This window comes from Apodemus sylvaticus, chromosome 5 (assembly GCF_947179515.1).
Source record: "Apodemus sylvaticus chromosome 5, mApoSyl1.1, whole genome shotgun sequence".
Lineage (NCBI taxonomy): Eukaryota > Metazoa > Chordata > Mammalia > Rodentia > Muridae > Apodemus > Apodemus sylvaticus.
In genome coordinates this window covers 85,602,232-85,746,060 of record NC_067476.1, presented here as the reverse complement: position 1 = coordinate 85,746,060, position 143,829 = coordinate 85,602,232, and the positions used below count along the sequence as shown (strand labels likewise).

General features: G+C 43.7%; 2 protein-coding genes across 4 annotated transcripts; both read left to right on the top strand.

Moving 5' to 3' along the window:
- The first annotated feature begins 69,929 nt into the window (after positions 1-69,929).
- On the top strand, positions 69,930-101,913 carry Caprin1 (cell cycle associated protein 1). The gene is made up of 19 exons (XM_052183109.1): positions 69,930-70,103; positions 70,607-70,816; positions 83,661-83,723; positions 83,826-83,912; positions 86,602-86,840; positions 86,929-87,011; positions 88,053-88,190; positions 89,855-89,907; positions 89,992-90,078; positions 90,250-90,405; positions 90,490-90,598; positions 92,515-92,576; positions 93,203-93,313; positions 93,452-93,601; positions 94,607-94,757; positions 97,140-97,334; positions 98,027-98,127; positions 98,469-98,532; positions 100,081-101,913. The coding sequence occupies exons 2-19, from the start codon at positions 70,607-70,609 to the stop codon at positions 100,143-100,145; spliced, it is 2,124 nt and encodes a 707-aa protein (XP_052039069.1). The 5' UTR covers positions 69,930-70,103; the 3' UTR covers positions 100,146-101,913.
- Positions 101,914-105,699: 3,786 nt separating this feature from the next.
- On the top strand, positions 105,700-143,551 carry Nat10 (N-acetyltransferase 10). 3 transcript variants are annotated; one of them, XM_052183107.1, is made up of 30 exons: positions 105,701-105,946; positions 107,174-107,237; positions 108,497-108,619; positions 109,031-109,122; positions 112,056-112,227; positions 113,429-113,551; positions 115,556-115,617; positions 117,448-117,562; positions 117,662-117,769; positions 120,041-120,174; positions 121,115-121,208; positions 121,321-121,419; positions 124,628-124,764; positions 130,649-130,773; positions 131,129-131,279; positions 131,805-131,901; positions 132,552-132,668; positions 133,261-133,362; positions 133,442-133,516; positions 134,035-134,151; positions 134,259-134,392; positions 134,554-134,602; positions 136,793-136,889; positions 136,982-137,092; positions 138,019-138,191; positions 138,717-138,836; positions 139,046-139,144; positions 139,647-139,720; positions 140,517-140,600; positions 142,883-143,551. In XM_052183107.1, exons 3-30 carry the CDS (start codon positions 108,512-108,514, stop codon positions 142,986-142,988), a joined length of 3,075 nt encoding a protein of 1,024 aa, XP_052039067.1. In that variant the 5' UTR covers positions 105,701-105,946; positions 107,174-107,237; positions 108,497-108,511; the 3' UTR covers positions 142,989-143,551. The 3 variants fall into 3 exon arrangements, 2 of the variants coding, with proteins under 2 accessions (XP_052039067.1, XP_052039066.1); XM_052183106.1 differs by lacking the exon at positions 107,174-107,237; XR_007977907.1 differs by lacking the exons at positions 107,174-107,237; positions 139,647-139,720 and having other exon boundaries at positions 105,700-105,946; positions 142,883-142,981.
- The last annotated feature ends 278 nt before the right edge of the window (positions 143,552-143,829 follow it).

Genomic DNA, 143,829 nt, shown 5'->3' with positions numbered 1-143,829 from the left:
ATAGATAGATGATAGATAGATGGATAGATAGATGGATAGATAGATGGATGGATAGATAGATGATAGATAGATGGATGGATAGATAGATAGATGATAGATAGATAGATGGATAGATAGATGGATGGATAGATAGATAGATGGATAGATAGATGATAGATGGATAGATAGATGATAGATGGATAGATGGATAGAGAGAGAGAGAGATAGATGGATAGATAGAGAGATAGATAGATAGCTTGGATCATCTCTCTTGCTCTCTCTCACCGACCACTAGAAATCCCTCGAGTTATTTTCCTTCCATCTGATCAGGCGGATAATTCTGCGCTTTTCCGCTTCTCCACATGCATTCAACTCCGTTCCCTACCTGCTGTAGCTAAACACCATAAATGTGCTCGATTAAACAGCAGCCCTTGACCCCAAGCACAAAGGAGGAGGAAAGCATTTCTTCACTGACAGCAAGCATGCCTCCCTCCCTAAAAGGCTGGGGTGGCTGTCATCGCTTTGGTTTGGAATACTACTTTAGTTTTCATTTCGCACTCTTTATAGCCATTGATCCCTCCACTAATTCCGCTGGACAGACGAGGAGACTGATGTCATGTGTACAGTGGCTCTCGCCTTTCGGTAGAGATGCAGAGGCAGATGGACCTCTGTGAGAGGTAAGCCAGCCTGATCTACACAGTGAGTTTCAAGCCAGCTAGGGTTATATAAGATCCTGACTAAAATTAATAATAAAGAAGGGAAGGGAAAATAAAAAATAAAGAGAAGACAGAGACAGAGGGAAGAGAGGAGGGAGGGAGGGAGGGAGGGAAATGACTGCCTTATCTAACCACCTCTCTGACAGCAATGATCGCCTGGTAGAAAATTCCTCCTGTTTCTCTGCCCTCTCGTCCCCCCACCCCCATTTCTGTTTCCTCTTTAGGAGTTGAGCAGTTCTCCACATTGGATAATGACTTCATTACGCTTAATTCTTTAATTACGGGAGATCTTTTTCTCTGGCCTCCTGGTCTGAGGAGGAGTGGCTCTTTCCCCCAGCATGCCAGCCCGGCCGCCAGCCTGTCCCCTAATCCAAGCGCCACAAAGCTGAGCAGCTTCTCCCTTCCTTCACCGCCTCCCAGGTGAGCTTGCAGCTGATGCCTCCAGCCAGCCGGGTCTTAAAGATCGAGCTGGGCTCAGCCAGGGCAGAAGGCATCACAAAGCAATCTTAGACAATGTGTTCTTCATTACATCCACAAAATGCCTGCCACCAGCACCTTTGACCAAACGTTAATACTGCGTGACTTTGACATCTTGAGATGGAGCTGGAGTTTGAGAAATGGTCTGAGGGTTGATTAGGGTCCAAAAATAAATCTTTTCTACTGCCACGAAGCAGTTACAGTTGCTCAACTGAAATACCAGCCCTTTGGAAAAGCTATCAAATCCACTCATGCAGTTGGGTAATAGCATCATCTCAGGCATTTCAGATGCCCAGTTGGAAGCACAGTGCGGAGGGAGTTAAGCGGACACAATCCATTACATGAGACATTTCCAAGACAGGATATATGTTTCTAGTGCTAGCACTGACCGGCTCAGACAGATGCCCAGGTGCCCCTTTCAGAGACTAGACTGGCACATTGTCAGAACAAACACTGATCTTCCATTTGCTGGGGCCACGGCTCTCAGGTATGATGCCGCATGACCCTCAGAGCACTCCTTGATTAAGCATCTATTATTATGCCTGACTTTCACGTAGAGAAGCCGACTTGTAGACATTAAATACACAGCCCTAGACAATATAACTAACAAATGGAGTCCTCTGCCGTGGCAGTCCATATCCTTAACCAGAGAGCTGAGTCCATGTGATTTGTGCAGACTTTTGGAGTTGGATGGCCCCGCGTTCAAATTCTGGTTCCATGAATCCGTCACAAATGTATTTAACAAGAGAAAAGGTGTATATACTTTGGATCCTAACTTTGGAAGCTTCAGCCCATGTTTGTGAGTCTGTTGCTTTGGGGCCTAGTAAGGAGCAAAGCAGTCACTTCATGGCTAGAACACAGAGGAGACAGAGAGGGGCAGGACCCCATTACCTACCACTCAAAGGCTCACACCCTCCAGCCCCCACTCACAATGAGGAGAAAACCTCCCACTTAGATCTCCATTCAAAGTTTTCTACCCCCTCCCAATTGCACGGAGCCCAAGAGAGAGCTTTTAACTTGTGGGCCTTTGGGGGAACAGTCGAAATCCAAAATAGTTGCAGCATCTGAAACTCAGTGATGCCAGTGCCCAGCTTACAGAAAAGCAAGTCAATATTGTGCAACCCTATTACACCCAAAGATCCACGGGGTTCAGATCCAGAACCCAAATCCTTTTAATTGCATGGCAGGGAGAAAAAGATTTCCATGTCAACACTCTTATTTACAGATTTAGAAAACCTCCTACCCAGGGCAGGCACTTCATTAGTTGTAGCTATTATGTGTCTTTTTACTTTTGTTACATTTTAAAATAACCAGCCCAGCCACAAAATGTGTCTCAATTTATTCTTCTCCTCTACTCTCTCTTAAAAACAAAAGACAAATAAAAACCCTCTTAGCTGTTTCTATTTGTTTTTTTAATTGGGTGGGGGATGGAATTATGCTTGGGTGTGAGTATGGAGGTCTGAAGACAATTTACCAGAGTTTGTTCTTTCCTTCCACCCTCTGGGTCCAGGGATTGAACTCGGGTTATCAAGATTGTTTACCCATTGAATTAGCTCACCAGCCCCTGTTTCTCTCAGTTTGTACCCAAACAAAATGAGATGTTTAAAAAAAAAAAATCTCATCTTAGCAGCCCCAAGTCATGTCCCCTCAAGATTTAGTTTGAACAGCTCCTATCTGGAAATCTGAAAAAAAATACACACACATACACTCACCCCCCACCCCCACCCCTCCACCCCCACCAATGCTCTACTGGCAGAGAAGGCAGAAACCCACTCACAAGCCTGGCTTACCCATGTGTTTACAGTTGGAGATGGAAGACTGGAATTCAATTCATAGGTTTCCCTCTGGTTCACCTCATGCCAGTCTGCATCTGACTTGACTGTGAGGTCCCTCCTTCATGCAAGACTTGTCTTCGGAGTAAATACCACCAAAATTTCACTGTCCCAAGGACTTGGGGTCTCTCATAACTGATAAAAGAAACACCAAGCGTGCACTTACCCTGCCTTCCTGATGAAGTGGAAGGTGAGTCCTATGTTCCAGACCCCATATGCCCTCATGTTCTCCATGGATTCATTTCTGTGTACTATTATTTTTCCTCTCCTTGCCCTCCTCTGTGTTTTCTTTCTTTACATAAAGCAAGAATGGGAAAGAGCACTTTCACCTAGCCAGATGACCCGAATTCAATACAGAATTGAATACACATGGTATCTTCTGGCCACTACACATGTATCATGGTACACATATTCATATGTATATAATAGCAAATAAATAAATGTAATTTTAAGGTAAAAAGTGTAGAGTGTATGATTGTACACCAAGTGCATCTTGGTATGCAGTACCAGAGAAGGCCAGAAGAGGGCACTGAAACCTCAAGAACTGAAGTTACATAGGGTTTTTGTTTGTTTTGTTTTGTTTAATGGCCACGTGAATGCTGGGAACCTTGCTTATCTGCAACAGAAACAAGCTTTCTTAACTGCTGAGCCACTTTTCCAGCTCCCATCCTCCTGCCCAATTGAACTTTCTAGATAGCCCAGTAGTTTTTGGCTGTCTGGCTTGTAGGACCTCATCAAAGAAGAATCTTCCCTTGAGGTGACCTGAGTTTCTCTTTCTATGGAAATACTGGGGCACAGTGGTTGAAGCAGACCTCTCACACATGGTGATTAGCCAACTTCAGACAGAATTTTCTTCCCTGCGAAATAGGCTGGGAGCCCAGAACGGCTAAAAAGGTGTCTGTCAAGCAAGTCTGTGAGTAAGCTGATAACCAGGAAAACTGCTGAGCCAAGACTCAGATGGGAGCTGAACTCAGAAACCACAGCAGGAGCCAAACAGGTTGCCAAGATGACGCAGGCAGAGCTGTGCTGAAATCCAAAATGCAGAGCAGAGACTGCCAGCCAGGAAGATGTGTGTCTGTGTTGTCCCACTGGTGGCCAGCACAGATGGATGGTCGGTCTTTGTGATGGCTCGAACAAGAATGGCTCCCAGAGGCTCCTGTGTTTGAATACTTGGTCCCGAGGTGGTGGAACTGTTAGAACAGGGTTAGGAGGTGTGGCCTTATTGGAAGAGGTGTGTCACTGGGGGCAAGCTTTGAGGTTTCAAAACCCCACATCATTCTCCGTGTCTCTCTGCCTACTTGCAGATAAAGACATAAGCTCTCAGCTACTGCTCCGGCACCATGTCTGCCTTCTACCGCCAGTCTCCCTCCAAATCTATGAGCTGCAAACTAAATGTTTTCTCTTATAAATTGCCTTGGTCATGGTGTTTTGTTGCAGCAATAGAAAAGTAACTAAGATGGTCATGAAGGATACAAAGTGTGCTCTTTGGTTTTGTTACCTTGACACAACCTAGACATATCTGGGAAAATGAAACATTTTTTAAAATGTTTATTTTTAGCCTGGCAGTGGTGGCTCACACCTTTAATCCCAGCACTTCGGAGGCAGAGGCAGGTGGATTTCTGAGTTCGAGGCCATCCTGGTATACAGAGTGAGTTCCAGAATAGCCAGGGCTACACAGAGAAACCCTGTCTCGAAAAACAAAACAAAAAAATGTTTATTTTTATTTCATATGCATCCATGTTTTGCCCACATATATGTCTGTGTGAGGGCGTTGGATCCCCTGGAGTTAGAATCACAGGCAATGGGCTTGTGGATGCTGGAATTTGAACTCAGGTCCCCTGGAAGAGCAGTTGGTGCTCTTAACCTCTGAGCCATCTGTCCAGCCTGGAAAATGGAATCTTGAGAAAATGCTTCCATAAAACTGACCTGTAGGTAAATCCATAGGGCACTTTTTTAAATTAATGACTGATGTAGAAAGGTCCCAACCACTGTGGGCCACGCCATTCCTGGGCAAGTGGTCCCGGATCAAAGAAGCCGACAGAGCAAGCCACGAAGAGCAAGTCAGTAGGCAGCATGTCTCCAAGGCTTCTGCTCCAGTCTCTGGCTCCAGGTCCCCGCCTTGAGTTCCTGCACAGACTCCCTTCCATGACGGACTGTGATTGGGACCTATGAGCTGAAACAGATCCTTTCCTCACCAAGTTGCCTTTGGCTTTGGTGTTTTATCACAGCCATAGACATAACTAAAGCGCACAGGCATGCCACATGAACCTAGCTCTGTAATTAACAACAGATGTTCACCAGATGTTCACAGTCTTACTTGTTTTCCCAGTAAAATTAAGCTGTGTGAGCTAAGTGTGGTGAGATATGCCTGTAGACCTTGCACTTGAGTAGCTGGAACAAGGAAAATCTTGAGTTCAGGATCATCCTAGACTACACAGCGACACACCCCCTCCCATCTTGAAAAGAAAAAAAAAATTATGTTAGGTGACTGCCTCCTATTTAATGGAAGACAAAACCAAGGCCCAGAGACACTGAACTCCTCTACTCAAGGCCCTATGGTAAATGCATGAGAGACCTCCCCCATGGCTGTAATCCCGCCTCTCTATTTGGTTATGAGTTCCTCTGTACACCCTGTGCATAGCAATTTACCTGCTCAACAGCTAGGATGTTTTTTTTTTTTTCTTGTTCATCATCCACATGGCATAGAGAGTCAATGCTATTTTATAGATGCGTTCTCGATACTTCTGCGATATGGTTCTATAATTATTAACAGGCTAATATCCACCTCTATCCTCACAGCAGTGCGGGCTGCCTCGGGTCTGCCAGTGGCCACTGGGCTGTCTCCAATGTTGAGATTCCCTGTGGAGCATTGTGTTTTGTCTTTACTGGAACATGGAATGAGAATAGGAAGAAGTGGCTTAAGCTAATGAAGGAAAAATAACATTTCGTGTCTTTCATGGTGAAGCCAATTAAACGAAATAATAATTACACGGATAAGAGGGCCAGCTTGGGGATGGTGATCATAAAGTTAACGGCTTTTCTAATAAACTTAAACATCGTAGTTTCCACCCGAAAAATACTTATACTAACACAGTGTAAAACATACAGTTTGCCCGCCCCTATCTCAGCAAGATAAGGACATTTTTCAAAAGTGACTATCCACATAAAGTTGAAGACTGTCGGAATGCTGTGATTTGGAAAGGGGGTGGGAACGCATCCGTCTTTCAGCAAGCTGCATTGATCGATAATGTGCCAGAGTTGTGTGCTGGTATCCATACTTTAAGTCTGCAATTTCCAGCTTAGATCTAAAGTGTGATTCCTGACTGCCTCTGTGGGATAACTCTAGGGCACCCTCTAGTGGATGAGGAGAACACTACATTACACTCAGCAGTGTAAGCACAAATCCTACAACTCTGTGAGTGGTGTCCAGGAGGAGCCATCGGTCATCTGTCGAGGTTCCTGTGCCCACAGGGCTGAAAGCCGGCACAGGATCATGTCTTTTTAGGCTTGTATCCACGAACGCTACCGGAATGTCAACCAGTTTAAAGAAACTAAACTCCCCCTTATCGCTCTTTTTAAAAACATAAACAGAAAATGACTAGGAAGACTTTAATCACTTAAGCAAGCCATAAGACATCTTTTCAAAGACTCAAAAGAAATGTAGTGGTTACGTTTAACATTCCTATGCTAAGATGTCTGACAAAAACAACTGAGAGGGTTTGGCTCTGGTTTGAGGGTAAAGGCCACCATTGTGGGGAAGATGTGAGGAGCTGGTCATATTTCATCTGCAGAGAGATGAACACTCACGTGGTACTAACTTTCTTCCTTAAACTTATCTTTTAATTATAATTGTGTGGGTATTTTGTTTGCATGAGTGCATGCTTGTGCACCACTTTCCTTCCTGGTACCTCGAGAGGCAAGAAGACAGTTGTGAGCGGCCACATGGGTGCTAGGAATTGAACCCAGGCCCTCTGGAAAAGCAGTCAGGGCTTCAAAATGTAAGATCCCCAAAAACCAAGGGTGCCCCAGCACCCCATGCCTCGGAAGGCGACACCCAAATCACTCACGAGAAATGGTCTCGATGCAATAGCATGAGGATTTCTTTATTCCAGAATTCTGGGTTCCACAGTCGTACCCCGCGCAGGGGTGAGGACTGAGGACCCCATGCAACTGAAGTCCGGGGTATTTAAAGGGGAAAAATCACAAGACAAGGGTTGGAGGACACAATTCACAAGGCAAGGGGTGGAGAATAAAACATGCACGGAATGGGGAAGTACAGAATGAGGAAGTAAGGTAGGCTAGAAATTATTTGGAGCAAACGTCCTTGGGGCATTGTATAGTTAAACATTGGAATTAAAACAGGGTGGGCTATCTTTCTCAAGCTGAAAGCAGAAAAACAAGTTACTCTGTGCAGGGCTAGTTGTTTAGAGGTCTAAAAACCTTGAGTTGGGGGTCTCTCATAACCACCAAGTCATCTCTCCAGCCATAGCTTTCTCCTTTTTATGCAGTCAGGGACTCTTGCCCCTGGAGCAGAGCCAACCACATTCAGGATGAGCTAACCTTAGTTAACCTAAGTTTGCTGACCTCTCAGAGACATGCCCAGAGATCTGTGTCTTTGTTAGCTCTAGAGCCGGTCAATCTAGAGCTAATCAACACTGGCCATCACAAGTCTAGTCCTTGACAACTGGGACATGTAAACATACCATTATTAAGCTACTTTGTCCAAAGGTGTATCACTGAAAAATGCATTCAGTTTGACTTCAAAAGTCTTCATAGTCTTTAACAATTTCAACGTCAAAGTCCAAATGTTTTTCTGATACTCAAGGAAGTCTCCTAACTGTAAGCCCTGTAACATCAGAAGATGAGTCTGGCTAGCAAGATGGCCCCTGGGCCCGGGTGCCTACTACCAAGCCTGACCACTTGAGTTTGATCCCTGGCGTGAAGGGAGAGAACTAGCTCCCACTCTGACCTCTGACCTCCATATGTGTGCTGTGGCATACAACCACTCACACCAGTCCCCCCCACACACACATATACACAAAAAGTGGAAAACATAAAGTCACACTGTTCTGATGTACAATGGCACGGAATAAGCATTCCCATTCCAAAGGAGAGGCGCTAGCATATAGGAAGGAACTGTAGAACCAAAGCAGCACCAAAACTCAGCAGTGTAAGCACGAATCCTACAACTCCGTGAGTGGTGTCCGGGCCTTAAGATGGAACTGCCTGGGCTCGGCTACCCGTGTTCCTGTTCTACTGCTGGAAGCACACTTATCCCCTTTATGGGCTGGCTCTACTCTATACACAACTTTCCTCAGTAGATGTCCCAAGGGCCTGGCATCTCTAACAACCTGGAATTTTTCTTCCTTAGCTTCATTCGGTAGGCTCTCGGGATCCCTTGCAGGAACTCTGACTCTGCCACGTACTACCCAGCTTCAGTGATTTTCTGGAGCCGTGATTCAAGACTCTACGAGGTCCTCGACCTTGTACTGTTGTAGGAAATACTTAATCAATCTGGGCTTCAACCCCACCTCTGATCATTCAGTTCCCGGATAAAGACCACCCAGCTTTTATTATTTGCAATAAGCCTTGAGCAGCCCCAGAGCTGGGTGGCTCTCTCTGCTCTGTGCTATTAGGATCTCCTTTGCTACGATAACCCGAGTTATTACTCGCGGTGCTACTCTTACCTCCGATCGGCCCGCTCTTATGCCAAGCTTTCTTGACTCCTAAGCCATGGCACCTTCTCCCTCTCCTCGTGCTCTCCTCTCGGACCCCAAGACCAGGACCATCAAGCCCTGCCTATCTTCATTCTGCCAGCTATAAGCTGTTGGCATTTTTAGTCACCAATCAGAAATAACTTGGTGGCAAGGTCACATAGGTCGCTCGGGCAGAGTTCCTTATCTCCGGACAATCAGGCCTTCAGGGCCTGCACTTAGCATTACAATACATAGCAAGAGAGCAACCTCCACCTTCAACTTTCAAGACTACAAAAACACTAACTCTCTTGGAGTACAATTTATCAGCTCTCTGCTCTGGCCTGGAGGCACGTCGTCAGTAGAACAACCTTAAAAACAGAGGCATTCCAGTTGTGCACTCTTTTTTGTTTGTTTATTTTTGTTTTTTGTTTTTTCCAGAAAGGGTTTCTCTGTGTGACCCTGGCTGTCTTGGAATTTACTCTGTAGACCATGCTGGCCTCGAACTCAGAAATCTGCCTGCCTCTCTGCCTCCCAAGTGCTGGGATTACTGGGGCTACCATTCCCGGCCACAAAGTGTTGAAAGGGTCAGCTCTAGAACTTTGGAAAGGTCAAGGGACACTTGCCCCCTCCGGGAGGGGAGAGGCTAATTAACATTCCTCAGAATGCAGGGGGCAGGGAAACTGACCTGTGGCTGGGGACACATTCCAAAGGATGGACCGTTGGCCACTTACCTCATTCCCTAGAGACCAATCAGTTTAAAAGTAACACTGTTCTGCCAATCACATTGTGCCTAATGGCGGCCGCCCTGAAGACTGTGTAAAGGCCTGCTTGAGGGGCTGCGTGTGGTCATTCTCTCCTCATGTGCAGGGCAGCCCCAGCCTGCCAGATTAAATAAAGTTCCTTTTGCTTTTGCATCGATTCCCGTCTCCACCACATTGTTCACTCAGGGGTCTCCAGTAAGTTGAGGCTCCCCAGAGTCTTACAATGTCACACAATATACTCTTTTTTCCACATATCTTTATTTGTAAAAAGTCATTGCAATAAGCCACTGGTCTGTTTAGAAGCCTCTGGCCTCTAGACTATCAATACTGGATCCTCACTGGGACTCCTCTTGGATATTCTGTTGTTGCCCTGGGTCATGGAGATCCCGGGGCTTTGGATCTACAGGACTGACTGGTGAGATGGGATAGATGTGGGGGAGGGGAGGGAGGCAACTCAAAGGCCTGGATCTGGGCCTGGGAAGTAGCTGAGTTGGTCAGCCTGCCAGCTCTCCTGCGCCTGCACTGCCCTGGCCAGCTCACCCAGTGCCAGGGTCAGCAAGAAGCAGAGGCAGCTCTCCTGGCTCTCACGTCCTCTGGGCCAGCCCTGCTGTGCTGCCCAGGCTCGACGCAGGGCCTGCTCTCCAGAGTTCGGCAACAGGTCAGGGCCAGCTCTCATGACCTTGGGCTAGCTCGCCCACCTGCCACAAGCTGTAAGACCCCAAAAACCAAGGGTGCCCCAGCACCCCACACCCCGGAAGGCGACACCCAAATCACTCGTGAGAAACGGTCTCAATGCAATAGCATGAGGATTTCTTTATTCCAGAATTCTGGGTTCCATAGCCATGTGCCACGCAGGGTCAGATGACTATGGACCACGAGTGCCGAATTGAGACAGCTTTTATAAGTTTACGATAGAGCCCTCGAATCACAAACCAATCACAAACCAAATGCGAGCCAATTGATTTGTACCACTCCATAGTTTGTAGGCCAATCAGTTTAAATTATCAGAGCCCTCAGTGAACCAATTAGTTTCCTATAAGGTCTACAGCTGCGTGAACTCCTGCTTAGGGGTAATGGCGTAAGTTTACAAAAGCAAGATAAGCTTAGCCCATTTTCAGTTACCCTATGGGGCCAGGATCACCTATTCAAGGCCTTTCTGCTAGGTCTAAACAAAGGGCGGGCTCTGGAATGTGACCTTTTACCTAGTTTCTAACAAAGCGAGATAGCATTTTAAACTACTGATTTCTTGGGGTCGTTAGAATTAGGCTGTATTATTTTCTGTCCTTTCAAAGCTACCCCTGCTTTTGAAGCTGCCTTGCCTGTAACATTAAACACTTTTTCTTGCCAAATTGCACATTTTGTGTATCTTTTTCTTCTGCTCTGTTCTTTTGCACAGTAGACCTGTATGAAAGCCACAACGCGGCCTATATACTGTCTTATATGAAATTTCTTTTACCAAACAAGCTAGTCTATTTCCAATTTATCCTCAATCAAGTTTTCAGAACAGAAAGAATACAGCCAGATTCTTCTCTAGACTATCACACAAACGGCCTCCTAATAGAGTCCATGTTTGCCTATGAACCTCATAAAACAGGCTTTGACTGTCTGCATTTCTCCTGGAATTCTGCTCTTCCAACTCCCACCAGAATGGTTCATTCAGTGCTGCTTATGATAAAATTTCAAACTTCCACAGGCCAGTCCCAACGGGCTACAAATCACATGGCCGGGTTTCTCACAGCAATGCCTAGATCCGGCTTTCTCACAATGATGCCTAGACCTCAGTACTAACTTTCTATTCTGGTTACTTCTCCTCACATATTTAACACCGAGAAGGAAAGGGTTATTCTGATTCGCAGCTAAACCATCTTTCCGGTCCCCAAAGCTTATCTAAGCCTACAAGCATGGGGAGGGGGTGGAGGTGGGGGGATGGTGGTTTGCAGAGGGAGCTCAGGAGTCTCCCAGGAAGGAAAGCCCGATCCACTCCCATGCTCCCAAACATCCTGGCTGAGATTGTGGCTAGCCATGAATACCAGGGTGGACACGAGCATCCCAGAAAGTCTCTCAAGGGACAAACAGAAAGCAGTAGATCCAAAAGGTAAAGGAGATCCCGGTGGCAATGGCCAGCCTTGGCAGCAACTCCAAAAGGACCAGCGTATCGCAAAGATTCTGGATCTCTCAAATACTCGAACTGGCTCTGGCCTATCTCTGAAGGTCAATGTGGAATTGGCTCTGGCCTATCTTTGAAGGTCAATGTGCAGACTAGTGTTTTTGTTTTTTGCCAACTTGACAAAGGGTAGAGTCATCTGAAAAGACAGAACTGCAAATGAGAAAATGTGGGTAAGACTGGACGGTGGGTGAGCCTGTAGAGCCTTTCCTTAGTTGGTGATGGGAAGAGCCCAGCCCATTGTGGGCGGGGCCATCCCTGGGCTGGTGACCCTGGGTTCTATAAGAAAACAGGTTGAGCAAGCCCTGTGGAGCAAGTCAGGAAGTAGCACCCCTCTGTGGCGTTTGAACCTGCGCCTGCCTCCAGCTTCTTGCCTGGTTTGAGTCCCTCCCTAGGCTTCCCTCAATGAACTGTGATTCAGGATATGTTAGCCAAATAAACCCTTTCCTGCCCAAGTTGCTTTTTTGGTCATGGTATTTCATCTCAGACCCTAAATATGACAGCCAGTGCATTTAATAAATAAGATAATGGCCAGGCGGTGGTGGCGCACGCCTGTAATCCCAGCAATCTGGGAGGCAGAGGCAGGCGCATTTCTGAGTTTTGAGGCCAGCCTGGTCTACAGAGTGAGTTCCAGGACAGCCAGGGCTATGCAGAGAAACCCTGTCTCGAAAAAAATTAAATCCAAAAAACCAAAATAAATAAATAAATAAGATAATGGTTTAAAAAAATAACCTCAGGGCCCCAAGCTCCTTAGCAGTGGCAAAAAGGCTCTCAACGGAACACACTGAACTCCTTCTCTTAAAAAACCACTAGTGATGAGCTGGTGAGCTGGGACCTGCCTTTGCTGTTGGCAGTGGCCCCTGCAAGCTAAGCCCTGGGCTGCATATCAGTAACTAATGCTGCCATTTGGTGCAGTTGAGAAGAGAAATAGGGACCAAAGCCCCACCCTGGAGCAACCTCCGGAGTCAAGGCTTCCGGAGGCCTTGACTCTTGGAAGGAATAAAATGTGAATCACTCAGCCGGGCAGTGGTGGTGGTGGTGGTAGTGGTGGTGGTGGTGGTGGTGGTGGTGGTGGTGGTGGTGCACGCCTTTAATCCCAGCACTTGGGAGGAAGAGGCAGGCGGATTTCTGAGTTCAAGGCCAGCCTGGTCTACAGAGTGAGTTCCAGGACAGTCAGGGCTACACAGAGAAACCCTGTGGGGGGGGGGGGGGGGATGTGAATCACTCAATGGGTGTGGCCTGAGGGAGGTGGGGCCTCCTCGGAGTCTCCCACCTACATCTGCAGCAGATGCTGAAAGAATAGAAAATACAGCCTAACTCCAGCCTTCTAAGGAGCCCCAAACACTTTATATCCCAGAGCCTACTCTTTGTGCTCTTTGTTAGAAACTAGGTAAAAGGTCATATTCCAGAGTCTGCCCTTTAAGACCTAGGCAAAAAGGCCTTGAATAGGTGATCCTGGCCCCACAAGGTTACTGGAAATGAGCTAAGCTTATCTTGCTTCTGTAAACTGCTTACGCCATTACCCCTATCCAAGAGTTCAACGCAGCTATAGACTCCAAGAAAATAGGAAACTAATTGGTCCACTGAGCACGGGCTCCGATAATTTTAGCTGATTGGCCTAAAAACTATGGAGTAGTACAAATCAATTGGCTCGCATTTCGCGGGCTCTCCATGCTAAGGAATGATTGGTTTATGATTCTCGGGCTTTTTTGTAAACTTATAGAAGCTGTTGCAATTCGGCACTCGGAGTCCACAGTCCTCTACTCCTGCGCGGTGTACAGCTGTGGAACCCAGAATTCTGGAATAAAGAAATCCTCATATTATTGCATCGAGACCGTTTCTCGCGAGTGATTTGGGTGTCGCCTTCCGAGGCGTGGGGTGCTGGGGCACCCTTGGTTTTTTGGGGGTCTTACAATTCTACTACCAACTACGGTTACTGTGTGAGCTGAGAGCAGGAGCCTGGGGCCTGAGTTTGACTACTGTCTAGCATGACCAGTGTCCTCCGCACTCCATGCCCTCCACTGCTGTTCACCCAGCCAAACAGAACCAAACCAGGCTGAGCTTCACTACCTTAGAATACCTACTCCTGCCCTTAGGTTCCAGGGAACCTAAAAGACACACAGATGTATGTAGCCCTATGGACAAGGAGAAGCAGACGTCTGAACTTCCAGTTATAACCAGCAGGGGGAGCCTGGAACAATGCAGTGTGGGAACAGAAGCTTGTCCAGCCAGAAGGAACCCCAGCACGCAATACCACCGACACAATGTGTGGTGGTAATCACTATGGGAAATGGTAATACTCACACTATAATCTCCTCTTATGAAATGTAAACAGTTTCTCCCTACTAGTGGAAGAAGCTAGTGAAAACTAGAACTTCCCCTCCTCCAGGAGCTGTGTAGACAGACCGAGACAACAAAACTCCCAGCGTAGCTTCTCCTGCACTTCCTCACCCCTCCTTGCCTTCCTACTCTTTAAGTTTTAGTTGCCTACTCTAGCTGTAACCATAGCAACCCGGCTGGTGGGAGATTATGGAAACTCCTACACATTCTTTTAGATTCAGGTAAGTCTTCACCTTATCCATGAGGACACCTCTAACGCCCTCTACAACTCCTGAGAAGCCTGCCTCACTGTGACTACACTGGCACCACGTGCACATCGAAGCTGGACTCCTGCCTCATCCTTCAGATCTCTATTGAGGAGCAAGATGGCTCAGAAAGTAAAGTCACCAGCCATCAAGCTTGGTGTCCCAAGTTCGATTCCCAGGACCCACAGGCAAGACGTTGTCCTCTGACCACCACTAGTGTGCTGTATCATGTGAACACATGTATGCACACACACATACAATAAATAAAGATGTAATAAATTTTTAAAAAGGACTATTTACTTAGCTTACGTTTGCAACCCTGGAGTATGTGTATGACTGGTGTGGGGTCACATGGACGCTGACCATGTGTGTCAGACACTTCAGGCGACTGACTGCATTGCATTGGAGCAGATGGGCCTGAGGCAGACTGTCTGAGGAACTGGGTCGAGGCAGAGAGGCCTAAGATACACTGGCAACACAGTCAAAAAAGAAGTGGAATGCATGTCCTCAGGCAGAGAGCTGTGCCTGGCCTGCCGACTGTCCAGGAAAACCAAGGGAGGCAAGCCACTGGAGAGAAACAAGGAAGAAGGAGACTCCCCAGGAGCGATGGGGGGTGGAGTGAAACACGAGAAGCTGAAGTTCAGACTACTGTTAAAGTAACTTTTATCCTCCCATTGGTAATTGTCTCGGAGGCCGACTGCCTCAGCCTGCCAACCTAGTCCTGACTCTGAAAGCTTCTAGACTCTCATCGAAGCCTAGAGTGTTTTCAGCCTCTGAGACTTAGTGCTGAACACACTCACCCTTTCCTGTTCTTTCTGAACCCAGGCTGACTGGTTCAACTCAGCTGTCCTGGCTCAGGCTCCTCACCAAGCTGACTGATTCAGTCTGGTTTCTCTTAGTTTCTGACTGAATTGCTCTGTTTGACCTCATAGGAACGTTGGCAACGTGCTCTAATCTTCTGGCTCCTTCTCATTCTTTTGTCTTCACCTGTGTCTTTCATGTTCTCTCTTCAACCTGTCTCTGGACAACTCTCCTGGAAAAACTGCCTCCCCCTCTCTGTGCACCACCTTATTTTAAGTGGCTTCCCTTTCTTCTCTTGTGAGAGTTGGGAACATCCTATTCTGTCAAATCTTTCTCTGGTTTGTCACTTGTCTGCCATGAATGCTTCTTTCTACAGACTAACCTTGCCTTCATTATTTGGCATTAAAGATGTTTACTAAGGGTGTGTGTTTAGTCCAGCTGCGGGAATTAAAGGTGTGTGCTAAGGGCTGAGCCATGCCACAACTAGAAACAGGCTTTTTTTTTTTTTTTTCAGAAAATAACACAATCTTTGGGTTCACAGTATGATCAAATATCCTGAAACAGTCTATAGTCCTTCAACGTGTTCACCACAAAATGCTCCAGACAGACTTGTGAGAGAGTGCAGGCATCCTATTTTTAAAACTGTGTTTTCTTGCATAACTCCACAACCAATTTAAGGAGTAAAATTTGTCCTTTTCATTGGCTCAGAGGGATAGGGTAGAGGAGAATGAACCTGGTACAGATAGCTTGCAATCACACTTTCAGCCTTTGAACCGCTTGATTACAAATGTCAACCCACTTTCAGTCAATACAGAGTGATACCAAAGCCAACCTGGGCTCAGACACACTTACAATGTTGTGAGGTTCGTTTGTGTGGCTGGCCTGGAACTTGATGTGCCCACCAGGCTAGCCTTAACCTCAGAGAGATCCACTTGCCTCTGCCTCCTACATACTGGGACTAAAGGCCAGCAGGCCTTTACTGACTGTATCCAGCATCTCTGATATAGCTCTGCTTGTGGAACTCGCTCTGTAGACCCTGCTGGCCTCGAACTCAGAGATCTGCCTGCCTCTGGCTCTTGAGTGCCGGGATTAAAGGTGTGAGCCACCATATTTTTGAAATGAGGAGGGGAAGAGGGGAGTTGATGGTTGCTGTGCCCCATATACTATGGAGATGCTTTTTGGCATCAGCGGAAGGTCACGAGGTTCCCCGCAGCTTTTGAACTACATATTTCCCTCTCTCATCTCTTACCTGCTTGATGTAGTTTGTGCCATTTCCCTACTAATCTTCCCTTTAAGTGAGGAGGCAGTGACCGCCGCTGCAGGGGTGTTAGTTTAGCCGAGCTACTCCACCAGCATTTCTTCCTTCACTAGACTCTTTGATCCCCACCTGAGAACTGGGCTGCTTTCAGGAACAGAGATGGTACTTTGGTACTCTTCACCTCCAGTGGACCTTGTTAGTTTTCTTGGGATACCGATAGGTGGTGGAAGCTATCCACGAACTACTTCCCGTGGGAGCCCAAGCCTTATGAGTAAGAGACATGATTGGCAGGCTGAAGCAGCAAGCTAGAAATCTGTCCCAGCCTTATCAAAGACCACAGGGCAGGCAGACATGTGGGCTGAAATTTCAAATACGAAACCTCAAGAATGACATCATCTGTTTACTGCAACTTACTCAAGTACTTCTAGAAAAGGGAATGTAATGAACATGAGAGTCCTGTGAAAAACACATCCAAGGCTGTACAAAGCACTCTATTTCCATGGAGACCAGGGCTCTCCTGCAGGCTCAGCGGCTGCCCTTATCAAATGCCCCTTCCCCAGACACAGCACTGCACAGACCAAGGGACAGCAGGAGCTGCAGCAATTCTGCAGGAAACGTACCCGCATATTGCGTCTTCAGTCGCCTGCATAGCAATCTAACCAGAAGCAGCACCCTGCCTTGAGGGCAGGAACCCACCCCCACCCCACAGGGCAGTAACTACCAAAGGCATTTCCAACCAGTCAGTCAAGAGCCAACAGTATCAGCAAAATGCAATCAGCCTTCTGGAAAGTGTGCAAGAGGGCTAACTAACAAAGCACACAAAGGATTAGTGTTGAGGATACAACAAATGTAAGAACAGACACAGTTGACCACCAGGGAGGTTTCGAGGATGCTCCACTCTGTGTGGCTCAGAGTTGTTTATAAATTAAAAACAATAGGATTAGGAAGAGCCTGGACGTGGTAGCCCACACCTTTGATCCCACCACTAGGATCTCTGAGTTTGAGGCCAGCCTGGTCTACAGAGTGAGTTCCAAGACAACCAGGGTTACACAGAGAAACCCTGTCTCAAAAAAACAAAATGAAACAAACAAACAAACAAACAAACAAACCCACCACAACAGAATAATACTCAGCTACAAATTTGTGGGAAAGGGTGATTTCAGTTGAAGAGTTTGGAGGTCTTTGTTGTTGTTGTTGTTGTTTTTCCGAGACAGGGTTTCTCTGTGTAGCCCTGGCAGTCCTGGAACTCACTCTGTAGACCAGGCTGGCCTTGAACTCAGAAATCTGCCTGCCTCTGCCTCCCAAGTGCTAGGATTAAAGGTGTGCACCACCACTGCCCGGCTTGGAGGTCTTTCTTATGTTTATAGGAAGATAATGCTGTTTGCTAACATTAAATTTGGTTAAGAAACCTTTAAGTAGTAGCCAGTATAAGCATGAGGATGGACTATATTCTGGATATAGTGATTGAAAGGACTTTCAGCACCAAAATGAAAGGGCTTAAAAGGGGGGAGTATAGGGGGTTAGGTGAGTGTGGCTAGGCGGCGTGGGGGAAGGTGTCCAGGCGGGCCCTTGCTTGGGCACTTCTGCCCCTGAGGGACCACGCGCGCGCGCGCACACGCACACACACACACACACACATACAGACATGGTATAGAATAGAGTTTATTCAGAGCAGGGGATGGGAGTTAGTGGTAGAGAGGGGGGGGAGAGAGAGAGAGAGAGAGAGAGAGAGAGAGAGAGAATAGAGAGAGTGAGAGAGTGGAGGCCGGCCATGACCTCGTGGAGGGGGAAAGAGCCCCGGGGCAGAGAGGTGAGAGAGTGTGGAAGAGCAGAGAGCAAAAGAGGGAGAGGAGGGACAAGTAGCCCCTCTTATAGTGGGCCAGATCTCTGGGGCAGGGCATACCTGGCTATTGCCAGGTAGGTGTGGGATGGAGCTTAGACAAAACCCCAACAGTGATCTGTGTTTGTAATCCAAATCCCAGCACTCAGGGCCTGGGTCGGAAGGCTCTTGGTTGAGTTGGAAGCCATCTTAGGCTCATATAGACAAGCTTAGGCAAGATAGCAAGATTCTAGCAATAAAAAAACAATTTCTGGACAAGATAGCAGACTAGTGGCTGTCTATGTAAAGACCAGGAAAGGAGACACTCCAAATATAAAAACCAACAAACAAACAAACAAAACCAACAAACAAAACAAAAAACCAGAACTTATTCCAAAAAGAGAAATAGAAGAAAACTCAAAAATTTCACATGGGCTGGAGATTTGGCTGGTAAGTGTTTGCCTAGCATGCCCAAAGTCCTAGGTTCAATGCCCAACGCCCCAGGGAAACAGGCATGCTGTTGTACATCTATGGCCCCAGTACTTGGGAGAGAGATTAGAAAAAGAAATGGGAAATGTCAGTGAGCTTTACAGATCAATAAAGAAACTGTATCGGCTAGCTAAAACTCTTATCTTACATAAAACAGTGGAAAAAAAAGGTCACGGGTGGGGCTGCACACCTTTAATCCCAGCACTCTGGAAACTGAGGACGGTAGATCTCTACACATCCTAGGCCAGCCTGGTCTACTTATCAAGCCAGGACAGCCAATGCTACAAAGTGAAAGTGTCTCCAAGAAGAGGAAGAGAAAAAGTGGAAGGGAGGAGAGGGGGAGGGGAGGAGGAGAGGGAGGAGGGACTGGAGAGATGGCTCAACAGTTAAGAACACTGGCAGCTCTTCCAGAGGAGTCAGTTTCAATTCCCAGCACCTTCACGGCAGCCCATAACTGTCTGTAACTCCTGTTCCAGGTGACCTGACACTCTCACACAGGTATACATGCAGTCAAAACACCAGTGGACATAAAATAAAAATAAATTATTTTTAAAAACAAGAAAGGACTCTTCGGGTTTGAGCCCTGGCCACACAGCTAAACGCACCAAGAAGGTCCGGATCGCCCGGAAACATGGCACCCGCTGTGGTGCCTTGCTCCAGAAACATGGTGAAGAAAATTGAAATCTGCCAGCACCCCAAGTACATTTGCTCCTTCTGTGGCTAGACCAAGATGAAGAGATGAGCCGTTGGCATCTGGCACTGTGGTTCCTGCATGAAAACAGTGACCAGTGAGTGGGGCCTGGACCTACAACACCACCTCCGCAGTCACAGTGAAGTCTGCCATCAAAAACAAAAACAAAAACAAGAAACAAGAAAGGAAGGAAAGAAGAGAGACAGAGAGAAGGAAAGGAAACAGCGAGAAAATAGTTTTAGCACCAAGACTGATAAAAATCAAAATATCGAGCCATGTCAAGAGTTATCAAGGACAAAAGGAAATGAAAATTCTCAAACTCAGATGAGTGGCTGAAAGCTGGGAGAACAACCAGTGGCTTCTTCTATTGTCTCCGTACACCTGACGATCGAGCTTTTCCGTTCCCAGATGAGTCTGGCACACATCTACAAGAACAGATTCCCAACTGATCATTGTAGTATCTTCTGGAATGTTGAAAAACAGAAAGTTATGTTAATTTCAACCGGTGGGTGTGCTGGTTAATGTGGCTGTCAACTCAACAGGAGAGTTACCTAGGAGACAAATCTCTAGACTTGTCTGTGAAGGGGTTTCTGAATTGAGTCAAGTGAGGTGAGAAACCTACCGTAAACGTGGGTGGCAACATTCCGTGTTCTGGGGTTCCAGACTGAAAAGCTGGGACCCACTTTCATCTCCCTCTGCCTTCTGACTGTGGGTGTGATGTGACCAGCTGCTGCTACCATACGCCTTCCAGGCCACGAGCTCAAGAGAGCCACCTGCCTCTGCCTCCTGAGTGCTGGGAATAAGGTGTGTGCCGCCAACACCAGGGGGACTCCTTTTTAACTCAAGACAAAGTCTTCCATCCTTACGATGCCTTTGTTAGATGCTTTGTCACAGCATCCAGAAAAGTTAGCTAAGGCAGAACAATGAGGAGGGGGAGCCATGGCTCTGAGAAACCTTGCCGGTGGCTCTTAGGCCTTCACAGCTGGCTGAGAGGAATGTGAAAGAATTTGAAACTTTGGGAGAAAAGCCCTGGAATGCTGCAGTCAGAGTTCAGTGGCCATTATGGTGGGAGCTGGAAAACGAGAGTGACAAGAGAAACTCTGGCTCTGGAGACCTGGCTCATGAAGCTGCACATGCAAACACGGGCTCAGCCGGGAACCCGCTAGAGGCCACTTGTGTGCCATTTCAGGCAAAGCATCCGCTTCATTCCACCTGTGTCCTGAGGACCTGATCGAGGCTAAACTGCAAAGTAAATGGACTCATTTGTTTGATGAAGGAAAATTTCAATAGTGTTCAGGCCGTGGCCTGGCTACTGCTCACTGCTGCTTTTCCGTTCACGGTGTCGGAAAGCCCAAAGAATGCGTTCAAAAGGAGAGAGGCCAACCAAGGTGTTCAACTCAGCAAGTGAAAACAACTATCCTGGCAAGTGTTTTCAATGAGTTTTGATTTTTTACAAGATGGAGCTTCTGAGATGTGTTCTTCCTCTTCTCCCAGTCTCTTGACAATCACAGCTGTTGGCTCCTTCATCTAAAGCAAAGGTTCTCAACCTTCCTAATGCTGCAACTCTGTAATGGAATTCCTCATGTCATGGTAGCGCCCCAACCATAAAATTGTGCTGCTGCTACTTCATAACTGTAATTTTGCTACTGTGATAAATTGTAAGGTAAATATCTGATATGCAGGATATCTGGTCTGTGACTCCCCCAAGGAGTCGAGAACCACAGGTTGAGAACCACTGACCTAACTAGAAGTTCTCACCTTTCTTCTCCATTTGCCCCACCCCCAGCACTGTAGACCTGGATAAAGCAATCAGCCGCAGCTGTGATACAACCTGAACGCTGTTCTGTCTTGAAGTTTGTCATTGGTGCTAAACTCACAAATCCAGTCTCAGATTCTCAGGATGCAGACAGGTTCTTTGCGGGACACAACACAAATGGCCCTTGAGCCCAGTTTCCAGCAAAGTGCTTGTTCTCTAAAACCTGCCTCTACTGTCTAATTTTGTCTTAGCATTTCGATCCTACTACGGACGTATACCACAATGGTCCATTAAGCCTTGCTTACAGCGTTTGTTCTAGTTGGCTCTCTGTTGCTGTGATAAATCAGAACCCTGAAAAAAAAAAAGAAAAAGCAGCTGTTAATCCCACTGTGCAAGAAAAAGAACACCACTAAAATTTGAAGCAAGCTTGACTTTTATTGGGGTGCACCGGAGAGCTGGCCAGCAACTGCCTCCCAAGTAAGGCTAATGAGAACAGCCGTAAGCTCACTTCCTAAGAGCAAAATCATGAGTATGTGAGAAGCAGATTTACAGGAGACAGTGGAACAGTAAAGAGGTACAGGAAAATCCCAAACAACAGCCATCACTATGCAGGGAAGTCTCAAAAGCAAGTCAAGGTTGGGGCAGGTCAGGTTCCAGGAAAGAGAGACAGACAAACTCAGCTCTTACAGTAAATGGAAACTTATTTTTAACAATGCAGCATAATGACTCCTGCCTTCAAAATGGAGTCAAACAGATTCCTTACAACTTGGAAAGGAAAGGGCTTTTTTGGTTTATACTTCCGGGGAAGAACCCTTACACTGGGGAAGTCAGGTCCTGAGCTGCAGGGCTCACCGCTCACTGGCTTGCTCCTTAGCTCCTTAGCTGCCGTCCTTACACATTCCAGGCCTACCTGCCTAGGAATGGCACCACCCACGTCAATTAGCAATTAAGAAACAGCTTCACAAACATGGCCACAGGCCAGTCTGATATAGGTAACTCCTCAGCTGAGGTTCCTTCTTCCCAGGTGACTCTAACACTCTAGCTTTGGGTCACGTTGACAGCTGACATTGTGACTGTGACAGTGATGTTACAAGGCTTCTCCAGCCCAGATCTCCAGATTCTTCTGCAGCCCTCATACAAGCCAGTTCAAAAGGCCTACAAACCACATGGTCAAATCTGTCACAGCAGTAGCCTCCTGTTAATCCCATAAGAGTGGAGTAAGACAGCTACCACAATCCGAGAGCCACACTGAAGCAAGCACTGATTAAATGCTGGCCAAGAAGGTAGACTCAGGCCAGGTCCATTCTGGGGTTCCCCCAAAATGGTAATGAATCGCATTTTGCAGAGGTTTATAAAGGCACACCCATAAGGCCAAGAGTATTTCCCACCAGGACCAATCAGGGGCAAACCTGTATCCTGACACAGGTCCTTCCTGAATGTGATCAAGCACATCCTGTTGGGTCAAACAAACTTGTTTAGAGTAGGAAAACCGAGAACTCGCGGTTCATTATCTTACATAAACAACAGTCTCCAGCATCTCAGGACATATCTGTCCTTAGCAAGAGGCTTACAGGGTAGAAGCATTTTGAGTAATTAAAGCTAACATATAACTTTGGCTCTCACACTCACACCCTGGTAACGTTTCCGTATTACTTACTTTTTTTATTGTTATAGCCAAATACCTGACAAGAAGTGACTTAAGGGAGGAATGTTTCTTTTGTCTCACTTTTAAGAAGGGACACAGTCCCAGATGGCATAGCAACAGGAGTATAAAATAGTGCCCACAATCAGGAAACAGAGAGACATTTTTACTAATAGTACACTGTCTTCTACAGATGTCAAAGGATGTTTCTCAAAGGCTCTGTAAGTTCTGGTCTAATATCCAAAGGCAGAGGTGGAAGGCCAAGCCGAAGATTTCTTTGCTTGTGGTTTTCTACAGGGTCAGTGTAAGGTAGAGAGATTGCCAGCTGTGGCGGCGAATACAGAATGTCAGGAAAGGGAGTCAGGGGCAGAGGGATGGATGGTTCAGTGGTTAAGAGCATACACTGTTCTCACAGAGGACTAGAGTTCGATTCCCAGCTGCCTGAAACTCTGAGAGCTGACCCTTCTCTCACCCGCCTCCTTGGGCAGGCTCAGACACAGACACAGACACAGACACAGACACAGACACAGGTAGTCATGTAAATAGATGATAATTTTAAAAAGAGAAAGAAGGGAAGCCAGGAAAAGGGAAAGTAACCTAGGAAAGTGAAGAAGCAGCAAAGAGGAAACGGTGTGAACAAACTCTGGACATGAAGCTGGAGACCCACATCAGTTTTGATTGGGGTGGGAGGTCAGTTCCGTGTAAAAGTGCCAGAGCAGAAATGACTCAGATGTAAGGGTTTCTGTGATAGGCGTGTTTGTAGCATTTGGTTCAGATGTAAGGATGTCTGTGATAGGTGGGTTTTGTAACATTTGGCTCACTTGTTTGGGAGAATTTAATAAATGTTTTGTTTTTAAGATTTATTTTATTTTTTAATGGAGTGCATTTGGAGGTGCACATGTAAGTGCAGGTGCCTACAGATGCCCGGGAACTGGAGAGATAAGTGGTTGAGAGCTGCCCAAAGTGAGCTCTGGGAACTGAACTTGGGTCCTCTGGAAGAGCAGCCAGGGCCTTTAAACACTGAACCATCTCTCCAGCCCTTCACTGATAATTCTTGCTCTAGAGTCTCAGATAGCAAGTCTCCCACATATCTGACTTTGCACCATGGTGCAAAGAAGGTTGTGTGTGATGTCACCTACTCTCCTTCAGAGCCCGCACTGTAGGCTCAAACACTCTGGAGACTGGATCCAGACCCCATAACAACAGTTGTGTGTGCTTGGACAAGTTAACTTCTCTGCACCTTCATTTTCTTATCTGTACAATGGGGATATAATGGAGGATCATCCTCCACAGAGCATTAAAGAACCAATTAGCAGCACAGTACCTAATACATGAAATGATTAATAAGTGTTGACTTGTTATGTGTGTGGAAAAAAATAGTTAATCATGAATTACAAAGAGAAGATCTTCACTAAAGGTAGCATATTTTTCTTGTTCCTGAGAAGTCTCAAGGGATGATAATTCTAATTATTCAATTAAGTAGAAGCAATTGGTCCTCTCAGGGCTGGTCCCCTTTCAAAGTGTGGGCTCTGAAGACAGCAGGGCTCCAACTGGCAGGAGTCAGCCACTACAGACTCCTCAGACCGACCTCGTCAAACCGGTCTGGTCAGGACACAGAGTTTCAAGAATCTTTTATTTTCCAAGTCAGCAGTCTGTAAACTGAGGCATTGGTTCTGACACTTGTAAGGAAACAAACTAAGAGAAATTTGCTTTCCTTCCAGGGACTACCCTCCACCTATCCTGAGGAAGACCCAGAGGCTTCCCGGGCAAGCAAGCAGGCTACAGCCACATTGGCACCAGAGGTCCGGAGAAGTCGGGGCAATGCTGGAGGACTGAGTCACCATTTTGACACAGCTTTGGCAAACACCCTCCGGGTGACTTTGGGAAGGTTGATCTGAGGCATTATCACTGAAAGAGCTGCTTGTGTCTGCTCAACCGTCAACCTGGATACTGTGTGGACACTGGTCGGTAAATGATGCCAAAAGTTAGGCTGGAGCTGCCCCGGTCACTGATGGGGTGCGGTGAGCAGTTTCCAAGTTCTGGGGAAGGGAAGGCTCTCTAAGCAGCCTGCCATCCTCAGGTCAAAGCCTTCAGCAGAAGGGCTGAGAGGATTAATAGTTTTGAGGGTGCCTGTGTCCTGGGGGCTTGAAAAGCCACTGAAGTGTGTATGTCTATGTGTGGGGTGTTATTGTTAACATGCTAACAGTTTTTGAAAATGATGATGGTGGTGGTGGTAATGATGGATGATAATGATGAACATATATTCTCAAACTAGATAACAATGATGGTTGCTCAACGTGTAATAGTGGAGTTGATGTCAGTGAGGGAAACTATATGGTATGTAAGAGGGAGGGGAAGGGGGAGGTTGGGGGGGAGAAAAATGCCGATCTCTGACATTAGTGAACCACAGGCAACAAATCAAACTGCAGTCCCATTGAGTAATATCAGAAAAGAACAATCTCCTGTGAATTAATAGGTGTATAACACACACACATATGCAGAAAAGACAAAATACTCCATGCCACACACGAGATGAAAGAAAGTGACCGTTTAGCTCACCTATGTGTGCGTCATCTGAGAAGCTATCATGTGCAATCTGATAAAAGGGGAAGTGACAGGTTCAACGCTGCCCTTCTGCTGACAGGGGTACAAGAGATGGACTCTACTCTAGTATCTGACTTACATTCCTAAGAAGAACAAGAAACTTACCAACTGTCATTATTCCTTTCCTGGAATTAAAGTTATTTTTGTAACGGATTGTTTTTGATTTCCTGTATTTCCCGTGGAAATCAGAACATGTTAATTTGAAGACTTCTAATGTGTGAGATCTATTGAACTGTATGTTAAGGTGTTTCTGAAGCAGCCCCTCAATGATTGGAGCATCACATTTGTTTGATCTTTAAGGTCAACACAGAGAGAATTTCTGTAGGGGAAAGGTCATATGTTGCAGTGCAGTCATATGTTGCTTAATAAGGTAGCCAGGGTTTGAGAAAGGCATTGTTAGGTAATTTCATTGTTGTGCGAATATGGTGGAGCATACCTAAAGGACTAAGATGGCTATGACATCACTAGACATATAGCCCTATGGGACCACCACTGCACACATGTTTTGTTGTCGACTGAGAAGTCTCTATGTGGTGTATAACTATATATGCAATAGTTATTACTGAAGCGTTATTACTGCTCCTAGCACTTTGGCAAACTCATAAATGTTCTCACATTTGGACCTCACGGCAACCATATGAAGGCAGCTACTATTGCTATCCAGATTTTAGAGACGAGGCGTGGAGCTACCAAGGCCATTTCCCAGGGTCTCGTGGCTAAAAGCAGCAGAGCCCTGATAAGAACTTAGAATGGCGTGGCTCCAAACCGCGTGCTAGCTGGACAGCCTTCCTGGTCCGCTCCAGCAGGAAGCTGCTTCACCTTTCAGACCTGCTTGCCTATGGGTTTGTCTTATTGTTAAGCTGACTTGTTCCACATGCCAGCCCTAGATGGCTCACTAGCTCTGGGTTTGTTAGATCCTTAGCATGTGCAACTCCCAGAAGAGGAATAGATACAATAATTATTCTGTGTGCAGTCGTTCCCTGGAAAATGACTTCAATCATTCCTCCTTTTTGTGTGTGGGCAGGTAGCTCCTCTCATCAACAGGGAGTGTCTTATACCTCTCTTCTTGAATCTGAGATGGTTATTTTTCTCCTTCCTTTTTTCCTTCCATCCTTCCTTCTTTCCTTCCTTCCTTCCTCTCCCTCCTATCCCTACACCCCCCACACCCCACATCCCCACCCCACCCCCCCACACACCCCTGTCTCCTGAGACTCATCCCAGGATCTCTGAGTCCAGGTCTTTGAGATGCTGGCAGCCTCTTTTGATGTCTTTGAAGACAACTTTTGCACTGTAAAGATATCCAGGGATCCACAGGAGGAGGCCTGCAAGATGAGATGCTGATGGAAGGAGGAGCCTCACCTGCTGGTCATCATCAAAGGCCCAGACCTTCCAGCTGCAGCAGATACCAGCCTTAATTTTTCTCACAAAATTCTTTTATGGAGATAAAGACTTACTTCCCAAACATTTGCTGAGCTTATCCGTAGACATGACAACCATTCATTTTGTTGCAATCTCTTGGAGGACAGAAGCATCTCTTTTTCTAAATGATCAAAGTGTCTTTTAAATGGATGAATTGTGACAAGAACCCAGCAGTGCCAGGATAATAGCAGAATTGATTTCTGAAAAGACCAAAGTTAATAGTAAAGAATGTATAGAAACTACAAAGTATTATCAAAATTTAGCTATTATTACTTTATGTTGTTTTTAGAGACAGGGTCTCACAAGCAATATAGGCTGACCTGGAACCAGCTATGTAGCCCAGGCTGACCTCGAACTCACAGACATCCTGTCTCAGCCTTCCAAGTGTGTTTATCCCCTCAAACACAGTGATTTCCAGCTGCTGTGGTGGCACACACCAGTCATCCCAGCACATAGGAGTCTGAAGCAGTAAGACTGAGAGTTCAGGCTACTTGAGCCACAAGTTCAAGTCAACCTGAGCAATTTAGTCCAACCCTGACTGGAGTGAAGTAATAAACAAAAGCAGATGTTAATTTATTCCTTGATTTATTAACTCTACCACCCCATTCCCAAGCAAATTTCCAGGTGCTTTAAATTTTTCTTAAAAAAAAATATTAGGGAATGGAGAGCTGGCTCAGTGGTTAAGAGTCCTCGCTGGCTTTCCAGAGGACCCAGTTTCAATTCCCAGCACCCATATGGCAGCTCAATATAAGCATGTATGACTCCAGTTCTAAATGATCCTATGGCTATAGGTATTCCAACATTCATGTGGGTAAATGCCCACATACATAAACTTCTAAAACAAATGCAAAGGATAAAATACAGATAAGAAATTAGGGCAAAGGTAAGCAGGCACCAACAATGATATACTAATCTGTAACTTGATTGCAACATACTTCAGCTTTTCATCTTAACTTTGCAAAGCCAAGGTCCAGAGCATTGTTCTTATTGCAACAGACTGTCTCTAAGCAGTATTGCTATTTACCATGGATACTTCATTGCTAGTGCCAAGAAGCAATGGAACATGTTTAACTGAACAACTGTAGTTTTGTCATGGCTAGAAGTGCCCAGATTTCACTATACATCCAATTAATTTCACTTGGTAGGAAGTGCTCTAGGCAGAGGGCAAGGGGCAAAGAAAAAAAAAATCCCATTTCCTCCCTACGTGGGCTAAATGGGGCTGGGACTCTGCTCCCTGTGTGTATGGTGATCAGATGGGAAGCTAGTAGGTAGGGACCAGGAAGCATCTAGAGGCTACAAAGCCAATTTCAGAGCTCTGGCCCTGTCATTTACTAGGTAAATGATCCTGAGAAAGTCACCTCTCTCGGACTCACTTTCATCATCAGTAAAGTAAAATGGGTAAAATGATGGTACCCACAGCACAGGGTCATTTGTAGGAATGAAATACGACAGGCTGTGTTGTGCGGCACAAGGCACATCTTCCTAAATGATACCTGTGACCATCACTGCAGTGGAGAGGGAGTTAGGGAAAGGGCTTTGGATCATAGGCAGCTGCCATTTTATTATAAGTTGGGATGAGGGACAATTAATTAAGGATGCTTTGGTAGCAAGTGGGATAAAGGTGAGCCTTGTGATTTGAAAATTGTTAATGTGCTTGTTTGAAAAGTATAACAGAGGAAAGCAAAGAGGAAATCCAGCTTCTGGTGCTCACAAATAGGGCTTTCTGGCACCTCTCAAGTCCTGCAAGCCAGCCAGCAAGAGGCTTACGTAGCTTATGTAGCTGTATAACTAACTAGTTGCTAAGGCCCAGGCTACTCCCCTGAACAGTGCCATCCAAAAAGAAGGAAGGAAAGGCTGCCCTGGGCCCCTGAGAGGGTGTGGGAGGAAAGCTAAGGAAAAGGAGGCAAGCCAGAACTACGTGTAGGCCCCAGTTTTCTGTGTAGTGTCATGCCCTACAGCCTTTCCGTCTCCTGGGAAGGGACCTGGAGGTCTGTAAACCACCAGCAGAGCAGTCATGGTCATTCCATTGGTCTGCTGAGGTCAGGCAGGGGCAGTCAGGAAGTCTAAACATATGAGATGCTCTAGGGTACCCGGAAGGCGGCAACAAACTTGCTGTGGCCAGAAGAGGTCATCCACTCTTCTAGAGTGTGCAAGCCGGGAGGGAGTAAGTGGTCAGGGTGGACATGGCTCAGAGCCAGAGAGAAGCTGACAGGATAGAGGCTCAGAGGCGTGCAGCCCAGAGGAGGCTGAAGCAGCGAAGGGAAGAACTCACCCCATCCGCATCAACCTCGGCAGGTTGTTGAATCATCCTGGTCCATATGACCACAGACCCTGCAGTCTTCATAGGCTTCCATTTCCACATCTGTAAACTTAAGATGAAGAGAGGAAAGTTTCAAATGCTCCCCCTAGCTGGGCGGTGGTGGCGCATGCCTGTAATCCCAGCACTTCGGAGGCAGAGGCAGGCAGATTTCTGAGTTCAATGCCAGCCTGGTCTACAGAGTGAGTTCCAGGACAGTCAGGACTACACAGAGAAACCCTGTCTCGAAAAAACAAAACAAAACAAACAAACAAACAAACAAACAAAAAACCAAATGCTCCCTCTGGCCATTAAAGTAGATGATTCCACAGCTACAGTCTGCTTGACACCTTGTTCTCACAGGATAGGAACACAACCCAATTAAACGTCTGGAAACTTAAAGTCACAGATAAATCCAGTATCCCAGGCTGAGTGGTGGTGGTGCATGCCTTTATGCACTTGAAGACAGAGGAGAATCTCTGAGTTTAAGGACAGCCTGGTTTATAGAGTGAGTTCCAAAACTACCAGGGCTACACAGAGAAACCCTGTCTCAAAAAAAAAAAACAAAAACAAACAATTCTAATATCCCAAGAATTGCATTATATGACCTCACAGCTAATGAAATTTAGATATATTACCTGACCAAAAACGGTTATTATACTTAAGTAAAAGAATTAAGTAAGCAGCATTAACATTCTCCTGTTTCGTGGATTTCAATATCCTCTATTAAAATTATATCTCATATTACTCAGCAATGAAAATGATAAAGTATTATTATCTGTGACATCACAGATGAATCTTAATCACCCTAAGTGAAAGAAGCCCGAACACAGTTAACGTAATCCTCCTGCCACCTTCCCAGGCGCCACGGCTCTCCTCTGACTACACACGGAACACCTATCGTCAATGGAATGCTTTAAGAGACTCTTTTATGTTTTAATTTTAAATGGATTTTAGGGACTCAATACAGAAGCATAATGTGATTCTCTTGATGCAAATTTCCTATTGTTCTTTTAGTCATCTCCTCTGGAAAGGGAGACTCTGAAGAAGCAAGCACTTCAGAAGCGAAGGCATGGGAAATGCGTGATGGAGCAGCCAAAACAAAGCTCGCTTATTCTAGAAAGACCCATATATTTGAAAGGATTAGCAGAAGACTGCCTCTGTTTATGTCACAGCATGAATACACTCAGTAAAAAAGTCAAAATATTTTCATTTTTCAGAGAACCAATCTGATGCACAGCAAGATGTCACTGGGATTTTCTTTTCTTCTTTTAAAGATTTATTTTTTATTATATGTAAGTACACTGTAGCTGTCGTCAGACACGTTTTCTTTCTTTCTTTTCTTTTTCTTTCTTTCTTCCTTCCTTCCTTCCTTCCTTCCTTCCTTCCTTCCTTTATTTTTTTTGGTTTTTCAAGACAGGGTTGTTTCTCTGTATAACCCTGGCTGGCCTGGAACTCACTCTGTAGACCAGGCTGGCCTTGAACTCAGAAATCTGCCTGCCTCTGCCTCTGCCTCTGCCTCCCAAGAGCTGGGATTAAAGGTGTGTGTCACCGCTGGGATTAAAGGTGTGTGTCACCACTGCCCAGCTGACACTTTTTCTTCTCTCTCCCGCCCTGCTGACTCTGGCCCAAAGATTTATTTATTTATTATATGTAAGTACACTGTAGCTGTCTTCACACACACCAGTAGAGGGCATTAGATCTCATTATGGATGGTTGTGAGCCACCACGCGGTTGCTAGGATTTGAACTCAGGACCTTCGGAAGAGCAGTCAGTGCTCTTAACCGCTGAGCCATCTCTCAAGCCCCGTCACTGGGATTTTCTTGTCCAGAATCTAAAGTTGGGCTGGAGAGATCACTCAGCAGTTAAGAGAGCATACTGCTCTTGCAGAGGACCAGAGTTTTGTTCCCAGCGACCACATTGGGTAACTCATAAACACCTGGAGCTCCAGTTCTGGGGGTTCTGACACACTCACACACATGTGAGCACAAACACATACCATCTTACTTAATGTTCTAGTTCAGTGAAAAGACACTCTTAGAAAAGGAAGCATTTATTAGGGCCAGCTTACAGCTTCAGGTTTATGTTAGTCCATTATCATCATGTCAGGGAGCATGGTGACACATAGGTGACATGGTGCTGGAGACGTAGCTGAGAGGTCCACATCTGCACTGGCAGGCAGAATCAGCCACTGGGCCTGGCTCAGCCTTTCGAACCCTCAAAGCCCACCCAAAGTGAGATCCTTCCTCCAGCAAGGCCCTATGTGCTCCCATAAGGCCGCACTTCCTAACCCTCCCAAGCCGCACTTCCTAACTCCCCAATGAAAGGGTGTTCAAATATATGAGCCTATGGAGAGGCATTCTTATTCAAACCACCATACACATATACATAATTAAAATCATTCTTTGAAGTTATGTTTACATTCTAAAATTGACTTTTCTTCTTTTCTAGGTAGTGAGATTTTCACAGCTGAGTGTCATGGCACATGGTGACTTGACTTTGGAGGTATAGATCCGCAATTCCAGATGACTCTCAGAGTCACTGAAGGGTACCCCACCCTCTCTCTGTGGACTCATTGAAAACCCTTAAGATTAGTGATTGTCCGCATCTCATCTTCCTGTCATTGCATAAGCCGCAATGGAAAATAAGGCCAGCATACCTGCTGTCAAAGGAGAAAATACAAAACAGTTTTATTTTGGTTGGTGGGTAAGAACTCTTGGCTGGAGCAGGTGGTTTTTGCATGCACACGAGTGTTTTGCTTACATGTGTGTCTCTGCACTACATGTGTGATTGGTGCCCATGAAGGTCAGAAGGGAGCGTTGGATGTCCCAGAACTAGAGTTATATGTTGTGGATATATATTGTGTGCATTGTGTTATTTGGGAATTGCATGGGAATCCCTCATGTGAGATGCTGAGGGTCCCTGCCCCCAGCTGGTTCTGGTTGGTTCTGGGTTGGTTTCCCAGGGCCAATGTCTGGGCAGGGAGACAGAGATAGGACTTTAGGATCCGAGGGAGAGGGAACCGAGGAAAAAGGAATTGTCATTGCTGGGAGAGGAAGAAGGTCCGAGCTTGAGAGCGGCAGGAGGGAAAGCATACAACCCTGTGAGAGCTGGGGAAGAGCAGCCCCGCCCCCTGCCCTCCAAACTGAGTCTAGGATAGCAAAGGTGGGAAATAGATTTTAGTAATATTCAAGAGTTATAGAAGGGGAGGCATTAGCAACGTGGAAGTTTGGGAGTAGTCCAGCTATTGAGACTGTGTGTGTGTGTGTGTGTGTGTGTGTGTTTCATTCAAAAATCCAGAGCATTGGGGCAGGTAACAAGGAATGCATTCCACAGTTATGGATCTTGTGAGCCATCATGTAGGCACTGGCCACTGAACACAGGTCCTCTGCAAGAGCCACTGCTTAGCCATTACTCCAGCCCATGCAGTGGCCATTACTTTCTAGTAAATGCAAGTTCTGCCTTGGGGAACCACCTCTCTCAATTTAGCCATTGACTTGGATAGGGTGGGCCCAGCTGTAATCCTAGGATTATTCAGTCCACCTGAACCATGGTCTTTTTAAAATGGGATTGCAGTCCAATCTAAAATATCTAGGTACGAAGAGATTTGGGGTTGTCTGGGCAGAGGAAGTCTCCTTTCCACCAGTAGGAATATCACAAGACCTTCTCTTCCGTTGATCAGTGGTCATAAAGATAAGAGGTCTGATTTGGAAGGAAGCCCTATTTATTTAGAGGGTGTGGCATCTGAGGCTGTCGGGAACACACTTGATAAGCAATAAAACCAGCACCCAAGGCTTCACGTGGAAAAGGCTTACCTAGCAAGCTTAGCACTTTATGCATAACGTTTACTCTCTGACACCAGAGACAAATTAACAATAAAATAAAGCCAGTGTAGCTGAGGAAAAGGAAAAATATGAAGAGAAACATCTTCTTCTCTGAAATCATTTGAGCCGTTAGACTGAAGCACTCATCAAGCCAGAATTCACTTACTTGTAAGTAAATAAGCCAGTAACATCCTTTAATGTTTAAATGGGTCTTAAAGTCACATTTACGTTTATTTATTTATTTATTTATTTATTTATTTATTTATTTAGGGATGAAAACTATATTGCTTGTGGGTAGGTAAGAGGACAACTTTCAGAAATCAGGTTTTTTCCTTCTACCATTTGCGTGAGTCCCTGGGATTGAACATGGGTTATCAGATTTGGCAGTAAGTTTTTTTTTTTAACTTTGTATTGAGTCTTTGAGTTTCACAACACGCACCCCAATCCCACTCATCTCCCTGTCCCTTCAAATCCTCTCTCTGCCTTTCAATCACACCCCCCAAAAACAAAAAGCAAAACAAAACCTAAAAAATACCTCACCGCAGAAACTAGGCCCTTTTGTCCACACATCTTAATCTGCGAATGTTCATTGCAAGGAGTCACTGACATGTTTTGAGGCCCCTGGCTACAGCTACACCATCAACACTGGATCCTCATGAGACTTCCTCTCTGTTATCTTGTTGATGGATGCCCTGTGTCATGAAGATCCTGTAGCTTTGTATCTGCAGGACTGGCCTTTCCCATGCGGATTTGGGGGTGGGCCAGCTCAAAGCCCTGGGTCTGGGTCTGGGCCTAGGCAAGGGGCCAGCCTGTCTGACCCACACCATCAGGGAGAGCTCGCCTGCCCCGCTAGCTCACCCAGTGCTGTAGCTGTCCTGCTCATACACCCTCAGGTCTGGCTCACCCACACCCACATCATTAGAGCCAGCTCCACTGTGCTGCACAGTCAAAGGGCTTCCCTGACCCCCCTGAGTGCTACAGTCAGTGAGGGTCTGGGCCAGCTCTTTTGTGATCCTGCCACCAAGGCCAGCTCTACTGTGGCAGCAAGTATTTTTAACCGCTAAGGCATTTCATTAGCCAAAATAGATTTATTTTAAAATTTCTAAATAGGGGCTGAAGAAATGGCTCAGCGGTTAAGAGCACTAGCTGATCTTCCAGAGGTCCTGAGTTCAATTCCCAGCAACCACATGGTGGCTCACAACCATCTGTAATAGAATCTGATGCCCTTTTCTGGTGTATCTGAAGACATGACAGTGTAACCATATACTTAAATAAAATCTTTTTAAAAAAAGACTTAAAATCAAAATATAACAAATTCTAACTACTCAGTGGTCATTTTTGTAGAAGTTATGGAGATCCTTAAAGATGATCCAAGAGGGGCTGGAGTTAGCAACACTTATCACTCTTTTTGTTTGTTTGTTTGTTTCAAGACAGGGTTTCTGTCCTGGAACTCACTCTGTAGACCAGACTGGCCTCGAACTCAGAGATCCGTCTGCCTCTGCCTCCCAAGTGCTGGGATTACAGACGTGCGCCACCACTGCCTCGCTACTTGTCACTCTTAAAGAGGTCCTGGCCTGAGTTCCCAGTGTAAGACCCGAAAAAACTGAAGGTATCCCAGTGCCCCATGCCTCAGAAGGGGACACCCATCACTGGGGAGAAATGGTCTTGATGCAATAAGCAAGAGGATTTTTATTCCAGAGGCTCTGGGGTCCACAGTCGTACACTGCACAAGGGTAGAGAACTGTGGGACCCTGAGCAACTAAAGTCAGGGTATTTAAAGGGGGATAATCACAAAGCAAGGGGTGGAGGACAAATCATGCACGGAATGGGAAGTATAGAATGAGCAAGTCAGGCAATAGTTTATGCCTTAAGGAAGGTTAGAGATTATCTGGAGCAAACAACCTTGGGGTATTGTATAGTTAAACGTTGATCTGGACAACAGATATACAAGATTGTGGTGAGCTAGTTCCTGGAACAGGGTGGGCTATCTTTCTCGAGCTCAAAGCAGAAAAGCAAGTTACTCTGTGCTGGGCTAGTTAGGAATCTAAAAACATTGAGTTGGGGTCTCTCACCAGCACCCACATTAAGTAGGTCACAATTGTCTGTAATTCCAGGTCCAGGAAATCAGGGCCCCAGTCTGGCCTCTGTGAGCTCCCATATGGAGGCAATGGCATATACAGAGATATGTAAATAAAAATAAATCTTAAAGCCAGGCGGTGGTGGCACACGCCTTTAATCCCAGCACTTTTTTTTGTTTTGTTTTTTTCAAGACAGGGTTTCTCTATGTAGCTCTAGCTGTCCTGGAACTCACTCTGTAGACCAGGCTGTCCTCAAACTCAGAAATCCACCTGCCTCTGCCTCCCAAGTGCTGGGATTAAAGGCGTACGCCACCACTGCCCAGCAGAGAGTTTTGTTCTTAATACAATACTTATTCTGTACAAGATACTGTGCTGAGTAAATTCTATGTATCATCTGATTTTCATTTATTAGCTATTTCATCCTTATTTTATGGGTGAACATACTGAGGGTTAGGAGAGTAAAAAAAGGGGGGGGGGCGGCTGGAGAGATGGCTCAGTGGTTAAGAGCACTGATTGCTCTTTTGAAGGTCCTGAGTTCAAATCCCAGCAACCACATGGTGACTCACAACCATCTGTAATGAGATCTCAGAGTGAGTCCTGAGCAAGCAGAAGTCCTGAGTTCAATTCCCAGCAACCACAATGTGGTGGCTCACAACAATCCGTGCAGCTACGTGTACTCATATACATAAAACAAATAAGCAAACAAATAAATCTTTATATAAAAAAAAAAAACCTTGTGCTCATACGGCTTGTGTAGTACCAGGTAAATGTTAGTGATCCCTAAAAAACAGACCTGAGCCCATCTGATGCAACTCACAGCAGGGTCTTTATTCTATTTGAGCTAGCTTGGGGCCCCCTCAACACACCACCATCACACAAGATGGTTTTGGTGGTGGTGGTGAGCTCCAAATGTCTGTCAGGACAAGGCTTTATAGTAAGCAGCAAGCAGGGAGTACATATGCAAGCATCTAATTGGAAAGCTACTGTGGCCTTTAACATAATGGGCTGGGGCTGGGAGTCATCATAAACTTAACTTCTGCTCTCGTCTGCTTTGGTGGTCATTAGTCAGGAGGAGGGCTTGTAACCTGGGGGTGCAGGTTTGTTGAGGGAATAACCTGGAGACACTGGTCTTGTTGAGGGTGTAACCTGGAAACTCTGGTCTTGTTGGGGATTGGCCTAGAGATTGGAGCTAGGCTCCGGTTTTGCTGGAGGACAACTTGGAAATTAATGTTAGGTACCAGCCTTTTAGTTTACCTAAGTTCAAACTTAGGTCAGGTTCTCTAAAATGGAGTCTGAACTTAAAAGATTTGGCCTCACACTGGCAGGTGTGGGCTAGGACTTGAACTCTTTAGGGGCCACATTCAGGGTTAAAGATTCCCCTATCAACATTAGTTATCAGTGGAGGAAGCCAAAGAGAGATCCAAAGTCTCTAAGGCCTCAGTAAGTTCTCACCAACACTTCCTCCTCTCTAAGCAAGCAACAGGACCAGAAAAACAGTGATTAGCAACCATCTGTAATGGGGTCTGAGGCCCTCTTCTGATAATGGTGTACTCACATACATAAAATAAATAAATCTTTAAAAAAAAAAAAACAATGCCCCAAATCCTAAAATGGAGTCGTTACATAAAGATATAATGTAAATATAAATGTCTGGAGACTGGAGTCCAGATCTCCAAGTCTATCAGGAACACATTATCAAAAAGACCAGACTGGTACTCATCATACCATGTTCATCACAAAGAATGAAGAAAAGCCGATGAAATGGGGCTAAATATAAGTACAAGGCAATGCCATCCACACCTAATACCCAAGTGTTTCCTTGGCATCAGGCACCCAGCAAGTTTCCTCTGTATAATCTCATTCACCATCCTCTGTGAGGCAGGCATATGCAACAGAAGTGATGCTCCAAAAGGAGGTTAATTCACCAGGATCTTCCTTATCTAGCTACCGGCACCTGATTCCTGACAAAGTTTCCCCAGAGAAATAACCTAGGTGAGTCCTTAAGACTGAGAATAGAATTTTGGCTTGTTGGGCCAGAAATAGAAACCTTAGACTGTACTCTGATTCTAATCTGTCAGAGTAAGGTGTAAGCTCCTGCTACTGCAAGCACTGAATTAATTCTCTGAGAATGTAGCTTCCACCATTTGGCTGGAAAGGAACTGCTAAGCAGCACAGTGACATCTTGTCATAAACAATGGCCTTGGAGTGGTCTCTAGCTCTTGCATCGTCAGCAAACAAAAGGACTCACTAAACAGATGTTGGCTGATAGCACGTTGAGCTCTGTATAAAGGTAAATGGACTCTGTCCTTCAAAGAACTTCTTCAAGATCCAGGCCAACCTGGTCTCTGGTCCCAGGACAGTCAGGACAACATAGAGAAAATGTAAACAGGAATTAAAACTCTAGGTTTATTTAGACATCAAAAGGTCATCAAAACACAACATGGAACTTGGGACATGGCTCATTTGGCCTTCTCTGCTGTGGGTTTTGGTTCCCAGCACCATTATTAGGAAGTTGCCTGTAACTCCAGCTGTAGGGCATATGATGTTCTCTCTAGTATCCTTGACACCAGATACATATATGGTGCACATACAGACCTGCAGGCACAGATGTAAAATATATGTAAAATAAAAACTATATATTACATATATGTGAATATGTAAAATATATGTATATATGTAAAACATATCTATGTAAAGGGTTTTACATATATGTATGTTTTGTTTTGTTTTTTTGTTATTTCCATACAGGGTTTCTCTGTGTAGGCCTGGTTCTCCTGGAACTCACTCTGTAGACCAGGCTGGCCTCAAACTCAGAAATCCGCCTGTCTCTGCCTCCCAAGTGCTGGGATTAGTATGTTTTGTTTTGGTTTGATTTGGTTTTTGTTTTTTCTGAGACAGGGCTTTTCTGTATAGCCCTGGCTGTCCTGGAACTCACTCTGTAGACCAGGCTGGCCTCGAACTCAGAAGTCTGCCTGCCTCTGCCTCCTAAGTACTGGGATTAAAGGCGTGTGCCACCACCGCCCGGTATGTATGTTTTTCATATATATTTTACTCATACACATAAAACAAAATTGATAAAATGCATTTTTCAAGGGAAGCCTTGGAGTGGACAAACCTGAGATCAATTTGAGTATGATTACTTGCTGTGTGATTTCAGGAAAGTCACTTGACTGATTACAGCCTTAACTTCCTCATCTGTGAAATGGGCTTCATGGAATCGTGGTGACAGTTCATTGAGATAATATATTTGAATTTCTTATCCCATGTGCATAACTATTACCAACCTGATAATAACAGAAGCTGCAAGAATGATAGCTACTGTATGAGTAACACTGAGCCAGGGGGATGGCTGTTAAGATCACTTGTTGTTCTTGTAGAGGACCCAGCATGGTGGCCCACAACTATCTGTAGCTCTAGTTTCAGGGATCAGACTCTCTTTTCTGACCTCCATAGGCAGCAGGCCTGTACATGGCTATGATGCCCACACACAGGCAGGCCAAGCACTCCTTTTTTTTAAAGGTTTATTTATTTATTATATGTAAGTACACTGTCTTCAGACATTCCAGAAGAGGGCATCAGATCTTGTTATAGATGGGTATGAGCCACCATGTGGTTGCTGGGATTTGAACTCAGGACCTTCGAAAGAGCAGTCAGTGTTCTTACCCACTGAGCCATCTCTCCAGCCCAGGCCAAGCACTTCTACACATAAGATAAAATCAATAAATAATTTTAAATTTTTATTCTAGGATAGCAATTCTAGGCTATCTATGGGCTATGGCCCCAATATATTATTCACCTAATATCCTAAGTCAGTTTGTATTGTCATAGAATTTGGAAAAGAGATTGGTAAAAACTGTTACAGAGTTCTACCACTCTGATACTGGAATTTACTGTTCCTTTCCCTGTACTTTAAACATTTTTTTAAATTACTTTCAGGTACATGCATGAATATGTGTGTGAGTATGTGTATGTTCTTGCATGTGCATGCAAGCCAGCATTAGGTACATATGTCCTAGCACATGTGGGGATGTCAGAGGACAATCTGGGGGAGTCAGTTTTCTCTTTATACCATCTGGGTGCCAGGAATTTAAACTCAGATAATCAGGCTTGGCTACAAGCTCCTTTTCCACACTGAGCCGTTGCACTAGCTCCTCTCTGTTCCTCTGAGACGCCTCTGCAGTGCACCTATCTCAACACCTCTGTGGTTCTCTCCTGTGGTTCTGCAGAGGAGATCCTCACTCCAGAGTTCTTTATGAGCAAGATTATCAAGTCATCTTTCTTTCAACTGTCTTTTTTTTTAAGTATTTTTAAATTTTGCAGGTAATAGTCGCTCATATGTTTGCCAAATTGTAAATATCGGATTTTCTTACTAGTGCATATCTTGAATTTTTGCAAACTTTTACAAAGTCTTAGAGTTAGAAGGAGCCAGAAGAACATAATCTTATTTATTTATTTATAACAGATGATGATTCTGAGATAGGAGTGCCTGCTAGAATTGTGCTACTAGCTCAAGGATAGAACTTAATTTTCATTCATGTGCTAACCACATGTGACTTATTTCTGTAAGCAGGGTCTCCTTGTGTAGCCTGGGTTAGCCTCACTCTCAGGATCCTCTGGTACCAACCTCCCAGTTGCTAGGATTCCAGGCCTGCATCACCTTTCGTGGACCGTTTATCATCCCTTGAGTCAGACAATAGTAGGCACTGCAATTCTGTGAACTAAGTGTGTGCCTTTGCTTTTAAAGACCTGATACAGCCGGCCGGTGGTGGCGCACGCCTGTAATCCCAGCACTCTGGGAGGCAGAGGCAGGCAGATTTCTGAGTTCAAGGCCAGCCTGGTCTACAGAGTGAGTTCCAGGACAGCCAGGGCTACACAGAGCAACTCTGTCTCGAAAAAACCAAATCCAAAAAACCAAACCAAACAAACAAACAAATAAAGACCTGATACAATATTCAAGACAAGTAAGCCTCCAAAGGCTGCAGTGAGAGTCCAGAGAGTTCAGAGCATGGGCAGGCAATGTGGGAGGTTCTTGACATATTGCCCTTACCCAGCTGCGTGGAGACCCAAATAGCAAACAACTTCTGCCATTGGTTAGTGCCCACCTCTCTTTCTTCCTTTCTCCAGACATCTCTATGGTTCAGAATTTAGTTAGAAATGAGTCTGGGGTCTTAAGAAAATGACTACCCAATCCAAAGTGTTTCAGTGAGGCAAAGAATTTAGCTTCTATAGAAGGTCTTGTCAGATCAAGCTAGCAAGTGGGCCCAGCGCAGGTCCCCAGGGTTTAGCGCAGGTCCCCAGGGTTAGCACCACCCCACATGTATTTGATGTCAAGAAGGGCTAATCCTGGGGGAATTTGAATTTCTGCCAATAGCCTTTTTAAAAAAACAATTTTTTTAAGTGTCATTTTGTCTTCTTTAACTCTTTGATAGAAAAGATAAGCCGGGCAGTGGTGGTGCACGCCTGTAATCCCAGCACTCTGGGAGGCAGAGGCAGGCAGATTTCTGAGTTTGAGGCCAGCCTGGTCTACAGAGTTCCAGGACAGCCAGATCTAGACAGAGAAACCCTGTCTCAAAAAAACCAAATCCAAAAAACCAAAAAAAAAAAAAAAAAAAAACCACACACACACACACAAAACCCAAAAAAGGTAGTAGATGGATTGGAGAGTAGTTAAGAGTACTGGCTGCTTTTCCAGAAGTCTTGAGTTCAAATCCCAGCAACCACATAGTGTCTCACAACCATCTGTAATAGGATCTGATTATGCAGACAGACCATTCATATATATGTTATATAAATAAATAAATCTTTTAAAAATTATAAAGAAAGAAGAGTCAGTAGACTTGCTTTCATTTCTCATACTCATGAGCGTCCAGAATTCTGCTTTAGTTCTTGGGGGCAGTCTCTTCTGATTGGATGTTTGCAAGGCACAACTAATTTGTTGATATGTTTAAATATTTCAAATATCACCCTTGAGAATATTTCAAATATCACCCTTGAGAATACACAGAGAGAATTATAATTGGATAGCATGTAGAAATACAGAGAACCAATTCAGGACAAAGGATTAAAAATAATTTTGAGAACTGGGGGAAAATTACATAATACACACACACACACACACACACAGTAGTGCAGTACAGTCATATAAGATGTTGTTATGAGGTAAACTGAGTAAAGGTTGCTTAAAACCTTGATGTACTTTATCTCAACTTGCTGTGAATCTTTAATCATTTTGAGAGTTAAAAGTTTTTTAATAGGAAGGAAATTTGTACAGCTAAGTGTATGTGTGTTGTGTTAGTTTTGTTTCTTTTAGTTTTTGAGATACAGTTTTGCTATATAATTCAGACAGGCTTCAAATTTGTACCACAATCCTAGGAGTTTTGTAAATTACAGTAATATTTGATATATTGTTGCATTTGAAAATTTGTTCATTAGAGGACAAAAACTCTGCAATATTCGATAGAAACTGAGGGGCTCTAATAGGTCCAAGCACAGCAAACACGGCATCAACCAGTTTTACCTTTTACCCCATTCCCTCTTACCAAAAACTTAGATTACATTCCTAAAGAGAGCCACCAAGGGCTATTTCTGTCTTTTGCTACTTCCTTCTCCTGAGGCTGACCACCAAGGTCCAGCTTTCAAAGCATTGAAGTCCTGCAATCAAAAGCCCACTTTGGGCCAGGCGGTGGTGGCGCACGCCTGTAATCCCAGCACTCTGGGAAGCAGAGGCAGGTGGCTTTCTGAGTTCGAGGCCAGCCTGGTCTACAGAGTGAGTTCCAGGACAGCCAGGGCTACACAGAGAAACCCTGTCTCGGGGGGAAAAAAAAACAACAAAAAAACAAAAACAAAAACCCAAATCCCTCCCCCTGCAAAAAAAGCCCACTTTGGGCTGCCCTAATTAACTTATCCAATTAAAATTAAACACCACATCCTAACACAGAATTTCCCCTTTTCCCTTTATAAACTGCCATTTGCTTTTGAGCCACCTCTGTCTCCTCTCTATCTAGAGGCAGTCCTATGTTCCTCCAGGGCAAATATCCTGTGGAGGTTTGAATAGGAACGGCCCTATAGACTCTTGTATTTGAATGCTTGGCCCTGGGGAGTGGCAATATGAGGATATGTATCACTGTAGGGTGGGCTTTGAGGTCTCCTATGCTCAAGCTAGGCCCAGAAGGACATACAGACCCTTTCTGCTGCCTGTAGCTCAAGATGTGGGACTCTCAGCTCTTTCTCTAGAACCATGTCTGTCTTCATGCTATCATGTTTCCTACTGAAACATTAATAGACTAAACTGCTGTCATTTTTCTTAAATATCTATTTTTTTATTTTTATGAGTACACTGTAGCTGTCTTCAGACACCCCAGAAGAGGGCATCGGATCCCATTACAGATGGTTGTGAGCCACCGCGTGGTTGCTGGGAATTGAACTTGGAACCTCTGGAAGAAAAGTCAGTGCTCTTAACCACTGAGCCATCTCTCTAGCCCTAAACCTCTGTAATTTTAAGCCAGCTCCAATGAAATGTTTTCCTTTATAAGAGTTGCCAAGGTCATGGTGGCTCTTGTTCAAAACAATAAAATCCTAAGGCATATTCCTTCCCCCTCTCCCCCCCTTTCTCCCTTCCCTTGTCTCCTATCCAATCTTTGTCCCTCTGGGGCAAATAAATCTTCTTTGTGCTGAGAATGAGGTCTTGGTATGTCCTGTGCTGACTCCATTCAGTTCAGTAAGATAGTACTAATCTGTACTACCAAATGGGCAGACTCGGGAGAATCAGAAATTCCAGGCCACCCCTCTGTTTCTGAGGAGCTACAGACAGTTAATGGTCACCAGAGGAGGGGAGTCAGATTCCTGAGTGGTATAGCCACTGGTAAATTTCCCTTGTTCAGGTAAATGCCTCCCGTCCACTCGTACAGGTAACACACACACTCAAAAGGAAGGAAAGAAGAAAGAAGATGGAAGTATGAAGGAATGTGGAGAAAAAATGGGTTTGGTGAGATGGGGAAGGCAATAAGGGGGTACAATGGAGAGAATACGATCAAATTTTAATTATACATATGTGTGTGCGTACATATGTATAATATATAATATAAACACACATATATAATTGTTAAGTAATAAAGAAAGAAATTTGAGTTCAAGTCCAGCCCCTACTACATAGTGAAAGAGTGAATTTGAGCCAGCCTGGGATATTTGAAACCCTGTCCCAAAAAAGAAACAACATATAAATGAATAAATAATAAAAGATAAGAAATTTAATTATTTAAAAAAGCTATCTTAAAAAGATAAGAAAATCTACTTTATCTATTTGAAATATAATATAGAGCCAGGCATAGTGGTCCATGCCTTTAATCCCAACACTCAGGAAGCAGAGGTATGAAGATCTCTGTGAGTTCCAGGACAGCCTGGTCTATAGAGTGGGTTCTAAGTTGCCAGGTCTACACAGAGAAACTGTGTCTTGAAAAAAACAAACAACAAAAATTATTTTTTGAAGTTTGACACAGGTCATCTCTCTGAATACTCATATGTAAAAGTCCTTTTTTTCTTCCAAAGTTCTCAGGACCTCGGAGGCCCCCCTCTATGGGCTCTGCTGCACTTGTCTCCCCATCCCCCACCCCTCCACCCCCTCTTCCCCATCACCTCAGGCAAGTTACCTGAGATTTCCTGGGCATCCTGACTTCACAGCTTCCCTCTTCCCTCCCTACAGTCACTGTTAAGAGTTATCCCAGCACTCTGGGAGACAGAGGCAGGTGGATTTCTGAGTTCGAGGCTAGCCTGGTCTACAGAGTGAGTTCCAGGACAGCCAGGGCTTTACAGAGAAACCCTAAAAAAAAAAAAAAAAAAAAAAAGAGTTACTCAGTCAGGAAAGAGTCTGTATTCACTAAACATGGAGAATGGAGATGTTTACTCCAAGCAAGGATACAGGCATCACCCTTCAGTTCTTCTGAAAAGAGTTACAGACAGGCAGGCAGGCAGACAGACAGACACACTTGTTAGTGAATTTTTGTTTTTGCATTTTATTTAACTGTGTAATACCTTGACTAATGACTTTCTTTCTTTTTTTCTTTCTTTTTTTTTTGATGTTTGGATTTGGTTTTTTCGAGACAGGGTTTTTCTGTGTAGCCCTGGCTGTCCTGGAACTCACTCTGTAGACCAGGCTGGCCCCTAACTCAGAAATCCACCTGCCTCTGCCTTCCAAGTGCTGGGATTAAAGGCATGCGCCACCAATGCCTGGCTGTTAGTGAAAAAAAAATTTTTTTTTTGATTTGTGTTTTTTTTTTTCTCTGCATAGCCCTGGCTGTCCTGGAATTCACTCTGTAGACCAGGCTGGCCTCGAACTCAGAAATCCGCCTGCCTCTGCCTCCCAGAGTGCTGGGATCACAGGTGTGTGCCACCACCACCTGGCTAATATCTTTCTAAGTCCTTATTTTGTTGACCATCAAGAAAATAAAACAGATCACTTGTAAATTAAAAAAAATCACAACTAAGTGAAAATTTAGCAAATATGCGTTTAAATATAATACTATACATCTTACTTTAGTTGTAAACTCAGCAGTGATCTTTCACATTCAGTTACTTAACGTTTAACATAGTAAGCCTAGAGCAATGGCTAAGCAGTTAAGAGTACTACTATTCATGCAGATGACTCAGACTTGGTTCCCAGCACCCACATCAGGAGGCTCACAAACCACCAGTAATTTCAACTGTATCTGAAGTTCCTGGTATCTGCCACCCTCATCTTACCTCCTTGGACAGATAGCTGCAGACACATGGCACACATAAACTCACACAGGCATGCTGAGGATTGGTCTGCTGCTATGTATTGTAATGCTAAATGTTGGCCCCCAAGGTCTGGCTGCACCCAGGGAGGAGGAAATCCTCGGGTGCTTCAAGTGATACTATGTAACCTTGGTCCTGAATTTGAAACTATCAGTTGAAAAAAAGATGCCTACAGCTTATAATTGGGCAGAGGAGAAGTAGGCAGGGTTTTGCCTTCCAGGCTTGGGGTCAGAGGCAGGACCACAAGAGGGAAGAGAAAGAAAGTGGAGAGAGAAGAAGATGCCATGGCATAGGTGAGTCGTGACAACATGGCCGTGAGGGCTGGCCAACTGGAGGAAAAGAAGCGCAGATGGAACACTGCAAGTTACCACTCGGGGTTGTTGATAGGGAAGTGACATCAATCCCTTAGAGGGTATCTGCTCAGCTCTAGCAACTCACAACCATCTGTAACTCGGTTCCGGGATCTCAAGGATCTGACATACTCTTCTGACCTCTGCAGGCTCCTGCACGCACACGGTACATGTACATATACTCGGGCACATACACACAGAATAAATATTTTTTAATTACTACATTTTTAAGTTTAGCAGAAGTTTAACAAAAGTTGATATATCTATGTGATAGATAGATAGATAGATAGATAGATAGATAGATAGATAGATAGATAGACAGATACATAGATAGCACACTGTGTATCCTTGGCTATCCTGAACACTCTAGACTAGGCTCACCTAGAACTACAGAGACCCACCTCCCTTTGCCTCCCAGAGGCTAGAATTACACATACCTGCATTGCCATACTTTGTTGCCCTGAAATGTGTTTAATACACCTCACTTCTGAACAGAAGAGCTTAGCTGACCCTACTTTGATATGCTCTGAACACTTACAATAGCCTCTGAGTGGGAATTCCAGAAGAATACCTTAACGTATGTTGTTAGTCCAGGAAATAACCAAAACTTCAAGTTGGAACTCAGGTTTGTGCTGAATGCATATCACCTTTTCAGTACCATCACCATGAAACTGGAAACCTGAGTCAGGGGCTATCTGAAGTAATTATGTAGATTCTGATATTATAAATCTGCTTGGCTTAACAGTTCCCTATTCCTCTCAAGCACTTCAGATAATTTACAGGACAGACAATTCATGCTTGAAAAAATCCTTTTATGCACTTGAGCAGTTCTTATAAGTGTTATAAATCAAATGGATTATTGTAGTAAGTCTGCTTCTCAGTGTCTAATACTTCAGAAAAAATCTGACATCTTTGAGTTTAAAATTACCAATCTAAAATAAATTACATATCTCAGATAAAATAAGCTAGCATGTAAGATTCTCCATATGCTACCTCTTAAGAATTGTATAGTGTAAGAGTATTCTCTAGGTCCCAGCTTTTCTTTCTTTTCTTTTTTTGTCCCTCTCTTTCTCCCTCCCTCCCTTTCTTCTTTTTTTAAGGATAAAGTCTCACTGTGTCGTCTCAGCTAGACGGACCATGCTGTGCTCACAGAGGTCTCTGCCTGCCTCTGCCTCCTGAGTGCCAAAGTTAAAGTGCTTCGGCATAAAGTACTATGCCCAATGTAACTTTTCATTTTTTGAAAAATTTTATTATTTTTTATGCATGTGTTTGTTCAGCTACATATAGGCCCATGTGTGCCATAGCAGTGTCATGGAGGTCAGAGGACAACTTGTGGGATTTGGTTCTCCCCACTCACTCAGGTCACCAGGCCTGGCAGCAGGGCAGCTTCCCGCACTGAGCTGCCTCACTGACTCTGGTCCCAGCACCAGTCTCAGTTCCATATAGATAGACTGAATGTCAGAACCATGAGGTGCTACCACAGTTAAAATGCTTCTGAATGGACAAAGACCAAAAGTAGATGCAGCAGTCATGCGATGGGGAGGGGGACTGAAATAGCTCAGTGGTCAAAGGCCCTCACAAACCTGACAGCTTGAGTTCAATCCCTAGGACCCACTTAAGGAAGAAAGGCTCCATAGATCATCCAGTGACCTCCACGCTTGTGCATGGCACACGTGCACACCCTGCAATAATAAACAAGAACTGTCAAGAAATCAAACACGAAATGGCTTGTGGGTGTTTGTGGCAGCATTTAGCCATGCTGTGGCACACAACTTCACTTCAGCCTTGGTTCTGAACACATGATATCCTTTGTTTGCACTGCACATGACATCGGGCACTCCAGTACCTTGATGGCTGACACACATAGCTCAGATTTGAGATTGCTGTATGTTATGAATTGTAATATTTTTATGGTGCATACAAGCTCTCATAGTAACAAAGTGGTTTCTTTTGGGTTTTTTTTTTGGTTTTGGTTTTTGTTTGTTTGTTTGGTTTTGGTTTTTTGAGACAGGGTTTCTCTGTGTAGCCCTGGCTGTCCTGGAACTCACTCTGTAGACCAGGCTGGACTCAAACTCAGAAATCTGCCTGCCTCTGCCTCCCAAGTGCTGGGATTAAAGGCGTGAGCCACCACTGCCTGGCAAAGAACTATTTTTAAATACATTTCTTGCCGGGTGGTGGCACAAGCCCGTAATCCCAGCACTCTGGGAGGCAGAGGCAGGCAGATTTCTGAGTTTGAGGCCAGCCTGGTCTACAGAGTGAGTTCCAGGACAGCCAGGGCTACACAGAGAAACCCTGTCTCAAAAAAAAAAAAAAAAAAAAAAAAAAAAAAAAAAAAAACCAAATCCAAAAAACAAACAAAAATAAATAAATAAATACACCTTTTTGTGGTTTGTGTCCAGTGGTATGAAGGAGAGGGCAGTCTGTATGTTGTACACCAGCTTACTAGTCGACCTATAAATTTTCAGACTATCCGATAGTTGTGTAAACAGTCATTGTGCATGCTTATCAATAAACTACATTTATATATATAAAACTGCAAATGTATGCCCAACATGACAGTTCTCTGTTCTATGTTATAGCTCTAAATAACTCATTGAAATGCTCCCTGTTTCGGTGTGTGTGTGTGTGTGTGTACACGTATGCATGAGTTTAGAGGCCAGAGATCATCTTTGTCCTCTGTTGCATTCTTAGACCCTTCCTCCTTTTAGATAGGATCTCTCACTGAATCCAGAACTCACTGATTGACTGGACTGCTTGTCAGACAATTCTAGGAATCAGGCAGCGTCTCTGTCTCTCTCAGTGCTTGGGCTGTGACATATGCCAATATGCTCAGCATTTTCATGGATGCCAGGGACCAAACTTGGGTCCTCACACTTGTGTGGCAGGTACTCTACAGACTGATTCACCTTCCTAGCCTCCGTTCTGTATTATTGGTAAGTTGGAAAATGGCACCCACCTGACTGTACTATTATTATACACATTAAAGAGAACACCATGAAGTTCTCAGAGTACAGTAGGTGGTCAAAGGGTGGTAGTCATAATTATTTCTACTTGAATTATTTCGGATCTATTCTGACTAAAAAAATTAGAATAAGACCAACAGTACTGAAAACTAGAATTTATTTTTAGTAAAAGAACAAACTTGACTTAGGATTTATTTTCTCTAATTCTTTTCTTTAAAGGATAGTAGTTGCTTAACGACTATAGAAAAAAATTAACTGGGTTGATTTTTAAGAGTAGGTTATCGCTAGGCAGTGCTGGCACACACCTGTAATCCCAGCACTCTGGGAGGCAGAGGCAGGTGGATTTCTGAGTTTGAGGCCAGCCTGGTCTACAGAGTGAGTTCCAGGACAGCCAGGGCTGTACAGAGAAACCATGTCTCAAAAAAACCAAAAATCAAAAAAATAAAACAAAAGAGTAGGTCATATAAGGACCAGTGAGATGGCTCAACAGGTAAATGTTCTTGCTAATCAAGTCTGGCATCCTGGGTTTGATTCCTACAACCCACCTCAAAGTGGATGGAGAGCCATCTGCTCAAAGTTGCTTTCTGACCTGCATATGCACACTCTTAACATATCATTCTCAACACACACACACACACACACACACACACACACACACACACACTTCTGCACAGTAATAATGATTTTTTTAAATTAAAAAATAGGTTACCTAAGACTTGGAAAATCTCACTGGATATGAAGTCTTACAGAGATACAATCATTCAGTATGTATTGCTAAGTTTCATGCAGTATGTTGGAAGAAATATATAGCCTTTGAATGATTCTGCAAGTTTATGAAAAGATGTGTTTTTGGGGGGCAGGGAGAGGCCTCTGTGGTGATTCTAATGTGAACCTAGTTATTTATTGACAGGAACAGATACCAAATACCACCATAAAGTTTTTTGGAGAATGTTCAATACTACCAAACTGTGCTTAATTCACCATAATTTCCAATTAACTTTGGCATGCTCCAAGGGTACAGGGCACTATACTTACAGACTTTCTAAGGCCTGACCATACAGAGATACAATGTTCTTCAAGGTCCCGGCCTCTGTAAGGGCTTGCCCTGGGATAGTCCCCAGCCAGAACACACACAGGTGGACTGACTTTTTCCCCCATTACCAATTAAAGGGGAGAGCCTGTAAACTCAGCCTTATCTCAAGAAGTACAGAAGGGGGGAGTAGTTTTCCTCTTCTCAAGGGACTAATGGGCGGAGTGCCTTTCCTGGTCCTTAGTCTCCTTTGAAGACCCCACAGAGTTCTTTATAGCCCTGTAGGCCACTGCCGCCAGAGCAAGACTTTTGCAATTCTGCTTTATCTGACTCTGAAATAAAATGCCACTCACTTTCCTACTGTAGTTCCCAAGGTCTATCCTGACTGCATTTCTAACATTACCCTTGTTAGAAAAGTTACTAGTGTTTCTGTCTGAAAGTCACGTGTGACTTGTTCCTCTGTTAGCAGCAAGTGGCAGACAGGAGTGATTCTTTGGGTGCGTGCAAATCCCCCTGGGAACACCATATGGTGGGCAGAGGGAAATATGAAGGATGCTATGGCTCTGTAACATCAACAAAGTCAAGGTTTAGAGCCTTGATACCTGGTTAAGACAAAACTATGCAGTTTATGTTTTAGATGGCTCTGCGTGCCTCTAATCCCAGTGCTTGCAAGCCAGGGGCGTAAGGATCTGTTTGAGTTCCAAGGGACAGCCAGCACTACACAGGGAGACACTGACTCAAAAAAAACAAAACAAAACAAACTAACCCCCAAAAATCAAATGTAGAGAGGTAGAGTGCAAGCCAAGAATCAGTGAATCTCATGAAAATGTCCCAAATTTCAGCTCTATAATCCCTTTCTGAATATTTTCAGGGAAAACTCTGGAAATGACTGGAATTCCTGCTAGTTGATTAGGGAACTTTGCAGAACATCAAGATTTGGGACACTGGCATAATTCTGACTTCATTTGTATTCTAGCCTATTGAAGTCTGAGACCTAAGATTTATCAGCAGCTCTATGTCATTGTTGTCCTAATCAAGTTGTCTGTATGCCTGACAGTCCTCTGTTGTTCTAACTCCATTGTTGATAGTCACAGGAGCCAGGTGCCTGATCATATCAGTGCTGAGACTCCTCAACGCAAGCCCCAGTGACCCAGCTTTTCAGGCCTCTAATTCCATGAGATGAAGTATAAACACTCTCCAAATTCATGGGGTAGAAATACCCTGTTGGGGCTGGAGAGATGGCTCAGTGGTTAAGAGCACTGACTGCTCTTTCAAAGGTCCTGAGTTCAAATCCCAGCAACCATTTGGTGGCTCACAACCATTCATAATGTGATTTGATGCCCTTTTCTGGTGTGTCCGAATATAGCTACAGTGTTCTTACATATGACAATAAATAAATTTTAAAAAAAAAGAAAAAAAGAAAAAAAAGAAAGAAATACCCTGCTGTAGGCTCCTGGAATGAGTGTGCCACAGTTACTTTATTTTCTTTTTACTTACATTTCTGTTGTGGTATAAAATACCTGGGCCTTGACAATTTATAGAAGGAAGAGTTTATTTGGGTTTCGGGTTCTAGGCGAGACCATGTCATGGAGGAAGTAGGGCAGCAGGCAGCCAGAGTACGGAACTGAGAGATCATACTTCAAGATGAAGTAGGGAGCAAATTGGAAGTGGTGTAAGGCTCTGGACTCTCACAACTCACTTCCAGTGACATGCTTTCTGCAGCAAGGCTGCCCCACGTCCCCGACAGCACCACTGATTAGGGACTGAGTGTTAATATGTGAGCCTCATTTAAACCACCACATATAGTAAGGGTTTCCTCTCCAAGCTTATTGTGTTGAGGCTACTGGGGTCAAGTTGATGGTAAGTGGAGTCAGGCTCACTGTCTGTTAGCACAGGGCCTGACAGGCTCGGGGAAATGTTTCAGATTAATTCACTGTAGTTTGTCATTATTATTTTCCTTGCCATATTAGTCACTGATCTATTACATTGACAGTCTGAAGGTGTGGTCTTTGGACCATATGCATGAAGAAAAATCTTCTAATGAAATTCTCAGTCCCATCTCGTATAAAGGACAAACTCTGAGGCTGTAGCCTAAGGACCTGCATTGTAATAAGCTCTGCCCATTATTCAAATATTCTTTTTTGAATATTGGATCCTTTGAAAGATATCCTTCAAAGTATGAAAACAATTGGAAGCCGCACAGTGGTGGCACACGCCTTTAATCCCAGCTCTTGGGAGGCAGAGGCAGGTGGATTTCTGAGTTGGAGGCCAGCCTGGTCTACAGAGTGAGTTCCAGAACAGCCAGGGCTACACATAGAAACCCTGTCTCAAAAAAACCAAAAACCAAAAAAGAAAAGAAAACAATTGGAACTGTCCTCTGTGTCCTCGTATATTAGCCATTTCTTGGTCCTGACTCAGCTTCCCACTCAGTTTTTCATTGTTTTAATGTATTATCTACCACTACTTCCAACATACTCTAGAATGTCTGTTCTTTGACCAACAGATACCCTTATAGACCCTGCATCATCCAGTGATGCCCTCCCATAAGTCTACATTGATTGAAACCTGATCTCTGTAGTGCTAAATCTGCCCAGATTTACTTCCCAATTGTCCTCCTTTCTCCCCTTCACTATTTTAGATCCTATTTTTATCCCCATTCCTTTGTGAAAACTTCCATTCTCCAAGTCTTCAGTGCTGTTTAAGTATGTGTCAATCTGGTTTGCCTAAGGGATGCTTCAAAGGGCCGATAAGACAGTACTTCTAGAATCCGCATTAGCATCAGTAGACTAAGGAAAGAACCTCCATCCTCACAGAGGGGCTGTGCATCAACCAATCCACTGAGGGCTACATTCGTTACTTTTCTCCTTGCTGTAACAGAATTCCTAACAAAAGCAACTTGGGGGAAGAAAGTTACTTTGTTTTTTGGTTTTCTGAGATAAGGTTTCTCTGTGTAACCCTGGCTGTCCTGGAACTCACTCTGTAGAACAGGCAGGCCTCTGACTCTCAGAGATTAGCCTGCCTCTGCCTCCGGCGTACTGGAATTGAAGGTTTGTGCCAGCACTGCCAGGTAGGGAAGAAGGGTCTATTTGGGTCAAGTTTGATGATAATTCTCCTTCTGAAGTCTGAGGCTGCTGATCCTATGACAACCCATCAGGAATCAGGGAAGGAAGAGAGAGAAAGAACAGGAGAGCTGTGTAGAAAACACAGTTTGGGGGCACTTGGGTGAGGCCTAGGCACAGTGAGGAGAATTCTGCTGTAGGAGGTGAAAGTGTTGGACCAGAGAAATAACCAATCTTTCTCTGTTCTCAGAGAGCACTGTTCTCAGGCTGGGAATGTAGCTTTGTGGTAGACAATTTAACCAAATACTTATAAACCCTTGGGGCTTGATCCTCAGCTCTATAAAACAAACACACACCAGGAACACTTCTTGACTCTGAACTGTTTGTTCTCTGGAGGTAGAATCCTGGACCAGCAGCCTTCCCCAGGTAACTTCTGGCCTAGCTTTTCCGGCTTTATCCTTCTCACATGGCTTCATGTTAATTCTCCCACCCCCTGTCATTTTCAGCAAATAACCATCACATCTTTTTACAGAAAAAAGAAAATGAATCCATCCCACAGGAAGCCCTCCCATTTCTAACCACTATCACTATAAATAGCTATAAATGATTTCCCTCTGTCCCTCACAGTAAGTGTCTCTCCTCTCGTGGCTGAGTCCCCAGTGTCCACCCGTCTATCAATGCCCAGTTCTTTGCCTTCATGGGAAAAACACCCACATTGCACTTCCTCACACTCTAGCTCCATACTGGTGTCCAGTTCTTAAAGTCCATAGATTTCCAGTTTCTGGCTTGACTGTTCAGAATTGTTTTGACAATTGTTCAGAATTGTTTTGACAATTATTGTTTGAAATGGTTTCGTCCTTTGATTTCTCTGATATCATATTCTCTCTCTCTCTCTTTCTCTCTCTCTCTTTCTCTCTCTCTGTCTGTCTCTCTCTCTCTCTTTTACATGTTCCATTCCTTGTACTGACTTTCCCATTCATGTAACTTTTATTTTGTTTTTGTTTTTTTGTTTTGTTTTGTTTTGTATTTGGTTTCTTGTATAGCTCTGGCTGTCCTCGAACTCACTCGGTAGACCAGGCTGGCCTCAGAAATCCGCCTGCCTCTGCCTCCCAGAGTGCTGGGATTACAGGCATGCACCACTACCACCACCCGGCTCTACGTCCTCTTATTTTTAATATTTCAATAGAGCTCATTAATTTCCATCACCAACTTTAATTGCTAGCTAATTATGAGTGAACTCCACACTGACAATTTAACAAGGACCTTGCATCTGAATTCTAGAACTGACTCAAATGTTTGCTTAACAAGTTCATATGGAAGTCTCATAACCTCTATAAACTTAGCATGTATAAAATTGAACTCCATGTATAAAATCCAGTTTCTAGCAGGGCAGTGGTGGCTCATGCCTTTAATCCCAGCACTTGGGAGGCAGAGGCAGGTGGATTTCTGAGTTCCAGGCCAGCCTGGTCTACAGAGTGAGTTCCAGGACAGCCAGGGCTACACAGAGGAAACTCTGTCTCAAACAAAACAAAACAAAACAATCCAACTCCTATTGTACCATCTGGTCCATCTGCAGAGAGGGCTCTAGCATTTACTGATGCAAAAATCAGAAACCATGTCACCTATGACCCCTTTCCCTCCCTCCCTTCTTTCCTTCCTTTCTTCCTTCCTACACTTAGTCAGTTACCATATTCTATTTATTCCACCTCTGAAGTTGTCTTAGTTTGGGCTTTATTGCTGTGAAGAGACACCATGACAAAGCCAAGTCTTATAAAGACAGACATTTAATTGGGGCTGGCTTACAGTTTCATAGGTTTAGTCCATTATCATTGTGGTGGGAAGCATGGTAGGGTGCAGGTAGACATGGTGCTGGAGGAGTCAGAGTTCTATACCTTGATCTGAAGGCAGCTAGAAGGCCATGTTTGTTTCACATTGGGTGTAGCTTGAGCATTTAAGATCTCAAAGCCCCGCCTCTACAGTTACACACTTCCTGTAACAAGGCCACACCTCCTAGGTGCCACTCCCTATGGCTCAAACATTCAAACTCAGGAATCTATGGGGGCTATGCCTATTCAAACTATCACAGAAGAGCTGTATATAAAATATATTTATGTCCCTTCCCCCATTGGAGTCTCTCCATGTCTCCTGGAAGTCCTTGGTGTAAGCTATAGTCACTTTTACGGCAGCAGCGGCCTCTCATTTTTCTACATCTACATTTGTCTCTCTCAGGTCTATTTTCTGCAAAGCAACCAGAGTGAACTTTAGAAAATGGAGATCTGATTAGACCAATATATCCTGTTTCACTCTCCTGGGGTTGAAAATGAGGTCACATTCCTCTCGGTGCTCCAATCAGATGGCTTTGAGCTTTGCATTTGTCTCCCTGGTGTGATAATTTCAGATTCCAGAGGTTCAGATTGTCTTAATAAAATGAACTGGAAAATTTGTGCAGGTGCTTCTTCACTTGCTGTGACTGTCAGTAAAACACAAGATTCTGCCTATTCTGTCATTGGTAGACCTTATTCTTCACAGTGTGATTTGCTTTGACCAGATGTGGCCAGCAAGCAATGGGTAACATCCACTCAGTGAGAAGACGTGCTCTTTGATGATCTAGGGGCCTAACAGTATTGACTTCTAGGTGGAAAACAACCCCAGAATTTTCCAAAGTTTTCTACTCAAGCATGATGACTTTGACACAGGGTTAGGATGCAAACATTCATTCTCTTCCCTTACACATTTCCTCGTTCATACAAGGGGATAAGTTGTTCCAGTAGATTCAGAACCTGCTTTTATTCTCTGAGGTAAAACCCTAATGGCTTTGTAAACTAGGGCATGCTGCTTGTTTCTGCCTAACTCTGCTGCAGAGAGGTCCAAGGGCATTTGGTGCCACAGAAGGGAATGCTGAGGCCTTCCCAATCCCAGGCATTTGAAGCCTGTGTGCGTGATCAAGTTTTATCTAAGAGGCATTATTACCTTAGTTGATCTTTAACCAAAATGCCCTTAATTCTTGTCTAGGTTCTGGGTTTGCTTCTTTACCTGACCACTAAGTTAAGCTAGAAACTTCAAGAATCCCAACTCAAGAGAGTTAAATGCAGTAGCATACACCCTTAATCACAGCACTTGAGAGGCAGAGGCAGTTAGGTCTTTGTGAGTTTGAGGCCAACCTGGTCTATATAGTGATCTGGTCTATAAAGCTGGGCTTTGTTGAGAGACTGTGTCTCAAAAAACCAAAACCAATACAAACAAAAAACAAAACAAAACAAAAACCCCAAAACCAACCAACCAACCAACCAACCAACCAACCAAAACCCCAAAACAAACCAAAACCAAGAAACAAGCAAATAAAATCCAAGCTGAGCCATCTCTCTAACCCTGAAAAGAAGGATGCTTAGAATCAGGGATCCAAGAACCAAGCATCAAAGGTCAACTGTCAAAAACTGTGAATTATCTGCAGAATTTTATTTGTGCATTTCATAGAGAGATGTTCTAAAATTCTCATGGGAACATCAGGAGAATAAATTTTCACACCTTTATGCGCCTAGTTACTTTGATTCAATATTATGTAGACTCATCTGCATTGTAAAGTATACCAGAGATCTTCCCATTCTCAGGTACCTGATTTTGAAGTAGTACAAGGCCTCCAGAGGCATTCAGTTTAGATGAGTTAGAGGGAAGTGGCTGGTTCTTCCTGTCCTCTGTATAGCCTGTCCACTATGAAACCAAAGAGTTGCAGAAGAAAGTATGGTTTTATAGTATACTACAGTTATCTTCCATTATTAAATTCTTTCTTGTTGGAAGTAATAGTTCCAAACTTTAATCCCAGTGTTCAAGAGGCAGAGGGAGGAGCAGGTTGGTCTCTATGAGATCAAGGCCAGCCTGGTCTACAAGGAAAGCTCCAGGCCAGGCAGGGATATGCAGAGAGACCTTGCCTCAGCAAACAAGCAAACCCTTTATTCTTCCCATTGGTGTTTTCCTTACTCCAATAATTTCACATTTATTTATATATTTGTTTGTTTATTTAATTGTTTAATTTCTTGAGAGAACTGGAGAGACAGCTTAGCAATTAAGAGCACAGACTGCTTTTCCGAGATTCCTGGCACCAACATAGCAGTTCACGATTGTCTGTAACTCCAGTTCCAAGCTAACATCCTCTTCTGGTTTCCAAGGACATTGTACACACACACACACACACACACACACACACACACACACACACACACACAGTACACAGAAATCCATGCAGGCAGCTGGGCGGTGGTGGCGCACGCCTGTGAGGCAGGCAGATTTCTGAGTTTGAAGCCAGTCTGGTCTACAGAGTGAGTTCCAGGACAGCCAGGGCTACACAGAGAAACCCTGTCTCAAAAAAAAAAAAAAACAAAACAAAAAACAAACAAAAAAAAAACAACAAAAAAAACCCCAAATCCAAAAAACAAAAAACAAAAACAAAAAACAAAAAACAAAAAACAAAAAATCCCCCAAAAAACAAAAAAGAAATCCATGCAGGCAAAATACCCACACACATAAAAAATGAAAATTAGTAAAAATTTAAAAATCACTTGAGCCAGGCAGTGAGTGGTGTCACATGCCTTTAATCCCAGCACTTGGGAGGCAGAAGCAGTCAGATTTCTGAGTTCAAGGCCAGCCTGGTCTACAGAGTGAGTTCCAGGACAGCCAGGGCTACACAAAGAAACCCTGTCTCAAAAAACATACAAACAAACAAACAAACAAATAACAAAATAAAAATCACTTGATTCCTCTAGCTCTCTGTGGCCTTCAGACTTTCAGGATCAACATCATTATAAGGCTCAAAGACCCTTTGTGCATCTAGTGTGCAGGATTGGTCACTCCTGGGAGGCTCTGCTAGTGCATGAGAAATACAGAGGGGGACACTCAGCCAGCCATTGAACTAAGCACAGGGTCCCCAACGGAGGAGCTAGAGAAAGGACCCAAGGAGCTGAAGGGGTTTGCAGCACCATAGGAGGAACAACAATATGAGCCACCCTGTACTCCCAGAGCTCCCAGGGACAAAACCATCAACCAGAGAGTACACATATAGTGACCCATGGCTCCAGACGCATAGGCAGCAAAGGATGATCTTGTTAGACACCAAAGGGAGGAGAGGCCCTTGGCCTTGGAAAGGCTCAATGCTGCAGGATAGAGGAATACCAGGACAGGGAAGAGAGAGAGGGTTGATTGGGGAACAGGGGGAGAGGAGATGGCTTATGGGATTTTTTTTGGGGGGGGGGACCAGGACAGGGGACAACATTTGAAATGTAAATAAAGAATATATCTAATAAAAAATTATAAAAATACTCTAGTCAATTAAATACACATGGGTCCATATGCAGGGCTTTAATTTATTTTCAATATTTATTTCAATATTATGGATATTGGTGTTTCATCTGCATGTATGTCTGGTGCTTGAAGAGGCCAGAAAAGGATGTTGGTTCCCTTGGAACTGGAATTAGAGATGGTTGTGAGCTGCAACATGGGTGTTGGATATTGAATCCAGATCCTCAGGAAGAACATCCAGTGCTCTTAACCTGTGTGCCTTCTCTATAGCACATGGAGTGCTATCAAGAAACCCTGAGTGTATAAGGCGCTTCCAGGCTTCATACCACTGCTGACTTGCTCAGTTACCCCTTCTTTTCCTTCCCCTAAACTTCACCATTCTGTGTACATTCTTCTACAATGCGTTTCTCTCAACATTTTCTCTCCCACCTTAGAATCTGTTCGCCTCTTTCCAGAGTCATTCACTAAAGTTTGTAGACATTTTCCACCTGTGTAGTGATTGTCAACATTCTTTACTTAAAGAGTCCCTCGCAGCACTTCCTCGGAAGAGAGATAAGTTCATAGCACAGGAAGAAAATCCTCTGTTTGAATATTTTGGGCCTTTTCGTTTTGTGGAAATGCATAACACATGCAGTTTCTTCTAGTTAACAGAGATTCACAAATTTAGGTGTGCAAAAAGGATATTTAATTTTTATGTATTTATTTGTTTTTGGAGATAGGGTCTCTCTGTGTTTGGTGGGACCAAAGCTGTGAATCATCACACCTACCCTGACTTTTTTAAATGCATTGCCCCTAAATGCTAAATCTGGGGAAACAGATGCAATGCCTGGGATGGAACCTGGGAATCTTAATTTTAATAAGAACACCAGATGATTTTGATGTCTCTGGTCCTTTCTCCTTTTGGGAACCCCTCTTTCAAAGGCGACACCTGATGGGATGAGGCTCCCATCTCTTTTTCTATTTTTTTTTTTTTTTATGATGCCAAAGCTTTTAAGTTTAGACTCCATTTTAGAGAATCTGACCTAAGTTTAAATTCATGTAAACTAACAGGCTGGTACCTAGCATTAGTTTCAAAGTTGCCTCCCAACAAAACCTGAGCCTACCTCCAGTCTCTAGGCTAATCCCCAACAAGAACAGAGTTTCCAGGTTACACACCTAACCAGACCAGTGTCTTCTGGTTATTCCCCAAACAAACCTGCACCCCAGTTTACAAGCTTGCACATGTATTCCCTGCTTGCTGCTTATTATAAAGCCTTGCCCTGATAGACATTCAGGGCTCCTCCACCACCAAAACCATCCTGCATGATGGCAGTGCCTTGAGGGGCCCTGAGCTAGCTTGAATAGAATTAAAAGCTGTGAGTTGCATCAGATTGGCTATGTGTGTTTTTAGGGATCACTAACATTTCCCTGGCACAACACTATGAGGGTATACCCCACCTACCTATCCACACCCACCTCCCTGCCCTCGAATTCACCTACACTGGGGCATGGAGCCTTCATGGGACCAAGGGCCTTTTCTCCTATTAATGCCCGACAAGGCCATCCTCTGCTACATATATGGCTAGAGCCATGGGGCTCTTCAAGTGTACTCCTTGGTTGGTACTCCTGGGAGCTCTGGTTGATTGATATTGTTGTTCTTCTTATGGGGCTGCAAACCCCTTCAACTCCTTCAGTCCTTTAACTCCTCCATTGGGTACCTCATGATCACTTCAATTTGAGCATCAACCTCTGTATTTGTCAGGCTCTGGCAGAGCCTCTCAGGACACCACTCTATCAGGCTCCTGTCAGCATGTACTTCTTGGCACCCACAATAGTGTTTGTATTTGATGACTGTATATGAGGGATGGATCGCCAGGTGGGGCAGTCTCAGCTCCATTCTTTGTCTCCATATTTGCTTCTGTGAGTATTTTGTTACCCTTTCTAAGAAGGACCAAAGGACCCACACCTTGGTCTTTTTCCTTCTTGAGCTTCATGTGGTCTGTGAATTGTATCTTGGGTATTCTGAACTTTTGGGCTAATATACACTTATCAGTGAGTGCATACCATGTGTATTCTTTTGTGATTGGGGTACCTCACTCAGGATGACATTTTCTAGCTCCATCCATTTGCCTAAGAATTTCATGAATATATTGTTTTTAATAGCTGAGTAGTATTCTGTTGTCTAAATGTACCACATTTCTGTATCCATTCCTTTGTTGAAGGATATCTGGGTTCTGGAGCCTCAAATACATGGGCACAGGGGGAAAGTTCCTGAACACCAATGGCTTATGGTCTAAGATCAAGAATTGACAAATGGGACCTCATAAAGTTGCAAAACTTCTGTAAGACAAAGGACACTATCAATAGGACAAAAGGCAACCAACAGATCGGAAAAAGATCTTTACCAATCTTACATCTGATAGAGGGCTAATATTCAATATATACAAAGAACTCAAGAAATTAGACTCCAGAAAATCAAATAACCCTGTTAAAAAATGGGTACAGAACTAAACAAAGAATTCTCAACTAAGGAAACCTGAATGGTAGAGAAGCACCTAAAGAAATGTTCAACATTTTTAGTTATCAGAGAAGTGCAAATCAAAACAACCCTGAGATTCCATCTCACACCAGTCAGAATAGCTAAGATCAAAAACTCAGGGGACAACAGATGCTAGTGAGAATGTGGAGAAAGTGGAATGCTTCTCCATTGTTGGAGAGACTGCAAGCTGGTACAACCACTCTGGATATCAGTCTGGAGGTTCCTCAGAAAATTAGACATAGTATTTTCTGAGGACCCAGCTATACTATTCCTGGGTATATACCCAGAAGATGCTTCAACATGTCACAAGGACACATGGTCCACCATGTTCATAGCAGCCTTATTTATATTAGCCAGAAGTTGGAAAGAACCCACCCCCTTTTCATTTACAATTCTACATCCACTGAAAACCGTACAGGAGACTTTCAAATTGCATTCTTGTAACAGTAATTAGTTAATCATTTTGTGCTCCTGACAGGTCACACATACCCACCCACCCAAGATAATGAAACACATACACCACATTAATTTTAATATGCCTTGAATAGCTCAAAGGCTGGTCAGTTCTTTTTTTTTTTTTTTTGGTTTTTTGAGACAGGGTTTCTCTGTGTAGCCCTGGGTGTCCTGGAACTCACTTTGTAGACCAAGCTGGCCTCAAACTCAGAAATCCGCCTGCCTCTGCCTGCCAAGTACTGGGACTACAGGCGTGTGCCACCACCCCCAGCTCTGGCTGGTCAGTTCTAATTTGTCTGCTGTTAGCAAATACTCCACTCTGCTACTCCTGTGTTAACATCTTTTAAAATCTACATTTCATCTCTGCCTCCCCAATCACAATTAGGGAAATGGCCCATGTGGCCACTTTTCCCAATTCTCAACATGGTGGGCCTTTAGGTCAAGTCTTGTTTCTTCTCCATTGTCTTAGTAGTCAGGGTTTCTATTCCTGCACAAACATCATGACCAAGAAACAAGTTGGGGAGGAAAGGGTTTACTCAGCTTACACTTCCACACTGCAGTTCATCACTAAAGGAAGTCAGGACTGGAACTCCAGCAGGTCAGGTAGCAGGAGCTGATGCAGAGGTCATGGAGGGATGTTTCTTACCACCTTGCTTCTGCTGGCTTGCTCAACCTGCTCTCTTATAGAACCCAAGAATACCAGCCCAGAGATGGCACCACCCACAATGGGCCTTCCCCCCTTGATCCCTATTTGAGAAAATGCCCCACAGCTTGATCTCATGGAGATACTTCACCAACTGAAGCTCCTTTCTCTGTGATAATTCCAGCCTGTGTTGACACACAAAACCAGCCAGCACAATTGACCCCTTGTTAACTTGACACACAAACACATCACTATTAAGCCTCAACCCTTTTTATTTATCCCCAAGATCTAAATAACTTTAAAAGTTCCATAGTCTTTACATATTAAAAGCTCAATCCCTTTAAAACGTCCAATATCTTTTAAAATACAAAGTCTTTTTAAAAATTCAAAGTCTCTTAACGGTGGGCTCCACTAAAATACTTTCTTCCTTCAAGAGGGAAAAATATCAGGGCAAAGTCACAATCAAAGTCAAAATCAGACTCTAAGTGTCCAATGTCTGGGATCCAACTCACGATCTTCTGGGCTCCTCCAAGGGCTTGGGTCACTCCTCCACCTCTGCCCTTTGTAGCACACACCTTATCTTCTAGGCTCCAGCTGTCTGTACTCCACTGCTGCTGCTGTTCTTGGTGGTCATCTCATGGCACTGGCACCTCCAAAACACTGCTGTCTTCTGCTGTAACTAGGCTTCACCAATAGCCTCTCATAGGCTCTCATCATGGTGCCAAGCCTCAACTCCTCTGCATGATGCCTTCAGTCCTGGGCCACCAATTGCAACTGAGGCTGCACCTTCACCAATGGCCTTCCGTGGCCTCTCACAGGGCCGAGCCTCAGCTGCTCTTTATGACCCCTTCATGCCTTCAAAACCAGTACCACCTGGGTGACTGTTAGACATTACCAAGTCCAGCTACTGCACAAGGTACTACCTTGGCTATCTCTGGAACACAGTGTCTGCGTGCTCTTAGAAAACGCTTCCCAGAAGATTTCACCTCAATGATGCTGGTCTCTTCTTAATCACCGCTAATTTCTTAGCTCCAGCTAACCAGCATAAATAGTTCAGTAATGCAAAGGTTTTGCTTTAGTAGTTTTGGTATCTTGTTAATCACAACTGATTCTTTAGCCCCAGCTAAGCAAAACCACAGAATCTTCACAATCAAAACAGCAATAGCCCTGATAAGAGTCTTAGATTTTCCCTCTGATATTTTACAAACCAGGCCTCCATTTTCTGCACTGTTCTCAACATTATCTTTCAAGCTCCTACAGAACATTCGACAGAGCTCTTATCATCCTAATGGCTCTTCTAACTCAAAGTTCCAAAGTTATTCCACAGTCCTCCCCAAAACTTGGTCAGGTTGACACATAAATACTCCACTCCTGGTTCCAATTTTTCTTAGTCAAGGTTTCTATTCCTGCACAAACATCTTGACAAAGAAACAAATTGGGGAGGAAGGGTTTATTCAGCTTACACTTCCACACTGCTGTTCATAACTAAAGAAGTCAGGACTGGAACTCCAGCAGGTCAGGAAGCAGGAGCTGATGCAGAGGTCATGGAGGGATGTTCCTTACCAGCTTGCTTCTGCTCAGCCTGCTCTCTTATAGAACCCAAGAATACCAGCCCAGGGATGGCACCACCCACAATGCCCCCCCCCCATCCCTATTTGAGAAAATTCCCCACAGCTTGATCTCATGGAGATACTTCACCAAATGAAGCTCCTTTCTCTGTGATAATTCCAGCCTGTGTCAAGTTGACACACAAAACCAGCCAGCACACCCATCATGGCGATCTCTGCCTTCCTCTCTTCCAGTTCCTAGCCCTTGCAAATCCAAAGGTCCCACTTTAGTCTACCTGTCCAGCTATTGGCTATTGGCTCTTTATTGGCTGATCAAAAACCAATTGGGGACAAGGACTTTCAGCATTTAGACAGCAAGATTCCCGATTTGGGGGCTGGATTATTTCAAAGCATTAGAACCAATCCCCAACACCTTTTAAGACTATCAATGTTTGAAAAGTTAATAATGGGCCAGTGAGATGGCTCAGTGAGTAAGGGCACTTCCTGCCAAGCCTGATGACTTCAATTTGAATCCTAGGACCCGCATGGTGGTGGGAGTCCTGACACCAGCCGGTTTTTCTCTAATTGTCACATGTGTCCTCCATGCTTCCCACTATTGTAATTTTAAAATTTATTAACATATGAAAGGTAAATAGTAAGTAACAGAGGAAGAGTTATACTGTTATGTGTGAAAGTCAATCTTGAAATAATGGACATTCAGGCTATCTGTAGGAATATTTTGGACAGCTATTTTGCGGGGTGGGGGGGTGGGGGGGTGGGCGGCGGCGCATGGGCTTTTTGAGACAGGGTTTCTCTGTATAGCCCTGGCTGTCCTGGAACTCACTCTAGACCAGGCTGGCCTCCAACTCAGAAATCTGCCTGCTTCTGCCTCCCAAGTACTGGGATTACAGGTGTGTGCCACCACCGCCCAGCTTGAACAGCTATTTTTATCTTCTACTTGTTCACAGTATAAGTTTGGGACACCTAGTTTTAGTTCCTGTAACATTTTGTAGCAATTACCAGGAAGGATTTTTTTTCTAAATTATTATTCACAGAGGACTGACTGTGTTATTCACCTTTTTGTCTGAAAATGACTATGGTTGCACATCACCCTCCGAAATAAGTGGTAATTATTTATAACTCAGTTTTATGTTAGTTTACACTTTGTCTCTGTGTTGATTTGAACATGAATGGACCTCACAGGCTCATAATATTGAATACTTAAGTCACCGGGGAGTGGCACTATCGGAAAGGATCAGGAAGTGTGGCCTTGTTTGAGAAAGTGTATCACTGGAGGTTGGGATTTAAGGTTTCAAAGCCAATACCAACTGTGATGGCTATTCTTGTCAATTTGACTACATTTGGAATGAACTATAATCCAAAAGTGGGGGGTACAACCACTTTTTGGTTTAGTTTGAAGTGGGTAAATCCACATTTAGTCTGGACTTTTGAGGTAGGAAGAAGCACATCTTTGATCTGGATCTTAAGGTAGAAAGGCACACCCTTCATCTGGGCCACCTTCTGCTGGAAGTTGAAATAAGAACATGAAAGAAGGAAGCTTTTGCTCTTTGCCTCCTCGCCTTGCTAGCAGATCCATTCGTTCATTGGTATTAGAGCCTATCTCTTTGGGATTTCAGCATCTACTGAAGACCAGCTGAGACATCAGCCTTGAGGACTAAGCAACTCCTGGACTCTTGGATTGCCTGTTGACAGCCAGCCATTGTTGAATTAGCTAGACTGTAGCCATTCCAATAAATCCCCATATATATATATATATTCTTTCTATAAGTTCTGTTACTCTAGAGATCTATGACTAATATACCAATGCCCAGAGACTCTATCTCTTCCTGTTTCCTTGTGGATCAGGATGGAGAACTCTGTCACCTCTCCAGCCATCATGTATGCTTACATGCTGCCATGTTTCCCAACAGGATAATAATGAACTGAACTGAAAGTGTAAGCCAGTCTCAATTAAATGCTTTCTTTTTATAAGAGATGACATGGTGGTGTCTCTCCTCAGCAATACAACACTAAGACAGTCTCTACGTGTTTTCTCTTTTGCCAATGTCATTTCAATATATTTAATATAAAATCTTAATGATAAACATTTTTTCCTCTTGAAATAAAACAGGCATTCCCAAACTTGGCATTACTCTCATTTTGGCCTCAGTAATAGTGTTTGTTTTTTTTGTTTATTTTTGTGTACACACACACACACACACACTTACACACTGTATGGAGTTTAGAAGCATCTTTGACCTCCATCTACTTTGTATAGTTAACATCACTCACTCAAGTTGTACTATGGTACAAACAAACAAATAAACAACCTCCATACATTGCCAGATATCCCTAAGGAGCAAAGGTAGACAAGCTCTAAAGTAGAATCATGAGGTTAAACAATGTGATTCACCTAAACAACTACATGAAAGAGTTCATTGCCTTTGGCCAAAGTGTTTTCTTGTTATGCTGAACATCATATATAGCTTTTAAGAGTGTTTCTTAAGGAACAGCAGTATTGCTCTTTTGTGGCTTTATCCTGAATTGGCTGCTGAGTAGGAAACTTGAGTATTCCCATATATACTTCTAGAGAGGCAAACTCAGTTCTAAGGGCTCTCCTAGTACTCTGGGGTCAGGATTCTATCCACTAAGCCCTTGAGTAGTTTTCAAGAGAAATGAAGCTCAGATCTCTGGAATATCCTAAAATATGCCTAACGTCACCTCATGCAGCTCCAGACAGAAGAACCATCATTTTGGAGATCACGGCTCATGCTGTTGAGATCCCAGCTCTCCATTTACTTCATAGAAATTCTAAGACTTCTTTTATCTTGGAAAAAGAGAAAAAATATCTTCCTTTCAAGGACTCCATTGACAAGGACTCCTGTACTGTATACCTTGAATCTTGAGTTTAACTCTAGGGACAGAGTCTAGAGACCTTCGGTTCTGCCTCTACCTTCACTATGGGTTTGCTGGTCCTGCTTTGGCTTTGAGGGCACAGGAGACTTGTCTCATCTATAATGTGTTCAATGCTGTGTGTTCCTATGAAACTCTGGGCTCCAGCTCACACTCCCCTGGATCTTACCCCTGATGGAGAAAGGAAAATGAAAGGTTTCAGATTGAACTGGATGAGAGGGCGTGACCATGAATCCTGATTTTGAAGCTTAGGTGTAGTTTGGTCTTCTGGTCTAATTAGATAGAGTAGGGTACACATAGTCAAACTTTCCCTTCTCCTCTCCATATATATTGCCCCTCAAATGGAACACAACATGTAAAGAGTTATCTTTACTGATTTTATTAGGGTGGGTATTGCTGGCCCTTCATTATGTGGCAAACTGGTCACCTTAGTCTTTCCTCTAGAGTATTGGGGTGAGAAGGCACTTTTGCTCTGCACTAGCCATGACAGAAATAGGTACCATGGGATATGGTTGACCTTGAACTGTCCCTTTGTAGTTTCCCTCTTTGTGTGGCTTGAAGCCCAGTGACCAGCCAATCTATCTGTACATAGGCTTTGGGTTTCCTTTTCAATTCTATAGATAGTCTGAAAAGAGAATCTAAAGGCTGGTGACAGTAGGGCTCTTGGGGAAGAAGCTGGACATGGAGCCTGTAGAGTCTGAAATGTGAACCACAGGTGACTAGAGCACAAACATTAGCTATGCGGGAACACTTAATGTGTTCTGAGGTTGACATGTTGGTCAATAGGCACTGCTACTTGGAACACAGTGGGTATATTTCATAGTATGGTCCGGATGCCACTAACTAAGGTTTGCAGTCTCTGACTGGTTGCCTCCATGGGGCAAAGAGTGAGTCCTTTTGTCATTATTGCTTTCAAAATGAGCAGCACAGGGTCGTCACCTGGAATGTTGGTTAAAAGATTCTGCTCCCATGAGCATTTTGCAACTATTCTTGTAGTGTTCCAGGCAGCTTTTCTCATGAGTCAGAAAGCTGTAGAGCGGATGACAGCTTTCATGGCTCGCTGGGACAGGCTGCCTTCATGAGACCACTCTCCAGGGAGGTGATGGGAGTGGGAAGATGTGACGTGTCTTACGTTTCTGGGGAGCTGACCACCTTTTCCTTTCTTCAATTATGGCAGAAAGTATGGTTTCAAAGACTGCCAGATCCACCTCCATATTCTCAGCCCTTAGAGTTCACATTTTAAGTCCAATCGAGAAGCTGAGGGGAGTGAGGAATGGCTGGAGAGTGAGTGACTTGTGATGAGGTGAGTGTATAATTATGTAGCAGAGTCAGCCAGCCTGACAGGAACAAATTAGGGTGTGGGAAGCCCAGGTGGTCTGCTCAATGCCTTATGCTGTTAAACCTGTACGCAGGCCCATAGCCAAGGCATATATAGGTCGTTCTGAGTGGGGCACACTTGAAGAATGCTGATCCTCTCTGGATCCTGCAGAATCCGGACTTGGATGACGCTGAGTTGGTGCCATCACCACACACCTTTGCCTGTGAAGACCTGTGCAGTGTGAGAGAAAACCTGGGTTTAACTTCAAGCAAACCATTAAAGAATAAAATAACAATAGTGTTTGGGGTTCAGTCAAAACCCTGAGTTGATCCTCAGCACTATATAAACCAGGATTGCTGGCACAAGCCTGTAATTCCAGCACTTGGGAGGCGGAGGATCAAAAGTTCAGGTCAGGGCTGGAGAGAAGGTTCAGTGTTTAAACTCTTCCAGAGGACTCAAGTTTTAGACCCAGGATTCACACTAGGCTGCTCTAAAATAGCTGCAACTCCACCTCCAGCCCCTTTCTGGCCTCCATGGTGTGCACCCTCACATGCATATACCTATAGTCAGACACATACCCATTCACATAAAAATATGCCCCCTGCCAAAACAACAATGTAGTGGCTATTCCTGGTTGTCAACTTGACTATATCTGGAATGAACTACAATCTAGAATTGGCTCACCTATGATCCTAATCTGGAGGCTCAGAGATAGAAGTTTCTGACCTGGATCTTGGCATGGAGATCTTGAAGTATAGTGGTTATGAATTCCAGAAGATTAAGCCCTGGAGATCTCCGAGTTCAAGGTCTTCTGGGATTAAAGGCAAGGTGACACACGCCTTTAATCTGGGCCACACCCTCTGCTGGAGATCCATATAAGGACATTGGAAGAAGGAAGATTTACTCACTCTTCCTGGCCTGCTTGCCTCGTGGGACTGAGCAACTGCTAGATCCTTGGACTTCCATCCACAGCTGCTGCTGACCATTGTTGGGGAGTTGGACTATAGACTGTAAGTCATCGACAAATTCCCTAACTACCCATACATTCTGTGGGTTTCTCTGTGTAGCCCTGGCTGTCCTGGAACTCACTCTAGACCAGGCTGGCCTTGAACTCAGAAATCCTCCTGCCTCTGCCTCCCAAATGCTGGGATTAAAGGCATGCATCACCACCACTACCACCACCACCACCACTACCACCACCACCACCACTACCCAACTCTTAAATCAATTCTTAGGTTAAGTTTTACTCTTCTCATACCTGACACACAGCTTGCTAGCAAATCTTTTGGCTCTTTTATTACAATGTGAATCTGACCCTGGTTACCATCTACACTGCTCTACAATTACAATGTACAATGACTCCAACTCCCTTTACTGCTTACTCCTGGTTTGGGGCTGTACTACTGTGGGCTGGCTGATTTCAACAGTCTGTTCCTTGGTCTCTTGCTTCTGGTTTTACTTTAGCCTCTCATCTCTAGTACACAGTTCTTGACAATTCTTTATATAGCAGTAAGGGTGGTTTTTAAAATTCTTTGGCTTTTGGAGACAGGGTTTCTTTGTGTAATGAAGTGTGTTAGCTGTCGTGGAACCCTCTGGCCTAAGACTCAGAGATCCACTTGCCTCCCCAGTGCTAGGATTAATGACCTGCACTGCTATGTCAGTAAGATTTAAAATGCATCTGATGAAATTAATGAAATTCCCTATGTCACTAAGCAAATATTGAAGCCAGGCCCCTTTATGGCTTTATTTCTTACTCCTTGTTCTAGCCACTGTAATACCCATTAAGATTCTGACATTCTCATATGTCACTCTTGCTCAGTCTGGAACTTAACTATGTAGTCTAGGCTAGTCTTGAGCTAAAAGAGGTCTGCCTGCCTCTGCCTCTCCAGTGTTTGGATTGAAGGCAGGAGCACCCAAGCCAAGCTCCTCTCACATCTTGCTCAATGGTCTTTCTTTTACTAGAAAGGCCCCCCTCTAAGCTTTATTTGCTTCCTCCAGTCCTGGCTCAGAAGTACCCAGGAAGGTTTCCACTACCACCTTTTCTTCCATTGGTTTCTTTGTTTTGTGTACACCACCCAATACAAACTCCATGAAAAAAAACCAAAACCTGTCGTTTACCATCTCTAGCACTGAAGATTTCCTAGCATGCCATAAGGTGCTCGGTTAATATTTAAAAGCACAGATTACAGACTTTACAGTTAACTGGAGTATCTCAAGGCCACAGGGTGCTGCTGGTTCTCCAGGCTCCCTCAGGATATACTGGTGCCAGGCAGTATTATTCATTTTAATGCCCAGGGAACAGTGACTTTGATAGACCCTTCTCCTAAATTTCCTTTTCATAGATTTTAAATTATAAATTGGTCATTTATTGTTCTCATACATCATGTTGCTGAATTTTCCACGGATCATATTCCTTTTAGTACCTTTCTCTAGATTACTTTTTTCTTTTACTCGTTGTCTACCCGACTTTGTTCCCTCCGGAATAATTAATAATTCTCCTGGATAAAAGCTCCCCCCTCCCGCTCCAATCTAGCATAGTCTTTCAAGTTTTGGATAAAATCTAAAACAAATGGGGGAAAGATAATGCATGATAGAGCGTTCTGGTTACTTATTTCAGGGTAGGAGAAGACGGTTTTTTAACATGACTAGGGGTAATTTAGGACATCAAAAAGCCATTAAGGGTGTTTATTCTCCATGGATTCTACAGAGAATACCTAGGTTATTGTATAATTGTTCTGTGGAAAATTATCTTTTCTCAGACCTTTTAGGGTGAGTTTACATGCTCTGCATTTAGAAGGAATTCTAGAAGCTGGGATTGCACTACCACCCCACGCACCCCTTACTTGTAGAAACCTTTGCCCCTGCAACCCCCACTCCCTCCAAATAAGGGCTCTTCAAGGGGCAGTCCTCAGCTGATGCTTGACACCTATTGTCCCCGTTTGGATGTCAAGAGATTTCGCCTGAAGGACCCCAGCTTAGATTTCACTCGAAACTAAAGGGTCTGCGGCAGCGGCCTCCGAGGGGTACTTTCCAGATCCGCAAAGGTGCAGGAACCTGGCGCAGAGGACAAGGCCGGACGGGAGGCGCGGTCCGCTGACCTTTCTCGACAGGCATTCACGTCGGGCAGCCTCAACGGCTTGAAGGCCCTCGCTCCCTGTTGCTCCCGCCCCCCATCGTTTCAGAGCGCTGGCTGGCTAAGTCCCTCCCGCGCCGGCTCTTGTCCCACTAGGAGAAGCCCAGTGCAGCGGGGACAGGGCGAAGCGGTCTGCGCCCACGGAGCGCACGTCTCTGATTGCAACGCAGCGCTACCCTTGCCCCCTCGGCTGCCCACTCCAGAAGTCCAACGGCCCCGCGCGCGCACGGTGAGCGCCATCCCGGATCAAGGCGCCGAAGGGGAAGAGGGCCGCTGCACTTGGGTGTCCTTTTTATCTTCGGAGCGGTCCGAGAGGCTCAAGGCCACCCCACCCCCACCCCGGTCACTCCCAGTGCCTTTCTCTACTCCTGGCCCTGACCTCTGTCCCTCTCGTTCTTGCAAGGCAACGGGTGCCACTTGCCCTGATGGGGACCGTTGCCCTGGCGGTTGGCGGCGGCCGTGCCAGGCCCCGCCCCCGGCGCGAGCTCGGTGCCCCGGGGCGGGCGGGAAGGGGGAGGGGCGGGCGGTCCGGCGCCCCGCTGGCGGGTCGCGCGCGTGCCCGCGGGCCCCTTCCTGCCAGCGGCGCGCGCAGCTCCCTCCCCCCCCCCCCACCGCGCGCGCGCAGCCTCCCGCCCGCTGCGCGTTTTGTCCCGCGTCTCTCCCCGTCCGTCTCCTGACTTGCTGCTCTTGTCCTTCCCTCCCGCTTTTTTCTCCTCTCTTCTCGGTCTAAAGATGCCCTCGGCCACCAGCCACAGCGGAAGCGGCAGCAAATCGTCGGGACCGCCGCCGCCGTCCGGTTCCTCCGGGAGTGAGGCGGCGGCCGGGGCAGCTGCGCCGGCTTCCCAGCATCCGGCAACCGGCACCGGCGCGGTCCAGACCGAGGCCATGAAGCAGATTCTCGGCGTAATCGACAAGAAACTTCGGAACCTGGAGAAGAAAAAGGTGCGAGGAGATGGTTGAGAGGGAGGGCTTGTGGCTCCAGCCCTACTCCGGTCTCGGCGGTGAATGGAGCTTATTGCCCAGAAAACGGGCGCCTCGGGAGGTGCCTGTCACCTGACCCGAACGCGGCGCTGCCTCTAGGCCTCGGTTACTCACATGGGGCTGTGCGGAGCCTTTCCGCCCGGTGACCGGTTGCCTGGGTGGTGGGGCCTGTTGCTGGATATGCTCCGAAACTGAGGCCCGACTTCTGACGGAGGCCATGGGGAAGAAACATAGTTGCCCGGCCAGCCGATTGCTTGTGGAGTTGAGCGGCCTTTGCCTTGTAACTGTGGCGTTTGCCTCTGTTACCTAGGCTGGAGGCTAGTGGAATGGCTCTGGCCTCTCTTCCCTAGAAAACAATGTTTGTGTCTAGTCCTGAACTAGGGTTGCAGTCCCGTCAAGTCCTGTTTAAGCGGGCCTTCGCTTGGGTACCCCCGCCCCCTTCTGCTCCCTACGTTTTACCCCTTTGTTTCGATTGTCTGGATGATTGGAACCTCACGCCCAGCCTAGTCACGAGGTAGTTTTTAAGTGATTATTTGTTGTTGGTTTTGCAATGACTTTTCCTTTAATTTATTATTTTTTACCGCCTCAGCATTCTAAAGGGTCAAGGAGATATCATCGATCCTTCAGAGGTGGATGTAGATTAGGCTAGAGACTGCCTCTGGGTCTCTGGGCACATGGAGTGTCTAACATGGCGGCGGCTGCGGGAGAGGGAAACGCTGTACAGGAGCTGCATTGTGAGCACAAAGCGAAAGCAGAGGGGGAGGGCAGAGACCAGGCAGCAGCCCCGCCTAGCCCCCCCTCCCAAAAAAGTCGAGCCACACCCACACTGTTTTTGGTTTTAATATTTAGCGGTTCTAGACTAAACTGTTGGATTACTTAAATCGGCTTTTTTGTTTTATGCGTTTAGTGTTGGACGGTGTACCAACACAGTTTAGAGGAATAGTCTGGGTAGAAGCAAATTTCTATCCTGATTAAGAAAAGTAGTGGAAAGGGTAGTAGAGTAAAAACGAGGCAATTTCCCTGGACCTGTTTTTCTAACTTGCCCTTTACATTAAGTAAAATGTAACTTTTGACAACTTATGTCTGCTGGGGCATGTTTTACAATTTTGAAAAATTCCCATAAAGGTGTTTAACTAGTTAAAGGATATTATTAAGATGGGGTATTGGCTACAAATCTGAGCTGTAGGAAATAAGTTGGAAAAAAACAAGATATTTAAATCTTAATCTTGATAATTTACCTACTGATTTTCCATTTTTGGTGAGTTTGAAATGTTCACCTTTGTTACTTTTCTGTCTTAGTGTTGAAGAGTGGCCGTTTTATTATGATTTCCCAGACTTTATTTGAAATTGAGAATAAAGGTTAATAAGATATCAAGCTTTAGTTACTTTGATAAGAATTATTTAACGTATTATTAAATAGTGAAATTAGTTAATTGTATTAAAATAGTGAAAGCATTGTAAGTTACATTCAAATATGGAATTTAATGCAAGCATTTTCTGATGCTTCCTGTGTGAAATTGAGTTTAACTTGGGTATCTTTAAATTTTCCTAATGCAATAAGCAATGTTGTTTGGCTGTTGCTCCAAATCATTTAATTTTTGGAATTTCTGGGAACTCAGTTTCTTATAGAATAGGACCCAACATGAGCTTTAATGATGTAATATTTGAGGTGTAGATGTTAGTGGTTGCAAAATCTTCATATATGTTTATTAAAGAACAGTGTAGAGGCCACCTGGTCCAAGGTAGTACACTCCTTTAGTCCCAGCACTAGGGTGGGTCTCAAGTGTGAAGCCAGCCTGGTTTACAGAATGAGTTTAGGACAGCCAGGACTACTCGGAGAAACGTGTTCCAAATGTTTGGAGAAATGTATGGAGATTGACTCAAGATAATAGTATCTTGTGATGATGTAACAAACACATTTACATAAAAATGTTTTACATCATTTCTGTTGTCGGTGTTTTGGTTGCTGAAAAACAGTGAAAAGATGAAGTTATAGAGCCCAGGCTAAGCTACTCCCTTATTAGACTGCTGATATTGTATCTTTTTTGTTGTTGTTGTTTTTTCTGAGACAGGGTTTCTCTGTATAGCCCTGGCTGTCCTGGAACTCACTCTGTACACTAGGCTGGCCTTGAACTCAGAAATCCACCTGCCTCTGCCTCCCAAGTGCTGGGATTAAAGGCATGCACCACCACTGCCCGGCTCTGATATTGTATTTTAATATCTGTTAAAACTACAGTTACTTTTGAAGATGCTCAAGGCATTGGATTTTGTATTAATATGAGCACATCTGGTTTCTATTTTATTTTTCTATTACTGGATGATTTGCCCTATGAGAGGTTATCCGTAGGGCTGAACATTTGTAAAGTACCTAAAATAGGATTTATTCTATGAATCAGTTTTAATACTTATTTAGAAATTCCAATGCAGTAGCTGTATTTGATTCTTACCTATTCACACTACACCCTTATAGACCAAGAAGGCATCCTAACAAAAGTTACTAGTAGTTAATGTAGTATCACTTTAGGGCAGAGACCCAGTACAGTTAGTTGTATTTCATTTAAGAAAACAGTTTTTTATTCATTTGTTAATTTCTGCAGTGAGAAAGCAGACTTCCCATTGGCGGGGTTCACAGAGATAAATAATCCTGCATCAGAAATATATGAAATTCTGCCTAATAAATGGCTTGGTGTTTTTTGAAGTTTAAGCTATAGAAAATCAAATGTAAATGTTAAAGCCTTATTTATCAATTAAAATACAAATACTACTGAGTTGAAGAACTTATTACCTAGTTTTCTTTCAGCAGTACTTTTAGTACAGAACACTCTAGGCTATATAAGATGATATTTGGAAACAGTTTGAATTATAGGAGATACTCATTTGATAGCATAAGCTGTAATCAGTTTTGATGTAAAGGATGTTTTTAATAGATGGGATTTAAAATGACTGACAACTCTACTAGGTGAAAGCTAGTGTTCTCTTTGCTTTAAAAAAGCTTAACTGAAACTCAAATTTATTGGGAAATGTATATATATTTTTTTTTGCCCAGCCCCTAAAGCAGTGGCTCTCAACCTGTGGTTCATGACCCCCTAGAGGGCAGTTGGGTTGCCTAAGATACAGATATTTACATTGCAATTATTAAATAAGATAGTAACAAAAATAATTCTGTGGTTACTCACTACAACATAAGGAACTATATTAACAGGTCGTAGCATTTGGGAGGTTGAGAATGATTGCCGAAGACTGTACTTTATGTCATTGTAATTAATATTCATTAGGTAGTGAGGCTAACCTTTCTAGACCTGCAGTGTGTTTCTTAGAATTTTTGATTCAACTGTTGTACAAGCTTTTGATTCAAGCTTATGTTAAATGCTTTAATAAGTACTCATTATTTAAACTATTTTAACGATAAAATGTTCTCTTGTGCTAGTGTAGGTTTTTTTGTTTCATTTTGGGGTTTTTTTGTTTGTTTGTTTGTTTTTAACATTTTAGATTTTGGGTGAAGTTAGCTTCTTAATTGGTTTGAAAGATCCATTCATTCCCAATGCAGAGGCTAAAGTTATTTGGTTTTATCTTCTTGCCTTAGGAAAAAAACTATGATGCTTAAATTAATTTAAGAGGTTGTATTTTATTTTTTGAGGGTCTCTAGCTCTGGTCATCCTGGAATTTACTATTTAGACAAGCCTGGTCTGGATCAGGCTTGTCTGATCACAGGCTCCTTTCTGAGTGCTGGCATTAAAGGAGTATGCCACTACACAAGGTTACTTTGTTTTGAATTCACCTTGCCAAGGGGAAAAACTATGACATGTAATTGGTTTTCAGCTCTCTGGTGCAACCTCCACCCTCATGGTATATGACATGCAGATTATGAATATAGTTTGTTGGGATTGGAGAGATTAAGCAGTTAAGGCATAGCAGTTAAGAGCTCTGGCTACTTCCAGAAGTTCTGAGTTCAATTCCCAGCAACTTCATGGTTGCTTATAATTGTCTATAATGGGATCTGATGCCCTCTTCTGTCAGACAAGCATAAGTGCAAATAGAGTTCTCATGCACTTCCAAAAAAACCCAAAAAATACAATTTGCCAAGCAGAAGCTCTTCTGAGCTGTATAGTAAATCCCAGGACAACCAGAGCTACACAGTAAGACCCTGTCTTTGGGTTGGGGAATGGGGTATGTAATTTGTCATAACACTTTTTTTTTTTAAAAGACAGTTTCTATGAATAACCACCATGGCTGTTCTGGAACTATCCTTGTAGTAGCCCAGCCTGACTTTGCCTCCTGAGTGCTGGGATCAAAGGTGCCCCCCTCCCTAATTTGTCGTAATCTTGTTTTTTGTTTTTGTTTTTTGGAGACAGGGTTTCTCCTGTATAGCCTTGGCTGTCCTGGAACTCACTCTGTAGACCAGGCTGGCCTTGAACTCAAAAATCCACCTGCCTCTGCCTCCCAGAATGCTAGGATTACAGGCGGGCGACACCACCACCTGGCTAATTTGTCGTAATCTTAAGTGAGCAATTACTACATTTATATTTTGGGCTAGATTGAAGATTAATACTATCTTTTCAGAAATCTAGTAAATTTATTGGTGAAGGTTGTCATGACTGATTGACTTTAATTCTATTGCTATGTTGTTACAGAACTTTAAATTTTTTAGAGCTAAAGCCACCTTAGAATTTAGTCCAATGTTTTTATGCTATAAACTGATCCAGTTCTAAAAGGTGATTTAATGTTCATAGGGATAATCAGAATTTGTAACATTGTTTAGCCTAGGTGTAATTGTTCACCTTAGTTACCCTATAGAATGAAATAAACTCTTTTACTTCAAATTCTTTAAAACATTTTAAAATTTATGAATGTGTGTTCTGTGTATAGTGCTAGCTGAGGAACTGGAATTACAGACTGCTGTGATCTGCCTTGTGGGTGCTGGGAATGAATGGAACCGAATCTTTCTCAAGAGCAACAAATGCTCTTAACAGCTGAGCCATCTCTAATGGCCCCTCCCGCTTTTGAGAGACAGGATTTTGTTGTGTTGCCCTGGCTGTCCTGGAACTTGCTATATAGATCTAAAAATCAGGAACTTGCTATGTATCAGGAACTCCACCTCCCAAGTGCTGGAATTAAAATCCTGTACCACTGAGGTGAGATGCTTGTTTATTTTGATGTTGTCTGTCTTGGTAGTCTGCACAGCCAACAGGAATTGTGTTGAGATTCTTTTTGTAGTTTGTTTATTTAGTTATTTATTTTTTGGATTTTGATTTTTTTTTTTCCTTCAAGATAGGGTTTCTCTGTATAGCCCTGGCTATCCTGGAACTCACTCTATAGACCAGGCTGGCCTCAAACTCAGAAATCCACCTGCCTCTTCCTCCCAGAGTGCAGCCCGGCTTTTATTATTATTTTTGTAGTTTATTTAGTGTTTATGCCTGGGTGTATGTATGGTAAATGCATATGGTTGTGAGTTGCTGTTGGTGTTGGAACCAAATCTGGGTCTTCTACAAGAGTAGGAAGCTTTAACTGCTGAGCCATTTCTCTAGTCCCTAGTTACCCTTTTAAAAATCTTAACATGCAGCTAGGTGTACTGGCATATTTCTTTAATCCTAGCATTTTTAAGGTAGAGGTAGTTTAGTTTTCGGCTAGCCTGGTTTACATAGTGAGCTCTAGAACAGTCAGGGCTACAAAGGCCTTGTTTCAAAAAACAACCTCCAAAAGGTGAAAAGTTCAATATGCAAGAAAAAAAGCCCATTAGACATTTATTATTTACACTGCTGAGTTTTGTAAATTGTCTAGGTAATGAACATACTAATGTCAGGCATTAAGACATAATTAAACGAAACTTAATTTAAATTAAGTTTATATGTGTGTGTTGTTCTAGAGCACAGATTCCAGTGCTTTTGAAGGTCATAGAACAATTTTCAGGGGTTCTCACCATATGAGGCTCCTAGGACTGAACTCAGGTCATATGGTTTGATGGCAAGTGCCTTTATTGACTCAGCCTTCTTGCCTTACCTTTGCAAATGATAATACTAGTCAGGGCTGGCCTCATTTATATTGTAGGAGGTTGACTCTGCTCCTCCTGTGTCTGCTTTTCCTGTGCTAGGGATACATGTATCACATTCCCAGATGTGATAATCAAACTTTTAAATGTTGTTTTTGTTTGTTTGTTTTGGCAGATCCAGGCTTATTTGCCAGTCTCAGTCTTGAAATGTAAATCAGTAATATTTGAGTAACAGACTAGATTCTTAAAGAATCTAGGCTCCTGGACATCTTAGTGTAGTGTTGGTCCCTCCAGTACACAGTGGGTGTGTAGTTAAGGAGTAAAGAGTAGCAGAAGCCAAATGCAGCCCAAATTTCCCACCAGCTATGCAAGTGCTCCTATTAGAATATGTATAGAAAAACATGGGAGAAAGACTTTCCTGGGTAGAATTGAAAATTCGTGCTTCCTTGGGCTGGAGCATTAGATTAGTGATTAAGAGGACTGGTTGTTTTTCCAGAGAACCCAGGCTCAATTCCCAGTGCCCACGTGGCAGCTCACAACTTTTTGTAACTCTAGTTTCGGGGACTCTTTATACCCTCATACAGACATTTGCAGGCAAAACACCAATGAATACAAAATCAAAAACAAATCATTTAAAAGTTATCCTCTGAGGAAAGGGTAAGGTGTGCTTTTTGATTGGTCTACTAAAGGTGTCTGCTTTAGGTTTGTTACTTGTGTGCAGTCTTAAACTGCTGTAGGTTTTAAAGTTGGTGATTATCATTGGAGGTAAGGCTCTCTTGTAAGCCATTCTGCTGTTCTTCCCTTACACATGTTGGGCTAAAGAGGACTATTTCATACTCTGACTAAACATTACCTAGAAATATTTGTAGCACTACCAACAATCCTTAATAGATTAATCCATGAATGGAAAACTTACTTGTATTGATTTTTTTTTTTTTTAAGTAAACTTGAATTTTTATTTTTCAGGTGGGCAGACAAATAGAGTAAGTAATATAAGAATAGTGTAAGAAGGATTTGTCGATACTTTTAGTTTTAGGCAATGAATTCCTTGTAATATTCTTACTCCAACATAGAAATTTAAAAATTTGCTAGACTTAATCCCAGCACTCAGGAGGCAGAGGCAGGTGGATCTCTGAGTTTCAAGGCCAGCCTGGTCTATAAAGTGAGCTCCAGCACAGCCAGGGCTACACAGAGAAACCCTGTCTCAAAAAACAGTCTATCTCCAATTTGCATGACTCAAGGAGGGGGAAGGGAATGAATATGAATTTGTGCATGTGTGTTCTTCAGTTGTGTAGACTTATCTTTTTGAGTAGCTTTGTTAAACAGAAGAACTAATAGTTCTCAGCCTCTTTAAACCTTGTGATTTTTTTTTTCCCCCCAACTTTAAACTTTTTTAGGTGGTATACTGAGGATCAAATTCAGGGCCTTTGACAAACCAGGCAAAAGCACACTAAGCTATGTCTGGCCCCAACCTTCAGATTTTGTAAGAATGTCATTCAAAGTAGATGGTGTTGGAGCTCTTTGACATTTTCTTTTTCTTATCAGGGTCAATTGCTTCTATTCCTGCATGGACAGTAAGGGTTTTGCGGGGTTATTTTTTTAAAGTGTGAAATGAAACTTTTATATATTAACTTTGAAAAAAATTAGAATGAGACTAGATAACATCTAATAAATACCAAGAAATACCTTGTCTTACACTCTTAATACTTTTTTGTTTAGGGCAGACTAATGCTACATGAACAGGCCTTCAGCATTTGACGAGAACTGTTACAGATCTTCTGAGTTGTACGTGTTTTCTCCACTATTCTCTGAAAAAACTGACAATTTTTGCTGCTTTTATGAATTTTACCAGCTACTAAGTCTCAGTGGAGAGTGACTAGGAAGTAGCTGTTTATTGCTTACAGTCAGAAGTGGTATTTCTCCAGGGGATGTGTGAGATGTTAATAATTTGGAATATCTGGAGAGAGAGAAGTCACCAATGAATGTGGAAAGTTGAAAGAAAACATCTTCACCTAGCTGTGTCTGGAATTATGGTTTTTAAAGTATTACTGGATTTATTTTGCTTGGGTATAGAAAGTATAGCCAGGTGCTCTTTTTTTAGGTTTCACTTCATAATCTGTCTCAGGTTAGGCCTCATTAATTTTAAGAACAGAAGTTATCTGGGTTTCCCAGGGTAGCAAGGTTTTTCAGATGATTTCTTTCTTGGGACTAGTTGTAATTGAATAATTTTATTTATGGATTCTTTTAAAATGCATAATTGAAAATGTTTTCTTTGGGTGGGTCAGTAGTTAAGATCATGTGTTGCTCTTGCAGAGGAACTGTGTTTAACTTCCAGGGCACAAATGGTACTCACTATGGTTTGTAACTCCTGCTCTACCTGTTCAGGGTATGTGAGCCCACTTTTGCTCTCACTGGGCACCAGGTGTGCATATGGTGCGTATACATACTTGTGCTATGTATACATACAGGTGCATATACATATGAGTACCCATACACATAAGAGACAGATAAAAAAATTTAAGATGGTTCCTTAGTGGGATTGTTGGCTGTAATAGTAAAGTTTGGAATCACATTTGTCACAGATACCCATCTTGCTGGATTGATTTTAAAAATCTATGTCAGTAAAGAGGTTTTGAAGGTGATGACAGAACTCTTTGGAAAGGATGGAAACATGATTGATAATAGTGCCTCACTGGTAAGGTGAGGCACTATAAGTTCTGATAAGTTCGAATTTCACATAGTACTGCTGGCTCTTGACAGAAGAAACTGGCGTTAGAATAGTACAGAAGAGTACTTGGTGTAGTTATTTCTCTGTAATACAAGCTTGACTTCTGAATATAGTTGTACTTCTGTCATAGGGTTTCTCTTAATAGATTTGTTATTTTGGGAAATGCTTGAATTTTATCTTCTTCATTGTACTATAAATGAGAAACTTTAATACATTTCAGAATATGTAGTAGTTGAAAAAGAAACCTTAATTTGACTTCCACAATTGGTGTTTCAAGGCAGCACGGACAGATGAGTGTTAATTATTAGTATTGTGGTAGGTTTCATTTTTATGCTACCAATATAGCTCCATTTTACAGGGAGAAAAAGGCTTACTACCCACTGTGTTTAAAACTATTTGTTTTTATAACTATTTTAGGTGGCTATGCTCTGGCTTCAGGGAAGAACTCCCTTTTATTTTACTAATCTTCCGCCTTTTTGTTTTCTTTGACCTGTTAGTGTAGCCAGATTCATCAATTTGTAATCCTAAATTCATTAACTTACTTTATACTGTGAAATTTAAACCCAAATGTACATGAGTGCTCTTTCTTCATGCACATCAGAAGAGGGCATCAGATTTCTAGTTGAACTTTGAATTGGAAGTGAAAATGGGAGCAAAAGCATTAAGGTAGTGTGTCATTTGTTTCTAGTCAGTTTCAAAGATAAGGTGACTGGTAGTGTTGGGTAGGGAATTAATTATATCTTTTTCCTTACCATTGAAGGGTGGTACTTAGTATTTAGCTTTACTTGCATGGCAAGCTATTTTTATTTTCTAAAATAACAGAAAATGCTGTTAAGGTTTTTTGTCTAGTACAAGTTTTTCACATTCATTACTGAATTATATCATAAACCACTTTTTAACTTCTGGTAGTTTAGCTTTTTACCGAGGTTTAACAGAAGTACTACTTTTCAGTAAAAGGTGGTAATTAGTCAGTGTGAATTTGCTTTCCATGGCTATGATTTTTAAAAATACCTGAAAAAAATCAACTTAAAGGAAGAAAAAGATTTACTTTGGCTCTTGTTTGAATATGTGTTCATTTGGCTGCAATGTGGTGAACCATGACATGGAATGTATATAAAACAGCTGCTTGTCTTAGGGTACTTGGGAAGAAGAAAACAGGAAGGAATTGGGGACCCAACAGGTCCCTTTCTCAGTTTAATGCAAATAACAAGTATTCATAACTGATTTTTTTCCTTAGGAAGTAGTACTGGGTTAAATTATAAGTTGGTCTAGAAAGCAAAACCATGATTTCTAAATTGTTTATAGGGAACCTTTAAGCAACTGGTTTCTATATTTGACTTGCCTTGTGATGATTCTCAGATCAGGAAAATATATATCTGATTCAGAATAAATTAAAATTTCCAGGTTCTACTGGACTGTTACAAAGAAATTACTATGTTTGATTTACATGGGTCTCAAACGTAGCCCTGTAAAGTATCACAGAGACCATGATAAAATGCAGATTGCTGGACCCCAGCATAGTGTTTCTGGTTTATTAGGTAGAGGGTGGTGCCATGTTTTTTATTTCTAAAAGTTTTCCTAGTTGATGTTGCTGTTTTGAGGACTAACCCTAACCCTAACCCTAACCTTCACGAATTGCTGACTTAGAATAGCTGAGTCTTTGCTTTATAGAGATTTGATTTTATGTACTAGTGAATAGAGTTTCTTTCTAGCTCATCTTTCTTGGTGATAGTTTTGTCTTAGTGCAGTGATCCTGTGTTGTATATGCTGATAAAACAACTAGAGCCTGGAGGTAGTTTTATATTTTAAGTGTAGAAAGTGTCACAGAGTGCTACAAAGAAACTATTACAGGGCCTTCATTTGTTTTATATTCTTAGTCTGTCCCTCCTTCCCTCCCTCCCTCCCTCCCTCCGTCCCTCCCTCCCTCCCTCTCCCCTCCTCCCTCCCTCCCTCTCCCCTCTTTCAGGAACTTGTGACCAAAGAACTGGTCTGTTTTTTAAAATTCTGATAGGATAAATTTTCTTGAGATTGTTGTATAGTTCATACACATCTTCCCTCACAGTGAATACATTTTTTATTGTAGCAATCCTTCTTTTTTGAAAAAATGTTGGCTTCTCAAATTAATATGGCTTGTGCATTTATATCTATGTTAGTAATAGTTCAATTCCAAGTACCCACATAAAGGCACACCACCTTTTGTAACTCCAGTCCCAGGGATTGATGACCTCTACTGGCCTCTGTGGGCACTGTATAGACACACGTACAGACAACACATCTATGCCCAAATATAAGTATCAATGAAAAAATGTATAACAGAAAAAGAATTACCAGAAATAAATAAGCTAATCAAGTGCCCCCAAGTTCAGAACTTTTTATTATATACTGGGCCTGATATTTCAGTTATCTTCTCCATTTCTAAATTAAGAGAATGAGGTGAAAATATTTTAAACAGTTAAAAATATCTTTAACTTATAATTAAAAGCAAATCAAACCTAGTTTTGTTTTGTTTTGTTTTGTTTTTTGTTTTTTCCAGACAGGGTTTCTCTGTGTAGCTCTGGCTGTCCTGGAGCTCACTTTGTAAACCAGGCTGGCCTCGGAACTCAGAAATCTGCCTGCCTCTGCCTCCCAAGTGCTGGGATTAAAGGCGTGTGCCACCACTGCCTGGCTGAACCTAGTTTTTTACTTGATGAAGAATGAACTGGGCTGAGGCTAAAGTACCTTAGTGTTAGAGTGCAATTCGCCATGTGCAGAAGCCCCTGGGTCAAGCTCCCACCCTCCAAACTAAAAGGGAAGGAAGTGCCAGAGGCAGGTGACTAGCATTGTTTGACAGAGGTTCTGAGGTTGTTTGCATATGCCTTTGCACCTGGTAGTAGGCTTTTGTGATAATACAAAATTGATTGCCAGCCAGTATGAAGGCTTTCATTGAGGAATGGTTCATCTAAAAGTTCTTTTTATTAGCCTTTTGTAGTCTAATGATTGTCTTCATTTAGCTACCTCCAGTGTTAATTTATTGGCTTTTAAAGTGGTTAGAAGGGCTGAATGAGCTCAAGTATTTCTGGTGTAAAGAAAGTTATACTTTGACCTTACTGAGTTCACACCTGGTTTCTGATGTTCTTAGTGATCTTTACCTGGACTTTCTTTGCTCTTACTTGGTTTCACTTTATTGTCAAGGAGAACCGTATGCGATTATAATTGAAATATTTTTCCTTTAATTTGGATTTTTATTTTTTTTTATCCTCCAGTTCTTTACAGTAGTGATTTGAGTTCTTGACACTATTTCATTTTCTGATTATCTTTTGTGAGGGTGATCTTTAATAGTAAAAACCTGGAAACCTTTTAAGCTAGCTAGCTTTCTTCTTTTCCTTTCTTTTTTCTTTTTCTTTCTTTATTTCCTTTTTTTTTTTTTAATTCCGCACAGGCTCTCTTTTGTAGCTCTGGCTGTTTAGAACTCAGCATGTACACCAGGCTGGCCTCAGGCTCATGGATGACCTGCCTCCCAAGTGTTGGGATTAAAGTATGTGCCACTATGCCTGGCTAAGTTCTCATCTTTACCAAAAAAAGATGATTTGACAGGATTGTTGAAACCCTGCTCAATTGCATAGGAGCAGTGGAAAGTGTGACCATGTAGCTTTTTGCTGTTTAAGGTAAAATGGGATAAACTTACTAGTGAGTTCGTTAGGAAATGAAGCTTTATGCCATCTATTTACATGAGTTCTTTGAAGGATGGGAGGATAGACAGAAGCACAAATACTTAGCTTTACACATGTCCAGTATGTACAGTTGTGTAGAAAAGTACTTTAGCCATACCATGACCCTCACTCATGTCTTGCTTATGATGGCATTTGTTTTTGAGTATCCTAAAGAATAAGCAATATTTTGTTTGCTTACATACAGTATTTGATATCTGTTATGATTCAGGAATGGTCGGTATTTGAGTTTACTGTTAAACGTGAGCTAGATAAATATATTAAGCTATAATACACCTGAAAGTTAAGGCAAAATTTGAAGTAGACTTGAAATATTTATCTTAGGTTTTCACATTTGGCCTGGTTAAACTGATAAATGTAATCATTCTCTTTTCTTTCATGTAGGGTAAACTTGATGATTACCAGGAACGAATGAATAAAGGGGAAAGGCTCAACCAAGACCAGCTGGTAATGACGTCACATCTTAATAAAGACTTGACGCTCATTATTTTAAAGCAATATTTTGTGGTTGGGTTTCTTATAAAAGTGTGCTCTGATTTGTCATTTCAGGATGCCGTATCTAAGTACCAGGAAGTTACAAATAATTTGGAATTTGCAAAGGAATTACAGAGGAGTTTCATGGCATTAAGTCAAGATGTAAGTAAAACATAATGTGTAAAATATTAAATAAAAACTAAGTGGAAACTTATTTCGGGTTAGTCTCTACTATTGAGTTCTCTGCAAGGAGTAGAAATTGGATAACTGAAAACACTTTTGATTTTGGAAAGGGCTGAGTTAAATAAAATACCAGGAGACCTGTCATTTTGTATGCTAATTAAAAAATAATACATGTGGGAAATACCAGGTTAGCTTTGATTTGGTACAGTGAAAAACCCTTTTTACATGATGAGAGACAATTCCAACAGGAATTAGGAGACTAAGCTCTGATTACTGATTCAGGAATGAGATTCACTTGTTTTAAGTGATTGACAGACATTACTTTTACTTAGTAATCATGTGACATTGACCAAGTTACCTAAGTTTGCTGTTCCTATATTACATTTTCACACAAAAATAGTTGGGTAAAAACCATCACAGCACCTTAGTTTTCTAACCTACTAAATAATAATGTTCTCTTTTTATAAAGGTATGCTTATACGATACATATTTCCAGCACTTTGTTTTATTATCACATCTTATAATTGAGTATAGAAGGTATATTTTGGTAATTGAATTTTTAACCAGTGCCTTAGTTGGTTTTATGCTGTCTTTGATGAGTTGACTTGGTCATGGTGCCCCATCACAGCAGACAGCATTTAATTGAGACTTGCTTAAAGTTTTAGGGGTTTAGTCATTTATGGCTGGGAGCTTGGTGGTACAGAGGCAGGCATGGCACTGGAAAAGTTGTACACCTAGTTCCACAGGGTCAGAGGAGAACTGGGCCTGGCTTGGCCATTTGAAACCTCAAAGGCCACACTTAACTCCAGTATGACTATATACCCTTATCCTTTGCACATGGTGCCATTCTGTGATAACTAAGCATTCAAATATATGAGCCTATAGGGGCCGATACAAGCTTCTGTAATAGAATATCAAAGATTGGGCAATCTGTAACAGAGAAAAAGTATTTCACTGAGACAATGGAGTTCGGGACCAAGGCATTGGCATTTGATTTGGGCCCTAGAACTGCATTCACCAGGTAGAAGAGGGAAGAACAAAGAGTGTGATTTACTTCTACAAACTGCTTACTGGTTCATCAGGGTGGGGCTCTCCAGACCCAAGTAATTAGCTAAAGACTTACCTTTCAGAATTTAGGTCTTTAAATTTGCAATACAGGAATACCAGGTATGGGGTAACACAGAAACCATAGTAACCAAGTGGACGATACTTGGTTTATGTCAGAACTTTAAGCTTAATGAACCCTTCTTTCTCCTTCACACTTCCTTGCTTTATAAATAGTTCATTTTTCAAAAAAGATGTTATGCATTTAATTTACTCTGATCCTTTGATATATTTTTTCAAATAGTAGCTTTAGCCTAGTTCTAATCTACAGTATTTATACCTTCCCTACTTGAGCTGATATGTCTCTTAAACTTATCATAAAAGAAGCCTTTGGGCTAGGGAATTTGCTGAGTTGGTTAAAGTGAGGACCTGAATTAGATCCCAAGAACCCATATTCAAGCCAGGTGTGGAGGCACTTGGTTATAATCTCAGCTCTAGGGAGATGAAGACAGGCATATCTCTGGGGTCAGGGAGACTCTGTCTCAAAAAGGTACCTAAGGTGTATGGTATCTCAGGAAGAATGCCTGAGATTTCCGGCCTCCAGATGTTTGTGTGTGCATGTGTTCACACATGTGCATGTTGTACACACACAGAAACACTGCAGTTACTTCTTTTGGGCAGGTTTTTTGTTTTTGTTTTTTTCACATTCCTACTTCTCTTCCTGTTTTCTGCCTCCAGCTACCTATGAAAGACCTTCCTCATTTAAACTGCTTCTCCCAGCAGTGAGAAGCTCCTCCATTTCAGTAGACGACATTTTCACCTTGTAAGCTTACTTGCCCATCCTAAATTAGACCTTAGCCCTGTTTATATACGTTATTGCTGTAATACCATTTACCTCCTCTGCTGCCAATATAAATTATCTTATTTACAATGTTCATTATTTATTCCTTTCTAAGTTTTAAAAATTTAAAAAAGATTTCTGTTTTTATGGGTATTTTTGCTACATGTGTGTCTATGTACAACATGGGTGCATATATTTGGAGACCAGAAAAGGGCTTAGATTCCCTGGAACTGGAATTACATATGTAGTGTTGGGAATATATACTATGGATGCTGGGAATCAACCTGGATCCTCTAAAAGAACAGTGAGTGCTCTTTGAACCCTGAGCTAACTCTGCAATCCCCAAACTATAGGTTTTGTATGTATAGCTCCATTTTGGTTTTTGTGTCAGAAAATTTGAGATGGTGGGAAAGAATGAAGGAAAACAGTGCCTTGATTCTTGACAGGACTTTACCTTTCTCTATCCCTAAGCTCATGCTAACGTGAAAGAGGAGAGGAAAAACATGACTTTTGATGCTGTCCTTTCAGCCTTTCAAGGGGAAAGATGGGGGAATTGAGGGGGGAAAATGGCATCTTTCACCTAACTTACTTGGGTCTCCTTTTCTTTGTCAGTATTCTTCATTCATGAAGACAGAATTTTATTCATTATTTTTCAAGTACTGAACTCCTTTCTGATATCATCAGTAATTGTTTTCAGCAAGGAGGAAGTGGTGGATTTTTGACTTGTTCTTGCATAGAATGTACTTAATTTCGACTCTGTCTCCTGTTTATGTTCTTTGACAGATTCAGAAAACAATAAAGAAGACAGCACGTCGGGAACAGCTTATGAGAGAAGAAGCAGAACAGAAGCGCTTAAAAACTGTACTTGAGTTACAGTATGTGTTGGATAAGCTGGGAGATGACGATGTGAGAACTGATCTGAAACAAGGTTTGAGTGGAGTGCCAATACTTTCTGAAGAGGAGTTGTCATTGTTGGATGAATTCTACAAGCTAGTAGACCCTGAGCGTGACATGAGTTTAAGGTATGATGGTATCTGGTAACAGAATCTTAAGAGATACTGCCCTCATTGGCGGTTGGAAGGTAGTTAACTGTTTCTTTATTATTACAAGGCTAAATGAGCAGTATGAACACGCCTCCATTCACTTATGGGATCTGCTGGAAGGGAAAGAAAAGCCTGTATGTGGAACAACCTGTGAGTATCACAGATAATTCTGATTTTATAGTCAGGAATTTTTAAAATATATTTTCTGTTTAAGGCATTTTGCAAATATATAAATAACAGTTTGCATTTATTTTTATGCATTCTCTTTTGGCATACCTCAGTGACATTCTTTGTTTCTTTTTATATTTGGTACCTTCTTAGAGCAAGACTTGTAGATGGCTTTTCTTCTGCCATGAAATACTTCCCTCTTATCTACCTCCTGTCAGCTTGTTCGGTAGTTATACAGGGAAGGGTTGGAGATCTCAGCCTGTCTAGGTCCAGCCTCTTACTTTTCACCATGTAATTTTGTCAGTTTTTTATCTTGATACCCCTTCTGGTAGACAAAAATTAGTGAGCATGGATTGCCTTTTTATAGTGTTTTAATTGATTTTTTTTCTTTTTTTTAAATGATTATTTCTAAGCTGGGTATAGTGGTGTGCACCTTTAACCCCTGCACTTGAGAGGCAGAGGCAGGAGGGTCTCTGAGGCCAGCCTGGTCTACAGAGTGAGTTGGAGTAAAGCCAGGGCTACACAGAGAAACCCTATCCTAAAAACCAGAAAGAGAGATGTATTTCTAATTTTGTGTGTGTGTGAGTGTGTGTGTGTCTATATGAATAATAATGTTAGTGCAGGTACCTGAGAAGACCATAAGAGAGCATCATATCCCTTGGGTCTGGCATTTAGATGTTTGGGAGCCAACCCATGTTGAACTTTGGTCTCTGCAAGAGCAGCAAGTGCTCTTAATCCCTAAGCCACTTCTCCAGTGCCTAACATGTCTAACACAGTATGTTCAGCAGAAGTCTTTATTGGGTGAATAATCTTAGCTTTATTCCCTCCTTATTTGCTTAGTACAGTAGTTTAGGTAGGCTCCTTTTTCATTCCTATCATGTTGTAATTTGTTTTATGTATTTGTGTATGTGGTTGTTTTACTAATACTACTTTTTTACTTCTTTTGTAGAATATTTTTTTTCAAATTTTCAAAATTTTTTTTCAAATCAAATCGTCAGTGTAACATTGTAATCTATTTTTTAGATAAAGCTCTAAAGGAAATCGTTGAGCGTGTTTTTCAGTCAAACTACTTTGACAGCACTCACAATCATCAGAATGGATTGTGTGAGGAGGAAGAGGCACCTTCAGCACCTATAGTGGAAGATCAGGTAGCTGAAACTGGTGAGTATTTGAGTGGATATGAGTGTTAGTTCTGGCTGTGGCCTGAATTTCCTTTTTTCTCATTTATTTATGCGCGCCACACACACACACACACACACACACACACACACACACACACACACACACACAGGTAAAATCTGTATACTCAAATACCTTTTAAACATGAAAGTACATTCAGCATTCTGAAGTATTCAGAATCCATCACCTATCTTACAGGGCTTGATCACAGTAAACTGTTAACTTCCTTGCCTACTTAGTATTGTTGTAGGAGGAGTATGGCTTAGGGGCAGTTGTAAGGATTTTTTTTTTCTGATCTGTTTTACTTCTCACCATACCAACACATAGTATGTTAACTATATTGGAAGTGTATATATATGTAACCCCTAGAGACCTGCCTGCCTCTGCCTACTGAGTGTTAGTTATCATTTCTTTTTTAAGACTGTGTATAGAACTCTATGGCTTGGAACTGTAAACTCATTGGCTAAGGAGTTTTTGCAGTTCATGTTTAGCATCCTATTGAAACACAAGTGTGACTAGACATCCTGAGTACTTTCTTGATAATTAAGTTGATGAATAAGATTGAATACAGTTTGAATACTACAAAAAATTTGTTAATAGTTCATAAAGTATGAGTTCAGAACTGGATTGCTTAAGGTAAAAACATACAACATCAGCTATCTAACTTGGGGTAATTACTGCAAACTTTTTTCTATTGAATGTGTGAGGGGTGTATGGTGTGCATTACTCTTTTAGTGCTACTATGCTGAAGCTAGAAGGGAAGACTGCTTGTTGGTAGAATATAGGAAAGACACTCTTTGTGGTTTTACTTTTTGTGCTTTTACTAATAGATGCAGAGTTTATTGTTGTTTTTTTCCTTTCTTTTAGACAGTCTTAGCATTTAGCTTCCTTTGGCTTGGAACTCCTAGAGATCTGCCTGCCTCTACCTACTGAGTGTTAGTTAAGTTTAAAAGTATGCATCAAGTTGGGTATGGTGGCACATGCCTTTACAGTTCCACTACACAGGAAGCAGACTTTATTTTTTTGTTCGTTTTCAAGACAGGATTTCTCTGTATAATAGCCCTGGATGTTCTGCAACTCACTTTGAAGATCATCCTGACCTCAAACTCACAGAGATACTCACACTCCTGCTTCTGCCTCCTGAGTGCTGGGATTAAAGGCTTGTGCCACCATCGGACTGGCTAGAGACTTTTCTTAAAAGCAGTTTTAGGTTCATAGTTAAATGATCAAAAGAGGGGTTAAAAATACTGGTTATTCCTGCAGAGGACCAGCGTTTGATTCTAAGCGATCCACAGAATGGCTCACAACTATCTGTAAGGACATTTGCCACCCTCTTCACTATATATGCCTGGTACACAGGCATACATATATGCATAACATTTATTTATATAAAAAAGCTTTTTAATTGCTACCTGTCTTGCCTTTTCAATTGCATAACTTCCTTACTGCAACATTCCTGTTAGAGGTACATTTGTTACAGTTGACAAGCCTAATATTGTTTGACTTGTGTGTGTGTGTGTGTGTGTGTGTGTGTGTGTCCCCTTAGGTTCCTTGAACATTCTGTAGATTTATATAACTGGTTTCCACTATTATAGTTTTCTTTACCTAAGTAAATCTTTTCTGCTATATTTCCTTTTTAACTTTAGAACCTGAGCCAACAGAAGAATACACAGAGCAAAGTGAGGTTGAATCAACAGAGGTACGATTTCTTAAAAACATTTAGTACCACCTTTACATTTCTACCCTTCCAACAGACATCCCAAACAGTGACTTTTCTTTTTAGTATGTCAATAGGCAGTTCATGGCGGAAACACAGTTCAGCAGTGGTGAGAAGGAGCAAGTGGATGAGTGGGCAGTTGAAACAGTTGAGGTAAAAGTTCTTTGAATTGTGAGGTTATTATCATTTGACTTTAGTGATTTCTAGCTATTCTGAGGAAAAAATAGGTGATTCATCTTTTGTATTATTGACATATAATAGACATTTAGTGTTTGGGAAACAGCCATGAATATAGTATTTTCTTTTCTCTCTATTCTACTTTAGGTTGTAAACTCACTCCAGCAGCAGCCCCAGGCTGCGTCTCCTTCAGTACCAGAGCCCCACTCTTTGACTCCCGTGGCCCAGTCAGATCCACTTGTGAGAAGACAGCGTGTGCAAGATCTTATGGCACAAATGCAGGGGCCCTATAATTTCATACAGGTAGGTATATTTTAGTAAGGAACCATTAATAGTAAATTTAAATGTATGTTGTTTGATGTAATTCAGTTATATCCTGACTTGTAGGATTCAATGTTGGATTTTGAAAATCAGACGCTTGATCCTGCCATTGTGTCAGCACAACCTATGAACCCTACCCAAAACATGGATATGCCTCAGCTGGTTTGCCCTCCGGGTTAGTAATGATGATTCTAAAAGTTTTAATTTTTAAGAAAAAAATGTGTGTGCGTGTTATTTTCATATTTGGCATATGTATGTTGTCTGAAGAACTTAGGAATACCAATCTCTCCTTTTATGTGGGTTCTGAGGAGCAAACTTGGGTCTTCAGGCTGGCGGGTGTGCTGCTATTGTACTCTCTGGACCATCTTACACTTTCCAAAGTCTGTGTTTTTAGCCTCTCCTAGCTCAGCAATAATCTTATGAGAGGAAATAAAAGATGCATTATAGACTTCAGAGATTTTGAAAGTTAATTTTGCCCTTTTTTTTTCCTGGTTTTTTTCGAGACGGTTTCTCTGTATAGTCCTGGCTGTAATGGAACTCACTCTGTAGACCAGGCTGGCCTCGAACTCAGTAATCCACCTGCCTCTGTCTCCCAAGTGCTGGGATTAAAGGCATGCGCCACACCGCCGGGCAATTTTGCCCAATTTTTAATGCTTTGTTTTGAGGACTTTAATTTGATGTAAAATGTTGTCCTGTAAGAAGTTAACAACTAGTTTTTTTATCATTTCTTGTAGCGTTTTTATTGGCATAGATAATACAAAATTGATGATACAAAATTGATAATACAAAATTGATGACTTTTTGCAAACTGAACACAGCATCTAAACATAAAGTTGCAGTGCTGCAGAGATCTGCACACTGTTTTTTTTTCATTTATGAATTAACCTCCTCCTCTCTTCTGATGCTCTTACTAGTATTAACAGTTGTTACAGTTTGTGTTAGTGAGATTTTGTGTGGTGTATTTCAAAAATCCTTTTTTAATATTATAAGCAAACTTTTTTTTTTTATTTGTATGAGTACTTTGTAGCTGTCAGACACACCAGAAGAGGGCATTAGATTTCATTACAGATGGTTATGAGTCACCATGCGGTTGCTGGGAATGGAACTCAGGACTTCTGGAAGAGCATCTTAACCTCTGAGCCATCACTCCAACCCTCAAAAATCATTTTTAAAAGTTTATTTGTATGAGTCTGTGGATATGCATGTGAGTTCAGGTGTTCTTGGAGGCTATAGGATGATTCCTTAGAACTGGGGTTTTAAGAGGTTGTGAGTTTCCTGTGTGCTTTTAAATGCTGAGCCTCAGTTTTAAAAATCTTAAGAATAAAAATAATAATAACAGCTTGTGTGGGTGCTTGAAGCTCTTGAGGGAGGATTTCTGATTCCCCTATATAGGGGATGCATGAGAGGAAGAGATGAACAAGACAGTCAATTCTTTATTATTAAAGTAGCAAATAAGAATCAGTGTGTTGTATTGAGTGGATATGTATAGGACATTAGCAATTTTGATCTTGTTCTTCCCACCCGAATATATCAAAGTATAAAGAAGCATGAAAGAAATCTAACATTTGGGTGCCTAGAGAGGCCACATCGAGTGTTGAATCACCTGATGTTGGAGTTACAGGTGGTTGTGAGCCCACCTGCTGTGGATGCTGAAAGCCAAATTCTGGTTCCTTGAATAGGAGCCAGTGCTCTTACCTGCAGGGCTGTCCTTCCAGGACCAGATTTTCAGGTTAATTAGGGGGTTTGAAATCAGGCTGTAACAACCAGGAAATCAAACTTTCAGAGTCCTTCTTTCAGAGGTAGAATTTCTCAAAAAGTTGACATTGGTTGTAATTATCTGTTACTGTCTTATTGATAACTTTTGTTACATTTTCTCTTTCCATAAAAGCAACTATGAGAGCAAATTATAATCATAGCCAGTAAACTAAAGCTCTAATTTGAAAGCTGAAATCTTAGACATAGTCTGTAATTTCTTTTCTTGCTATGAAAATGTTCGTTAATCAGTTATAGAAATTTGCCCATTACACTATTTATAATTTAGATAATATTTAAGAAATTGAATTTTGTGTAACAGTTTTCTTAATATTGTAGTTCATTCTGAATCTAGACTTGCCCAATCGAATCAAGTTCCTGTACAACCGGAAGCCACACAGGTAAGAATGAACAAGAACATTCATTAGGCTTGTTACCTAAGATTCTTTCTTAGTCAGCGATGCATTTGGTTACTTTTTAAATGTTCAGTTACAAATTCATTGGCAATTGGTAGTTATTAGCACTATTTCCATGCTTGTATTTGCTTTTCTTTTGGTAACTAAAGTTTTTCATGCTTAGACCTTGTCTAAGAACTTTTTCTTTCAACATTTTTGCATTAGAACAGAACAATTGTCTGTATCTAAAACAGCTATTTTACAAGTTAGGACTTTATACTTACTAGACAAAGGTTTAGTTTTACTTTGAGATTTAAATATCAATATAGTTTGCAATTGTATTTTGTTTTGAGAAAAAGTCTAAACATTTAGTCCTTAGTGGCCTGGAATTTGCTATGTAGAAGTTGAAGTCACAGAGATCTGCCACCTCTCCCTGCTCCTTGCCCTCTCCCTTGTGCTGGGGATATTAAAGGTGTGTGCCACCTATCCAGCAAGTAATGTATAAAATCTTAGTTTCAAAATTAAAAGAGAAATTCTCTTTCCCTTAACATCTGTATTAGGGTTGGTATAATTTGTTTGTCTTTAAATTTTTTATGAAGCAAATAAGGTTTGAGGTCTTTATTTCTGCCTAGGTTCCTTTGGTTTCATCCACAAGCGAGGGGTACACAGCATCTCAACCCTTGTACCAGCCGTCTCATGCTGCAGAGCAGCGGCCACAAAAGGAGCCAATTGATCAGATTCAGGCAAGTTCTGTTACTAAGCATGAATTGGCATGGTACTTTATAATGTGATTCTTTTTGTTCCTATTTTATTTTATGTTTATTAACATGTATAAAATAGTTTACCACTAAAGTGCATTTACTTGTTTGCTTTGTGTTTAGGCAACAATATCTTTAAATACAGACCAGACTACAGCATCATCATCCCTTCCTGCTGCTTCTCAGCCTCAGGTGTTCCAGGCTGGGACAAGTAAACCTTTGCATAGCAGTGGAATCAATGTAAATGCAGCTCCATTCCAATCCATGCAGACGGTGAGCAGTTAACACTTTCTAGTGTATACTATGAATCACACTAAATGGAGCTGAGCTACAGCTTGTAATTATGTGTTATTTTTACTGATCACTAAACTGTGTTTTTTAGGCTTCTTGTTGATATATTTGAGCCTTATGATTCACTCATTTATATTTGTTAGCTTTACTCCAAAGGTTAAAAGTTTTAACAAAGTTTAAACAAAATGAAAGAGAGCCAGAGAGGGAGATCAGTGGGAAGGGGTCTTGCTACCAAGTCTGATATCCTAAGTTTAGTCCTTGGAATTCACATGGTAGAAGAAAACTGAATTCTAAAAGTTATTCTCTGACCTCCACATGTGCAGCTTATGCACATAAAACACACACTACATCTTTAAAACAAAAAGTATAATATAGCACTGGTGGAGCTATTACCTAGTTATATAATTTTTTACATTTTGCTCTTTTAGCTTAATCTTTATTTTGCTGAAATGTTTGAAAGTAATATTTTGATGTTATATACTTCACTCCTTTATCAGTAATTATCTTTAAATCGTATAATTTTTAGAAAAAGTATTATAACCTAGAATACAGTTGAACTAGTTAGTGCACAAAGGAATTCCTGAAGGATTAAGACCTTTTTCATTTATTAATAAGAGTAAAATTTAAATTAGTTAACATGGTATCAAGAAAGTCAGTGATATATACATGAAAACTTTTTTTTTTTTTGTTTTGTTTTGTTTTTATTTTTCAAGACAGGGTTCTCTGTGTAGTCCTGGCTGTCCTGGAACTCACTCTGTAGACCAGCCTGGCCTGGAACTCAGAAATCCGCCTGCCTCTGCCTCCCAAGTGCTGGGATTACAGGCGTGCGCCACCACGCCCAGCGGAAAACTTTTTTGTTTTGATGTGTGTGTTTGGATTTTTTGGGGGGTGGGTTAAGTTAATTTGAAGGGAAGGCTAAACTGAGATTCAAGTCTAAACCAAAAATAAAGGCATGAACCAATCATTCATGTACTTGGTTTGCTACAGGTGTTCAATATGAATGCTCCAGTTCCTCCTGTTAACGAACCAGAGACTTTAAAACAACAGAGTCAGTACCAGGCCAGTTATAACCAGAGTTTTTCCAGTCAGCCGCATCAAGTGGAACAAACAGAGCTTCAACAAGACCAGCTGCAAACGGGTAAGAAGGCCAGGGTGACTTTGTTTTCAGTCTTTTTAAATTTTTGGGTTTTTGGATTGTAATGAGATTAAAATGCTATTTTTCTGAAACTTCCCATTGCCTCTTTCTTTTGAATTGTTGTTAAATGTGTATGTTCCTAAATATATATCACAACCTTATCAGTTTATATAATGTAAATTGTATATATGATATTAGGGATGTCCATTTGGTATTGGAAAGTTAGTTGTTGTGCTCTTAGCTGAGGAAGACTAGATCTCCTGCTCGTAACATTTCTTGGTTTCCTCTAGCTTTTGTCTAGATTGAGGCCTTATGGGTTCCTCCCATTCTCTTTATGATATCTCTATATGATATCTTTGCTCAGGTCTTACTTAGACATTCATGTTGGTGAGACTTCATACATGTAGCTTCTGATGCTTCTAGGAGACAGAATCTGAAAGCAAAATGCATGTTCTTCTGTCTCAACAATCATAACTCTCCTTCCACAATGATCATAAGCCTTAGGAACCAGGAGAGTTGTATTGTAGATGAATCAGTTGGGACTGTTCCTACATTTTGGTTAGTTGTGGTTTTCTTTAATGGTCTCCATTGGAAAGAGAAGTTTCCTTGTTAAGGGTGAGGACTACCTTATCTGGCTAGACACTGAAAAAGGTGATTTTTCAGTCTATATTCTCTGTGTGTGTATGTTTGAAACAGAGATGGAGGTTTGTTGAGTATGCATGCCACACATGCCACAGCTACACTTTGTAGCTCTTTATCTGCTCAACCATCTCATACTTATTTTGACAATATTAGGGCAGTTTTAAGTTTTATTTAGAGTGGCTGTCCTCAAGAGTTTTTTGTACTATACCAATTAATATTAAAATTTTGCTGGAATTGGATTTGTTCCTGAATAATGGAAACTTTTAACTGTTCATTGTTTATATAGCTTACTGCCATGATGCTTGCCAGTAGGTGGTTGGGTTGATTCCTAATGGTGCGATAGTGTTGGAACACACGCACATTGATTATAATTGGTGGGCCAGGTTGAAATCCTTTTTGGCCTGTAAGGTCATAATTCAGAATGTTTTCATACATGCATTGTGCACTAATACACACAGGCAAAACAAATACTCATAAAAATGTAAAGGCCTTGTAAAAAAAAGTAAACCTTTACTTTGCTGTTGTACACATTTGTTCCACAGTGTGCATGTGGCATCTAGAGGACAACTTTGGAGTCAGTTCTGTACTTCCAAGTCAGTGTGGGTCACAGGCTTGTACTTGAATTTATTCATTTGCACTTGTTGCTTTTTTTACTTTCATATCTATATTGCAAATGCCACCTTATAAATATTTATTTTTGTCACTCCAAATATAGCTTACTCTGGTCACTTATTCTATGTCATCATTTTTAGAGTAGTAAAGTGTCTGTGGGCCAGAGTGGTAATTTGTTTCTAGAAAACTGTTTGGTGTGTTCTCAGCCTTCCATTAATTTGAATAAAATTTAATTTAATTTAATTAATTAGCAACTTGTTGCATGGAAACAACAACCAAAAGCATCTGGAAAAGAATCTTTTTTTCTTTCCCTTTCCCTCTCCTGTGCCAGTCTCTCTTTTCAGATAGGGTCTGACTATGCCTGGAACAGGCTGGAATACAGTGGTCTGGAATACAGTGGTCTGAATTCTGGGTCTGAAGGCATACCTAATGTGTACCTTCTTAGAATTAGCCTTTAGCATCTTCTAAGTCTTCTAAGTTGGCTGTACTTGTTAGTTTAAATAGGCACCAAAGGCTGTTAAGCTGAAAGCTTCTAATGTTTCAGATATGAAATCACTTTACTGAAAGAATGATTTCATGTTTCAGTTAGTGAAATAACTGGAAGAAAATGTAATTAAGGTCATTAACAATAAAAAGTGACATATACTGATTATATCAATCTTATGAATATGGAATCTACTTTTGCTCAAAGGTCAGTTATTCTCAAATATGTATGCAAGAATTGTATGCTCTGCTTATAAAGGTTTAGAATTACTATTGGGGAAATGACCCTCTAGCTTAATCTTATAAGTGGGTAGGGGAGGAATAGGGACTTTGTTATAATTTCCTATTACTAGGCAAATTTATTCAATAAACTGAACATGAAGAATAGAGTGCAGGAGCAAGGCAGTGGCAGAACATGTCTTTAACCCCAGCAGAGACAGGTGGGTCTCTGAGTGTGTGAGGCCAGCCTGGTCTTCAGAGCTAATTCCAGGACAGCCAAGGGTACACAGAGTAATCCTGTCTTGAAAAACAAAACAAACAAAAAGTGAAAAAAGAAGAGTGTAGACATTTCATATAGTTCGGGAAGCATTTGGAAGAAAGAATGGTAATGAATTCTTTGTTTATGTATATAAACCTTTCTTTTAACAGTGGTTGGCACTTACCATGGATCTCAGGACCAGCCTCATCAAGTGCCTGGTAACCACCAGCAGCCCCCCCAGCAGAACACTGGCTTTCCACGTAGCAATCAGCCTTATTACAACAGTCGTGGTGTGTCTCGAGGAGGGTCTCGAGGTGCCAGAGGCTTGATGAATGGTTACAGGGGCCCTGCCAATGGATTTAGAGGTAAACAAACAATAAAGCAACTTTTGATTAGTTTTTGCAGTTTCAAGTCTTTCCTGACTTGTAAATGAGAATTATGTCTCATGAGTTTTGAGAGTTACTTCTCTGCATTGGTCCTTTAATATATAATTTAAGCATTTGAAGCATGCACCGAATGTATGTCACCTGAGACTCACATTCTTCTGCCTGTCTACTGAGTGCTGAGATTAAAGGCTTGTGCCACCTTATTGCCTGACTTATTTTGACAGTTTTTTAAATGGCAAAATTGGCAGAGAAAAAGTTGAGTTGCTATACATGCATTTATTTATAGGGTTTTCTGAGTTAACAGTTTGTTTAAGGATTTTGTGTGTGTGCTCCTAGGTGGACAAAAAGGTGTCTTTTTTTTTTTTTGGAGACAGGGTATCTTTGTATAGCCCTGGCTATCCAGGAACTCACTCTGTAGTCCAGGCTGGCCTCGAACTCAGAAATCCGCCTGCCTCTGCCTCCCAGAGTGCTGGGATTACAGGTTTGCGCCACCGCTGCCCAGCAAGTGGCATCTTCTAAGACAGATGGGACTTAGATATTGCTAAAACAGATTAATCAAGGCAGGGAATTCAAACTTAGTTTGAATTACTAGTGTGGCTTACAGTTTTATTCTTTAAGAAAGCCGAGTCCTTATAAGGAAAGGCCAATTATTTTCTCATTCTAAATTCTAGGAGGATATGATGGTTACCGCCCTTCATTCTCAAACACTCCGAATAGTGGTTATACACAATCTCAGTTCAGTGCTCCCCGGGACTACTCTGGCTACCAGCGGGTATGTAAATATGGGGTGACCAATAAATTTGGGGCTAATATTTTGGTGTGCAACATGCATTGTTATAAAATATGACTTTTGTCTTTTTGTTTGTTTTTTTTGCTTTTCTTTAAACATTTATTATAGACTGCCACTTAGTGTAGTTTGCTTAAAGTGACCTTCCAAACAGTACTATGTGTATATATTCTTGAGCTTAACGGAAGCTCTGTAAGAATAATTTAGTTGTAATACATTGGTGTCTAGAAGGAGTTATGTGGTATTCTGCTAGTGGTAAGCTATCAGACTAGATATAGTTAACTAAAACTACTTTTCCTTTCACAACTAACTAGCTTGTCTTTCAGGATGGATATCAGCAGAATTTCAAGCGAGGCTCTGGGCAGAGTGGACCACGGGGAGCCCCACGAGGTAATATTTTGTGGTGGTGATCCTAGCTCCTATGTGGAGCTTCTGTTCTGGCCTTGGAAGAACTGTTCATAGTCCGCATGTAGGTTACATGTTAGGAATACATTTACCTTTTCCAGACTTGTTGCTAAAGATTAAATGAAATGCTCTGTTTCTAAAATTTCATCTTGAATCCAAATTTTAATTTTTGACTTTCCCTGTTATTGTCTTGAAAATCAGAACATTTTCTCTGCCTCAGAAAAGTGTTTTTCCAACTGGAAATTTATTTTTCAGGTCTTAAAACCTGCTAAATGTTTTTAGGAAGTATCTACTGAAACTTTTTGTAAGACATTTTTGGAACGAGCTTGAACATTTATATAAACTTATTACCCTCTTTGATTTTTGAAACATGCATATTATATTTTAGGCTGAGAAGCCCTTTAAATGGCCAGATAAACCACAGTTATATTTAAGAGAACCATTTAGAATTGATATATCTTATTGGAATTTGAACATTTTGAGGACCAGTGTTAGTGATGTACATACCCACATATTTCTAGTGTTAAACAAATCTCCCAAATGCTTAGGAACTTGATGTCATTAAAATTAAGAATGTCATTAAAATTAAGAATGGCAAGCTTGAGAGTCTTGGTTCATTTGTCTTTCAAGTAATGGAAAACAATTTCTTACATGGGCAGGGAGTTAATTAGTTGAAAATTAAAGGTAGCATTTCATGTAATCTGAAGTTCTAAATGGTTCTCTGATTGAAGGAGGTTAAAGAATTAGGTTTCTTATAGTTATTGGCTGGCCATGACATGTATAAAATGTATATGAAGGAGGAATTATAAAGTACTTTAATTTGAATGCTATTGGCAATTGACCATTAAGAAAGTACTTTAAAAAAACAAAGGTCTTCTGGGTAATACTGATTTGAAGTATCAAAGGTATTTGCATGTGAATGTGGGTTATGTTCTTCTATCCCACCTTGTAGAATATTATCTGAAAGTTGAGTTAAATGATAGCTAAAATATCTGTTTTAACAGCATGTAAAAAGTTATTTTACCTGTTACAAGTCATTATACAATTTTGAATGTTATGTAGTTTCTTTTTAACAGTTTAGGTAAAAAGGTCTGTTTTCATTCTGGTGCTTTTATTAATTTTGATAGTATGATGTTACTTACTATTGAAATGTAAGCTAGTGTGTACATTAGAATGTAAGCTCCATGAGAGCAGGTACCTTGTCTGTCTTCACTGCTGTATCTATTCCCAACGCCTCATGACAGTGCCTGGCACATAGTAGGCACTCAATAAATACTTGTTGAATGAATGAATGAATGAGTACTGGTGGAATACTCCATTAGCTCTACTCTTCTTTTAGCCTAGAGAACATGAGCAAATTTGCACATGACAACTCCAAGGACAGGTGAAACTTGAACACTGAAGAATTGGCCTCTTAAGCCTAATAATATGCTGACAAGCTACCACATGCTTCTTGACTTCAGATGAAAGTCTGCTTGAAGGCAAAACAAATAATACTTGAAAGAAAAATCAAATGCCATTTTTGTCTTCTAGGTCGTGGAGGGCCCCCAAGACCCAACAGAGGGATGCCGCAAATGAACACTCAGCAAGTGAATTAATGTGACACACAGGATTATGTTAATCGCCAAAACACACTGGCCAGTGTACCATAATATGTTACCAGAAGAGTTATTATCTATTTGTTCTCCCTTTCAGGAAACTTATTGTAAAGGGACTGTTTTCATCCCATAAAGACAGGACTGCAATTGTCAGCTTTATATTACCTGGATATGGAAGGAAACTATTTTTATTCTGCATGTTCTGTCCTAAGCGTCATCTTGAGCCTTGCACACGATACTCAGATTCCTCACCCTTGCTTAGGAGTAAAACATTATATACTTATGGAGTGATAGTATCTCCATAGTTAGTTGAAGTGGCTTGGAAAAAAAATGCAAGATTGACTTTTTGACATTGGATAAACTACAATCAGCCCTAGAATTATTTCAGTGGTAATTGAAGTTAAAGCATTTTCCTGGAAAGGAAGATGGAAGGAGTGGAGTGTGGTTTAGCAAATAACTGCATTCACAGCTTTTCCCATTAAATTGGAGCACCAACAGATTAAAAGCATACCAAATTATGCACGGGTCCGTAATCTCACAAGTGAGGCTGGCTACCAGCCTTGACACAGCACTCACTAATCTTCTGGCCAAACGACTGTGATTAAAAACACATGTAAATTGCTCTTTAGTAGTGGATACTGTGTAAGACAAAGCCAAAATGCAAATCAGGCTTTGATTGGCTCTTCTGGAAAATATGCATCAAATATGGGGTATAATCTGGATGGGCCGCTTATGTGCTCAATGTGTGAACTATTCAGATATCTTTTAACACTTTCTCTGAACAATGACTTACATGAGGATTGGTCCTGTTTGTCATTCCTCAGGATAATTGCATTGTCATCACTAATCCTTGGATCTTGCTGTATTGTTACTCAAATTGGTAATAGGTACTGATGAAAATCTAATGGATGGATAATCATAACACTTTTGGTCACATGTTTTTCTCCTGCAGCCTGAAAGTTCTTAAAGAAAAAGATATCAAATGCCTGCTGCTATCACCCTTTTAAATTGCTATCTTTGGAAAAGCACCAGTCTGTGTTTTAGATTCATTTCCCTGTTTTAGGGAAACGACAGGCAGTAGTTTCAGTTTTGATGGTATAAGCAAAACAAATAAAACATGTTTCTAAAAGTTGTATCTTGAAACACTGGTGTTCAACAGCTAGCAGCTAAAGTGAATGACCTCATGCGTTTTTAGTGTCACAGACTTTGTGGTTATGTCTAGTAGCTGTTTCTGAAGTATTTTCATTTATCTTTTGTCTAATTTAACCCTAATTGAATTCTCTCCTTTTCTCAAGGAGACACTTACGTTAAAGTGTTGATTCTTTGCCTTAGGTGCATAGAGATTATACAGTTTGGAGATGGAAAGGCTAGCAGTGTTCTGAGTTGGAATTTGTGCTAACAGTTTGAGCACTAGCTCTGTGTGCCTATGAACTGAGTGCTGCTTATCCCATTCCATTTTACGTCATGGAGAATTCATTCCACTTGTTAAAGCAAAGGCTACTTACTAAGTTAATGTTATTTTCTGTACAGAAATTAAATTTTACTTTTAGCCTTTTGCAAACATTTTTTTCCCAAGCCGGTAATCAGCTATTCAACAATTATTCTCAGATACTCATCATTAGACAACTGGAGGTTTTACTGGTTTTGTAGCCTACTAAAACTGCTTAGGCTGTTGAACATTCCACATTCAAAAGTTTTGTAGGGTGGTGGATAATGGGGAAGCTTCTAATGTTTATTTTAAAATAAATAAAATAAGTTCTTGACTTTTCTCATGTGTGGTTATGGTACATCATATTGGAAGGGTTATCTGTTTACTTTTGCCAAGAATATTTTGCTAGCACCTACACTTGTGTGCTTTAAATGACAACTGCCTGGGATGTACCACAACCATATGTTAGTTGTATTTTTTGGGATGGATAAATAGTTTGTGGCTTGCTGGATAATCTTTAGATGGTGTATTATACATGTAGAATATAATTTTATGATTTTAAGACAGCAAAATTGAAGAAAATAAGTTCAGTATTGAATTTGAGTTCTGAAGTGATTGCCAAGAACATCTACGTTTCAGGCTTCTACCCAAAGTGTAGGGCAAAATGTGTAAAGGGTGTTTGTAGCTTAACCTCTTTACCTTTTAAGTTGCTATTCCTTTCAACATCAACATAAAATTAGGTATTCTACATTGCAGTTCTAGTGCACCTAATTTTTTAATGTCTCAATTCAGGCTATTTTAAAAGCAATCTCACTGGACAGAAAACTACTACAGTAGTTTGGTTAAGATCTGAGTGTTACTCAGTATCTTGTATAATATGCAAATGCTTGTCTAGATGTAGAAGACCTTTTTTGTTTGGTCAAGTGTGTATGCTGGTCCTACATGTCTCTCAGTGTAGTAAGACTATAATATTTTGTACATGCACAGTTAATAGTATGTATAGATACCAAATGTATAATGAAATGCTTTTCCCCCTCCCACTTAAAGGTAGCATGCCATTGATTACTTTTGCTTAGGGCCATTTTATTACCAGGGCCTTAATATTCCTAAAAAGAGATGAGTTTTTTCATCCTTTCTCTTCTTTTGATCATTGTAACTTGATACTAAATACATGACCTTCCAATAATTGTAGTAAATTACCTTCTACAGTTCTTTTGTCTCTATATGTATACATATATATGCACCTAAATGATGCCATCGTATAGAGACTTCAAGGAGACATGAAATGTGCTTATTCTCAGGTTCGTTCACTAAGGTGCTTGGCAGACAACCAGTTTCTAAGTGCAGAATATAGTTGAGCAGCTTCACATATGTGACAGGCAATTTGTTAAATTTTCAGGTACATTTACTGAAGAAAAATGGGGTAAATGTAGCTTAGGCTGATCATACCCTTCATTTCAAATAAGCTCTGAACCTGTATCCCACTTGAGTTATTAAGTACTCTTAGTTTTATCGAGTATAAATTAACAGTAAAAGTAAATTAAGCTTTGCCTTTACTATTTTGAATATATAAATGTTCTGGAAAAACATAGAAACTGTTACGGTATTTCATTAGATTAAAATGTGATTATTTATAGTCCTTGAGCAAAGCCTGTGAGTTGCATACACCCTAAGGAAAACTCCTTTAAGTGGTCCTTGAGAGAGAAGAAATGATTCTGGGTCTGGTCTTTTTAAGAAAAAAAAGAAAGCTAGACTACTGTAAATTTTGGTACTAGGAGCACTGTACATTAATAACCTGTTGTGAAGCTTAACCAGTGTCCTGCATAGCCTTGGTCCTTCACTATCGGCATTAAAAGTGGTAAGATCTCTGATGTACTTAAAAGTCAGGGTTCGGTATATTTGTAAGTATTAATTTCCTCTAAATGCTATATTTCTTTAGGGAGACAGCCTGAAATTTATTAGCACATTTGGGTATCTCTTGCCAGGCATTATGCCCAGTGGTAATTATTCAGTAGTGACAAAATTACCACTCAAGACAGTGGAGCCACCCAAATGTGTGTAGTAAGTGGCATGGTTCAACAGTGTGGTTAATGATAAATATATGACCTAGTCAGTATGATTAGGAAAGACTTCACTGAAAGATAGTTCAGTTAACATTACGATGAGGAGTAAACTGGATAAGGCCTATGTTCCAGTGACTCCTGTTTTAAGATCTGGCTGTGAAAACTGGAAAGGACGGCTTTCTTCCATGTTTAGATTTTGTCTCAACATTTGGAAGATACTGAAGGCTTTAAAATAGTGTGTATATTGTTTGGGGGTGGCGGTTGGGATAGTGGGTCATCCAATAAAACTGCCATTTAAAAGACTTTCACTGCAGTGTTGAGAAGAAAAGTTTATGGGTCAATGGAATCTAGAAGGTGCATTATTCTTGGCAGCAAAAATTGAAGTGTTAAATTGGAAGTAGTGAAAGGATTTCAGATTCCCTGTCACCTCTGAGTACCCATTCTGTGCTGGTCTGTAAGCCTTCATTGATGGTTTTATCTCTGGTTTTATGTAATCCAGGTGATCTAATCCATCCAGACTCACTGTTCAGAATATTTATAGTTTTTTTGTCCTAAGCCCCTCAAATTCAAAACTCACACTAAAGTACATGAATGTTAGGCCAGTGAAATGGCTCAGCAAGTATCATCTCTTGAATTCATCCCTGACCAGAGTTCTGACTCCTGGGACAAAGGTCGAAGAAGAGAATTATCTCCAAAAGATACCCTCTAACCTGCAGGTGTGCAGTTACATTCGCATACCCATCTTCTCTCAAACATTTGGTGTTCTAAAGTAGAGTATTTTGTACCAACTGCTTGATAGGGGCAGTGGGCAGTAAGTTAAAAGCTGTCTTTGATGTCTATATGCTTTAGGCCGTAAGTAAAATCATGCTTCCACAGCATGGACCAGCTCAGCCATCTAGCCCTGTGGCTACCCTTCCCCTGCCCCACTTTATCATTCTAAATCTGACTACACTATCTCATGGCAGTTGTCCCTGCCTTTACACTGACATTGGTGTTAGATTCTGCAGTGACTAAGGGAATCAGCACATTTCTGTCCCCAACATTCCAGTGGCCTTTTCATTACAACCAAAATTCCATATCTGGGCTACTTAAGCAGAAATGGCTAGCCTATTTCCACTCACTGTTCTCTTCCTATCTTGGTTGCTTTTTTAAAAGTCGAATATTCTCAAGGGTCATTATTTCTAAGTTTTGGGTTTTGTTTGTGTGATCACCGTATAGGACTTCTCTGCTCACTACAACGTAAAGTACTGGAAGTTGTATTAAGGGCATTTACAACTTTAGTATTAAATCTTGGGCTCTATTGGTGATGTAGAATATTGCTTGGCATCGTGAAGATTTAAGTACATTGAAACCTAGATTGATATTAATGTTGGTGCATAAATTTGGGGAAGGAATTCCGTTTTAGATATCAGAACTTGTGGTTCCCAAGAATGTGGGGTGAACCAATTTCACGTGCCTTGTGTTAAAAGAAGGCAGGAATACTTGGGGATAATCCTTGTGGGTGTGGTTGGAGGAGCCTTGAGACCCAATGTTGGGTTTTTAGAACACATGGCCTGAGTCTAAAAACCTGCAAGCCGGGCAGTGGTGGTGCACGCCTTTAATCTCAGCACTTGGGAGGCAGAGGCAGGCGGATTTCTGACTTCAAGGCCAGCCTGGTTTACAAGAGTGAGTTCCAGGGCAGCCAGGCTACACAGAGAAACCCTGTTTCTAAAAACCAAAACCACCAAAAAAGCCCTGTAAAGTATCAGACTGCTGTGGAATTGAAGTTCAAGTATGATGAATAAAACAGTTACTGGCCTCGTTTCATGCTATTTAAAAGTAGGGGGTCAATAAAACAGCACCTACAGTTATTGCCTCGTGTAACCCTGATATAGAGGCGCTCCATAACAGCTGCAATGGACGAGTTCGGGTGGCTAACGCTAGCTCCGGGACACCCGGATATCTAAACGATTACTTCCGCTTGCCATAGGTTACTGGCCGCAAATGGCGAACTGCTCCACTTCAATGGCGCCCGGAAGTTAGTGCGCGGGCGTAGCAAAGACATCCGTGCCATGGTTCTTACGTCATCACTAAGCGTCGAAGCCATGGTAGATCCCACATCAGGAAGGTCGCATAACTGTAGCGGTCCCCTCCCTTTGAGCTATTGGCCACGTGCTTTCTGCCGCTTAAGCGGGTTCACGTGCAGCTTCTGCACCCAGGCGAGCTCAGCTGTGCGCATTTTCTCCAGCAAGACTGCCTGCGAAACAACTTGGTGTCCTGACGTGCTTCAGTTGTGCGGCTGCCTGGGGTCGGCTGGAACCCGGACACAGGTACTCTTTAGAAGGTCTGAGTCGGTTGTTGTGGTGTGCGTTTGGGTGTTTTACGGGCCCCTAGGGCTGGCTCGAGGACGGACGCTTCTGTACGGGCTAGTGCCGGCATCTTCGGACTCCTTTTCGTCTGGACTGACCAACAGACAAGACATTCCTGGTCCGGATACTTAGACACACGGGGCTGGCCTCTCATGGCCACGCTTTCCGGGTGCTTGGCTCTTCACTACTCTCTCTATTCCACACCTCTCGCTGAGAGAGTGGGTGAGTGTCAACACTCTTTTCCGAGAAACTCGGTTCCTCGCAGCACTTAATAGGCTTTGAACTAACGCGGTGTAATCTCGGATATTCTGCTCTTAAATGCCGCAGTACTACTAAATGTCCATTTAGTTGTACTCTAGCTGTCTTCATTCGGGACATTTGACAATGCACCTCGTGATGCTTGGTATCGGGTGCTGTGAGTACAGGAACGGATACAGCTGAATGAAAATGATTTGCTTATCAGGTTGTGGTGGTACATACCTTTAATCCCAGCGCATGGAAGCCGGAGGCCGGAGTATTTGGAGCTCGAGACCAGCCTGGTCTGCGTAGTGAGACTGTTTAAGAAAACAAAGCAAACAACAACAACCAGAATACAATTAATTTTGTTTCCTATTTCCAGCAATGTCTTCCTTATCTATTAGTCGCTTTTTGCCACCAGTAATCTTAGATCATTATCAGATTCCTCACTCTGGCCATTAATTTTTGTTTGTGTATAGTTGTATTTCATTTATTTTTAAAAGTACTTTTTAGAATTAAAGCTTGTAGTCAGGGGTCTTGCCTGTTAATTAATTCTAAGACTCTCCTACTATAACAAAAGCTAGACTCTTTAACAATTAAGTTAAACTCTTTAACAATTAGGCGTTCATTCAGTTTTGTAGGTGTTTATGTGGCTCGCAACATAAAGCTTACAAACTGAACTGCTTTGGATTGGGTAGGTCAGAGTGTAAAGCCTGTTTGTTTCATCAAAGCCTTGGGATACTCAATTCCTTGTATGGCTTTTCCTTTTTAAACAGGGGCCATTTATTGTGATAGTGTTTTATATTAAGACCTGTTAAAGCCCATGTTTAGAGAAGGAGGTTATGTTTAGAGTACAACAGGTTCCTGAATTGTAAAATCACATAGCCTGTACTCTGATACAGTGGGAGTGTGATTGTATTTCTTGACATTCCTTTGGCCTATTTGTTACAGGTAATTAGATAACATTTGTATTTTACTGGATGCTGGAGAAATTGAGTCTAGGGTTCCTCCACAGGTAGGCAAATATTGTACTACTGTATACCCAATAATCCATATACTACTTTTTAAAATCACCTTTATAGAGCCATTAGTGTGGCTTCTCACCCAGAGAAACACATTGAATCAGAGATATTTGTTTTCTCTCATTTTATAAGTAACATGTGAATTAAAATTTTTTTTCATTATGTTTTAATTGTGTGTGTGGTATGTTGTGTGGGGACAGAGAAGAACTTTTAGAAATCTGTCTTCCCACCTTATCTCCCTCCTGGAACTGCTTGTACACACAACCACTGCCTAGAAGTTCTTTCCTTTTGCCCATATGGATTCTGAGGGTCAAATTCAGGTCATTAGGCTTAGCAACAAGAACCTTTCCCTGCTGAGCCATTTTACTACACATGTGAATTTTAAAGAAACAAAACCATAAAAGAAAAATGTCAAAATAAAAAAATTCCTGCTATTCAGAAGCTTCATTTTTTGTTGTTGAAGTTTTTCCCTTTTCCCCACTCTGTGTTATGTATGTGTACAGAATGGTATCTATAGGGCGGGGAATGTCGCTCAAATGGCAGACGGCTTGCTTGCCCAGCATGCACGAGGCCCGAGGTTTGATTCCCAGCGTAGCATAAAACCTTGTTGTGGTGATATATACCTATAATTTGAGCAGTCCCCTGTAATCTCCTAGTAAGTGGAGACTAGAGGATCAGAAGTTTATGGTCATCTTGGACAATATAGTTAGTTCAAGGCCAGCCTGGGATACATCAGATTCTGTTAAGGTTTCTTGTCTTGCTATTCTTTGGGGTCTATAGCGATACCATTATATATTTTAATCCTTCTTAGTTTTATTTATTTACTTTTACCATGTCGTCCTGATTTTCTTTTTCTTTTTTTCTTCTGAGACAAGTTCTTTCTCTCAGTAGCCCTGGCTGTCCTGAAATTCATTAGGTACGCCAGATTGACCTCCAACTCACAGAAATCATCCTGCTTGTGCCTCCCCTAATTTTTCTTAACTACTTGATGGAGATACGAAGTACACTTTTCTGCTGACTTTCCTGCTTAAGAAAGTTTCACCCCTCTAGTTTCCAGATTATAAAACTGAGATCGATGTCTTTCCTTTGGTGTTGTTTGAAGATTCAGGTTTTATAATTTTTTTGTAATCGGGACTGCAAACGGGCCAGCACAGCTCCCACATAGGGCAGCCAGCCGGTGCCGCTTACTTGGATGTAATACAGAAGCTTTTCTAGTATTTGGATCATCATGTCTTCTTTATTTCTGTGTTAGTGATAGTTTTTCACCATGCATCGGAAGAAGGTGGATAACCGAATTCGAATTCTCATTGAGAATGGCGTAGCTGAGCGGCAGAGGTCTCTTTTTGTTGTAGTTGGGGATCGAGGAAAAGATCAGGTAAGAAAGACCTAGTAAATGCTTCCTCAGTGGTTTTGTGTCCCGTGCCAATCAATTGGTGGGTTATCTAGACCTTTTAAGGTTTTAGTCCACAGAGCCATTGTGATCTCTTTGCTGGTGGACTGTGTAGTGGGGACATTTGTTCAGTACTTAGAAATGGTAAATTCTCAGTATTTAGATTCATGAGTAGAGGAGCCAGTATCTTTAGAATCCTGCAGTGATAGCTTGGCCTCAAGGTTAAGCATATGTGACCTAGCTCCTAGTTCCCCCTTGGTTATTACTGTGACCTTAGGTGTTTTCCTTGCTGGTTATTTTCTATGTGCTTTAAATAAGGTCTTGAGCCTGGCATTCCTTATGTTGTCTTTGACTCTGAGGTTTTGTGATTTTTTTTTTTTTTCTCTTTCTTGTCAGGTGGTTATTCTTCATCATATGTTGTCCAAAGCAACTGTGAAGGCTCGGCCCTCGGTCCTGTGGTGTTATAAGAAAGAGCTGGGATTTAGCAGGTAAGCTTGGGCTTTGGATGTCACATCCAATTTTCAATTCATACTTCGTACTAAATTCAGGGAGAAAATCCCTCGACTGTACTTGAGTATTATTTGTATTGTTCAGGCCACTGTTTACCCTTAGAACAGAAGCCTTTGTACTTCCTAGCCATCCCTTCCTTATACTTCCGAGATCATGATGCCTTGAGCTCATAGACATTCCTAGAGAATTGATCCTTCCAATAACAGTGCTTCTCCCTTTCTTCTCTTTAGAGCTTCTAACCAGTTCACCATTACGAGACAGATGATGATTTTTACTGCCCATCCTCTCTCTTTGGTTTGTGTTTCTGGGTATTGGCCACAGTACTTTATGTCTGCTTTCCCACTGAGTTACATAAGCTATAATAGTCAAGACTTCTGGTGTCAGGACTGGAGAGATGGCTCAGTGACTAAGAGTACTTACTGTGCAATAATAAGGACTGTAGTTTAGAACCCAGCAGCCATGTCTTAAACTGGGCTGCCTGCAGATAGCTTGGAGTTCCAAGGAGTTCCAAGGAGTCCAGTGCTCTCTGGCCTTCATAAATGCACGCCTCTGCACATGTATGTCCCGTGCTCCATAGATGTGTGCCTGTGCGTGTGTATTCACATAGGTATGGGCACACGCATAACTATATCTTGGAGGAAGATTTTCAGGGGAACTCCAAAGCAAACACCCATAGGTACCTTGTGATTGCTTGGAAATATAAAGGATAATTCAGGGTAGAGGAGTCAAGGTTTCAGCTCTGTTAGGGCAGGTAGTCTGGGGCCAGAGTGCACCTGTGTCTTGGTCACCTCTCATCTCTGCAGATCTGTGCTTCCTCATGATAAACTAGCTTACTTGCCCCCCCCCCCCCCCCCCCCCCCCGCCCCCCGTCTCTGGCGGAAACATACTGAGTTTTAAGTGTAAGGCCAACCATATGAAAGTCAGTCTTTCTCCCAAAATTCTTGGGGCATCACATATTAAGACAGTTAGTCATAGTCATGTGGAAACTGGTAACTCTCCTCTAACTCTGAAGGAGTTTGAGATGAGGTGGACAATACTCGTTGGTAGATAATCCACTCTGTGGACCCCTCTGAGGAACCTTCTTTCATGACTCCTGTGCAGTTTCTCAGGCCACTCCCTACCTTAGCTCCCTAGTACCTAATGTTCTCCTTTTGGGCCTCACCTGTACTGTGCCAAGTCTCCCTGCTGCTCCTCTGCTGAGGCTGCCATTTCTACCCCCGACGTCAGCTATTGACATCCCTTGTTTCCTGTGTCTGTCCCTTTCAAGTTTTCTCTAGCACTTCTCAATCAGACTTTCTTCTAGTGTAGTGTGATTGATTACCTTTTCTTTTCCTGTCCAGGCAATAAGCCTGTTTTGTTAGATGTTTTCTTTCATTATCCATTTTTCCATATCTGTCTGTCTGTCTGACCATCTGTTTTGAGACTGTTTTTTTGTGTGTGTGTGTATGTAGTTCTGGCTGTCCTGGAACTTGCTCTGTAGACCAGGCTGGCCTTAAACTCAAGTTCCACCTGCCTCTCTATCTCCTGATTTTCTTTTAAAATCATATTGCATATGCCTGTGGTGAGGGGAGAGCAAGATGAGGTGTTGGAGTATAGGTGCGCAGTGCCGCAGCATGTGTGTGGGAGACAGACAACAACCTTCTGGAATTGTTTCTTTGCTTCCTCTGGAATCTCATGTCCCTCCACACGAGCATGGCTGCTCTTAATCATTGGGCCATCTTTCAGGCCTCCCCATGCATTTTCAGCTGATTGATAGTGAGATCAGCTATGTAGGTTAGAATTTTGTTTGTGGTACCTTGACTCTAGTTTTTGGATTGGTAAGTATGGGATTGTATGGAGTCAGATAACTCGGATTCTGGGAAGATTTTCTTTTCAAGTGTAACCCACCTGGTATCATTTTTTTTTAAATTATCCTGTGGCCACAGTCTTCATGGTAGTGGCTCTTGTGTGTAATACAGTGCAGGCTCTCAGGAACCGGGGAGGGAGGATTTTAACGAGAGTTTGGGTGGCATAGAGTTGAGACACTGTCTCTAAGCCTGCAGGAGGGTGGGGAATCTCTCTGTGACTTTTTTCCCTGCCTTCCTCGAGTCTTGATTTTTCACAATACCACCGTGAAAGAAAGAGGACTTAAGGGAGGAGCCAGAAACAAGAGTCTGTGGGCCGCAGTTCACACAGGAAGTAGAGGCCCACAAAGGAATGCCTTAGTTCTAGCTATTAAATTTGAAAACAGTGGTTCACTTTTCCTCAGCTAGGGCTGAGAGGATATGCTTATGACTAGGAAACATGAGTATAGTAGCCTGCCAGCCCCCCGCCCCCTTTTCCCCAGGTCCTTTGGGGAGCAGCACAGTGGTGGGAACATTGGTTTTAGACTTAAGGTAATGAAGCATCTAAGTTTAGTTTTAAGCTTCACTTGTAGCTAGATATGAGGCTTCCCTGGCCCTGTTTCCCATCTTTAAAGTGGTCTGCTGAAGGTCACAGCGAATAGTGAGTAGTTAACGTTTGTGTGTCCGTGTATGTGTGTCTGTGTGTGTGAGAGAGAATGTTTGTGAGGGAGGGAAGGAGGGAGAGAGAGAGAGAGAGAGAGAGAGAGAGAGAGAGAGAGAGAGTGAGTATGTGTGTGTGTGTGTGTGTGTGTGTGTGTGTGTAGGTGTAGGTCAAAGGACAATTCATGGTGTTGGTTCTCCCTACCTTTTCAAGGGTGCTAGGGTTTGGACTCAGGTTGTCATGTTGGCAAAGCCTGTCTCCTTAACCAGCACATCCCAGTGTTCCTCTACTTTCCTTACCCCTTAAAGTGAAGCAGACAGCACTATCACGCTTGCCCTTCTAAGTCCCCACTAGCTCTGCAGGTCTGAGGATCACTGTGCCTCTTCTACCCCTGTTAATTACCTTTCTTGGGATGATGGTATTACAGTCATCGGAAGAAGAGAATGCGGCAGCTACAGAAGAAAATAAAGAGTGGGACCTTGAACTTAAAGCAAGATGACCCCTTTGAGCTTTTCATAGCAGCCACAAACATTCGCTACTGCTACTACAATGAAACCCACAAGATTCTGGGCAATACTTTTGGCATGTGTGTCCTTCAGGTGGGTGTCTCCTTTCCCCGTAGAGTGAGCACAAGAAGGGGAGAAGGTCACATGTGAGTAACCCACCCCAAAGCACTATCACGGAAGACTTGGCCATTTTGAGAAGTAAACTGGGTTCCTCACCCTAGAGAAGATTTTTTTCTTCACTTGACTAGATATAGCAGCAGAAAGTAGAGGGCCAACCCCCGCGGTCCCCGCCCACCGAGCCTGATGTAGAACGTTCTGGGCGGGGCCAGCGCTGTGTGCAGAGACAGGAGAATTGTTTGAGACCAGCCTAGCCTTCATCAAACAAACTACAGTCCACAAGCACTTGGAGTCACCCTAGTATCCCAGCCTTGCTGGAACTAAGACTCCCAGCCCCTGAGCCCTGGTGGCAATTATACAGCCCTGACTTGGATATCACTCTTACTCTCTTCTGAGTAGATAAGTGACCCCCCTCCCCATTCTGGCCTTAAAGAACCACATACTTTCCTTAGTACAGCTTGGTGAAATTCACCATTGATACTTATTTTCTTGTCAGACTACTTAATCAAACATATTTCTTAGTTCTAGTGGATGTTATATGGTATCTGACTTTATTTGATATCTGTGACACTCCTTTCAACAGACAAGATGTCTGTGCACAAGTCTACATTCTTAAATGTGCATGTTACATTCACATATGTACTATGACTATAATTGGGTAAAATAGAAAATATATCTTATGAAATATAAGTTAAAAATGAGACTGGGCCTCAAGAAAAGGAGTTTTTAGTTTTAATTTCTGCTTCTCTATTAAGTTGCTCTGCTGGGGAGCTCGAAAGAACATCCTGCCCCAGTGTCCTGTACCAGCTTTTACCAGTCATTCGGATGCTGGTACCTTTGTGCCAAGGTGCCCCATGTTGTACAGTCTAGTTTTTTCAGGTTGTCTAGAAATAGTCCAGAAAAGGCAAGTAAGATGCTTCTGAAATTGCATAGAGATCAGTGGAATTTAGAAGACTTGCTTTGCACCTATAGATTATAATACCAGATCTTCTTGTACGCCAGGGATGGATGGGCTGCTTCCTGTGCTACCCTTGTTTGCTGGTGGGCGGGCAGGTGTGAGAGGTGCAGTTTGGGGCTTGTGCTCTGGAGCTCTTGTTGCTGTTCCACTGCCTCTTGGTTAGGCAGCCTGGAGGTGCTGTCTGTGTTACAAGCCTTTCTAAGATCTGATTTCTTCTAGGATTTTGAAGCATTAACTCCGAACTTGTTGGCCAGAACTGTAGAAACAGTAGAAGGTGGTGGATTGGTGGTCATCCTCCTACGGACCGTGAACTCGCTTAAGCAGCTGTACACGATGACTATGGTAAGAGCGCCGCTCAGGCCTAAAGCACAGCCAGCTGCTTTGGCTGTAGTGAGCTAGCACCTTCCATGAGCAGTCTGCACAGCAGGCAGGTTGCCTCTCCACTTGGGAGGAGAGGTTTCTGAGAGCCATGCTTGCTTTCAGGAAGTTAGCGTTCTACGCTGGTGAGGTCTGAGATGCCATGCAGCCTTTTTGTGTTTGTTTTGTGGTGGTACAGGACCTTACTTTACAGCCAGGGCTGGCTTTGAACTCTAGCTTCCCAGGTTCTAGCCCCCTCAGTGCTGGAATTGTAGGTGTGTACCACCACAAGCTTGGAGCTAAATCCCTATGTCATTTAGAGGGACTGTGCAGATTTCCTTACTGGCCCTCATCTTCTGGGGGAAAACAAAGTAATGGCTTCCAGTTATACTTTAAAGCTGGAAGAATTTAAACTATGAGGAGAGATAGCCCCCTTCCCAAACAAGACATAGCAAGAAGTGGGGCTCCATTGACCACCAGCTCCGCAGGGATTGCCAGCTCAGTGCTCTATGAGCCACCTTCAAACTCGTGCCTCAGGAATGGGCTGCACTGGCCCTGGCCCTTACCCTTTTCAAATGAGGCAGCTCCATCTGTCACTCCTTCATCTGCATTGTTGTCTTAGTCACTGTTGTATTGTGAGTGAGGTGACACCATGACGTAGACAACTCTTATAAAAGCATCAAACCCGGCCTTGCTCACAGTTTCAGGGGTGGGTGTGATGGAGAGCATGCTAGCACAGCAGCCTGCGTGGTGCTGGAGAGAGAGCTGAGAGCTCTCATCCTGTAGGCAGAGACAGGCTGGGCCTAGGGTGGGCTTTTGAAGCCTCAAAGTGACATACTTCTTCCACACCTACTAATCCTCCTTAAATCATGTCACTGCCTGATGACAAATGTCCTAATCAGGGTTACTGTTCCTGTGATCAAACCCAGTGACTAAAAGCAAGTTGGGGAGAAAAGAGTTTATTTGGCTTACATTTCCACATCACTGTTCATTGTCAGAGGAAGTCAGGGCAAGAGCTCATCCAGGACAGGAACCTGGTGGCAGGAGCTGCAGCAGAGGCCATGGAGGAGTGCTGCTTACTGACTTACTCCTTCTGGTTGGTTCAGCCTGCTTTCTTATAGAACCCAGGACCACCATTCCAGAGGTGGCTCCATCCATAATGGGCTGGGCCCTCCCACATTAATCACTAATTAAGAAAATGCCCCACAGGCTTGCTTATATTGTAGCTCCATCTTGATTGACGCTTTTGTTTTTCTTCACCTGAGGCTCCCTCCTTTCTGAATACCCTAACTTGGTCATGTTGACATAAAATTAGCCTGGGACAACTAAGCTTTCAAATATGTGGGCCTCTGGAACCCATTCTTATTCAAACCACAGTTGTGTTTCTTCAAAGCACTTAACAGCTCTCTGACATTATTTGTATTTTGTGTGACCTCTGCTAGTTGTGGAACAGGGACCTAGTTGTATTCCTCTGGTATGTACAAAGCACTCATTAGATACTTCTGAGTGAATGCATAGATGACGTTGGGCCCATGTTAGTTATTTATTCACCCCATCTCCTGGACTTGCTGCCTGCTTATCCTCCCAGTCTGCGCTCATCTCTGAAAGGTCTTCCCTGGCCACCTCAAGTACACGTCTCATTTGCTGTCACCACACTGTATGTTTTGTTTGCAACACTTATTTGTCTTTTGCTGTTAGACCATAAGTTTTGTGAGAACAGAATTCTTGTGAGTTAACCAGTGCACACACATGTGTCTGGCATACTAGTTGGCACGTACATTAGCCGAGTTATGTACGGTGCTGGATGAACTGTGGAAAAGATCAGTGGTAGGTGAGGGGCAGTTTGGGGTGGAGACCGCCCACTTGGTGTCTGATGCAGCACACAGGGAAGAGGTGGGCTTATTCTCTAGGGTTTGCTAATGTCGTCTAGTGTAATGTTTATGTTGCTTTTAGAAGATTTTGTCAATGGATGTTGTCTTGTTTTCTTAGGATGTGCATTCCAGGTACAGAACCGAGGCCCATCAGGACGTGGTAGGAAGATTTAATGAGAGGTAGGTCTAAAGTCTGGTTTTTGCAGTTGCAGGGAATCAGAATGGGAGAAATGTTTTTATCTTGGATCCAGCAAGTTTGCTGTTGTATCAGAGGGATGTAGTTCAGACTTTCATAACCTTTTAGACAGGTTTTTACTGTGTTGTTCCAATTAGCCTTAAACTTACAAACCTGTCTCTCCTTCCAGAGTACTAGAGTAACAAGACTGCATCCAGCTAGCAGTGAGATCCTGCTAGCAGTGAGATCCAGCTAGCGGTGAGATCCTGCTAGCGGTGAGATCCTGCTAGCGGTGAGATCCTGCTAGCGGTGAGATCCTGCTAGCGGTGAGATCCTGCTAGCAGCAGCCTGTGAAACCAACTGGGTAGAGAGGGCTCCAGGCTGGGGCAGGGATCATGGACTTAGCCTTGCTGCTGGCTTGGCTGGCTTTGGTAGTGTCGCTCTTTTCTTTGGCTCTTAGTCTACTCTTCTGTCCAAGGGATGTTGACAAGAGTAGTGCTGCTACCCTCAGGATCCAGTTCCTCATGGTGTAGAGACCCTCTCCCCATCATAAAGTTATATTGTTGCTACTTATAACAGTGATTTTGCTACTATTATGAATTGTGATGTAAATATGTGGGGGTCATGACCCACAGGTTGAGAACCGCTGTTCTAGCTGTTGCAAAACATGTAAGAGGCCCCAACAAATGTATGTGAGTCTTCACAAAGGAAAAATAATTAACATTTCCTAGATTTAACTGGCTAAAATCCCTCTTAACTATATGCTACCTCTTAAAAGACTGGTGCTCTGAGCTTCTTAGGGGAGAGTGGTCCAGATCATTGCTTCTCGACCTGTGGTCACAGCCCTTGGGGGTTGACCTTTGCAAGGATTGCTTGTGAGCATTAGGAAGGTTGAGAACCACTAAGCTAGAACCTGTGTAACTGACTGTTTTCCTGGGTTTATTTTACCACGCAGTCTCATTTTTACAGGGTCTTAGTAGCTAGTAAAACATTTTAAGCCTGTAGATCATGACCTCTTGGGGACTAAATGACCCTTTCACAGGGGTTGTGTATCAGATATCCTGCATGTCAGATATTTACGTTATGATTCACAACAGTAGCACGATTACAGTTGTGAAGTAGCAACAGAATAATTCCATGGCTGCAGGTGGTCACAGCACGAGGAACTGTATTAAAGGCTCTCAGCATTAGGAAGGTTGAGAACCACTCATTGCTTTAAGCTTTGGTCTAGATCAGTAGTTTTTGACTGGAAGTGACTTTGCCCTTTAGGATGTTTGGCAATGTCAGTAGACATTTGGCCATCATGCTTTGGGAGGGTGGTGTAGAGTGCCATTGTCTCTGAGTACACAGAACCCTCACCATGAAAAAGACCTCTCAGCTCCAAGATGCAGGTTCTACCTAGGCTAAGGAATCCTCCTGGCCTGATGAACTCGGGGGCTTTTCTGACTTTAGCCTGTGGTACTCTGGCTGAGTGCAGTGAGGGCAGGCGGAGGAGAACTGTGCTGGTGACTAGAGTGGAAGCCAGTTATGGTACAGATAAGCCTCTTGAAGACTTTGGATGCAGGCTGGGTGGGCCAGATGATCCAGGACCAGTGGAGCTCGCTCACCTGTAGTGGAGCTCCCTCCCTCGTAGTGGAGCTCGCTCACAGTGGCGCTCGGGCTGGGGTATTGGTCTTCCTGTATTAACATGCTTAGGTGACTTGCAGAGCCAGCTGAAGCATCTCATTGCGCCCCACCTGGCTTCTCATGTGATTTTCTTGAAGAAATCTTTTGCGTTCTCGCCTAGACAGTGCCTGCCTTCCCTGTCACCTCACTGCAGATGCATTGTCCCTCAGGTTTATTCTCTCTCTGGCGTCTTGTAAGAAGTGTCTGGTCATTGACGACCAGCTCAACATCCTGCCCATCTCCTCCCACGTGGCCAGCATAGAAGCCTTACCTCCTCAGGCCCCGGTGAGTCTGAGTGAGAGGAACAGGGATCTGTTGGGCATGGTGGTGTAGTTTCCACGTGAGCGCCTTGGCCGTGGCAAACTGCCTTCTCTTCTCTGACAGGATGAGAATCTCAGTCCTACTGCTCTGGAGCTGCAGGAGTTGAAAGAGAGCTTGCAGGATACTCAGCCTGTGGGTGTGCTAGTGGACTGCTGCAAGACCCTGGACCAGGTACACGCAGGGGGTTCAGGCCTTCCCTACCCTGATGCAGATGGCACAGGCTAGGGCAGTAAACATCACAGACCATCTTAGGACGTGTCGGCTCTGCAGTATCAGGGCTATGCTGTGTAGAAACACAAAGAACCAGCCAGTGAGCTGAGGTGAAGAGGGGGATTGTATTTCAAGAGGAACTGTCTTTCCATAGAGGATAGCCTGTGCTCTTTAATTTCAGTTGTTTGTATTGTTTGTTTTTTCCTTTTTGTTTTGTTTTTGTTTTTGAGACTGGGTTTTTCTCTGTAGTCCTGGCTGTCCTAGAACTTGCACTGTAGACCACAGTGGCCTTGCACTCAGATATTCATCTGCCTTTGCTTCCCGAGTTCTGGGATTAAGGGCATCTGTCACTGCCACCCTACTGCTTAAGAAGGTTTTTTTTTGCTTCTGGAGGATTCAGGTTTGTGTACTAAAGCCCCATGTAGTGAGTCAGACTTGTAGGTTTGACCAAGTTGTGTTTCTGTGCTGGCTGATGGGACTGGCTGGTGGCTTATGTAGCTTCTGGGCCACGACACTTTGCTGGCTAGCCCTGCCTGAGGCCTCTTCGCTGCTATAAGTACAGAGTTCCTCCCAGGCTTGGTCAGATGAGGAGTACAGGACTCCTCCCTCCTGATAGGTACCAGCTTTGGTGATAATCTCCCACCACCCATAGGCTGGCTTTCCTTTGACTTCTGGAAGCACCATTGTAAACTCTTCTTCGTGCTGGCTAGTTGCAGCCTCCAGGTTTTTTTGAACCACTTTTGGTCTGGTGAAGAAAGAGAGTGACAGGATGTGAGAGAAACTGTATTTCTTGGAACAGCATTATCACATAAAGGAAGCTTACTCACTATATAGTGAAATCAGTTCTCCAAAACAGGGAAGGAGGCTCAGTTGTGTAGTATGCACAAAGATCTGGGATCAATTCCCAGCAAGGCACAAACTGGGAATGGTGGTGCCTGCCAGAAATCCTCCTGCTCCAGAGGTGGAGATCGGGGTTTAGAAGTTAAAGGTCATACTGGGCTGTCAGGAGCCAGCTTTAGGAAAGCTACAGTTGAGACCATGTCTTTAGGGAAAATAAGGAAGCCATGCAAAGCAGCCAGTTAGTGAAGGGTGAACGCGTGCACATAAAGAGACTAGAAAGTGACATCTGTGTTGATCCCAGCTGTTTGGCTAGGTGTGATGATGTCTGCCTGTATCCTGAACTTGTCCAATGGCGGACAGGAGGATCATTGGTTCTGATGCCAGCTTGGGCTACATATAGCAAGTCTCAGTCTCCCAGAGAGATCTGTGGCTGTTGTATCCAGGAGCCGCTATCAGAGACAGTGGGCGTTAGAATGGGTATGCCACCAGTTGCTAGTGCTACTGACAGTGCAGGAGGATGTCTTCTTTCTGGGTTTCTTTACAGCCACAGCCATGGGGACAGCTGTTGCTTTTAATTGGCATTGTCCTGAAAGAGGCAGGCAAATGATTACTGATTATTCCTGTTTTGTTTTCCCTTTTGGTTAAGAAGTCTGCTCATATCTGAGTTACTTGTATGTTTGTCTTTTTCATGTTAGCCTCTCATTTTAAATAAATAGTTTAGGATATATTTCAGTCTAAGTTGTTTTTAATTAGCATTTGGAACTTCTCCTAAAATAAAAAAAAATAAAATATCATTCAGGAAAGACTGAGTTCCTACACTTGATCCCTTGGGTGTTTTAGCTGAAGGGCTTGGTGTCCGGAAGCTCCTTCCCTGACTGTACTGGGAGCAGACTGACTCCTCAGGACGACAAGCACAGCTTCCTTCCCTCCTTTCTTTATAGCTCAGCAGGGCCCTAGGTTTGGCCCGAGTGGTAGTGTGGCTTCCATTTAGAACTTGTTCCCATTTAGTGCCATGCACTTGGCTGTATGCCAGGCCTGGGGGTGAACGAGGGTACTGCTTCAGAGTGTATGCTGTATAGCAGCGGGTCTTAACCTGTGGGTCTCATGCATGCAGACATCCTGCATATTCAATATTACATTACGTCTCTTAACAGTAGCAAAATTACAGTTATGAAATATCGATGAAATAAGTTTATGTTTGGTGTCACCACAACATGAAGAACTGTATTAAAGGCTCTCAGTATTAGAAAGACTGAGAACCTCTGCTCTATAGATGAGACAGATTCTGTGTGGAGGAAATTAGTTTCTTCCACTAAATCATATGGTTTAGTGGAAAGAACTGTAAAGAGCTGTAGCCTCTCTGGGCATTCACATAGTGCTATCTTTGCACAGGCCAAAGCTGTCTTGAAATTCATTGAGGGGATCTCAGAGAAGACCCTAAGGAGCACTGTTGCCCTCACCGCTGCCCGAGGAAGGGGCAAGTCCGCGGCCCTGGGCCTGGCCATTGCTGGGGCAGTGGCATTCGGGTAAGTGCCCGTGGGAAGTGTGCAGGGTTTAAGTCAGGAAACTGCTGGAATTGTTTCTGGTTCCTCATCAGGGATGGTCACCAAGTGACTTCTGTCAGGGTCGAGAGTATTTGTCTGGAAGCTGCAGCACTGCTCCCCTGGGCCACTAAGAGGCACACTGGGCAGTACCAGGGCTCTTTTGTTTGCTACTTAAGTTGAACAAACACAAATGTAAAGAAAACCTCTCATCATGAGAGTGTCTGACCAGCTTTGGTGACTACACAAATACAGGTTATTTGTACAATACGTTATGACCTTGGTTGGCGATGGGCTTTCTTTGTTTTCAGTAAGGTATTATTTTCTGTCCCTGGCCTGAGTGTGCTTTGCCAACTACAACCATTGTCCTGTGTGTGCTGTCTTCCCTGGTGTTGCTTACTTATAGAGTTCTGTGGGCACTTTGTATGTGGATGAACCAAGGCCCAGGGAATTCTGATTACCTAGGATCCTCCACCAGATTGCTGCTGGCAGAGCTTTGGCCTTGGCCCCAGTACCATGTAGCTCCATGACGTCATAGTTTGAAAACATCGGTGTATAGTGATGAGTGTGAGGCTGCCCTTCCTGTTAGGACACCAGATCGTTGGCATTGTGTGGGTTCTGCATGTCGACAGCTATTGTAGTCTGCCACTTGGTACCCCTGGCACTGATGAAGTAGCCCTGTGTAGCCTTGCTACCAGCACATCGATGATCTGTTTGGCTTGGTTTTGAAGAGGTGCGTACTCAGGTCTTAGTTGCTTTCCTCTTCTCTCAAAAAATGTCCTTTCCTTACCCTGCTGTCGTCTCTGGTTATCACTTGTGTGACCGAAGCAGCTGAAAATGATTCCTTAATTTTATTTGCTTCTTTAAAATGTCCTAAGTCTCTTAGTTTCTAAACTACCTCCCTCATTTTTCTTTTTTTCTGCAGGTATTCCAATATTTTTGTTACCTCCCCAAGCCCGGATAACCTCCATACACTGTTTGAATTTGTTTTTAAAGGATTTGATGCTCTGCAGTATCAGGTAAGAAAGTAGTGTAGACCGTTTGCTTTGAGTTCAACCCAGTAGTCTGGAATGCTTGCTTTCTTAGTAGTGACTCTGAAACTTGTCATGGGTTTGACTCTTTCTTCCCCAGGAGCACCTGGATTACGAGATTGTCCAGTCACTGAACCCCGAGTTTAATAAAGCGGTGATCAGGGTCAATGTGTTCCGGGAGCACAGACAGACTATTCAGGTGAGGCTCATCTCAGACCTGTCTGCATGCAGGCCAGCCAGGGTCCTGCTGTGTGGACCGAGCTGGGCAGTGTCTGCCCACTTGTTTGACTGGTTTGCTCCGACCCAGCAGTGGTGTGAGAAGCCTGTTGGAAATTATCAGCACCAAGTGAGGATGGAGTTCAGGTCAACTATGGGGAAGTGCATGTAGTTGGATTGAAAAGTTCAGTTTGTCTCTTTGACTGTGGAAGAAATGGCATTGAGAGTATGCTAAAGAGTGAAAAAGATGTGGTTCTCATCAGGTCAGGTTTTGCTGAATTACTGTGGATTTTGAGACCTACATCTGCAGCTGATACAAGGACATTACCATTTCAAAGGAAAAGAGCTCTGCAGAATGTGTGGGGATCTTTGCGGTTTGCCAGTGCCCCATTTCCCTTTTAAACAGCACTTCCTGGAAAGCTCTGGAAGACCAAGTGCTGAAGGCCTCAGTGTTGCCCAGGCTCTGAGGAGCACCATGGGACAGGATTGCAGAGGCACAAGACTCACTGGCCCTTGCTGGACAGACTCATTGACTGCTTTCGAAGTTAGATTGGAATGGGAAGTGAGCCAAGTGAACTTGACAGTTTATGATCCTTGAATCTTACGCCTGCAGTGGCACTGGGTGTCTCTGTCACAGCACACCAAGGCAGATGGTAACACCACTGGTTATGCCTTTCGCCTTTACCCTAGAGTCTCTGTTAGTTTTACTAGCCTCCCCCCCACCCTTTTAAAATTTTTTTTATATGTGGGTATTTGACTGCATGTGTGCCTTTGTACTACATATGTGTCTAATGCCCTTTAAGGTCAGAAGAAGGCACTGGATCTCTGGAACTGGAGTTACAAATAGTTGTGAGCCACCGGTGTGGATCCTTGAAATGAACCTGGGTCCCATGGAGGAGCAGCCAGCGCGGGTCTGGGGCTAGGACAGGCTATTGGTTCTGAGAAAGTGTGTCCGTTTAGCCTGCAGATTGAGAAAAAAGAAGAGTATTGGGTTAAAGCCAGCCTGTTTCTTGGTGGCTGCTTTCTGCACTTTTTTGAGAAGCTTATTTAGTTAAGAAACAAGATGTGGCCTCGCGGTGATGGTGCCCGCCTGTAATCCCAGCATTCTGGGAGGCACAGGCAGGTGGATTTCTGAGTTCAAGGCCAGCCTGGTCTACAGAGTGAGTTCCAGGACAGCCAGGGTTATACAGAGAAAGCCTGTCTCGAAATAACCAACACCCCCTCCCCCCCCGCCCCAAGAATCAAGATGTGGGGCCCTATTGAAGATTTGTGACCAGAAGCAAGTAAGGCAGATCCCTCCAAGGTCACTTCCACGTCGGCCCAGTCTTGCTTACTTTCTTACTAATGCTTCAGACCCATAGAGAAGTGCAGGACCGCGCGTGGTTGGCGTTCCCAGCTGCTCTTGCTGTGTTCCTGTGTGCAGGCGAGCTGTTCCCAGCTTGTCAGTCTGCATCTGCTTGCTGGATGTCTAGATTGAGGCTTGTAGGGTAGATTGATGTACTTTCAAGTGTCAAATGAGGTGTTAGAATTTATGTTTGTTTTTGTTTTCTAGACCCAAGTATAGACTTGTTGAGCTGTAAGACAGAAGGATTTCTGGGATTTTTCCCAAATTCTCTTTTACAGTATTTGTTATCTTCATATCACTTTTGGGTTTCAGTTTTTTAAGTCTTTACTTATGCTGGGTACAGTACAGCAAACTCTTGAGCTTTTGTTTTTGTTTTCTCTGACTTCCAATTCACTGTCCCCCTCTTAGCTTCCTAAGTGTACAGATTACAGGTATGAACCATCACAGCTGTTTTTGTTGCTGTTGCTGTTGCTTGGTTTGGTTTGAGCCACAGTCTCCCTGTGTAACCTGGACTGACCTTAATTCACCGTGGAGCCTCAGGCCGGTGTCAAATCCTCCTGCTTCAGCCTCCTACATATTGATGCAAGAGCTGTCCAGCCATGACCAGCCTTTCTGGGTATTTGGGTTTTGCAGCTTACTGACTTTTGAAGTTGGATTATCTTTAATTTTTTTAATTGGTTATTTATATTGCTTCTGTGGCCTTTTCAAAACAGCAAAAAGCCCTAAAGAAACTGATGGATTGTTTATATACTTAAGGATGAGTGAGGTGGGGGAGAGGAGGGCTGATAGAGATGGGGGTGGGGGTGGGGTGGGAAGAACGATGGATTTAGGAGCCAGGAGCTGCAGCTCAGGGTTACTTTTGGCCACATAGGAAGCCCGAGGTGAGCTTGGGCTACATGGCTTCCCTCACCAAAGGAAAAAGAGTAGTTGGAAGTTGCCTACTATACCAGAGGTTGGTGATATCAGGGCAGAGAGGACGACTCAGAGACACAGTGCCACATGCAGCAAGGGGAGTGTCACCTAGTCTAAGGCTGAGAAAAACATGAGATGGTAAAGAGGCAAAGGAATGCAGCCACCGTCAGTCAACTCTGTAAGCCGAGCTATGCGCAGTCTGACCCTTACTATACCTTACTGTGTACACAGTACTCTTCCTTAAGCAGCCACTGAGTAGGTATTTCCTACTCTCTCTCTCTCTCTCTCTCTCTCTCTCTCTCTCTCTCTCTCTCTCTCTCTGTGTGTGTGTGTGTGTCTATATGTGTGTTGTGTCATGTATATTTATGAATTTGTGTGTACAGACGAGTGAACTGTAGAGGCTAAAGGTCTGTAGAGGGTGTCCTCCTCGTTGGCTCCCCACCTTAGTTTTTGAAGTAGGATCTCTCACTCGCTGAACTTGAGTCCCCAGATTTGACTAGACCGGCTGGCCAGCAAGCCCCAGGCAGCTCACCTCTGTCTCCTGAGCCTGGGGATTGCAGGTCTGAGTGCTTGGCTTTAATGTGAGGGTTGGGCAGGATCCAAACTCATACCCTCATGTTTGTGGGGCAGATGCTTCATTGCCTGAGCCATCTCCTCACCCTCTTCCCTATGTTCTGTAGAAAAAGGAATATGAGGCTCTGAGATGGCAAGACCTCCTCCTCATGGTCACGCAATCAGTGATCGAGTGTCTGCTCCCAGGCGTCCGACCTGAAGCTCAGCTCATTCTGGAGCTGCCAAGAGTAGAAAGTGGGGGGTTGTAGGTGGAGAGGGATGGACGGTGTGGTGGTCAGGCAGGCTTCTCTAGTCACTGGTCCTCACCCGGGTACTGTGGACTTAGATGGCTACATTTACAATCTGTATCTTTTTCCCACAGTACATCCATCCTGCAGATGCTGTGAAACTGGGCCAGGCTGAGCTGGTTGTGATAGATGAAGCTGCTGCTATCCCCCTCCCCCTGGTGAAGAGCCTGCTGGGGCCCTACCTGGTTTTCATGGCCTCTACTATCAACGGGTAAGGCGCTTGTGCGGAGCTGTCTGTGATCCTGCAGGTGAATAGGAATGGCAGAGTGTGACCTCCACATGAGGGAGTGAGTGGGGCACCCTTGTTCTTTCTGGGGCTTCTTCACCAGGAGCTGCCTCAAACTGTCACTCTCCTCTGGTTAAATGTGTCCTGAAAGACTGAAGAATTTTCCTTAAAAAGTGCTGGCTAGCTATATCCTGTATCTTTGAATGTATGTCCTATATTGTAGGATATAGAAATGTAATATTAAAATAGATATAGTTAGCATTAAAACAGGCTTATACTGTTATTCTTAAAACTTCAAAATAGAGTTCATCTTGATATGGAAAAATCAGAAAATAGGTAGCAAGCAAAAGGGAAAGTGACGGTGATAGAATGCAGGCTTAGTATCGCCAAAGCCTTGGCTTAGTCCCGGGCACCTAGAAAAGAAGTTTCAAAAAGTAGGAGCTGGGGAGATGCATCTGCTCAGTGTGGAAGAGAAGAGCACTTGCTTTGTTAGCTCCAGCGTCTGCATAAAAGGCTCAACGGATGTAACCCTGGCTCTGGGACAGGGGTAGGGCTTGGGGACCAGCCAGTTGGAGCTGGAGAGCTCACAGTGCAGCCATCCTGACTGGGGGTGGTGTGGTGAGCTTCTAGTTAGTGAGAGCCTGCCAAGTTGATAAAGCTGAGGAGAACAGAGGAAGAAAACTGCTCTGGTTTCCTCATGTGTACACATGATCTCATGAATGCATACACGTATGCGTGCTGCACAAACAGACCACATACATAGATGGAAAGAAGAGGAAAGAAAGTGCTTCAACCAGCTCTGTACGTGGTTTGTGAATATGTTCTGTACACCTATTTTTCTTTCCATTTATTTACTTATTCTGCTTGTTGTTTTGAGACAGGGTCTTAGCTCTATAAAGTAGGCTGGCATTGAGCTCAGAGATCTTCCTGTCTCTGCCTCCCAAGTGCTGGGATGAGAATTGTGTGACTCCACACCTGACCTTCTTTTTCATTTTGAACAAAAACATGAAGTTTACATATTGTTGTTAGTAGATTACATGTATTGTGAAATCCCCCCAGGTCAATAAATATGTGAAAAGATTCCTATACATAATCACATCTTCATGAAAGAACTCTGTGTTTCCGATTTATTATGATTATTTAATATCAAAAGTACTTACATAAAACTGAGTTTTACCTTTAAAGACAGCTTTATTGAGATAAGCTTTACATTTTAGATTGCTAACACATGTTAGTCTATAATTCACAGTTACACACCCCTGTTCATGAGAGTCAGTTGGGCTTCCAGGAGTGTTCATAGCCCACTGTGCATTTCTGCAAGGTGGCTTGCTCCAGGGTTCCGGATAAAATGGAATTGTACAGCGTGTGGTCTTTAAAAGACATTTTGAAAATTATACTTATTTGTTTTGCATGTGGGTGCATATGTGCGCCATGTCAAGTGTGTAAGATTAGAGGATAGCTGGTGGGAGGGAGTCTGTGTCCTCCTCTTACCTGGTGGGTCCCAGGGATCTTCAGCCTGAGGGGTAAGGGCCTTTCTTTGCTGAGCCATCCAGCCACTCAGTGGTTGGCCTTTTCCCGTTCTAGTGCTCTCCGGTTTGCCCATGGAGCTGGGCCAGTAATTCTTTCCTTTTTGTGCTGGATGCTCTGCTGTTTGGAGGCGCCCTGCTAACTCACCTAGGAGAGCATTCGGGTTTTCTTTCTGTTTGGCTGTGAAGCTGATGTGTACATTTATATGGAGATTTCTATGTGGACATGTTTTCAGTCCTTTTGGACACATGGATGAGCAGTGAGGTTACTGAGTCAAGTGGAGGCTGTACCTGGATGATAAGTGACCGGATTGTTTTCCAGAACAGCTGCACTATACAATTCCCAATGTTTCAATAGCTTGTGGCCAACTATGATCTAAAAAAGCTAAATGGGAAGTTGAAGAAATAATTCATGTTTTATATAACTTGTATTAGACTATACAGTTAACAAACTTATTATTAATCAGTGCTATTTGGTTTCTGTCCTAAGGTTTATAAGTTAAACTTTATCATTGGTGCATATATAAAAAAACCATGGCATGCATAAGGGATTCAGTTGGAGCTCTGGAGTGTTCCCCTCTGCCGAAAGGGTGTGCTGTGTGAGGATTCTGAATTTTCCACTTAGATAGTGATGATGGTGGATATTTTTGCTGGCTCTGAAGTAATGCCTCGCTTCGCTTTTCATTTGCTTTGCCCCATAATTCATGATGCTAAAGATGCTTTGCTTTTCTCTGTCCTCTCCTTCCATCCCTCCTTCCCTCCTCATCCTGGGGATTGAACCCAGGCCCTAACATGCTGGTCGAGCACTCCACCACTGACTTAGCCTAGGTCCTAACACATGCTGGGCGAGCACTCCACCACTGACTTAGCCTAGGTCCTAACACATGCTGGGCAAGCACTCCACCACTGACTTAGCCAGGCCCTAACACATGCTGGGTGAGCACTCCACCACTGACTTAGCCAGGCCCTAACACATGCTGGGTGAGCACTCCACCACTGACTTAGCCAGGCCCTAACACATGCTGGGTGAGCACTCCACCACTGACTTAGCCTAGGTCCTAACACATGCTGGGTGAGCACTCCACCACTGACTTAGCCTAGGTCCTAACACATGCTGGGTGAGCACTCCACCACTGACTTAGCCAGGCCCTAACACATGCTGGGTGAGCACTCCACCACTGACTTAGCCAGGCCCTAACACATGCTGGGTGAGCACTCCACCACTGACTTAGCCTAGGTCCTAACACATGCTGGGTGAGCACTCCACCACTGACTTAGCCTAGGCTACTCTGCTTATTTTTCTGGTTGGGTTATTTTGTCTTTTTATTTTTTATCGTTGAGGCGCAAGGTTTATACTCTAGGCACAAGACCCTTATCCAATACAGTATTTACAAAAATTCTCTTTCATTTCATTGGTTTTTCACTTTAGACATCTTTTCAGACATGCAAGTTTAAGTTTTCCTGCTTATATTTATTCATGTATTAAAAAAAACTTTTTTACATTTAGTGTGTGTGTGTGTGTGTGTGTGTGTGTGTGTGTTGCAGTGTATGAGTGGAGGTCACAGCACAACTTGCCAAAGTCAGTTCTCCCCAGTCTGCTAGCTTCAGGGACTGGCTTCTAGTTGTCAGGTTTGGCAGCAAGTGTCATTACCTTGCTGGCCTGAATCAATTAATTAATTAATTGAAAAGGATTCCTTTGGAGGAATTTGTTCTGTAGGGTGATAAAGAGGAATGAAATACTTAAACTTTGTAGCTTTTGTTCATTTTATATAAGAAGCATCTGACTAAATGCTTAGCCATGGAACATAGTTAATGAGCACTATGAAATGATGTAATTGAAATGGAAAAGCCCCACCAGTGTGTGCCCTGGGACCATTTGTGCCCCTGACTACCTGAGAGATGGAAAGTGGCTCAGTGAGCAAATTACAATGGCTCAAGTTTGACAGTTAGGTGCTCCTTGATGTGCTTGTTCACCTGATGGTTCTGTCTAGAGGTCAGAGGTCAGCCTTTAGGAGTCAGTGCTTTCTGCTGTGTGGGTCCCTGAGTTTAATCCTTGGTCACTAGGTTCGATAGCAAGTTGTCACAAACCACCCCAGCCGGGTATGGGGGGGTCCCTGGGATGAGGGTTCTCGAAGTCTTGGTGGGTAAGCATTTGGCAGTGACAAACAGAAACAAACACAGAGGCAGTTTGAATCTGAGTGTATTTTGCAGCTCTCAAGCAGGGGATTTTATACATTAAAAACCAAACATAACAACTCTTAGAAACTGTATCCAGTGAAACAATCACTAATACCAACAAAAATCATTTGGCATAGACAGTAAAATATAAAAATCATCCAAGCATTACAACTCTGAAACTACATGTTCAGTAAATCACAAACAGAACAGGTAACATCATTATTAATAATATAAATCACTAAAATATAACAATTGTAAAAGAATGTATTTAAAAGGGCGGTCGTCCAAGGCTAGTGGCGTATTCCCAAGAACAGGTTAATAAATCTTTATGGTCAGTGCTCTTAACTGCTGAGCTATCTTTCCAGCCCCATATGGTTAATTATTATTTAACATATAATGTCTGATTTTTACAAATCTTTAATGAATAAATTTAAACTATTTCAATTCTTTCTAAATAAGGTTTTCTTTATAATATACCAAAACCCACCTCCAATGACACCATATGGAATTTTGTTGGGAAGGTTTTTATCTTATCATATTTGTGACTGATTTGAGCAGTCAGCTTTGGTTTCCCCAGAGATAAGGTCAAGGTATTGACTCCTCTCTGGGATGGTTTCATCTCCATTGTTCTTGCTTAAGTCATGGTCTAGGCTACGAGGAACCTGTAGGTAAGAAGAGGGATGAAAGAGAAGAAAACAGAAAAATTGCCATGAGAACTATGGCTCAATATGTTTTCTCTGGCCAGTAGTTCCACAACCAGTTCCAGGAGGCCTCCTTCTTTTGAAATATAATGTGTCAGTCTGTGGAACTCGTCACACAGATTCTGCTGGGGTCGGTGTGGCAGCAAGTGCTTTCCCCACTGAGCCATCTCACTGGCCCTGGGTCAGAGGCTCAGGTCTGCGCTGTCACACTTGACTTACATCATTCACCCTTTCATTTTATTTATTTGTTTTCATTTTTTAGATTTATTTTATCTTACATGTTTGAGTGTTTTGCCTACATGTATGTCTGTACATCATGCACATGCCTGTTGCCTTCAGAGGTCAGAAGATGGTGTTACCCTGGAACTGGAGTTATAGATGGTTGTGAGCCACATATGGGTACTGAGAACTGAACGCATGTCCTCTGCGAGACCAACAAGTGTTCTTAATCATGGCTGCTACAGCTGTGATTTTTATTTATTTTTTATTTGTGGGTATGTGCAGGCATGATTTAGGACAGAGTACCACTTCAGGTATTGGTCTAGCCTTCGGCCTTGTTCGAGATGGTCTCTTGTATACCAGGCTAGCTGCCCCTTAAACTTCCAAGGATTCTTCTGCCTTTGTCTCCTATCTTGTAGGAACATGGGATTCTGGACATATCCTACCACGCCTGCCGTTATGTGAACTCTGGGCTTCCAGACTCAGTCCTTATGTGTTCATGGCAAGCACTTTATCCATTGAATCATCTGCTCAGCCCCGCCTCACCTCTTAGGTGAAAATAATAAAAAGAATCACTTGGCGGGACATTGGAGAGATGGCCCAAGTGGCTAAGAGCACTGGCCTCTTACAGAGGACTCCTTTCCATTTCCAGCATCCCCATGGTTGCTCCAAACTATTTGCAATCCATTTTCAGAGGATCTAATGCCTTTCCTAGCTTCAGTGGGCAGGCGCCAGGTATGCAGTGGCACCCATGAGTATACATGTAAGCAGACATACTTATGCAAATAGACCTAACAAAAGAACCACTTGAGTGGCAGTTTTTTTTTTTTTATTGTGATTTCCCACATGGGATAAAGTCTGTGTTCTTGTCTTCATATAACGTTTGTTAGCCCCGACTATTAGACTGAGTAGCATTGCTCCGGTCTCACTGGCTAAATGCCTTGTCGGCATCATCTTTCAGGCCTTAGTTTCAGATCACAGTTCTATGAAGTGTGAGGACAATCCTTTGGGGATGAGGCTTAAAGAGATCAAGTTCTCTACCCAAAGGTACTAAGTTCACACCAGGGCTTGAATCTGAGCCTGTATGCTTCCTAGTCAAGTCACATCCTGGTTGGTCTCCTAGGGCTCTTCCTTGGGACATTTGTATGCCATACTAGAAGTTCAGATGAGAGAGGTGGTCTTGGGTTCATCTGGCTGTCTCTGCATGGAGAGTAGATTGTCTGACTGCCTTTGTCTTTCTCCTAGCTACGAGGGCACTGGCCGGTCACTGTCCCTCAAACTCATTCAGCAGCTCCGTCAGCAGAGTGCCCAGAGCCAGGTCAGCACCACTGCTGAGAACAAGACCACGACGACAGCCAGATTGGCCTCAGGTACCTAGCAAGCCTCTGACCGCCCTGCCCAGAGCCATGAGGAGAGCAGTGCTAAAGCTTGATGCTGTCTGAAAGTCCTAGGAGACGTCTGCTCTCCTGAGAGGACCCGTAGCCCAGTGCCTAGTGGGAGCATGGCTTGGGTCTTTGGATCCCTGGGACCTTTTGGTCCCTAGTCTAAAACATGGGTAGAGTGTATTGACTTGTTGGTAAATATTCAGCCCAAAACACCTTAAATTTACCCACTTCTTGAGCCACGGATATCTGGACATTGTGCCACAGATAAAGTACAGTATTTTTGTTGTTGGATGCTGTGTGTGGAGTAATTGTTTCTAATCGTACGTGTTGTGGTTGACAGCTCGGACATTGCACGAGGTTTCCCTCCAGGAGTCAATCCGGTACGCCCCCGGGGATGCGGTGGAGAAGTGGCTGAATGACCTGCTGTGCCTCGATTGTCTCAACATCACCCGCATCATTTCCGGCTGCCCCTTGCCTGAGGCCTGTGAGCTGTATCCTCTATGTCTCACTGGCCCTGTGTGTGTGTGTGTCTGAAGCAGGTAGAGAAAGGGGTTTGGGCTGGGTACAGTGGCATATACCTGGACTCCTTGCCCTGATTCGGGAGGCTGAGGCAGGAGGACACTGTGGACCCGCCATTTAGGTCCAGCTGAAGTGACAAGCAATGAAATCCCTGCCTTTTAAATTTGAGACATAGTTTCTCTGTGTAGCCCTGTAACTTACTCTAGACCAGGTTGGCGCTAACTCAGAGATCTGATTGCTTCTGCCTCCCAAGTGTTGGGATAAAAGGCAAGAACCACCCCGCCACCCCTGCCTGGAAGATCTTGCCTTTAAAAGAAGTTTTTATTTTGTTTGTTTGTTTGAAGAACATTTCTGACTTTGTTTCTTAGAGTTCTCCACTGTAGTTTCTGCTTAGGACACTGGACTGTGTCCCAAGCTAGGGGAAATGTGCATTTTTTCTGGTGTATCTCCTTTTGAGGTTTCCTGTGGTTTATTTCCGTTGCTTAACTCCAGACCAGCTACTATGTTAACAGAGACACCCTCTTTTGCTACCACAAGGCCTCTGAAGTTTTCCTCCAGCGGCTCATGGCTCTCTACGTGGCCTCTCATTACAAGGTAGCTAACTGCTCTGACATGCCCTTCAGCAGAGAGCAGTCCTCACGGCTCCCCCCCCTGCCCCTCAGGGTTCCAGGTGGCCATTCCACTGGACCTCAGTGTTGAAGCTGGCAGGGTCCAGTGATCTTACTGGGGAGCTCACGGTTTCCATTATGGCTGTGTGGCTTCGGACTGTGCGGGCGCCCACGGGTGGGAGCTGGAGGGGTGGAGCAACTTGTGCTGCTGAGCTAAGGCACAGGGAGCCTGGGCTTAGGGGACCGACACCCAGTGATAACGCAGGCTGGAGCGCCTGCCTCCTGGGTGTCTAGGCATGGCAGCGGGTTCACAGCCCTTGGTGGAGGCTGACAGTGACTGGTAATACGGCCGCGTGCTTTCCTGAAACAGCAGTCAGCCTTTTCTCTGGGCAAAGCTCACTTCTCGGTTGTGAAGTAAATAATGTCAAATAACTACAGCTCCATGACCTCAGTGTTGAGCCCGAGAGGACAAGGCACAGTCTCACTGTAGCCATTGTGAAGAGTCGCTTTATCACAGTGACAAAAAGCACTTTGCTAGACTTTGGGAAAGGCAGAGCTGTGATCACCATCGATTCTGGTCAGGTCTGAGTGAAGGGCTGTAGACACTGTCCCACTGACCATGTGTGTGCTCCACAGAACTCTCCCAACGATCTGCAGATGCTCTCGGATGCGCCTGCTCACCACCTCTTTTGCCTTCTGCCACCTGTGCCCCCTACCCAGAATGCCCTGCCTGAAGTGCTGGCAGTTGTCCAGGTATAGAGCAGAAGAACCATGGTGTGGCATTGATTTGGGGAACTATCAGGCATTAGTGTGGCCAGGGAAGCTGTTGGGTTCTGACTTGGATGGAGGTGGGTAGGGCTGTTGAGGCAGGTGATGGTATGTACTGGAGAGAAGGCTAGATAGCGTGTGTGTGTGTGTGTGTGTGTGTGTGGGTGTGTGTGTGTGTGTGTGTGATTTTATAGATGGCATACTTGCAGTGTATCAGTGTTCATAATGTGCTGCATAGTGCTTTATTACCTGTTTGCACAGTATCTGTCTCACCACTTTTCTGTCTTGGAAATTTGTGCTGCTCGATATAGAGCTGTGTGTACCCTGCCTCTTCACTGATGTGTGTTTAAGTGATACGCTCCACTTGACTTCTTGTATTCTGTCTTGGTCTTGGGCTGGAGGATGTCAGTAAGTTCATAGTTGCCTACCACATACTAATGAGGTCTCGTGGAGACAGTGTGGGCCTGAACCTAGGTGCGAAGCAGTGTTAGAGAAGTGTGGCTTTGGGTCTGTCTCGGGCGGTGATGCTGGGATCTGAGCCAGAGCACACCTTTCTTTCTGGCTGTGCTTCCCCTAGGTGTGCCTTGAAGGAGAGATTTCTCGTCAGTCCATTTTGAATAGCCTCTCTCGGGGCAAGAAGGCTTCTGGGGACCTGATTCCATGGACAGTGTCGGAACAGGTGAGGGAAAGGCTGCCCCTGCATGTCTGACTGTCAGAGGTTGTTGTGTTGCTAAGTCACTGGGTTGTGTCTCCCACAGTTTCAAGATCCAGACTTTGGAGGCCTGTCTGGTGGACGGATTGTCCGAATTGCTGTTCATCCAGATTATCAAGGGGTAACATGTCCTCTCTTGTTGTCCTTGTGTGCTGCTGGTCGATGGGTTCCTGGCAGCCCTTAGCGCGGGTGTACCTGTCTGTCTGAACGGACAGCGGGATGAACTAGAGGCATGGACTCTGCTCAGGAGCATTTAGCCAGAGCTGTGAGTGGGCGGGTGGGCAAGGCTGTTGCTGTATACTCCTCTATACAACGTAGGACTTGTTGGACCTGATTGTTTTGCTATAACTGCCTCTGTCACTTTGAAGCCACACTGAGGCGTCAGTTGTAGAAGCATCCCTTTTTGGCAGTGGCACAGCCAGCTATCCTTAGACCCAGGTTGCAAGTGGGTTGGGTTGGAGGGCTACACCAACCTAAGAACCCCACCGTGTTTGGCCCCAGAGCCAGCTTTGACTGCATTGGGTTTCATTGGTAGCTTTTTTTCCTAAATGCAGTTTGAGCAGGAGCAAATGCTTTAGAAGCAAGGCAGCAATAGCTTAAACAGACTGAGGAGGACTCTTCCCTCTTGTGTCCTCGTAGATGGGCTACGGCAGCCGAGCCCTGCAGCTGCTGCAACTGTACTATGAGGGCAGGTTCCCTTGTCTGGAGGAGAAAGTCCTGGAGACACCACAAGAGATCCGCACCGTGAGCAGTGAGGTAACCAACCGTTCCTGCAAAGCCGAGTCCTGGTCTGAGCGATGGTTCTCTGGGCTCTTCTCCCTCTGGGCAGCCTCTTGCTTTGCTAAGGGGAAATGTCTTCTCAGGCCGTCAGCTTGTTGGAAGAGGTTATCACTCCCCGGAAGGATCTGCCTCCCTTACTCCTCAAGTTGAATGAGAGGCCTGCAGAGCGCCTGGATTACCTGGGGGTTTCCTACGGGCTGACCCCCAAGCTCCTCAAGTAAGTGCCCGCCTGCCTGTCCTCCGCACCAGCCCATGGCAGAGAAGACAGCAGTTCTGTGGGCGGGCCGTGTCCTGCTGCCCCGTCCCTTCTGCCTTTACTTCTCGGCTGCTTCCAGGAGGCATAAATGGTGACCTTCCTCCCCCACCCCCCTTTTGTAGGTTCTGGAAACGAGCTGGATTTGTTCCTGTCTATTTGAGACAGACCCCAGTAAGTGATGCTTGGGGTAGAGGAGGGTTGGGTTTGTGTTTGTAGTTGGCACAAAGTCTGTGTTTGCCAAGGTGTTACTGTGACTGGCAGATGGCTGTCCTCTTTCAGAGGCAGACTGCTACAGAGTGGCTCCTTCATGACGCTTGGCAGGTCTGGGGCACCCTTGGCCTTGTGCTTCATTTTAACGTGGCAGAGGCACACGTGATTGTAGATTCAGTCCTGCAGGCTGGAGGTTCCCTCAGTGTAAGACAGAACTGAGTTTTATCGGTTTCTGAGGGAGAGAGGTGGGCAGCAGATTATTGGAAGGGTAAGAAACAGCGGTGAGTTCCTGGGATGCATTTAGTTCCTGTGGGGAAGCCTGAAGCTTGCTTTCTAACAGGTAGAAACACCGTGCAGGAGGCTGCACTGGCGCTCCCCATGGTGGCAAGTGTTGATTGTAGCCTAGTGGCCTGGCCTGCAGTTTAAACCCGAACCAGGTGACCAGAAGGGACCAGAGCTGAAGACGGTGGCTGGGGATAGAGATAGACGGAGAGCTTGGGAGAACGCCACAGCATTCTCTCTCTCTCTCTCTCTCTCTCTCTCTCTCTCTCTCTCTCTCTCTCTCTCTCTCTCTCCCCCTCCCCCCTCTCTCTAAAGATTTATTTATATATTATGTATAAATAAATGTTCTGTCTGCATTTATGCCTGGACACCAGGAGAGGGCATCAGCTCCCATTAAAGATGATTGTGAGCTGCTATATGGTTGCTGGGAATTGAACTCAGGACCTCTGGAAGAGCAAACAGTGCCCTTAACCCCTGCGCCACCTCTGTAGCCCAGCATTCTTATTTTTAAATAGAATTTTCAAGCTGTCTAGTTCACCATACAACAAAAAATAGGAGAGGTTTCTTGGTGGTTTTCAGACAGGACCCCAAGAGTGGTGATCACCTTGGGCACACTGCACAACTACTACAGACGCTCACTTCTGTTCTGCAGCACTGGCATCTCCATGTAGCTTGTACTTGGTAAATGGATGCAAACTTAGAAGCTGCTGACATCACATAAAGCGGAGGACAGGTGGCTGCTGGATTTGCCAGGACTGGTGTTCTGAATGGAGCAGGGCTTGGTACAGTTGGAGATAATGAGAGGTTGGGCTGTAGGCCTGAATAGACAGTCTTTTCCAGAAGGAAGGGGAACAGAGAGCAAGATGGGTGTGGGTGTGGGTGTGGGTGTGAGGGAGGACATGCTGGGTGGAAGATTCTTGAGCTTTGTTCACTGTAGAGATTATTTACAGGGAATGCAGGTGGAGGGCTGACTGCAGGGGTGCAGGCCTCTGGAAGTCAGGATGCTGAAACCCAGGATTTAGAGGTTTGCTAGCAACTCATCCCTCACTCCAGGAGGGTAATGCCGGTGTGAGTGTAGCAGTGATATAGTGGAGATGTCCAAGTGCTTCTGTTTTCGATGCCGGTGGTGCTGAAGGGGGCAAGAACATGTGTCTTTTGTTTGGAGACTGCAAATCTGGAATTCAAGTTTGGTGGTGAATGTCCTTGTGACGTCTGACATGTGACTGCTGGAGACTGCTACCCCTGCCTGTCAGTGTGCTTGTCCAGGCAGACAGAGGAGCTCAGCAGTTGCTTGCAGGGAGGATGTAAATCTGTGAGCTGCAGATAGGCCATAGATGTCCTGTGTTCTTGTCCCTTGACCTGCTGGCTCTGACCTGGTGCTGCCATTAGGTGCTACCATGCAGTCCTGCGATCTTATGTAGTAAAAAGTCCAAAACTCTGTAACTTTGACCATGGCAACCCCTAGTGAAGCTTGAAGCAGCAAGAGTTTGAAGCCAGCACGGGCTTCAGTACGACTGTCTCTTACACAAAGCATGTAAATATACTGGCTGCCAGCTGGGACTCTCTTGAGTTTGTTGGGAAGTTTCTGCTTTATAAGGACCAGAAGTTCACTGACAAAATGAGAGATTGAAGCCTTCATGGCCCTGACTTCAGAGTTCACCTGAAAGGAGTGGGTGTGGAGCAGAGATCAGGCCTGACCTGAAGACCTGCTGGGCCTGCTCGAATCCCATCGCCTCTTAGGAGGCTGCCTGCCGTGGGAGCCCACGGGGGAGGGGTGGGAGCGCCACGCCCTTCTCTGTGCAGAGCCCTGTAGCACCAGGGGAAGCTTTGAGAAGGAAGTTGGTGCCAAGTAGTAATGTGTGTCCCTAGAATGACCTGACGGGAGAGCACTCGTGCATTATGCTCAAGACACTGGCCGACGAGGACGAGGCTGAGCAGGGAGCTTGGCTGGCAGCATTTTGGAAAGGTAAACACCAGAAGAGTGGAGAGAGGGGACAGTGAGGTGACAGTGAGGCTAGGGCACCTGCAGACTGCTAACTGCCTGGCTGTGCCCTGCAGATTTCCGAAGACGGTTCCTGGCCTTGCTATCTTACCAGTTTAGCACCTTCTCTCCTGCCCTGTCTCTGAACATCATTCAGAACAGGAACGTAGCGAAGTCGGCCCAGCCAGGTGAGCTGTCACCCCAGCCTGCCCCTTCCCAGACTGTGCCTGGATTTCAGGTGTCAGAGGAGTTCGTACAGTTATTCGCCGTGGAACCTGATTGAAACCTGGGCTCTGAGGGGAACTAGCTCAGTCTCTGAGGCTCTGTATTCATGTATTTGTGAAACTGCACCAAGAATATGTCATCGGCCATCTAACTAGTATGTAGAAGAGCTATTATACAACTATAAAGCTACATAGCTTTATAAAGCTAGAAAGCATAGAAATCATTGTTTGCTTGTTTACCTAGATGAAAATTTTTAATTGTTTAAGAGATCATTCTGTTCTATTACCAGTTACATACACTATATTTTTATATATATATATATATATATATATATATATATATAGTGTTTATCTGTGGCTATGTACACATTCTTATGTGTATATTTACTTATGTCTTGTGGGAAATATCTGGGTTCTTTGAGCTGGGCAGAGCACACACTTCTGTAAGGTGACACTGGAGGAAGAGTGACAAATGGGGAAGAGTTTAGGTGTGTCCTTGGAATGTTAGGGCACAAGGGTCTTTCTTTGGCCCAGCGTATTGGTGGCTGTCTGCACTGCCAGCCCGAGATTAAGTTATTGCTAGCAAGGTATCTTAGCACATGTACTTAGAGATTTATGTGTAGATTATCTTGTCTGCATGTCTGCATTTGCACCACATGTGTGCCTGGTGCCTGTGGAGGTCAGAGGGCGTCAGATTCTTTGGAAATAGAGTTATTGTTGGTTGTGAATTACCACATAGGCTCTGGGAACTAAGCCTAGGTTTTCTGCAAGAGCAGCAAGTACACTTAACTGCTGAGCCACCCGTCCAGCCCTTCCTGGATGCTGTGTGCTGGGTGCTGTCCGTGAGGGCTGCGACTGCCCTGACTGCGGGGCTCTTGTTGCTTGCACAGCCCTGGGCCGGGAGCAGCTGGAGGAGCTCTTTCTGCCCTACGACCTGAAGCGGCTAGAGATGTACTCGCGGAACATGGTGGACTATCACCTCATCATGGACCTTCTCCCAGCCATTTCCCGCTTGTACTTCCTCAACCAGCTGGGGGACCTGGCCCTGTCGGCTGCCCAGTCGGTAGGTCACCTGGGACTCCATGGGGGACAAGGGAGGACAGTGGAGCTGTTGGTGCTGGGCCCTTAGATGAGTGTTGGAAGTAGCTTTGTGCCTTTACCCTGGCAGAGCTGATGGGTGGCCCATCCTCCCCCTACAGGCCGAGGTGAGCAATGTAGCTATACTGTTAGCAAGCAGGTCGCTGCACTTTGAACCCACACTCTGCCCGCCACCTTAGCACAAGGCCGGGCTATTCTGGACTCTGGTGAACCCACACTCTACCCGCCAACTTAGCACAAGGCCGGGCTATCCTGGACTCTGGATGTATGTAGTTTTTTGTGGAGTGGATGTTTTTTGGGACAGCGTGAGCTAAAGTGCGTTTTAGGAAGGCGTGTTCCTGGTGCCTTAGTAATAGGATGAAAGAGAAGATGCCAAACCCCACTGCTGCTCTCTGGTTTCTGCTTCATCGTAAGAGGCAGCTCCCTTCCAGGCTGTTTTGACGGGCAAGGCTGTCTTGGAAGCCAGTCCAGCTGATTCTCCTTCCTTCAGGCTCTTCTCCTGGGACTCGGCCTACAGCACAAGTCTGTGGATCAGCTGGAAAAGGAGATCGAGCTACCCGCGGGCCAGTTGATGGGGCTTTTCAACCGGATTATCAGGAAAGTTGTGAAGGTAACCTGGGTCCACTCTTTGTTTATAATAAGCACTTACCCACTGCTGGGATTGCATATACTCGGCCTGTTCCTATGCTTGTCCTGTGAACGTCTGGAGCATTGCTTTGAATACTTTCCTTTAAGACACTAAATGCTATGTGAAGAGTGAGTGACAGACCCCTTCTGCTCCTGCATCTTCTCTTTCTTCCTGTTGTGTTGTCTTTGTAGCTGTTCAGTGATGTGCAGGAAAAGGCAATTGAGGAGCAGATGGTGGCAGTGAAGGATGTGGTCATGGAGCCCACAATGAAGACCCTGAGTGATGACCTGGTATGTCCCTGCTTGACAGGCCCCAGTGTTAGCCTGCAAATGTAGGCCACCTCCTCCTCTGCTTCGGAGCTGTCCTGTAGGCTGGAGGTGCTGATGCATGCCTTGCATTCCTGTATTCTCTCTGAGAGGCAGGAGAGTTGTTGAGTTCAAAGGCAGCGTGAGCTGCTGTTTTATAGAGTCCTAGGTCAGCCTGGGACAAAGAACAGCTGATGGAGTGGCTCCTTTGCACTGACTTAACCAAGTGCCAATCTGTGCTCCTGGGTGGCTCTCACTTTGTGCCCCAACTGAGTGTGGAGGGAGCCCCCAGGCCATTGATGAAGACACTGGTTACCCTTTGGACACTTTCCAGATGTGTGTGGAGAACAGTACAGATGTGCATACTGTAAAACTGTAGTAGCTGCTCCTAGTGCTCCGAGCGTCCCCCAGGGAAGTGGTTTCCTCCTCACTGAAACCTTGTCCCCGCTTCTCTCTGACCCCTGCTCTCTCTGGCTGTGGACCACAGGATGAAGCAGCAAAGGAATTCCAGGAGAAACACAAGAAGGAAGTGGGGAAGCTGAAGGACATGGACCTCTCTCAGTAAGACGGTCCCGCTGTCAGGGAATCAGTTCTTCCCCAGCCTCCATGGCCTGCAGACTCTGCTAGAGCTGTCCCACCACACACCCCACAGGCTAATAACTGCTTCAGAAGTACCACAGCTGAGATCTCGCGATCTGTCTCATTCCCAGGATCCCGGTGTTCTTGTCACTTTGGGTTTGTGTCCCTCCCAGGCCCCTCCAGGGAGGGGCTGCTGAGCAGAACGGCTTCCGCCTTTAATAGTCCCCTCCCCATAGTCGGCCTTTTCCTTGTGTTCTTTTTTAGCTTTACTTGTGATGTTTCCTTTCTCCCTACCCAAGGCTGACAGATCTGGCAGTCCTAGTGCTTCAGGCCTTTCCCCATAACTCTAGGTCAGGAGCCACAGAACTTGTGTGCAGGCAGATCATTGATCAGATTGAGCAGATGGGGGTGTCCGGAAGGGGTAAGGAGCGGGTTCTGTGTGATGTGCAAGACTGCTTTATCTGAAAGTCAGAGGTTGCAGAGTAGGTAGGCAGATGCCGGCGGGCAGGGCTGTGGTCCCAGTGAGGACAGAGAGGCCGGCCGTGGTTGCAGTAGCGCTGCAGGCTGCTTTCCCACTGGTCCCAGGTGGCCCCTTTCCTCCACCCTTGGTGTGACTCGTCTGCCCAGCGGACTGCACCTGGCTACATGCTGTCACCCCTCTGCAGCTTACATGCTAGTGCAGCTCTGGTGTCTCCTGGGATGAGCATCTTGTCATTTTCATATTTTCTTTCAAGCATTCTCTCCTCCGACAGGCTTTGACAGTCCCCTCTTCTTACAGATATGTAATCCGAGGGGATGATGAAGAGTGGAATGAAGTTTTGAGCAAAGCAGGGCAGAATGCCTCCATTGTTAGTTTGAAAAGGTAAGGAAGGGCCTGGCGTCCCGCACAGCCGGGCTTTATAGCTGTTCCTGGGAAGCAGGAGGTGGGAGCAGATGTTGAGCGAAGTGTCGTTCGTGGTTCTCTCTCGAGTTCTCCGGGGCCACCCTGGTAGCACACCTGTAAAGCAGGCGGATCCTAGGCTGGGGTCACTTCGCTCCTGTACTCAGCGCCAGTGAGGACAGGGCCAGGTGTGTCCACTGCAGAGCCTCTCTGTCACTGAGTCACCTTGTCCTTCCGCAGGCCAGCAGTTTTCCAGTTCCTTGGTCTTAGAGTTCTTTTATGCCTTAAAAAGACAGAACCTTTCTTTATGCAGGTCCTTTTTGTAGCTACTTTCTATAACAAAAATTAAAAACCAAGAAACGGAAAACCATTTGTTTGAAATGAATAATAGTATGGATTTGGATTTAAGTTTTTGGTTGTGGGTTTGTTTTTTTGTTTTGATTTTTTTTTTTTTTTTTTTAGGCCCAGGGCTTTATATATGCTAGGCCAGCTAAGTTTTGAGAAAGACCCAATTTTACTTTAGGCAGTCTCATTCATCTCTGGCATACTGGGCCACAGCCAGCTTCTGGTGTCTGCCTCTAGTTCCTGTGGTCCCCTCATATCTGTGCCCTCTGAGAACAATGTATGTAAGAGACAGAAAGTGGGAAAGGCAGAGAGGATCAGTATTAAAACAGTTTAGACTTCTTGGCCACCGCAGGTATCATGTGGTCATGAAAACCGTCTCTCCTATGTCTCATCTGCAGAGATGTGTCTGCATATAGCAAACGCTCGGGCTCCCTCAGGCCAGCCAAGGGACCTCCTGTGCCAGGGCCCGTGCACACGAGGCTAACATGACCGCTTGGGGCTTGTGGGAAGGCTGAATTGTTGGTATTGTCATAGTTACCAGTGTGGTTCCCAATGGGATGTTCAGGAACATTCTCTGTGTGATGGATCTCAGAAAGTCAGTGTTGCCCCTCCATCTCCTGCAGTCACTCCAGGACTGAGGGCTCCAGTGCTGACAGCGTCTTCCAGGGCCCTCCGGCCTGCTGTCAGTGTGTCCTCTGTTTGGACGGTGTGACGTGCATTAGGTTCCCCGTGCTCTAGCTCTGCAGTGGTTTTGACTGTCACACCAGGCCTGGGGCTAAGCTACTGCAAAGATTCCCGGCTCTGAGCTCTGCAGAACAAGTCTGACCCTCAGCTCCCACTGAGCCTGCTGCCGAGGAGCCTCGCGAGTCATGCTAGCCCACATGGCCAGGTGACCAGGGCCTTAGGGTGAAGAGCAGTGCTCAGAAGCCTGCCCTTTCCTAAGGCTTGTTTTTTTTTTTAAAAGACTTTTCTATTATGAGTGTTTTGCCTGCATGTATGTGTGTATGGGTGCACCACGTGTATGCCTGGTGTCCGAGGAGGCCAGAAGAGGGCATTGGGTCCTCTGGAGTTGGAGCTACAGTAATTACAAGCTACTGTATGGGCACTGGGAACTGAACCCTGATCTGCAGGAGTAGTGCTCTGAGCCATGCATACTCGTGCGCATCCTTAGTCCTAACACTCAGGAGGCAGAGGCAGACAGATCTCTTGAGTTTGAGGCTAGCCTGGTGAGTTCTAGGCCAATGAGAGCTACATGGAAAGACCCTAAAGACCCTGGCTCAGGGAGAAAACAGAACAGTGTTTTCTTACTCAGTCACTGAGCCGTCTGTCTGTCCAACCCCTGCCCATCTCAGTAGTTCCTCCATGAGGTACTTGATATAACGATGTTAATAGTCTCTGGATACTCTTTCTCCATAGGGAGTCTGTTTCTAGGGAAAACACCATTATGAGACTCATCTCCAAGGGCATTTAACTGGCTCAGTCCCTGTACTGCCCTGGCAGGAGGCTTGCCAGTGACCCCGGAATCACGGCTCCTGGGAGTTTATACCATTGGTTTAGGACAAGGCAGTTCACAGCAGTGAATTAGGAAGGACACCAGCTTTCCTTGAAGATCCCATGTTTGAGCTAAAACCTGCCTCTGAGGTCACTGGGGTGATACCTAGGGGCTCCGTGTGGTAGGCATGATCTCTGTCTGACACTGACATAGCTGCTTGAGGTATTGGGACAGGAGACCATTTAGTATTCTGAAAAGAGCTCAGGCTACGCCACAGATGGTCAGGGGGCCTGTGTGACGTGGTCCCAGCCCTGCATGAAGCTGTCTCTAAAGGTCTGCAGAGAACATGTCTGGGTGTGGTGTTTCAGATCTATGCTGTTTAATGCTTTCTGTTTCTGTCCTTGGTGGTGTGTTTTCTTGCCTCCAGTGACAAGAAAAGGAAACTGGAAACAAAACAAGAACCCAAACAGAGCAAGAAGTTGAAGAAAAGAGAGAACAACAGAAAGGATACGAAATTGAAGCGGAAGAAGTAGTGAGGCGGGATACCAGACCAGAGCTGTGTTCTGCTGGGCCGGGCCTGGCAGCAGTGACAGTGTGGACAGTGACAGTGACAAGGGCCTTCAGCAGAGACAGGCACCATCATTCCATCTGTATGCCCGCTGTGGCTGAAGACAAAGTCACTCCCAACAGTGTGCTTCAGAACTTGGTGTGTGGGCAAAGCTCTGGCATTGTCGAGGCTGTCGCCCACCCCAGGTCACGGTTTCACTTTAGCTTGTTCCCACTATGGGCTGCCGTGCTGGCTCCTGGCCTTCTGGTGCTCCAGCACACAGCTTTCTGGGGGAGCACTCTGCCTCACTGCAGACTTGTCCCAGCACTCCGAGGCCGCATCAGCAGGACCTCCTGCTCTTCCGTTCCATTCCTGCCTGTGGCAGGCCTGCTGTCCTAAGTGTCCCAGGAAAGGCTGGGCCCCTAGGCAGCTGCAGCATCTGGGCTCCAAATGCCTTTGGTGGCCTCTTCACCTGGAGAGACTATCGAGAAAGACTCTTGCTACAGTGAGGGGAGAGAGTATTTTTAATAAATGACGTCTTGGAAAGACCATTTGCCTGCAGTGCTTATAAAATGTGTGTCTGTGGAAGTTACATACTTGCCTTGTTTCTCCTGGTGAGTTTGGCTGCCAGGTCAGAAGTGGAGGCCTAGGTATCATAGCCATTGGTGTGCCGTGTGGCATGGCAGGTGCCCAGTGGTACTGTAGTCACCTTGAAAGTTAGCTCTCCTGCCGGGTTCTCAGAGACAAAGCAGCCCTTCGGTCCGAGGCCAGGCTGCCCACTCGAGCTTGACGTGGTTTTCAGATCGTGGTCACTGTGGTTCAAATGT

What these genes read in the sequence shown, in the direction of transcription:
- Caprin1 (XM_052183109.1), top strand. Translation starts at nt 70,607, where the DNA reads ATGCCCTCGGCCACCAGCCACAGCGGAAGCGGCAGCAAATCGTCGGGA. An exon ending in GGCCCTATAATTTCATACAG is followed by an intron (nt 90,406 to 90,489) that starts GTAGGTATATTT and finishes CCTGACTTGTAG; the next exon opens with GATTCAATGTTGGATTTTGA. An exon ending in CCCTGCCAATGGATTTAGAG is followed by an intron (nt 97,335 to 98,026) that starts GTAAACAAACAA and finishes TCTAAATTCTAG; the next exon opens with GAGGATATGATGGTTACCGC.
- Nat10 (XM_052183106.1), top strand. Translation starts at nt 108,512, where the DNA reads ATGCATCGGAAGAAGGTGGATAACCGAATTCGAATTCTCATTGAGAAT. An exon ending in GGGATCGAGGAAAAGATCAG is followed by an intron (nt 108,620 to 109,030) that starts GTAAGAAAGACC and finishes CTTTCTTGTCAG; the next exon opens with GTGGTTATTCTTCATCATAT. An exon ending in GCTGGCAGCATTTTGGAAAG is followed by an intron (nt 136,890 to 136,981) that starts GTAAACACCAGA and finishes TGTGCCCTGCAG; the next exon opens with ATTTCCGAAGACGGTTCCTG.